The 121,896-nt window shown below is 48.7% G+C and overlaps 1 protein-coding gene across 2 annotated transcripts; it reads left to right on the top strand.

Annotated features, from left to right (window-relative positions):
* The first annotated feature begins 741 nt into the window (after positions 1 to 741).
* c11h3orf18 (chromosome 11 C3orf18 homolog) lies at positions 742 to 83,670 on the top strand. 2 transcript variants are annotated; one of them, XM_086002045.1, is made up of 6 exons: positions 742 to 1,034; positions 4,785 to 4,878; positions 54,055 to 54,430; positions 58,894 to 58,919; positions 69,621 to 69,747; positions 77,905 to 83,670. In XM_086002045.1, exons 3-6 carry the CDS (start codon positions 54,101 to 54,103, stop codon positions 77,983 to 77,985), a joined length of 564 nt encoding a protein of 187 aa, XP_085858171.1. In that variant the 5' UTR covers positions 742 to 1,034; positions 4,785 to 4,878; positions 54,055 to 54,100; the 3' UTR covers positions 77,986 to 83,670. The 2 variants fall into 2 exon arrangements, with proteins under 2 accessions (XP_085858171.1, XP_085858170.1); XM_086002044.1 differs by lacking the exon at positions 4,785 to 4,878.
* The last annotated feature ends 38,226 nt before the right edge of the window (positions 83,671 to 121,896 follow it).

The following is a 121,896-nucleotide window of genomic DNA, read 5'->3' as shown; positions in this document are numbered from 1 at the left end:
GGTTTCGACCTGAAACGTTGACTCTATTTCTCTCTCCACGGATGTTGCCTGGCCTGCTGAGATTTTCCAGCATTTTCTGTTGTTATTTCGGATTTTGACGGTGATGCCCCCTCCTGTCAAATAGCCTGCTATTCCCTTTCTAGTCTGGCTTGTAGAATACCCATATGAGCAAGGTGCCAGATGGTGCCTGGCACCTTTTCATAGCTGTGTGCCAGCGTGAGTCACTGCCATCGAGAGAGCAGGAACGAAAATGAGCAGAATTTTTTTAAAAATAAATCCACAGATTCTAATGTTTTATTAGCAGCAGGCTGGGGGATGGATGGAGGTCATTTGAAAAAAGGCAGATGACATTGTAATACAGTCGAACGTACCACACTACAGTCTCCCCCCCCACCCCCGGCACGGCATCCCCTAGCCAATAGAGTCCCAAAGTCTGCTGGCAGATGGAGATTGCTGCAGCATCTATCTCCTCTGCTCTGCCACTAAGCAACCTAATCTGCTGCCAGACTGGCCCGTCCTGACTGGCGGCAGAACCACCCAATCAACCAGTGGAGAGCGGGGAGCTTGCAGGGAGCAATTGGCCTCAGCCAGCCAATCAGCGGGTGCTGGGTGGGAGGGGGCTGCCAACCGGAGTTCGGCTGTGCTGAATGGTGTCTGGAGAAGGAGGCATTGCAAATAAAATTATTTGATGCACTGGGTGGCGGTGGGGTGGGGGGGTGGGGTGGGGGAGGGGGGCAACGACAGAGGAACAAATAATACTGGCGACCAGTTAAGTCAGCCTGCCTAGCTTTTGTCTTGTTAAATTTCCTTTATAGTTCACTGTTTTAGTCTCAACCACCAATTTAAAATTGTGTTATTTGAATTGTGCAGTTATTTTTTTGCTTTAAAAAAAAAAAATCAAATTGATGGTAGAAATTTAAAGGGTCACACAGCAGTCTGTCACCTGGCCTGGGTATTTCTGAAGACACAGCACTTTTTTTTGATGGATAAGCTTGAGGAAGAGGACGACTGATCCCCTGTAATCAGAGGCAACAGTGAGTAACGACAGTCACTGATTCTGTTTAAGTATGAAATTCGGCGCCTTGTTTCTCACCACAGTAGATCCGCAAGCAGGGTCCCCCGTCAGTTGTCGTGCCTTAGGCCTGTGCGTTTATAATGTTCCAGTAGCCTGCTGAACAACTGTGAGAGAAAAAGATCAAAACCATTCTAGAGTGTTATTTTTAAAATTCAAAATATATTTTCGATCCCGAATATAGTATAATTCTCCGTCAGTCAGTAATCCCCACCTGTGGTCTGATCCACTTATTTACCATCCTCAGTGACCCAGGTACAGGCCCAATTACTGCTCCTTACACAACTGTTCATCGTAAGCTCAGCCCTTATTCAGGCCTGGTAATGTTCAACTATTGTACCTGTCTCAACCTATCACACCATGAACCGAGTCTAATGCTTTTGACAGCCTGCATTTTCACTGTAATCTGTTTGCGGCATGTGTGTCTGTCCTTAAGCTCCTAATAGCAAGCTGTCGGCAGCAACGAATACATTGCTTGTCTCCCTTTGCTGTCCATCCAGCTGTGTGTTTGGTTGCCCGTGTTGCTGTGCATGTGTGTTCTGGAGGGGTTTCCCGTGATGAGGCAGGGCGCTGGATCACGAGTGTCCTGATACTGACGGTCGATGGAGTGCTGACCGCCAGCACCACCATCGGGTAGTGCCACCCGCAATACAGCCTGAAGTCCATGTACAGCCAGCCTCACCCCCACCCCTCCGCCCCCATGACCCTCCGCAGACAGACCCTGAGGGAAACGGTGGCATAGTAGTTCTGTTATTGGACTAGTAATCCCGGCTAACTCAGCATAAACTGGAGATCGAGCCTGAGCCCTTGCTGGGCTGTGTGATTGTGGATACGGTAGCATAGTGGTTATGTTACTGAACTAGTAATCCAGAGCCTGGACGTGAGTTCAAATCCCACCACGGCAGCTGTGGAATTTAAATTCAGTTAATTAAATAAATCTGGAATAAAAAGCTAGAGTCAGTAATGGTGACCATGAAACTATCGGATTGTTGTAAAAACCCATCTGGTTCACTAATGTCCTTTAGGCCGTCCTTACCCGGTCTGGCCTATATGTGACTCCAGACCCACAGCATTGTGGTTGACTCTTAACTGCCCTCTGAAATGGCCTAACAAGCTACTCAGTTATACCAAACCACTACAACACACTACACAGTTCAAGAAGGTGGCTCACCACTACCTTCTCCAGGGCAATTAGGGATGGGCAATAAATGCCGGCCTTGCATCATCCCATGAATGATTTTTTTTTAAAAGACTTGCTGCTCTACGTGTCTCTGGACGTCCATTTGTGGCCTGCCCAGGAGAGGGGTTATTGATCGAGCTGGGATTCAGTACAAAAGGAAACATGACAGTGCTATTAGGAGGCGGAATTAGACAGCAAGTGAGAGAGAAAGAGAGGCGCTTACTAAAATCTAACTCTTTAATAGAACTATTGGTCCTGTAGAATTTTTTTCTCCGGTGAGGAAGTGCCTGGCTTCCACTTGGCAACTTCCCACCATGGCCTTTTACTGGGGAGGTGTGTGTGTGTGTGTGTGTCTCTCTCTCTCTGCCTGTTACTGGGGAGGTGTCTCTCCGCCTGTTACTGGGGAGGTGTCTCGCCGCCTGTTACTGGGGAGGTGTCTCTCCGCCTGTTACTGGGGAGGTGTCTCTCCGCCTGTTACTGGGGAGGTGTCTCTCCGCCTGTTACTGGGGAGGTGTCTCTCCGCCTGTTACTGGGGAGGTGTCTCTCCGCCTGTCACTGGGGAGGTGTCTCTCCGCCTGTCACTGGGGAGGTGTCTCTCCGCCTGTCACTGGGGAGGTGTCTCTCCGCCTGTCACTGGGGAGGTGTCTCTCCGCCTGTCACTGGGGAGGTGTCTCTCCGCCTGTTACTGGGGAGGTGTCTCTCCGCCTGTTACTGGGGAGGTGTCTCTCCGCCTGTTACTGGGGAGGTGTCTCTCTCTCCGCCTGTTACTGGGGAGGTGTCTCTCTCTCTGCCTGTTACTGGGGAGGTGTCTCTCTCTGCCTGTTACTGGGGAGGTGTCTCTCTCTGCCTGTTACTGGGGAGGTGTCTCTCTCTCTGCCTGTTACTGGGGAGGTGTCTCTCTCTCTCTGCCTGTTACTGGGGAGGTGTCTCTCTCTGCCTGTTACTGGGGAGGTGTCTCTCTCCGCCTGTTACTGGGGAGGTGTCTCTCTCTCTCCGCCTGTTACTGGGGCGGTCTCTCTCTCTCCGCCTGTTACTGGGGCGGTCTCTCTCTCTCTCTGCCTGTTACTGGGGAGGTGTCTCTCTGCCTGTTACTGAGGAGGTGTCTCTCCGCCTGTTACTGGGGAGGTGTCTCTCTCTCTGCCTGTTACTGGGGAGGTGTCTCTCCGCCTGTTACTGGGGAGGTGTCTCTCTCTCTGCCTGTTACTGGGGAGGTGTCTCTCTCTCCGCCTGTTACTGGGGAGGTGTCTCTCTCTCTCCGCCTGTTACTGGGGAGGTGTCTCTCTCTCTCCGCCTGTTACTGGGGAGGTGTCTCTCTCTCTGCCTGTTACTGGGGAGGTGTCTCTCCGCCTGTTACTGGGGAGGTGCCTCTCTCCGCCTGTTACTGTTAAGGTGTCTCTCTGTCTGCCTGTTACTGGGGAGGTGTCTCTCCGCCTGTTACTGGGGAGGTGTCTCTCTGCCTGTTACTGGGGAGGTGTCTCTCTCTGCCTGTTACTGGGGAGGTGTCTCTCTCTCCGCCTGTTACTGGGGAGGTGTCTCTCTCTCTCCGCCTGTTACTGGGGAGGTGTCTCTCTCTCTCTGCCTGTTACTGGGGAGGTGTCTCTCTCTCTGCCTGTTACTGGGGAGGTGTCTCTCTCTGCCTATTACTGGGGAGGTGTCTCTCTCTCTGCCTGTTACTGGGGAGGTGCCTCTCTGCCTGTTACAGGGGAGGTGTCTCTCTCTCTGCCTGGGCTGATTTTTCAGTCTGATTTTCTGCATTCTTCCCAAAATAATCTCACTGTGCTCCTCGTTTACTTCCCATACCCATTCATTCTTCTTTAAGTTTACCCAGTATTTTTTTTGTTTGCTGTTATACGAACAATGATGGATCGAAGAATACCCCTAGTTCATCCAGGCTGTCCCACACAGCTGCAATGCCTTGTGCATCACAATACAATATATACACTCCCCACCCCAGCCGAGAGCCATGCAATCTCCTGGGACAGGCAAACGAACAGATAAAAACCCAGAACAATTAGGGAAAAGAAATCTTGAAAAGTCCTCTCCAACCCCCATAGGCGATCGAAACTAGCTAATGATTTATCATCAATGAACACTTTTGACAAAAGGTTACACACTCTAATAACTCTTCCAAAGTGCCTTGTAATCTTCCTTTTATGTTACTCGTGCTGATCTTGAGATTGATGTCTCTTGTCTTTTAGCTGAAATACTCCATCAATGTTTAGCTTGTCTATATTCATGTTATCATTTCGAACAACTCAATCACATCTCCTCAATCTTCTCAGTTTGAGAGATATAGGGCAGGATTTTCATTGGGCCGTGGAGGCGGGATTGGAGGCGTGCGGGGGGTTAAAATCCTGAAATCGGGGGGCACGATCCCATCCCGCCCCCAACCCACCTCCATGCCAGTTTCAAAGGAGGCGGGTACCCGCCCCGCACTGGGACCCGCCTCCCCGAGGTGGGAAGGGGATTAGTGCCAATTAGCTGCCAGTTAACAGGCAGATTTTAGCCTAATCCCTATTTTCATTCTTGAAGTGTGGGATTCCCGATGGCTCCAAACCATGCCAAAGTTAGCGAGGCGGGCCGTCGGGCTGAAGGGCTTGGAGGGGTCGAGATGTCTGGTGTTCAGGTGAGTGATGAGTGCATGAGTGCAGAGGTAAGTGTGTTTAAAGAAGTTTTACTTACCTTTACAGCCTTCCTTCTTTCAGGTCTCGGGAGCCCCACATCTCACCGGCACAGAAAGCAGAATGGCTGCGATCTGTCAAAAATTGCAGCATTCAGCTTTCTGTTCCGGGGAGATCTCTAAATCATCCTGAGAGGAAGGAATTAACCTGGAGTACAGATTGTCAGTGTTTGACAGCTTCAAACAGCTGTGAAACGCTGATATTTCATCTGTCAAAAGGTCTTGACAGATGAAATATCAATCTGTGACGTCACCTGTTGCCAGGTGGCCCTTAATTGGCCTGCTCAACAAGGTCAATCAAGTCAAAATCGCGTGGGTTGGCTACAACTCGATGGAGGCGGGACTACAGCCCCGAAAGTTGTAGTCCCGCCTCCTCAATGAAAATCCAGCCCTTGGTATAGTCTTTCACAACCCCTCACCCTGGTATCCGCATTACATTTTCTCCAGGTCAATTATAATCCCTCCTATAGTGCGGACAGTATTCCAAATGCAGCCTGACCGTTGTTTTGTACAGAGTCATCATGGTCCTGAAAGCAAGAAAAACCGCAGATGCTGGAACTCTGAAACAGGAACAGAAAATGCCAGAAACACTCAGCAGGTCAGTCAACATCTGTGGACAACGCAGACAAGTTAAGACTTCAGGTACGGACCCGTCATCAAAATAGACCTGATGAAGGGTCCACACGGAAAATGTCAACTCGTCTGTTCTCCCGCACAGATGCTGCCTGACCTACTGAGTGTTTCCAGCACTTCTTATTAACTCATCCTTGTTTTCAAATCCCTCCATGGGCCTCGCCCCTCCCTACCCCTGTAACCTCCTCCAGCCCCACAACCCCCTGAGACCGCCGCGCTCCTCTAAATCTGGCCTCTTATGGAGCCCCGATTTTCGTCGCTCCACCGTTGGCGGCCGTGCCTTCAGCTGCCTCGGCCCTAAGCTTTGGAATTCCCTCCCTAAACCACTCCGTCTCTCTACCTTTCTCTCCCTGCTCCTTTACTTTGCTCCTAAAACCTACGGGGGAGAAATTGGGTATAGCCCCATTTGGGGCGCTAGTTCTGGCGAAGCGCAAAGCCTAGCGCCAGTTGCGATTTAGCGCCATCTAGCGCGATATTGGGTTGCAGCGCCCCTAAAGGTGATTGCGGCGCTAAATCAGGCGCTGCACGCTACTCTTAAGGCGCTAACCCGGCGGCGCAACCCAATTTCACGGCGGCGGGGCGCAGCGAGGGTGCTTTCAATAATCACTTTCCCTGAGACACAGTGGCGCCGGCCAGCTCTTAAAGGGGCAGGTCAATTGGCATCACCAGACACACTCACTGCCTTGTAGGCCTTCAAAGCGATGGGAGCCTACCTGTGGCGCACCAGCCTAACAAGACATGGAAAGGGTGAGGCAGAGGGCGGAACGACTCACTGATGGGGCATTGGATGCTTTGGTTGGCGCAGTGGAATCAAGGCCAAGGAAGATGGTCGGAATGTGATTTATGTTTTGGACAGTCTCCCGGGTGTGAGAGGCAGTTATGTGTCAGTGTATTAGTTTTGCTTTCTGTTGCCATAGCTTTCTCATATTTGAAGGAACCACATTTTGTTTAATGAAACACTTTCTTCATTTACAATGGCCATGCCTGCTATTTACATGCATCTTGCCCTTCACAGGCTTGGGGGTATCAGACCGGTTCCATTCCTGTTCTTGGAATGGCAGCAAGCATTCCATGAGAGGGGCCTAGAAGCTACTTCTGATCAGCCTCTGACGCGCAGCCTGAGAAGAGCTGCTCGCGTAGAGGTTCAGGCCAGCAGGCATCTTCTCAGCCACCGACAGGGATGTCCTGCACCTTATCTGAGGCTGCAGATCTGGCTGAAGCAGCTGGCACAGCTCAGTCACCACCTCCTTTCTAAATCACAGCCTTCTGACACACTGCCCCTCCAGCATGTTCATGTAGGAAAACTGCTGTTGGAAAACCCTGCCAGCGTAAGGCCTGCTGTGGCGACGTCTGTTGGCCTTCCTCCGTCTGGCCATGCCCGCCCCCCTCTCCCAGCGTCTCAGTGCCCTTTCCAGATGATTCAGCAGCAGGATGTTCCCCTCCAATGCAGCCCCCATAATAAGTGCCCACAGGAAGGTTCCCCATTGTCAAGGCTCACCAACAGCAAGGTGATGGTCAGAAGGCTGAAGATCGTCTGCCTGCGCTGGCTCAGTGGTCAAATGGCGCTCAGTGTGCAGCTCAGCAACTCTTTGTAGCTCTCGAGGAAGTTGTGCTCCAAAAATGGCTGCCGCTTTTAAACCACACCAGTCCCCTTTAAATAACGCTCCTCCAGCCCGAGAGCGACTTGGTAAGGTCCAGGTAAGCTGTCACTATTAGCGCCAGGCGCTACGGAGGGGGGCGCCACTGAATTTCCGGTCCGGGGCGCCCAAAAGGCGTTGCACACTCAAATGACGTCATAATCAGCCTGCGCCCATGAGCGGGCGCTAAGATTTAGCGCCGGCGCTAAATGCATGCTCAATATGGGGCGAGGCGCTAGGCGCCTTGCACCCGCCCGGAAATTGGCTAGCGCCCCACTTCTCGGCCTCTTTAGGCGTTAATCAGTGGCGCTAACAACCGAATTTCTCCCCCTACATCTTTGACCAAACTTTTGGCCACCTGTCCTATTATCTGCTTATGGGGCTCGGTGTCGAATTTGTTTGATAATTGCTCCTGTGTAACGCCTCGGGACGCTAAAGGCGCCATATAAAAGCAAGTTGTTGTCATCCATGACCTCTCTGCTTTTGTATTCAATCCCAGTCGGTATAAATTGGTACCCTGCAGCAAAGAAAGAATAGAAGGACAAATACAAAAGCAAAATACTGCGGATGCTGGAAATCTGTAATAAAAACAGAAAATGCTGGAAATACTCAGCGGGTCAGGCAGCATCTGTGGAGAGAGAGAAACAGTTAACGTTTCAGGTCTGTGACTCTTCGTCAGAACTGGAAAAAGTTGGAGATGGAACAGGTTTTTAAGCGGGGGGAGGGGAGGAAAGAACAAAAGGGAAGGTCTGTGATAGGGTGGAAGGCAGGAGAGATTAAATGACAAAGGGATGATGGTGCAAAGCAAAAGGAGATGGTAATGGGACAAGTTAAGAAACAAAAGATGACTCTAGATGAAGTGTAAATGGCGATGGCAGAAGGAGAGACAGCTGCCATTTGAGAGAGAGAGGAAAAAAAGATGGGGGCCGAGGTTATGGTCTGAAATTGTTGAACTCGATATTGAGTCCAGAAGGCTGTAAAGTGCCTAATCGAAAGATGAGGTGCTGTTCCTCGAGCTTACGTTGAGCTTCATTGGAACAGTGTTCATTTGAGGCCATTTGATTTTCAGTTTAACCTTGGCATTTAACTCTGTATAACTCATTGGTCAGACCACATTTTGAATATTGTTTGGAATTTTGGGCTTCTTGCTCCCAGAAGGGCATAGATATATTGGAGAAAGTTCAAAGAAGAGCAAGTGGAATGAGTAAGATAAGTTATGAACAGAGACTCAAAGAACTGAACTTGCTTTCATTGGAGAAGATTGGGTAGTGGCGAATGATTCAGCTTTGTCATCACAGAATCACAAAAATAATTACGAATGAGCAAGGCCATTTGTCCTATCTTAGACCATCCATCCAGAATGACCCTAAAGCCGTTCCATTGCGGTCTCCAATTGTTTCTTAAATGATTCCATCTTAAATGGTTCTCGCCTCCACTTCTGTATCTGGGATATATTCCAAGTGTTGGTCTCCTTAACGTGAAGAAGAACTTCCTGATATCAGTCCTATATAATAGTTTAAACCTGTGTTCCCTTGTCCTATTTTTGTGATGTAATTTAAAGTAATTGTCTGCATTTATCTTTTCCGTACCGTTTACTATCTTATGTCACTCTAGCATGTCAGCTATGGCTCAGTGGGCAGCACCCTCGCCTCGGAGTCAGAAAGTTGTGGGTCCAAGTCCCACACCAGAGACTTGAGCACAAAATCTAGGCTGACACTCCAGTGCAGTGCTGAGGGAGTGCTGCACTGTCGGAGGTGTCGTCTTTCGGATGAGACGTTAAACCGAGGCCCCGTCTGCTCTCTCAGGTGGATGTAAAAGATCCCGTGGCACTATTTCGAAGAAGAGCAGGGGAGTTATCCCTGGTGTCCTGGCCAATATTTATCCCTCAACCAACATAATTAAAAACAGATTGTCTGGTCATTATCACGTTGCTGTTTGTGGGAGCTTGCTGTGTGCAAATTGGCTGCCGCATTTCCTACATTACAACATTGACTACACTCCAAATAGTACTTCATTGGCTATAAAGTGCTTTGGGACGTCTGGTGGTCATGAAAGGCTCTATATAAATGCAAGTCTATAAAATTCTAACAGGACTAGACAGACTAGATGCAGGAAGGATGTTCCCGATGGCGGGGGAGTCCAGAACCAGGGGTCACAGTCTAAGGATAAGGGATAAGCCATTTAGGACAGAGATGAGGAGGAATTTCTTCACCCAGAGAGTGGTGAACCTGTGGAATTCTCTGCCACACAGGGCAATTGAGGCCAATTCATTAAATATATTCAAGAAGGAGTTGGATATATTTCTTGAGGCTAAAGGGATCAAGCGATATGGGGAGAAAGCAGGGACAGGGTATTGAATTTGGATGATCAGCCTTGATTTCATTAAATGGCGGAACTTTTAATGGCCTACTCCTGCTCCTATCTTCTATGTTTCTTTCTTTCTATAAGATCACCTCTCAGGCGCCTCCTCCTTTCAATGGTGAAAAGCTCAGGTTTTTCCAGTCTTTCCTCACAGCTCAGACGTCTAACATTAGGGATTAGTCTAGTGACTCTTTTCACCAGCTCCAACACGTCAATGTCTCTTGATCCTTACTGAGCACAGCACTCAAGGTGTGGTCTGTCCAGTTTGATCATGACTTCATCTTGTGTTGTCTTGTTTTGGCTGGTTGTTCAACATTTTGTTGGTTGTTGCCCTGCATTGGTTGGACATGTTAAGCGTCAAATCTACTAAGACTTCTAAGTGCCTTTAAACTTCATCCTCCGTTATTTCAATACCATTCATGCAATATGTGCGTTGCCTATTTTTCCTTACAATGTGGAGTACTTTACACTTGTCTCCATTAAATTTCACCTGCCATTGTTCTGCCCACTTACATATCTTGTCCAGTTCATTCTACAATGCTGAAGTGCCTCCATTGATCCCACTGCCCCTCTATTTTAGTATCATCTGACCGGTTTGCATTGGGTTTCTGAGTCCAAGTCATTGAAGTAAATTAGAAACAGTAGTTGTCCGAACACCTATCCCTGGGGCGCCCCAATCAATACTACCCCGCCCCCCCTCCCTCCCCCCCCACCCTGGTGTAGCACCTCGAACAAGTACCTGAAGATTTTTTTTTACTATTCAGCCAATTTCTTATCCATACCCAAGATTTACGCTTAATACCCACACCTTTGATCTTAAGTGCTAGCCATTGATGTGGAACATTTATCACATGTTTTCTGGAAGGCTAGGTAGAACACATTATAAGGCTTACCACCGTCCACTTGGGACATCGCTTCCTCAAAGAAGTCGAGGATGTTGGTCAAGCAAGCTTTTCCCCCTTCTGGATCCATGTTGACTGTCGCTTACAAGGTCATTATTGTACAGATAATCTCCACGTTTACTCCTGATCATTCATTCCATTATTTTACACAGGGTTGAAGTAAGATTGATATGCTGAGTGGCGTGGAATATGTAGGTGCAAACAGTTTATTTAACAGACTGCGTGATAGTACTAGAGGATGAATCCAAATACAAACCTATGCAGAGCCTAGAAATTCTAAAACATGTTTCCCCACATTGGGTTGGACTGGTCGACCCTCAGCAAAGGCAATTAAAGCTGAGTTGAGCATCGCGGGCAGACGTAAAAGATCCCACAACACTATTTGAAGAAGAGCTAGGGAATTCTCCCTGGTGTCCTGGCCAACATTTATCCCTCAACCAACTTCACTGAAACAGATTATCTGGCCATTTATCTCATTGCTGTTTGTGGGACCTTGCTGTGCGCAAATTGGATGCCATGTTATCTACATTACAACAGTGACTACACTTCAAAAGTACTTCATTGGCTGTAAAGCGCTTTTGGAATGCCCTGAGGTTGTGAAAGGCGCTATATAAATGCAAGTCTTTCTTTTATGGGAGGCAAATAAATTGGATTTCTTTTCTCAATATTCATTTGGAGAAAGTTCTTGAGACATCATGTCAAATCGGCAAGGAGTCACTGCCTTGTGGAGAGAAGAAAGGAGAAAAAGACACAGGTCGTGAAAGGCACTATATAAATGCAAGTCTTTCTTCTTTAATATCAGAGATTGCTTACAAATCCTAAAATTCCTAACATTGTATTATAGTTATTATTGCTAATGCACTTCAATCTAAATTACAACTCTTTGCTGTGTACCAAGAACTATATGACAGACTTGAGTCTGCCTTTCTCTATCAGAGTTGAGGTACTAAATGCATTTATATGGGTGTTAGTAAACCTCTATTTAATGCTTGTGTAGTGCATGTAATAACTTGTTTTTTCAGTTAAGGAAGCCCTTCCCCTTAATTCTCAGTTGAATTGCTCGTTATTTACTTGGGCAGCAACACTTAGGGCTGGATTTTGCCAGCTGAGACGAGTTGGGGGCAGGACTGCTGCCTTCCGGGTTCTAGTCCTGCCCCCAGCGGCGTCTGATGAACCCATGCTATTTTCCCTTGATTGACCTTGTTAAGCCCGTCCTGCGGGCTTACCGGCCAATGAAAGGAAAGCCGGTGACAGATGACGTCAGCGTGTGACGCTTCATCTGTCGAAAAATTTTTGACAGATGAATTGTCAGCGTTTTGAGAAGCTGTCAAACACTGACAATCTCTGTTCTAAGGTGAGCCCTTGCACAAAGGCTCACCAAAACCTCTCCTCAGCAGAAATCAGATGGCTGCTGCATCTGAGAATGCAGAAGCCATTCTGTCATCTCTGCCGTTGAGATGAGGCACCACCGGCTCCTCAACGGTTGAAGCCTGCAGAAAGAAGCAAAGGTAAGGAAACTTTTTCCAACACTTTACACTTACCTCTCATACTTACCTGTCCACACTTGCACCCATCACTCACCTCTACATCGATCATTTCGACCCCTCTCACCCCCGCAGACCCACTGCTCGCCTCGCTGACCCTGGTGAGGTTCGCAGCCGTCGGGAAGCCCGCAATTGCAGGTGTAAAATGGGGATAAGCCTCAAAACCGCCTGTTAACAGGCAGTTAATTGGCTCTAATCCCCTTCCTGCCTCGAGGAGACGGGTCCCTGTGCAACTCGGGGACCCGCTTCCCCGGGAAGATGGCATGGAGGCGGGTTGGGAGCGGGGTTGGCACCCGCTCCCAGTTTCTGCCAGTTTAAGCAGAGAACATAAAAACTGACTGTAAAAGCTTTTATAGATATGTGAAGAGAAAAAGATTGGTGAAGTCAAGCGTAGGTCCCTTGCAGTCAGAATCAGGGGAATTTATAATGGGGAACAAAGAAATGGCAGACCAACTAAATTCATACTTTGGTTCTGTCTTCACAAAGGAGGACACAAATAACCTCCCAGAGATGTCGGGGAACATAGGGTCTGATGAAAGGGTGGAACTGAAAGAAATCAGTATTTGTAGGGAAATGGTGTTAGGAAAATTGATGGGACTGAAGGCCGATAAATCCCCAGGGCCTGATAATCTACATCCCAGGGTACTTAAGGAAGTGGCCCTAGAAATAGTAGATGCATTGCTGGTCATCTTCCAGAACTCGATAGACTCTGGAACGGTACCCATGGATTGGCGGGTAGCTAATGTTACCCCACTATTCAAAAAAGGTGGTAGAGAAAAGGCGGGGAATTATAGACCGGTAAGCTTGACATCGGTAGTGGGGAAAATGCTAGAGTCCATTATAAAAGATGTAATAGCAGAGCACTTGGAAAGCAGTGACTGGATCGGACAAAGTCAACATGGATTTACAAAAGGTAAATCATGCTTGACTAATCTACTGGAATTTTTTGAGGATGTAACTGGTAAAATAGATAAGGGAGAACCAGTGGATGTGGTGTATTTGGACTTTCAGAAGGCTTTCGATAAGGTCCCGCATAAGAGATTAGCGTGCAAAATTAAGGCACATGGGATTGGGGGCAAGGTATTGACTTGGATAGAGAACTGGTTGGCGGACAGAAAGCAAAGAGTTGGAATAAACGTGTCGTTTTCCGAGTGGCAGGCAGTGACTAGTGGGGTACCGCAAGGATCGGTCCTAGGACCCCAGCTGTTCACAATATATATTAATGATCTGGACGAGGGAATTGGATGTAATATCTCCAAATTTGCAGACGACACAAAGCTGGGTGGGAGGGTATGCTGTGAGGAGGATGTCGTGAAACTCCAGCACGATTTGGACAGGTTGGGTGATTGGGCAGAAACATGGCAAATGCACTATAATGTGGATAAATGTGAGGTTATCCACTTTGGTGGCAAAAACAGGAAGGCAGATTATTATTTGAATGGCAATAGATTGGGAGAAGGGGAAGTGCAAAGAGACCTGGGTGTTCTTGTACACCAGTCGCTGAAGGTAAGCATGCAGGTGCAGCAGGCGGTTAAGAAGGCAAATGGTATGTTGGCCTTCGTAGCAAGAGGGTTCGAGTACAAGAACAAGGGTGTCTTGCTGCAGTTGTACAGGGCCTTGGTGAGACCACACCTTGAGTATTGTGTGCAGTTTTGGTCGCCTTACCTGAGGAAGGACGTTCTTGCCATGGAAGGAGTGCAGCGAAGATTCACCAGGCTGATACCTGGGATGGCAGGAATGACGTATGAGGAGAGATTGTGTTGATTGGGCTTATACTCACTGGAGTTTAGAAGATTGAGAGGGGATCTCATCGAAACCTATAAAATTCTGTCAGGCCTGGACAGACTAGATGCAGGAAGGATGTTTCTGATGGCCGGGGAGTCCAGAACCAGGGGTCATAGTCTAAGGATAAGGGGTAAGACATTTAGGACTGAAATGAGGAGGAATTTCTTCACCCAGAGAGTGGTGAACCTGTGGAATTCTCTGCCACAGAGGGCGGTGGAGGCCAGTTCCTGAATAAAGAGTTGAATATATTTCTTAAGGCTAAAGGATCAAGGGATATGGGGAGAAGGCAGGGACAGGGTACTGAATTTGGATGATCAGCCATGATCTCATTGAATGGCGGAGCAGGCTCGAAGGGCCGAATGGCCTACTCCTGCTCCTATCTTCTATGTTTCTATGTTTCCCGGCAGCCCCGCCTCTTCAGAGCTGGGAAAATTCCCCCCTTAGGGTCTGTGATTAAGTCATGATGCTAGATTTAATTTGAGTGCTAAAATGAGCACATACTATTATGCCAAGCATGATCCCAGGCACAACCAGTACACAAATGTGATGGATTTTTTTTTTTTTGTTCATTCACGGGATGTGGGCGTCGCTGGCAAATGCATCCCGAATTGCCCTTGAGAAGGTGGTGGTAAGCCACCTTCACGAACCGCTGCAGTCCATCGGAGCAGTTTTTTGTTTGATACGAGAGAGTGGCTTGCTAGTGGCCATTTCAGAGGGCAGATTAAGAGTCAACCACGTTGCTTTGGGTTTGGAGTCACATATAGACCAGACCGGGTAAGGACGGCAGATTTCCTTCCCTAAAGGACATTAAGAAAGCCTTGCATTTAGTGAAGCAGTTGGGTTTTTACAACAATCTGGTAGTTTCATGGTCACCATTACTGATGCTAGCATTTTAGTTCAGATTTATTTAATTAACTGAATTTAAATTCCCCAGCTGCCGTGGTGGGATTTGAACTCACGTCTCCGGATCATTAGTCCAGGCCTCTGGATTACTAGTCCAGTAACATAACCACTATGCTACCGTATCCGCAATCACACAGCCCAGCAAGGGCTCAGGCTCGATCCCCAGTTTATGCTGAGTTAGCCGCTCTCAGGCTGCCATACCTCACTTGGCCTCAGTGCCCCTCCAGGAGGAAGAAATGAGCCAAAGTTCCTGTTGCTGATCGCTGCCCAGTGACTTCTGCTGGAAAATAAACGTGCAGCCGTTGAGTAAAACTTAGACCTGCAAGAATACCTGAAACAGAAGTGACCCACCCCCCACCCCCTCCCAAAACAGTTAACGTAAAGGAGGTATTTGGCAACATGAAGTCGACTCTGTGTAGCAGTAAAATTAAATGCCTAATAAGATGTAGTATGATTAAGTGTTCGTGTGGTCAACAGCATTCAGACCTGAAAATTGGGCCTTGAAAGCTGAAGTAAGAACATCTTGCATTTCTGTTGTGCTTCACGCATGAAGAGAAATGTCTCAAAGTGCCTTATGGAGCATGTGGACAAAGAGACACCAAGTAGATTCAATGGTAAATTTCAAAAGGGAATTGGATATCTACTTGAAAAGGAAAAATGTGCAGGTCTGTGGGGGAGAGTGGGGAAGTAGGACTAATTGGACAGCTCTTTCAAAGAGCCGGCACAGACACGATGGGCGAAGTAGCCTTCTCCTGTGCTGCTATGATAACCTTGGAGGAAAGGGACAAAGAGGAAATGGGGAAGATTGGGTCTCTTACAAAGAGAAAAAGTCTTGGAGCTGTCTTGAGTTATGGCGAGACCAGCGTATGTTAAAAATTAGTTGGACAAATAGATTGACCAATGAATGGGTCCTTGAACTAGCACAAGGGAAGTGAGAAGTGATGAGAAAAATGATGCATTGTGAGCATATTATTCTGGATTCACATGAAAATGGCTAGGTTTTTACCCTCTGGAAAAGTTGAAGCTAATCAATCAAGAGGCAGGCAAGGATGAAGTTGGCTGTTGGATGATGTTGTTACTGATGTGAAATGGGCAGGTGTGACAACAGGAATGAAAGAAATTACAGCACAGAAGGAGGCCATTTGGCTCAGGGAACCTATGTTAGGGCTAGATCATCAACTGGAGTTATCTGCTTTAGACCCACTGCTCTTTTTCCATATCCTTTTAAATCCTTACTTTTCAACCACTTATCCGGTTCTCTTAAATGATGCAATAGTTCTTGATTGAATAGGAGTTGTTACAATGCAGTTGTAGAGACTGGAAAGTATGAAGTGACCTGGAGGCTGGTCTTCAGAATGGAGGAGGCAGAGAGGGAGAGCGAGAGAGAATTTGTAAACCACAGGTTGATGTCACTCATCACTGATATCTTCAGACACAAAGCTGGTTTACGCTACTCTGACCCAATGAAAAAGAAATTTGCACCATGACAAAATTTGTATTGGTTGTAATTCAATTTATTTATTCCTTTTCCCCTTCCAAAAGTCTCTGCACATTGTACAATCTCACTAGCTCAGAACACAGTTAACACATTTGCTATATCAAAATACTAGCAAAAGTCAATAAATCCCAAGGACTGGATGACCTACATCCTAGGGTTTTGAAAGAGGTGGCCATTGGGATAGTGGACACATTTGTTGTCATCTTCCAAAATTCTATAGATTCTGGAACGGTTCCTGCAGATTGGAGGATAGCAAATGTAACCCCGCTATTTAAGAAAGGAGGGAGAGAGAAAACGGGGAACTACAGACCTTTTAGCCTCACATCAGTAGTTGGGAAAATGCTGGAATCTATTATAAAGGATGCAATAACTGGGCACTTAGAAACTAATAGTAAGATTGGGCAGAGTCAACATGGATTTTGAAAGGGAAATCCTGTTTAACAAACCTATTGGAGTTCTTTGAGGATGTAACTAGTGGAGTAGACAAAGGGGAACCAGTAGATGTGGTGTATTTGGATTTTCAGAAGGCCTTTGATAAGGTCCCACACAAGAGGTTGGTGAACAAAATTGGGTTACATGGAATTATAGAGTCATAGAATTATACAGAACAGAAAGAGGCCCTTCGGCCCATCATGTCTGCGCTAGCCATCAAGCCCTATCTATTCTAATCCCATTTTCCAGCACTTGGTCCGTAGCATTGTATGCTATGGCATTTTAAGTGCTCATCTAAATGCTTCTTGAATGTTGTGAGGGTTCCTGCCTCTAGCACTCTTTCAGGCAGTGAGTTCCAGATTCCAACCACCCTCTGGGTGAAAAAGTTTTTCCTCAAATCCCCTCTAAACCTCCTGCCCCTTACCTTGAAACTATGCCCCCTGGTTATTGACCCCTCTACTAAGGGTTGGGGGTAATATATACAAGCATGGATTGAAAATTGGTTAACAGACAGAAAACAAAGAATAGGGATAAACGGGTCTTTTTCAGGATGGCAGCTGTGACTAGTGGGATACCGCAAGGCTCGGGTCAGTTGTGAAGAGGATGTGAAGAGGCTTCAAGGGGATCTCGACAGGCTCAGTGAGTGGGCGAGAACATGGCAGAAGGAATATAATGTGGATAAATGTGAAGTTATCCACTTTGGTAGAAAAAACAGAAAGGCAGAGTATTTCCTAAATGGTGAAAGATTGGGGAATGCAGATGCTCAAAGGGACCTGGGTGTCCTTGTACATGAATCACTGAAAGTGAACGTGCAGGTGCAGCAAGCGATTAGGAAGGCAAATGGTATGCTGGCCTTCATTACAAGAGGATTTGAGTACAGGAGTAAAAAAGTCTTTACTCCAATTATATAGGGCCTTGGTGAGACCACACCTGGAGTACTGTGTACAATTTTGGTCTCCTTACCTAAGGAAGGATATACTTGCCATAGAGGGAGTGCAGCGAAGGTTTATGAGATTGATTCCTGGGATGGCGGGACTGTCGTATGAGAAGAGATTGAGTAAACTAGGCCTATATTCTCTTGAATTCAGAAGAATGAGAGGGGATCTCATTGAAGCATACAAAATTATTACAGGGCTTGATAGGGTGGATGCTGGGAGAATGTTTCCCTTGGCTGGGGAGTCTAGAACCAGGGGCCACAGCCTCAAGATAAAGGGTAGGCCATTCAGGACTGAGATGAGAAGAAATTTCTTCACACAGAGGGTGGCGAATCTTTGGAATTCTCTACCCCAGAAGCCTGTGGAGGCTCAGTCATTGGGTATATTCAAAACAGAAGTCGATAGATTTCTGACTAGTAAGGGCATCAAGGGATATGGCGATAGGGCCGGTGAATGGAATTGAGGCAGAAAATCAGCCATGATCTCATTGAATGGTGGAGCAGGCTCGAATGGCCTACTCCTGCTCCTATTTCTTATGTTCTTAAAAGCAGGATGGAGGTGGGAAAGGCTTGGACCATGAGCGGACAGAGGTGAGCAGAGGGTATGATTATAGCTGGCAGACCATGGCAGGATAGAGGTGACCAAAGGATAGGGTCATGATGAGATAGAGGGGGAGCGTCCAGGACCATGGTAGGAATGAGGTGGGTATTGGTCGGACAATGATAGGTTAGAGGCGTGCAGAGGATGGGGTCATGATGAGGTAAACATAGAAACATAGAAGATAGGAGCAGGAGTAGGCCCTTCGAGCCTGCTCCGCCATTCAATGAGATCATGGCTGATCATCCAAATTCAGTACCCTGTCCCTGCCTTCTCCCCATACCCCTTGATCCCTTTAGCCTTAAGAAATATATCCAACTCTTTCTTGAATATATTTAATGAACTGGCCTCCACCGCCCTCTGTGGCAGGGAATTCCACAGGTTCACCACTCTCTGGGTGAAGAAATTCCTCCTCATTTCAGTCCTAAATGGCTTACCCCTTATCCTTAGACTATGACCCCTGGTTCTGGACTCCCCGGCCATCAGAAACATCCTTCCTGCATCTAGTCTGTCCAGACCTGACAGAATTTTATAGCTTTCGATGAGATCCCCTCTCAATCTTCTAAACTCCAGTGAGTATAAGCCCAATTGACACAATCTCTCCTCATATGTCATTCCTGCCATCCCAGGTATCAGCCTGGTGAATCTTCGCTGCACTCCTTCCATGGCAAGAACGTCCTTCCTCAGGTCAGAGGACCAAAACTGCACACAATACTCAAGGTGTGGTCTCACCAAGGCCCTGTACAACTGTAGCAAGACATCCTTGTTCCTGTACTCGAACCCTCTTGCTACGAAGGCCAACATACCATTTGCCTTCTTAACCGCCTGCTGCACCTGCATGCTTACCTACAGCGACTGGTGCACAAGAACACCCAGGTCTCTTTGCACTTCCCCTTCTCCCAATCTATTGCCATTCAAATAATAATCTGCCTTCCTGTTTTTGCCACCAAAGTGGATAACCTCATATTTATCCACATTATAGTGCATTTGCCATGTTTCTGCCCAATCACCCAACCTGTCCAAATCGTACTGGAGTTTCACGACATCCTCCTCACAGCTTACGCTCCCACCCAGCTTTGTGTCGTCTACAAATTTGGAGATATTACATCCAATTCCCTCGTCCAGATCATTAATATATATTGTGAACAGCTGGGGTCCTAGGACCGATCCTTGCGGTACCCCACTAGTCACTGCCTGCCACTTGGAAAATGACCCGTTTATTCCAACTCTTTGCTTTCTGTCCGTCAACCAGTTCTCTATCCAAGTCAATACCTTGCCCCCAATCCCGTGTGCCTTAATTTTGCACGCAAATCTCTTATGTGGGACCTTATCGAAAGCCTTCTGAAAGTCCAAATACACCACATCCACTGGTTCTCCCTTATCTATTTTACCAGTTACATCCTCAAAAAATTCCAGTAGATTAGTCAAGCATGATTTACCTTTTGTAAATCCATGTTGACTTTGTCCGATCCTGTCACTGCTTTCCAAGTGCTCTGCTATTACATCTTTTATAATAGACTCTAGCATTTTCCCCACTACCGATGTCAAGCTTACCGGTGTATAATTCCCCGCTTTTTCTCTGCCACCTTTTTTGAATAGTGGGGTAACATTAGCTACCCTCCAATCCATGGGTACTGTTCCAGAGTCTATCGAGTTCTGGAAGATGACCAGCAATGCATCTACTATTTCTAGGGCTACTTCCTTAAGTACCCTGGGATGTAGATTATCAGGCCCTGGGGATTTATCGGCCTTCAGTCCCATCAATTTTCCTAACACCATTTCCCTACAAATACTGATTTCTTTCAGTTCCACCCTTTCATCAGACCCTATGTTCCCCGGCATCTCTGGGAGGTTATTTGTGTCCTCCTTTGTGAAGACAGAACCAAAGTATGAATTTAGTTGGTCTGCCATTTCTTTGTTTCCCATTATAAATTCCCCTGATTCTGACTGCAAGGGACCTACGCTTGACTTCACCAATCTTTTTCTCTTCACATATCTATAAAAGCTTTTACAGTCAGTTTTTATGTTCCCTGCAAGCTTACTCTCATATTCTATTTTCCCTTTCTTAATTAATCCCTTTGTCCTCCTTTGTTGAATCCTAAACTGCTCCCAATCCTCAGGATTATTGCTTTTTCTGGCCAATTTATATGTCCTCTCCTTGGATCTTATGCTATCCCTAATTTCCCTTGTTAGCCATGGTTGAGTCACCTTTTTTGTTTTATTTTTATGCCAAACTGGGATGAACAAATTCTGTAGCTCATCCATTCGGTCTTTGAATGTTTGCCAGTGCCTATCCACCGTCAACCCTTTGAGTGCCATTCCCCAATCAATCCTACCGAACTCGCTCCTCAGACCATCGTAGTTTCCTTTATTTAAATTGAGGACCCTAGTCTCTGAGTCAACTACTTCATTCTCCATCTTAATGAAGAATTCGATCATATTATGATCGCTCCGACCCAAGGGGCCTCGTACAACAAGATTGCTAATTAATCCTTTCTCGTTACATAATACCCAGTCAAAGATGGCCTGATCTCTGGTTGGTTCCTCGACATATTGGTCCAGGAAACCACCCTGTAAACACTCCAGGAATTCCTCCTCCACAGTATTGTTACTAATTTGGTTAGCCCAATCTATATGTAGATTAAAGTCACCCATGATGACTGCTGTGCCCTTATTGCACGCTTCTTTAATTTCCCTTTTAATGCCATCCCCAACCTCTGCCTTACTGTTTGGAGGTCTATATACCACTCCCACTAATGTTTTTTTCCCCTTAGTATTTCTCAATTCTACCCATACAGATTCCACATCATCAGAGCTAATATCCTTCATTACAATTGTATTAATCCCTTCTTTAACCAGCAATGCTACCCCACCTCCCTTTCCTTTTTGCCTATCTTTCATGACTATCGAATACCCCTGGATGTTGAGTTCCCAGTCTTGGCCATCCTTGAGCCACGTTTCCATAATCCCAACCAAATCATATTCGTTTACCTCTATTTGCGCAGCCAATTCGTCCACCTTATTACAAATGCTCCTCGCATTAAGACACAAAGCCTTCAGGCTTGTTTTTTTAACGCTCTTAGACCTATTAGAATTATTATTTACTATGGCCACGTTTGATTTAAACCGTTGATTTCTCTGACTGCCACTTTTGTTTTTCTCCTTCCTATCTTTTGCTTTTATCCCTGTTTCCCTTTCCTCTGTCTCCCTGCTCAGGTAGAAGGAGTATAGGATCATGGTAGGACTGAGATGGGCAGATGGTAAGACCAAGGCTTGAGCTCTGAGGAGATTTTTTTGCTGCTTAGAAACATTCATTGACCACTTTAAAAAAATGTTATTAATTGATGAATTCACATCATGAAAAACAGACTAAGTGGGGAAAAATGGACTTCTGTTTTTAAAATCCGACTTCCGGAGTCCAGTTTCCAATTTTTGAAGTGTGTGGAAGCCAGAAGAGTGAATTATGGGTACAGTACAGGTATCTTTCCCTTTGCATTCATTTTAGTGGGGAAAGTAAAGAGTATGAAGCAGAGAAAACCGCTTAACTCACCTGTTTCTGTTGCTTACCTTTGTGAACAAACATATCTGTGTGAGGTGGATGACGTCCCGACTCAAAGGATGGGCTAGATGGCAATTGCCTCACCATCAGCAGCTCAGCTAATGCTGTGAGATGTTCACACGAGAAATCTCCGATGGGGAGATGCTTCACATCTTCACTCAGTTCCTTTTTAATTCATGGGATGCGGGTGTCACTGGCAAGGCCAGCATTTATTGCCTATTCCCAATTGCCCTCGAGAAGGTGGCAGTCAGCCACCTTCTTGAACCAGTGCAGTCTACGAGGTGTTTTCTTTGTGTAGTTGCTTGTTCGGCCTTTTTCAGAGGGCAGTTAAGAGTCAACCACACTTCTGTGGGTCTGGAGTCACATTATCGGCCAGACCGGGTAAACATAGAAACATAGAAACTAGGAGCAGGAGTAGGCCATTCGGCCCTTCGAGCCTGCTCCGCCATTCAATGTGATCATGAAGGACGGCAGATTTCCTTCCCTAATAGGACATTAGTGAATCAGATGGGGTTTTTACAGCAATCCAGTAGTTTCTGAGTTACCATTACTGATACTAGATTTTTATTCCAGATTTATTTAATTAACCGAATATTAAATTCCATAGCTGCCGTTGTGGGATTTGTGTTCATGTTAGTCTAGGTCTCTGGGTTACTAGTCCAGTAACATAACCACTCTGCTACCGTTCCTGTATGGAATGGTTAATCCTCCGCTGATGGGGAACTCCCTGTGTCAGGAGCTCCCTCGCAATGACACTTGGTGGCATCAGCGGACAATCGCTTAAAGTGTTTGTACAAGGTTGCTCTGCTGTTTTGGCAGAGGTGTTAAACCAGTTCAAAGTAAATGCAGTAAAAATTGGGAAAGATGTAAAACGGGCTGCCGATTCGCTATCGCCCGTTTTACACTATCGTGCAAAGTCAAAATTACCCCCCTCCCACCCCCCCCCCCCCCCGTGAGTCGACAGCTGTGTTAAAATAACCACTTGAACCTGTTGAAAGTCCATTTATTAATATTGTTAATGATTTTTCAGCGGCCATCTTTTAACGGAGAACTCTTGTTCAGTGTCAGCTTGGCTCGATTGGCAGCACTCTTGCTTACGAGGCAGGAGGTTGTGGGGTAAATCTCACTTCAGGATTTAAGCACAGAATCTGGACTGACATTACGGTGCAGTATTGTAGGAGCGTCCACTGCGACAGCAGAGGTTCCATTCTCCGGCTGAGATGCTAAAATGAGAACCCAGCTGCCTTTTCTGGTGACTCAAATGGGTGTTAAAAATGTCATAGTACTATCTACAGAGAAACGCGCAGTTCACTCAGAGTGTAAGATTTTTTCACACAACCAACGCCAATGAAAACAGATTGGTCATTGCTATTTGTGGAATCTTGCTGTGCGCTAAATGCTCGCTCCATTGGGGCATGGATTTAAAGTAGTTGGTGGAAGGATTAGAGGGGAGTTGAGGAGAGCTTTTTTCACCCAGAGGGCGGCGGGGATCTGGAACTCACTGCCTGAAAGGGTGGTAGAGGCAGAAACCCTCATCGCATTTAGAAAGTACTTGGATGTGCACTTGAAGTGCTGTAACCTACAGGGCTACGGACCAAGAGCTGGAAAGTGGGATTAGGCTGGAGAGCTCTTTTTCGGCTGGCACAGACACGATGAGCCGAATGGCCTCCTTCTGTGCCGTAAATTTCTATGATTCATTCACCTACATAACAACAGCACATCCAATTAATTCATTGAAAGATGTTATATGGCACTATATAAATGCTCGTACAGGAAACTTTCTGGTATCCGGCACTGACGGGACCGAGCTGGTGCCGTACCATCAAAACTGCCGTAGAAACCAGCGCTAATGTTAAAACATACGGAGCTTTTGAGCTCCATGTGAATCAACAAACCCTGTTGCTTAGCAACAGCTTCAAAACAGTCGGCCGCAGCTTAAAAGCGTCTCTGTAGCTAAGCAACAGCTTCAGCTAGACCTTGCAGAGCTTGACTGGGAAAAAAAAAAGCAACGAGAAGTAAAAAAAACTTATAGGAAACGGCTCCTGAATTTTGCCGGTAGATAGAGCTTTCCGGACATTTAACCTCCGGTTAAACGAAAGTTTCCTGTACTTTAGTCCTCGCAAGTGCACACCCACGTCACCACTGGAGGGCACTGTTGGGAAGGTTTTACAGCACAGAACGAATGAGATTCTCAACCCAATTTGAGCCTCCGCATTTAATCTTGAAATGTACCGGATTGACTCGACAACTACAAATGCCCCAGATAACCAGTGAAGCTCCAAACATCTGTGGTTCCGGGGATCTGTTGGGCAATTAAGTAAATTGTTATCTCTGCTGCTGCCCTGTTTGCACTTTTCCCTGAGTCACGCAGCACTTTTGTGGCTCGGATCCATGATTTTTGACAGCATTATTTTCGCGTAGATTTTCATTTCCCCAGTTGCATATAAAAGAAAAGAAAGGCTTTCATTTAAATAGCGCCTTTCAAGAAATTCTGAAGCGCTTTACAGCCAACGAAGTACTTTTTGGAGTGTAGTCACTGTTGTAATGTGGGAAACGCAGCAGCCAATTTGCGCTCAGCAAGCTCCCACAAACAGCAAGGTGATAATGACCAGATCATCTGTTTTTGTTATGTTGATTGAGGGATAAATATTGACCAGGACACCGGGGAGAACTCCCCCCTGCTCTTCTTCGAAATGGTGCCCATGGGAACTTTTACATCCACCTTCGAGAGCAGACGGTGCATAGGTTTAACGTCTCTTCTGAAAGACGGCACCGCCGACAGTGCAGCACTCCCTCAGCGCAGCACTGGAGTGTCAGCCTGGAGTTTTGTGCTCAAGTCCCTGGGGTGGAGACTTGAACCCGCAACCCTCTGACTCCAAGGCAATGGGTGCTGCCCACTGAGCCAGGGCTGACACTTCTATGCTGGAGCTAAGAGTCTCCAGCAGACTTCTCAAGCTGCAATCTGCTGAAATGGTGCGATTCAGTTCCCCGCTCGGGGAGAGGGGGCAAGGCTGTGGGTTTCGGTAGAATTGCCAAATTGTCTGACTTTACAAGCTTGGGAGCCTCGTCGGCCTTTAATACTGTGACCACCGTTCCCTTTAAGCTGCGCAGCTGTCTGGAGGTCCCACGCAGCCGGTGAGCCGGCTTTCTAATGCAAAAAATCCCGCATGCGCGGAAGTTTGAAGGGGCCGCGCAGCCCGTTAAAGGGGTCGCGCACCCAAAAGCAAAATTAGGGGGATCATTGACTGTGACCTCCCAATTAAAAGGGCAGAGTTGAAAGGTACGGTTTCCAAAAATGTTAAACCCCGAGAGTTTGTTTTTTCCCCACAGCTAACTGAGAAGCTATATGGGTTATGCTGGCACTTTAAGCCCAGTCAACTATTTTGCAGTTGCCTTTTCTATAAACTGCACTGATTTATAAATTGCACCTCTTATATTTATAGAACATAACCGTTAAAGCACAGCTCATACTTCAGCTGTTATGGTATCGCGCAGCTAAATTAAAATCTGGTGATAACCGAAAACAGTAAACAGAAATGTTCACGGTAATTTGGTTTTAAAGAGACCTTTTCAAAATGTAGCATAAATATAACACCGCCCCCATCCAAATACTTTTTCTATTTCCATTGTTTCTATTTATACTTTCTGATGGGGTTCCCCCACACACACACTTTGTTGTGTTATTATGCTTTAAGTTTCCAATATTGTAACATTATCTGCTTTTTGTCATATTGTCAGCGCCAAGCACAGCAGTGAAAAGAAAGAACTTGCATTTATATAACATCTTTCACGACCTCAGGACGTCCGAAAGCGCTTTACGGCCAATGTAGTCACTGTTGTAATGTAGGAAACGCTGCAGCCAATTTGTGTCCAGCAAGCTCCCACAAACAGCAATGTGATAATGACCAGATAATCTGTTTTTAATGATGTTGGTTTTAGGATTAATATTGACCAGGACACCAGGAGGCACTCCCCTGCTCTTCTTCAAAATAGTAAGGCTAAAGGGGTATGGGGAGAAAGCAGGGACAGGGTACTGAATTTGGATGATCAGCCATGATCTCATTAAATGGCGGAACAGCCTCGAGGGGCCGAATGGCCTACTCCTCCTATCTTCTATGTTTCTATAGTGGCCTCGGGATCTTTTACGCCCTCCCGAGAGCACAAACAGGACCTCGGTTTAACGTCTCAGCCGAAAGACGGCACCTCCGACAGTGCAGCGCTCCCTCAGTACCACACAGGACTGTCAGCCTGTCAGATTCTGTGCTCAAGTCTCTGGATTGGAACTTGAACCCACAACCTTCTGACTCAGAGGGGAGAGTGTTACCACTGAGCCTCGGCTGAACATAAGAATCAGGAGCAGGAGTAGGCCATATGGCCCTTCGAGCCTACTCCCCCGTTCAATAAGATCATGGCTGATCTTTGACCTCAATTCCATTTTCCCGCCCGATCCCCAGATCCCTTGATTCCTCTGGAGTCTAAAAATGTATCAGCTGAAACCGTGCTGTAGATGTAGGATACACTCACTGAAATAATCCTCCAACGTGGCATCACTTGATATAGTCAGTCCGAGTAGGACTGCCAATTTATGGTGCCAGTTGGTGTGATTTGTAAATACAAAGTAAGTGAGCTTTGGAGTTCCGATGGCATGGTAGACCTCTTCATGGGTCTTGCGCTGTCTGATTAATCCCCTGCCATTCTGGGTCAGTAAGTGCGTGGAGCCGGTTCTGTGTATCTACACAGGGGTTTGTGCCCAAATTCTAGGCTGACACTCCAGTGCAGTCCTGAGGGAGTGCAGCACTGTCGGAGGTGCCGTGTTTCGGATGAGACGTTAAACCGAGGCCCCGTCTGCCCTTTCATGTGGACGTAATAGATCCCATAGCACTGAAGAGCAGGGGCATTCTCCACGGTGTCCTGCCCAATATTTATCCCTCAACCAACATTTGGTGGGATTCAGGGTGCCATTGAGCTCAGCACCCCCAGCTAAGGAGCGAAATCAGCCAACATCCCTCTTCTGGCAAAAGAACCAGAGGGGAGATGAGGAGAATGTATTTTTACGCAGCGAGTTGTTATAATCTGGAATGCGCTGCCTGAAAGGGCGGTGGAAGCGGATTCAATGGTAACTTTCAAAAGGGAATTGGATATATACTTCAAAAGGAAAAAAGGGGCTATGGGGAAAGAGCAGGGGGAGCGGGACTAATTGGGTAGCTCTTTCAAAGAGCCGGCACAGGCACAATGGGCAGAATGGCCTCCTTCTGTGCTGTATCACTCTGATTTCTGATTACTAACCAGTGACATTTGCATAGCGCGGAACGGAGACGACAGCACCCACCCCCCCCCACCCACATTGTCAAATAGCCTGTCAACACTCACTATCTAGGATCACAGATGAGGAATTGGCTCTCTTGGGTTTGTTTGCGATGAACCCCATGGTAAAATAGATGGTCAACATTCAAGCCTAGATTTTCCAATTGCGTTAACCAAGTCATTCTAAACGGGTTATCTCCACCTTCAAAATGATTGATGGTGATCGGAAAATCTAAGCTTCACTGCCGAGGATCACGCATGAAGATTGGCCAATTTGGGTGTGGCTGTGATGCTCCCATGAGTCGACTAGACCATTGAGACTCACTTGCTGTGATCTCACATGAGGAATGGCCACGTTGCTCTCATCGTAACCCCATGGGCTGAAGAAAACTGGAGGGAAGAAATCATTTTCGCACAGGATAAAAAAAAAAATAGTGCAAGCCAAAGACCGTCCTTTCCCTGTGCTGTCTGACATTAATTTTTCTGTTAGGAGCAAGCTGTTTCATTTATAAACAAGCTTTTTTCTCAGCTGCTAGACATCCCAGTGACCTTGTCTCCTTTTTGTTCCACAGCCTCCGCCTGCCTCATTAATGACCCTCACTAACACACTCGTAGCTGATGCCTCCTCTCCCACATGTTCTTCTGCTAACGATTTTACCAGCAAAGGGGAAAGGGGGGGGGGGGAGGTTGAAATTTGGGCTGTGCGCAAAAAAAAAAGCATAGAAGAGGCCCAAGGAAACAGAGGGGGTTTTAACCTCCGCTCTGTGCTGAATTCAGGGATCTCAGCCAGAGTGGAATCACTTTCTGACTCTTCATTCCCGGTGGGGCGCTCACTCACCAGAACCGCGTATCGGAAATTTGGGTGCGTACTGCGGACAATTTACAGCCCCCCTGGCCCCCTCCCCACGAAGATATCTTGCAATTGGCCTCATCCCACCTTTGGGCTAGGATCTGGAAAACGAGCTAAGGGACCCCTTCCGGATCTCTGTACCTTGGCCCATGCTGGGAAATGCACTTGGGGACAGTGAGGACAGGAGTGGCTGTAATTTCCCCTCCTTCATGGGCAACACTCTGCCCAGGTGAAGAATGGCCATGTGGATGAGGAACTAGAGGATGACTGACGTCTGTGGATTCATACCCCCAGTGACAGGCAATGCCTGCGAGGGTGTTTGAGGAGGGTGGGACGAAGGGAATTCTTCACTCTTTTGAGATCCCTGGCAAATCCCTATTCTGACAATTGTGTTCAATGATCTTTTTGGAAGCGTGCAGAAGCAGCCAGGGATGGCTTGCTGGCCGATGTTTTCTCTGGAACCACGCTGCATGTTGGTAAGCACTGTTGGCTCAGCAGTCTCCTCCACTAGCAAGACCAAGAGTGGGGAAATGGCCACATGGGGAGCCACTCCGGGAGCGATGGCAAACCTCATCTCTAGGCCTCTGCTTTGAAAGAAAGACTTGCATTTCTATAGCGCCTTTCACGACCTCAAGACATTCCAAAGCGCTTTACAGCCAGCAAAGTATTTTTGAAGTGTAGTCACTGTTGTAATGTAGGAAACGCAGCAGCCAATTTGTGCACAGCAAGCTCCCACAAACAGCTATGTGATAATGACCCAGATCATCTGGTTTTTTAGTGATGTAGGTTGATGAATAAGTATTGGCCCAGGAGACCGGGGAGAACTCCCCTGCTTTTTGAAATAGTGCCATGGGATCTTTTACCTCTACCTGAGAGAGCAGACTGGGGCCTTGGTTTATCGTCTCATCTGACAGACGGCACCTCCGACAGGTGTAGCACTCCCTCAGTACTGCACTGGGGTGTCAACCTGTGCGCAAGTCTCTGGAGTGGGACTCTGAACCCATGACCTTCTGACTCAGAGGCAAGAGTGCTACCCACTGAGCCACGGCCGACACCAAGCACCACCGGGCCACGATTCCCATTTACATTTTGTTTTTGTTTTATAAACTAGCAAGGAAGTGGGGAAAATAATTGAGAAACAAAGATGGATGACGTGTGTGTGGTGGGGGTTTCAGGTTTTTAATAATTCATATTCAAGGCAGACACTCCTAGAGGCGGCTGACTGGCTTCTTTGTTTTGAGCTGACCCATAACATCTGGAATCCTGGGTCACCGTCACCACTGAGGTAGCAGTGCTGGGGAACAAGCCCTGAGCCCTGGCCGAGTGAGCAGTGATAACATCAACTGCACAGAAACAGCTCGCTCTTCACTATTGCTAAGAGTCGTACACTTAGGCCGATGTAAGAATCATAGCATGGTTACAGCACAGAAGGAGGCCGTTCGGCCCGTCGAGCCCGTGCCGGCTCTCTGCAAGAGCGCTCCGGCAAGTCCCACTCCCCCCGCCGTTTCCCCATAGCCCTGCAGATGTTTTTCCTTTGGGTACTTCTCCAATTCCCTCTTGAAAGCCACGACTCCACCACCCTTTCAGGCAGTGCATTCCAGATCCTAACCACTCGCGATGTAAGGTGCAGGGAATCAAAATACTCATGGGGTTACCGACGAGGGCAGCATGAAAGACTTTAGAGGTGGAGAGATTACAACTAAAACATCCAGCTGAATACCAGACTCCATGGTGTGCACGATCAATACCGACCCACCCTTACCGCACATCATTCTATTTGACACTTATAATTTTTTCCCTCCCAGTTTTCCTTCCTTATCCGCAAAGGTCACAAGATAATTACAGATGAGGTGGACCATGTGGCCCAAGTTACTTCATCCTGCCAAAAGCACCCCACCATCCCCTCATTGCAGCATCCCTTTTTTTTCCTGAAGTGCATCCAGGGTTTTTGCTTGTAGCATTCTACCGAGCGTAGGTCGCTCTCGGTGTGAAGTGGAACTTGCTGATTTCAGTTCTGTAGGGGCTGGCTTATGCTGAGCTATGGTTCCACCAGCACCCTTCGCCCTCTGGTATCTTAGGCCACTGGCTTCTCTTCCTGGGCCAGACACACTTGTCTTGAAGGCTATAAACGATCTAGACTTGAATATAGGGGGTATGATTAAGAAGTTTGCAGATGATACTAAAATCGGCTGTGTGGTTGATGCTGAAGAAGGAAGCTGTAGACTGCAGGAAGATATCAATAAATTGGTCAGGTGGGCAGAACAGTGGCAAATGGAATTCAATCCGGAGAAGTGTGAGGTAATGCATTTGGGGAGGGCTAACAAGGAAAGGGAACACTCATTAAATGGTAGGACACTGAGTAGTGTAGAGGAACAAAGGGACCTTGGAGTGCATGTCCACAGATCCCTGAAGGTAGCAGGCCAGGTAGATAAGGTGGTTAAGAAGGCATACGGAATGCTTGCCTTTATTAGCCGTGGCATAGAATACAAGAGCAGGGGGGGTTATGCTTCAACTGTATAAAACACGAGTTAAGCCTCAGCTAGAGTACTGCGTGCAGTTCTGGTCACCACATTACAGGAAAGATGTGATTGCACTAGAGAGGGTACAGAGGAGATTTACAAGGATGTTGCCGGGAGTAGAGAATCTTAGCTATGAGGAAAGACTGGATAGGCTGGGTCTGTTTTCCTTGGAACAGAGGAGGCTGAGGGGAGACTTTATTGAGGTGTATAAAATTATGAGGGTCATAGATAAAGTGGATAGAAAGGACCTATTTCCCTTAGCAGAGGGGGCACAGATTTAAAGTAATTGGTGGAAGGTTTAGAGGGGATTTGAGGGGAAATTTCTTCACCCAGAGGGTGGTGGGGGTCTGGAACTCACTGCCTGAAAGGGTGGTAGAGGCAGGAACCCTAACCACATTTAAAAAGTACTTGGATGTGCACTTGGGATGCTGTAGCCTGCAGGGCTACGGAGCAAGAGCTAGGAAGTGGGATTAGGCTGGATAGCTCTTTGTTGGCCAGCGCGGACACGATGGGCCGAAATGGCCTCCTTCCGTGCTGTAACTTTCTATGATTCTATAAACCCATGAAGGGACATCACAGCCAAGGGCCTGTCCCATCCTCACCCATTGTCCACAGGGATATATTTTCCAACATGAGCCACTGCGCAGTGATCAAGAACAGGCACCCTGGCAAGAAGTTTCTCCTCCCAGGCCAGATGTGCTGAAGCCAGTTTTACAGCCCCGACAACAGAGCTGCTGACAGCAGCTCACTCAACACAGACAGGTATTGAGTTTGGGCCCTTCCTGATCTGCCTGGTTCAGCATCGCGTCGTCAGGGGAGAGCATTGGCAGCTTAGCGAAATTTGCAGACATCCACCTTTTGTCTTTCTTTGCAAATTCACTGACGTACATTGCTACAGGAGTGATGGCAAATCTATTCAGGAAAGAAAAAACAAACTTGCATTTATATTATGCCTTATGCAACCTCAGGGCATCTCGGAGTGCTTCACAGCCAACAAAGTACTTTTGAAGTGTAGACGTCCCCAGTGGAGGGAAACACAGCAGCCAATTTGCACTCACAGCTAGGTCCTGCACACAGCAATGAGATAAATGATCGTATAATCTGGTTTTTTAATTGATGTTGTTTGAGGAGTCAATATTGGCCAGGACACCAGGAGAACTTCGCTGCTCTTCTTGGGATAGTGCCATGGGATCCTTTACATCCACCTGAGAGGGCAGACCGGGCCTCGGTTTAACACACATCTGAAAGACGGCACCTCCGACAGTGCAGCACTCCCTCAGTGTCAACCTAGATCGTGTGTTGCAAGTCTCTGGAGTGGGACTTGAACCCACAAGCTTCTGACTCAGTGGCGAGAGTGCCGTCACTGAGCTGACTTAACACTGCTCCTTGGTCAAAGTGCATAGCCTAGAAGTGACTGTTGGCAATATTAGTGTTCAAACCTATAATTGCACAACTTTATACGTGAACGTGTTAATGGAGTATGTTGTAATATTGCCACGTTAACCAACCCCTTACCATCCCCAGTTATTACACATCAAACCAGCAATGATGCACATCATTAGGGCTGTGATAATATCAATGGGAGGTTTTATCCTGCTGTAACATTCAGTGAAACAGGAAACAATGCGGTATCATTCCAGTTCAAGTCACAAGATGCAGCAGGGTAAACGTTATGATTTATTGCCTTCCCCAGCACAGAGTTTTGTGTGTCAGGGTGTGTATTAGTGGGTCGTGCGAATGCACCTGATTCGCAACCTGCGCAACTTTCCGTCCGTTAAAGTTGTGTGGGAAAGGATCCATATTCAAACAAGCGTGCTAAGCTTGAATAAAGGAGACTATGAAGGTATGAGAGCGGAATTGAGTAGAGTGGATTGGGAAAATAGATTAAAGGGTAAGACGATACATGATCAGTGGTGTACATTTAAGGAGTTATTTTACAACTTCCAAAAAAAATATATTCCACTGAGAAGAAAAGGGTGTAAAAGAAAAGACAGCCATCCGTGGCTAAGTAAAGAAATTAAGGATAGTATTCAACTAAAAACAAGGGCATATAAGGTAGCCAAATCTAGTGGGAGGATAGAGGATTGGGGAAACTTTAAAAGACAGCAAAAAATAACAAAAGGATTGATTAAGAAAGGGAAGATAGATTATGAAAGTAAATTAGCAAAAAATATAAAAAACGATAGTAAGAGTTTTTATAGTTATATAAAAAGAAAAAGGGTGGCTAAAGTAAATGTTGGTCCCTTAGAGGATGAGACCGGGAAATTAATGGTGGGAAATATGGAGATGGCAAAAACACAATGAATATTTTGTATCAGTCTTTACAGTAGAAGACACTAAGAATATCCCAACACTGGACAAACAGGGGGCTATAGGGGGGGAGGAGCTAAACACGATCAAAATCACAAAGGAAGTGGTACTCGGTAAAATAATGGGACTCAAGGTGGATAAATCACCTGGACCTGATGGCTTACATCCTAGGGTCTTGAGGGAAGTGGCGGTAGGGATTGTGGATGCATTGGTAATAATTTTCCAAAACTCCCTGGACTCAGCAAAGGTCCCGGCAGACTGGAAAACTGCTAATGTAACACCCTTATTTAAAAAGGGCAGTAGACAGAAGGCTGGAAACTATAGACCGGTTAGCCTAACATCTGTGGTAGGTAAAATTTTGGAGTCCATTATTAAGGAGACAGTAACAGGACATTTGGATAATCATTTAATAGGACAAAGTCAGCATGGTTTTATGAAGGGGAAGTCATGTTTGACAAATTTGCTGGAGTTCTTTGAGGAAGTAACATATAGGGTGGATAAAGGGGAACCAGTGGACGTAGTGTATTTAGACTTCCAAAAGGCATTTGACAAGGTGCCACACAAAAGATTATTGCTTAAGATAAAAAATCACGGGATTGGGGGTAATATTCTGGCATGGATAGAGGATTGGCTATCTAACAAGGCAGAGAGTTGGGATAAATGGTTCATTCTCAGAATGGCAATCAGTAACTAGTGGTGTTCCGCAGGGGTCGGTGCTGGGTCCCCAACTCTTTACAATCTATATTAACGATTTGGAGGAGGGGACCGAGTGTAACATATCAAAGTTTGCAGATGATACTAAGATGGGAGGGAAAGTAGTGAGTGAGGAGGACATAAAAAACCTGCAAGGGGACATAGACAGGCTAAGTAAGTGGGCAGAGATTTGGCAGATGGAATACAATACTGGAAAGTGTGAGGTTATGCACTTTGGCAGGAAAAATCGTAGAGCAAGCTATTATCTTAATGGCAAGAAACTGGAAAGTACTGAAGTACAAAGGGATCTGGGGGTCCTGGTGCACGAAACTCAAAAGGTTAGTATGCAGGTGCAGCAAGTGATTAAGAAGGCCAATGGAATGTTGGCTTTCATTGCTAGGGGGATAGAATATAAAAATAGGGAGGTATTGCTTCAGTTGTACAAGGTATTGGTGAGACCGCACCTGGAATACTGCATACAGTTTTGGTGTCCATACTTAAGAAAAAACATACTTGCTCTCGAGGCAGTACAAAGAAGGTTCACTCGGTTAATCCCGGGGATGAGGGGATGGACATATGAGGAGAGGTTGAGTAGATTGGGACTCTACTCATTGGAGTTCAGAAGAATGAGAGGCGATCTTATTGAAACATATAAGATTGTGAAGGGGTTGGATTGGGTGGATGCGGGGAGGATGTTCCCGATGATGGGTGAAACTAGAACTAGGGGGCATAGTCTTAGAATAAGGCGCTGCTCTTTCAAAACTGAGATGAGGAGGAACTACTTCACTCAGAGGGTGGTAGGTCCATGGAATATGCTGCCCCAAAAAGCTGTAGAAGCTACATCATTACATAAATTTAAAACAGAAATAGACAGTTTCCTAGAAGTAAAGGGAATTAAGGGTTACGGGGAGCGGGCAGGAATTTGGACATGAGTCTAGGTTCGGATCGGACATGGCCCTGTGGGTAGCGGAGCGGGCCCAGGGACCGTGTAGCCTGATCCTGCTACTATTTTGTGTGTCTAATTCTGTTAGATTCAGGAGATTGTTCTGTGATAGTAGATTGGCGGTTAGGATCAGATCAGCCATGATCTTATTAAATGGCGGAGCAGGCTTGAGGGGCCGATTGGCCTACTCCTGCTCCTATTTCTTATGTTCTTATGTAACCACTGCCCCCGAATCCCCGAAATGCGTGCCCGCCACACGAAGCTCTGCGCCGGAGCGCTGAATCGTAAAATTGACTCCCAACAGCACATCAGTTCAAGTCGTGTGGCCTGATTCCGTGGGCCTGCTCACACAGGCCGCTCACTATTGGTCCAAGTAACTGTCTCCGTATTGAATCAGACTCTTTGAGCTCCTCCTGTGCCTCAGGTGTGTAAATGCGCTGCTTGCGTGGGGAACTGAACCGTTCAAACCGGTGAGTCTCAGGCCTGATCACCAGACTGTACAGAGTGAGCTGTTCTCAGCCTGAGTGGCTCTGGGTTAGCAAGGGGTGGTGCAGAGAGGGAAATCAGCCAGTGTTCCTACTCCTGATCACTCTCCAGTGATTCCTTTTAGAAAGTGTGTGTGTGTGTTGATTCTAGGAAAGGACTGAGGCCAGGCTTGGCAGTGATGCCCTCCGTAGTCAAATAGCACTTCGATGCTCCCTATTTAGGCTTATGTAAAGACTGCTACTGGAGGGCTACCAGTGCTTACGGGGCCGCAGGAGACAGGGGTGGGCCGTGAGGATGGACGTGTTGGGCGACCAATGGTTGGGAGCAGGCTGGAGGGGCGGTTGGAGGCAGGAGATGTCACGAGATCTCCAGGAATACATCCAACCAGAGTTGGCAACCCTAAACGGGACAGGTCTAAGAAGCACCAGCAATCTCCGCTCCCCGCCACCACAGTGCAGTTTGTAAAGGATCTTATGAGAGGCAGAAACCCGGCGGATCAACAACAGCAGATTGCATTTATATAGCACCTTTAACGTAGTAAAACATCCCAAGGCCTTTCACAGGAGCATTATCAGACAACATTTGACACCGAGCCACATGAGATATTAGGACAGGTGACCAAAAGCTTGGTCAAAGAGGTAGGTTTTAAGGAGCATCTTAAAGGAAGAGAGTGAGGTAGAGAGGTAAAGAGGCTTGAGGAGGAAATTCCAGCGCTTAGGGCCCAGGCACAGCCGCCAATGGTGGAACGATGAAAATCGGGGATGTGCAAGAAGCCAGAATTGGAGGAGCGCAGAGATCTCGGAGGGTTGTGGGGCTGGAGGAGGTTACACAAAGATAGGGAGGGGGGGCGAGGCCATGGAGGGATTTGAAAACAAGGATGCGAATTTTAAAATATAGGCGTTGCTGGACCGGGAGCTAATGTCGGTCAGCGAACACAGGGGTGATGGGTGAATGGGACTTGCTGCGAGTTAGGACACGGGCAGCAGAGTTTTGAATGAGTTCATGTTTATGGAGGGTCCAAGACGGGAGGATGGCCAGGAGGGCGTTGGAATAGTCGACTCTAGAGGTAACAAAGGGGCCTGGGTTGTGCTCCAAGTTGCTCCCCCTCCCCTGCTGCCCCAGCTAGGATTGCCCTGCAGTTCCACCATGTGAGGAATTTCTAGGTTAACATCTCAGGAGATGAGGGGAGCTAATGGGATAATGAAAAAGCTTGCTTAAAAATAATTGGGTAATTTTGGGAACTTAATTTTGCTTTGTATATTTTACAGAATTGTGATGTTTTGCTGTATATGTGTGGGGTTCTGGGGGGGTTGGGGCCCGGGTGTGGTTGGTGAATAAGCGGTAACCCAGAGCTATGAGTTGCTAGTCTGTATTTATTGTTTTCCATGTGCGACTTGACTGAACCAGTACTAGTGTTTTAAAGGCTACTTAAGGTACGCAGCCCTCAAAAGGTTAATAACCTATGTTGGATGTAACTACAGCTCTGAAGCAAAGAACATCCTTTCACTTTTAACAAGATACAAAAATGTACACTGCAGCTGAGGTCTGCTTTTCCTTTTCACACGATTGTAAATCATTGCTTGTAAACAGTACCTTCAAAAGCAGCCCCGAAGAAGAAATATTAAGGGAAGTTGGGAGTTTGTGTGTGGCTCTCACAGGCTTCATCCCTTCAGAGGCCGACCTGCTTGTTTTCCATTGTAGCGCGAATGGCCCACGTTGCCCGAGTAGGTCATAGGTCGAATCGGCCTTGGCTGTGCCGTGAACTTTGCCTTGACCCTGCCGTCCTGTCATGTTGCTTTTCTTGCTCCCTCTATCACCTTTTTTTTTTCCTGTTCTGAGCGGGAGTTGAGGGACGAGGTCACCTTCTGTGGCTGGGTTAAAACCTTGTCCGCTGCAGGATATGAGTTCTGAGCTCTTGTTGACAGCGTGCGCTCTGGGGCCCACGTCTGGTGTAGCGGCAACACTTGGCTGCGAGGCTCGTGTCCGTTCTAACTGACACAAAGGCCAGATTCATGGTGCTAGTTTGTCAAAGACCAGCTGAGGTGGGGCAGAGAGAAAGTGAGTGATAGAAGGAACACAGCAGGAGAGGGAAGGGGGCGCTTCCTCATTGTTTTTGGATCATCACACTAATCTAAAATTTATTGCAAGTTTTGTTACATTTCATATAAGCGTTTCATACATTCCACGAGCTGTCCATCTCTGGAGATTATAATTGGGCATTTTATAATCATAGTTTACTTTTGTCACAAAGGTTGCACAATTTTCCTCTACATTTTTTCCCCTGCTCCATGTATACTCCTTATAAGTAAAGGTAACCCTGTCACCCATGAGTCAGAGGGTCGTGTGTTCAAGCCCCACTCCAGAGACTTGAGCACATAATCTAGGCTGACGCTTCAGTGCAGTACTGAGGAAGTGCTGCACTGCCGGAGGTGCCACCTTTTGGGTGAGATGTTAAACTGAGGCCCCGTCTGCCTGTTCAGGTGGACGTAAAAGATACCAAGACATTATTCAGAGAAGAAACATAGAAGATAGGAGCAGGAGTAGGCCATTCGGCCCCTCGAGCCTGCTCCGCCATTCAATGAGATCATGGCTAATCATCCAAATTCAGTACCCTGTCCCTGCTTTCTCCCCATACCCCTTGATCCCTTTAGCCTTAAGAAATATATCCAACTCCTTCTTGAATATATTTAATGAATTGGCTTCTACTGCCTTCTGTGGTAGAGAATTCCACAGGTTCACCACTCTCTGGGTGAAGAAATTCCTCCTCATTTCTGTCCTAAATGGCCTCCCCCTTATCCTTAGACTGTGACCCCTGGCTCTGGACTCCCCGACCATCGGGAACATCCTTCCTGCACCTAGTCTGCCAGTCCTGTCAGAATTTTATAAGTTTCAATGAGATCCCCTCTCATTCTTCTAAACTCCAGCGAGTACAAGCCCAATCGCCCCAATCTCTCCTCATATGTCATTCCTGCCATCCCAGGTATCAGCCTGGTGAATCTTTGCTGAACTCCTTCCATGGCAAGAACATCCTTCCTCAGATAAGGTGACCAAAACTGCACACAATACTCAAGATGTGGTCTCACCAAGGCCCTGTACAACTGCAGCAAGACAAGGATCCTTGTTCCTGTACTCAAAGCCTCTTGCTACGAAGGCCAACATACCATTTGCCTTCTTAACCGCCTGCTGTACCTGCATGCTTACCTTCAGTGACTGGTGCACAAGGACACCCAGGTCTCGTTGCACTTCTCCTTCTCCCAATCTATTGCCATTCAGATAATAATCTGCCTTCCTGTTTTTGCCACCAAAGTGGATAACCTCACATTTATCCACGTTATATTGCATCTGCCATGCTTTTGCCCAATCACCCAACCTGTCCAAATCATCCTGGAGCTTCTCGGCATCCTCCTCACAGCACACATGCCCACCCAGCTTTGTGTCGTCTGCAAATTTGGAGATATTACATCTAGTTCCCTTGTCTAGATCATTAATATATATTGTGAATAGCTGGGGTCCAAGGACCGATCCCTGCGGTACCCCACTAGTCACTGCCTGCCACTCGGAAAAAGACCCATTTATTCCAACTCTTTGCTTTCTGTCTGCCAACCAGTTCTCTATCCAAGTCAATACCTTGCCCCCAATCCCATGTGCCTTAACTTTACACCCTAATCTCTTATGCGGGACCTTATCGAGAGCCTTCTGAAAGTCCAAATACACCACATCCACTGGTTCTCCCTGATCTATTTTACCAATTACATCCTCAAAAAGAGCAGGGGAGTTCTCTCAGTGTCCTGGCCAACACCAAAAAACACCACCAAAAACAGATTAAATGGCCATTTATCTCATTACATAAATTGGCTGCAGTGTTTGCCTCCAATGAGTGACTACACCAAGAAGGTAATTAATATGCTCCAAAGCAGTTTGGGATGCCCTGAAGACGTTAAAGGCACTATATAAATGCAATTTCTTTCTTCTTTATTGAATGTTTAAAAATAAATATTGGTTCTTTTTGTCCCTTTTAATTCCTTCGGACTCTTTTTTTCCCCTTCCTTCTCTCCACAAAGCATTGACTCCTTGCCTATTTGACATGGATGTCTCAAGAACTTTCTCCAAATGAATATTGAGAAAACCAAATCCATTTTATTTGCCTCCCATCAAAAACCCCATGCCTTTGCCCATCAGCTGTGGCTCAGTGGGTAACAAGCTCACCTCTGAGTCAGAAGGATGTGGGTTCAAGTCCCGCTCCAGATTGCATTAGTGATTAGGGAGTCCAGAACCAGGGGTCACAGTCTAAGGATAAGGGGTAAGCCATTTAGGACTGAGATGAGGAGGAATTTCTTCACCCAGAGAGTGGTGAACCTGTGGAATTCTCTACCACAGAAGGCAGTGGAGGCCAATTCATTAAATATATTCAAGAAGGAGTTAGATATATTTCTTAAGGCTAAAGGGATCAAGGGATATGGGGAGAAGGCAGGGACAGGGTACTGAGTGTGGATGATCAGCCATGATCTCATTGAATGGCAGAGCAGGCTCGAGGGGCCAAATGGCCTACTCCTGCTCCTATCTTCTATGTTTCTATGTCTATGTTTCTATGATTGCAGACCTCTGATCCCTACTGGAAGGCGTGCACCTGTGGGTGTTAACTGACGTCTACCCCCGCTGTCAAATAGTCTTGGTCTCGGCTCACACCTGTGGAAGTGTAGGCAAATCCTTCATGAGAGTAAAAATTGGATGAGCGGGGTCGGGGGAGAATGCTTTTTTTTCCGCGGTTTATCTGTTTTCATGGTGGTCCAGTGTGTAGTTTCTCTTCCACTTCCTGGCCGTCCCGTGGGGCATGTGCCTGTTTTGTGTTGGGGCCCGGTGTGCTTCTGATTCCCTGGAGGTCCAGTGGAGGCTCTCTGCACTCTCTTTAAGTTATAGCCCCATAAACCTGAAGCAGAAGGTGCACATTATTTCCTTGTAGTTCTGTGCAGTTGAACCAGGGCCATTACCCGCACACCCTCCTTCATCGCCGATGTCCTTCTCAACCTTTCGTGGTGCCAACCATTTTTTTTCCAAGAACAAAGTCACGGTGCTTTGTACATGGTACAGATCTTGGTGAGGAAGGTCGCACAAACACTGGCAGCACCTATTTCCCCCGAACCAATTGGAATAATAAATCCACCTGGGCTTGGGGCCTGAACCGTATTGAGAACAATAAGGTGATAGTGTGCCATGGTGGGAGGGTGAAACCAGAGTGTCGATCTGTCACTGTTTAATAAAAATGATCTTAAACTCTACCAGGGATCGTGTATCAGTTCTGACAAAAGGAGAAAGTGCCTCTTTAAAAGGGAGTAATTAGTGAATTGTCAAGTGTCTGAAATCCTGTTTTCCTCATTCTCCCGTACAGGGCAGGGTCTGATTTTCCCAGAACCTTTGAAGAAAAACAGAATGGTTCCCTGAACAAGCGGCTAATTGAGGGTTTAAATGAAATGAGTATGGTCTTGTGGTTATATTACACAGGCAGGGAATGGCTTTTAATTTGTTTTACAGTTGTGTGTATTTATCTGTGTCTATAAAAACAGGGAGTGGTTTACAAGTTTTTTAATTTACGTATCTTCAAAAACACAGGAAAGGGCAGTGACACGAGTACAGTATTTCAGCTCAGCCGCTGCTTTCTGGTGGTACAAAGTGGCTGTGTATTTTTTTCTGCTGTGATGGGTTTTTCCTGTGTTGTGAGCAGGAACTGGTACATCAGCTAGGGTTGCCAACCCTCCAGGCTTGGGCCTGGAGTCTCCAGGATACTGCGGCGAGCAGACCCGGGAGAAAAATCATAGGCGCATTAAAAAAAAATTGTGTTTTTTTTTCCATTTTCTTTGAACACTTCTGTTTATTAGTTCTAAAAATATTAGAGATTGGGGGGAAATAAAGGTTGTTTGACTGACAATCAAACTGACTGAGAATCATCCAATTGGATAATGGAAGAGCCTTTCCGCTTTCCAAGTGTTGCGGGCAGGCGGTGAGCCGTGAGGATGGACATGCTGGGCGACCACTGGCGGGAGCGGAGGTCAGGGGGAGCAGCGGGTACAGGTGAGGGAACCTCCAGGAATATATTCCACCAGAGTTGGCAACCCTAACGTCAGCCTCAGCCTCGATCATATGCTCGAGTCCTGGACCGAAGCTTCAACCCATGACCTACTAGCTTTCTACGTTCGCAGCAGTGACGGTACGGTGCAGCGCCAAAAGCACTTTGGAGCAGAAACGCATGGTGCTCTAGGGTGGAAAAGGGACCGGAGATTTTATCCCCCGTCGTGCAAGGACTAGAGTTTAACAAAATGCTAACTTCACCCCTGTGTAGGTGTCACAGAGAGTGGTGAGAATGCAGAAAGCGCTACCACAAGGAGCAGTTGCGGTGAATAGCATAGACAACAACAACTTGTATTTATATAGCGCCTTTAACGCAGTAAAACATCCCAAGGCGCTGCACAGGAGTATTTTAAGACAAAAAATTTGACACCGAGCCACATAAGGAGAAATTAGGGCAGGTGACCAAAAGCTTGGTCAAAGAGGTAGGTTTTAAGGAGCGTCTTAAAGGAGGAAAGAGAGGTAGCGAGGCGGAGAGATTTAGGCAGGGAATTCCAGAGCTTAGGGCCGAGGCAACAGAAGGCACGGCCACCAAAGGTTGAACGATTATAATCAGGGATGTTCAAGAGGGCAGAATTAGAGGAGCGCAGATATCTCGGGATTGTGGGGCTGAAGGAGATTACAGAGATAGGGAGGGGTGAGGCCATGGAGGGATTTGAAAACAAGGATGAGAATTTTGAAATAGAGGCGCTGCTTAATCACGAGCCAATGTAGGTCAGCGAGCACAGGGGTGATGGGCGAACGAGACTTGGTACGAGTTAGGACACGGGCAGCCGAGTTTTGGATGATCTCAAGTTTACGTAGGGTGGAATCACAGAAATCACAGAAACCCCACAGTGCAGATAGAGGCCATTTCGGCCCATCGAGCCTGCACCAACACATATCCCACCCGATCACCGTAACCCCTACACCAACACATATCCCACCCTATCCCCGTAACCCCATGTATTTAATCCCCCTAACACTAAGGGTCAATTTATCATAGCCAATCAACCTAACCCGCACATCTTTGGACTGTGGGAGGAAACCGGGGCACCCGGAGGAAACCCACGCAAACACGGGGAGAATGTGCAAACTCCACACAGTCGCCCGAGGCCGGATTCGAACCCGGGTCCCTGGCGCTGTGAGGCAACAGTGCTAACCACTATGCCACCGTGCTGCCAGCTAGGATTGCGTTGGAATAGCTGGCGCCAGCTAGGATTGCGTTGGAATAGTCAAGTCTAGAGGTAACAAAGACATATTTTAAAGGAAGATAGATAAACACAGGTTAGGAATAGAAGGATATGTTCAGAGGGTTATATGAAGCGGGGTGGGAGGAGGCTCGTGTGGGGCATAGACACCAGCATGGGCCTGTTGGGCCGAATGGCCTGTTTCTGTGCTGTAAATTCTATGTAATAAGGGAGCCCGATTTTATCACCCCACTGAAACAATATAAACTACCTGCCGTGCTCCATGTAGATATGGTATACAGAATGGCTGGAGGACGCCGGTCAATGGAACACATTAGCAGCCACTCAAATCCGATATCCTGCTCTTCCTTTTAAAGTCAAGCCCATAAAAGTGCAATTGTAAAGTCCCAGAGGCTTCACCTCTTGAAGTAATCCTTCGTCTCTGATGTAAATAACTTGACAATGTCTGTGAAGAGGGTCACTGATTGTTTCCAAGGATCAGCCCATTTCCTCATGGCAAACTGGCGGGGCCCTGGGGCTGGAATCCCTCAGGAAAGTCCAAACAGCTCCCGTTGAGGAAGGCAGATTGCCGATGAGCTCAGTTACATCGGCCAGCGGAACAAGAGTACAGGACAATGAGCTTCAAGTACCTCGACCGCTATACAGCAACTGGGGCAAGATGTCCACTGGGATAAAACTGGGAGGGGGAGGGAAGAGACGGGCCCAAATAATGTCCAAGCTCCTGTCTATATGGGCTGCATAGCTGCGTACCATGGCATTTCAGGGGCTACATTTAAAGATTTGTTTCCATTAATGTGCATATATCTCATGATGCTAATGCTAACAAACCTTGGTGTTCGTATTTAGGATTTACCCACCAATAAGGAAAAGCATTAAAAGCACAAATTGCATTTATATAGTGCCTCCAACGTCGAAAAAAGGACCCAAGTTGCTACATAGAGGAGAAAAGGAACAGGCAATGAGCTTTGCTGGTGGGTTAGGAGAGATTCCGAAGGCTTGGTTGAAGAAATGTGCTTTGAGAAGGCTTTTAAAATTGAGGAGAGAGGTTTGAGAGGGAGTTTCAGAGAGTACAGCCAAGACAGCTGAAAGCTCTGCCACCAAAGATGGAGTGGAGTGGAGGGAGGGTGGGACACACAGGAGACCACAATCAGAAGACTTGAAAACAGAAATGAGCTGGCCAAGACACCAGAGAGAACTTCGAAATGTGCCACAGGATCTTCTATGTCCACCTGAGCGGGCAGATAGGGCCTGGATTTCCTGGCTGGGTGTCAAGTTTTGTTTGATAATCGCTCCTGTGAAGCGCCCTGGGACGTTTTACTACGTTAAAGGTGCTATAGAAACATAGAAGATAGGAGCAGGAGTAGGCCATTTGGCCCCTCGAGCCTGTTCCGCCATTCAATGAGATCATGGCTGATCATCCAAACTCAGTACCCTGTCCCTGCCTTCTCCCTATACCCCTTGATCCCTTTAGCCTTAAGAAATATATCCAACTCCTTCTTGAATATATTTAATGAATTGGCCTCAACTGCCTTCTGTGGTAGAGAATTCCACAGGTTCACCACTCTCTGGGTGAAGAAATTCCTCCTCATCTCTGTCCTAAATGGCTTACCCCTTATCCTTAGACTGTGACCCCTGGTTCTGGACTCCCCCGACCATTGGGAACATCCTTCCTGCATCTAGTCTGTCTAGTCCTGTCAGAATGTTATAAGTTTCAATGAGATTTAAGTTAAAGGTGCTATCTGAATGCAAGTTGTTGTTGTTGTTGAACACACACCTCTCAATTGAGACACATTTTATCCAATTTTCTGAGGCTCTCCAACAGGGAGGGAGAATCATTGCGTGTGGCGTCTTCCACGCTGAGCTCTCCGCTCTTCCGCCGCTGATTAGGTTAAAACAAAAGGAAAAATCCACCCTCTATGCTCATTTCAGCTCATTCACATCCAACAGGAGCCTGGACAGTTGCCATTCTTCGCATTCGTGCCATTTTGTTGGGAAGGGGTGTGGGGGGGTGGGTGGGTGAAGGAGGGAAGGCACGTTTTGCAGCAGCTGCAGCTGCCTGTGTGAGCGGCAGGTCACCCCCTGGCCATTGAATGGCAGCTGAGAACATAAACAGAGGCGAGTGTTTCGACAAACTACACACGAGAATCCCGACCACTAAGCAGAGGCTCTGAGCTGAAATGCTTCAAGCTTATGTCATTTTGGCAAGCACTTTAGCAGTGTGTGAAAATATTTTTGGGAGGGCACTGCTTTAAAGGGAAACTCCAGTCATTCTTTAGCAAAAATATATGATCCGATTGATTGTCACTCATGCCTCCAGCCTTACCCCTTCTGTGCCAATGGCTGGGCACCCACTGAACGGCAATACATCTCGCATTATAATGGAAAGAAAGACTTGCATTTGTATAGTGTCCTATCAGGGTCTCTCAGAAATGTCCCAAAGTGTTTCACCAACAACTAATTATTGCAGCCATTGGTGTTATGTTGGCAAACATGGCAGTCATTGTGCACACAGCAAGATCCCACAAACCGCACTGAGATGAATGACCAGTTGATCTGTTGATGGTCCTATTGGTTGGGGGAGGAAGGTTGGCCAGGACACTGGGAGAACTCTCTGCTCCGGTTCAGATTTTGCGATGGGATCTTTAGCTTCCACCTCAACCACCAGAACAGGCAACTGATGGGAACTCGGTTTAACACCTCCAAACGGATTGGCACCACCCACAATGCAGCACTCCCTCACTACTGGATCTGGACTAGAAGTGGAAGTCTTGGAGTGGGGTAGAATTGCTGATGACATGAATAAGCTGGACTATATCGTTGCCTCTGGTTTTCTCTTCTGACCTGCCCCCTCCTGAAGGCATCGACCCATGTCAGGGCATGATTCAACGGATCCTCTCCGCCTCACTATGTCTCTCTCCTCCTTTAGGACACTCTTTAAAACCTACCTCTTAGACCAAACCCTGTCCTAATATCTCCTTATGTGGCTTGGTGTCAAATTTTGTTCGATAAATCTCCTGTGAAGCGTCTTGGGATGTTTTGCTACATTAAAGTGGCTATATAAATGCAAGTTGTTTTTGCTTGAGGAGGGGGAAGAGTAGTACGCTTTTGCCATTTTGGTCACTGGTACTTGCCAGAAGTCTTCCCAGTACCATGCTGGGCACCGGTATAAACTGGGATTGACATGTTTATGAGACCCTGTTTAATCCAGGCACAGGCCTCCATTACCATTTTACAATAACTTGACCTTTTTGTGACCTATAATATCGCAGGAACTTGCCGAATCAAAGGCCCCTCCCTGATTTTTGGCAGGTGATCAGCGGCGTGAGTTGGAAACTCAGCCCGCTACTCCACAAACGAGGCCCGGGGCTATTTTAACTCTCGGGCCCCATTTAAATCCCACCGGCCGACTTCCCACCTGAGTTCCAGGGGGCCGCCACCCGCAGCAGGGAAGTGGTGGGATCGGATGCCGGGCCGGGCCAGCCCCACGGTTGGAGCGTTCCCGTGAGGGTTGGGGGCCCAGTTTACAAAAAAGGGAAGGCCGAAGCTTTCTTTGTTGGGGGCCCAGAAAAGTGCGCTTCCTGCTCCTTCGGGCCCCACAAGGGAAGTTAACAAAAAAAATGTACATTTTGGGTCTCTCCTGGGCCCGCCCCTCTTCACCGCTGGGTTGCCTCGACGGGGGAAACTCGTGGCCGCTTCTCACACAGGCCGCCGAGTTAAAATTGCAGTCGGGTGAAAATCAGAACCTGTCGACTCCCAGCGGCTCGCTGCCAGCTAAGTAACCTTGGGCGACATTAACCACCCACCCACCCACCATCGGGTGAGTAAGGGTTAAAATCGCCCCTGTGCCTTCCTCTGAAGAACGCAACGCTCATCTCATTCCTCAGCGGTTTATTGTCTGTTTGTTTGCACAGATGCTATTTTGGTGCCAAAGATCACCAAAGAGCCAAGAAATTGCAAAATGCTTCATTAAAAATAGCACGTGGTTGGCTTTGAGGCAAATTGGTTGCTTGAAGCGTGACTCAAACCTTATCCTCAAATAGACTGTTTGAAAGCACATGTAAGATCTGGTCTCCGTATTATAAAAAGGCTGTAGAAGCACTGCAGAAAGTGCAAAAAAAAAGATTTACAAGGATGATACCAGAACTGAGAGGGTACAGCTATCAGGAAAGACTGAACAGGCTGGGGCTCTTTTCTCTGGAAAAGAGAAGGCTGAGGGGGGTGAACTAATAGAGCTCTTTTAAAATTATAGAGGGGTTTGACAGGCTAGACAAATATCTTTCCACTTGTGGGTGAGTCCAAAACTAGGGCCCATAAATATAAGATAGTCACGAATAAATCCAATAGGGAATTCAGGAGAAACCTCTTCACCCAGAGAGTGGTGAGAATGTGGAACTCACTACCACAGGGAGTGGTTGAGGCAAATAGTGTAGATGCATTTAAGGGGAAACTAGATATAACATATGAGGGAGAAAGGAATAGAAGGATATGTTGATACGGTGAGATGAAGTAAGGAGGGAGGAGGCTCGTGTGGAACATAAACATCAGCTGTTGGGCCGAATGGCCTGTTCCTGTGCTGTAAAATTCTCTGTAACATTGACTTCCTTTTCCTCCCCATGCAGTGACATTCCATTCCATGCCCTCCCTGATGTGCTGTCTGGGTAATCACTGCAGACTGACGGACATGCGCTATGCAACTTTCCCACAATGTAGGGGGCAGATTTAAAAAAAAAATCATTCCCAGGATGTGGGTGTCGCTGGCAAAGCCAGCATTTATTGGCCCTCCCTAGTGGCTTGCCAGGCCATTTCAGAGGGCAGTCAAGAGTCAACCACATTGCTGTGGGTCTGGAGTCACATATAGGCCAGACCGGGTGAGGACGGCAGATTTCCTTCCCTAAAGGACATTAGTGAACCAGTTAGGTTTTTACAACAATCTGGTAGTTACACGGTCACCATCACTGATGCTAGCTTTTCATTCCAGATTTATTTAACTGAATTTAAATTCCCCAGCTGCCTATGGTTGTCAGGAATGACCCAGATTCTGCCTCGCCTCGCCACCAGAGGGCACCATGAACTCTTAATTGTGTCCTTCTTTATTCCTAATTGTACTCACCTGTGCATGGTTATATGCCTACTATTTAAGTGGTGCTTAGTTTATGTTCATTGCTCAGTCTTGAGTTTCACTGCCTTGTGATGCTGTTTGCTGGCCTGTATTGGTGCTGTTGTTATTTTGTTTCTTTCAAGTAAAGTCTATCTTTGTTTTTGCAACCTAACCTCTGCCTCAGTTTGCCTTCTTGCAGTTGGGTTCACCTCGTTCCGTTCCTCACAATGGTGGGATTTGAACTCTTGACCTTCTGCATTATTAGTCCAGGCTTAGCTGGATTAGCTAGTCCAGTAGCATTACCACGATGCTACCGTTCCCGTATCTGTACACGGTGAATTCTGGATGGTAACTATGAGCAGGCTCCAAGGGTAGAGCAGGCATTGCCCCACATGGAGGAATTCCTACCCCGCTCCCGGCCCCCCTCTTGTGCAATACCCAACAGCTGGCTTCTACAACGGCATGGGAGTGGGGTAGAATGAATATTGACTCATAAATAATGCAGTTTTGTCAGAAAAGCAAAAGGCCAAGTACAGTAGATCCACTTTATAAGCTCCCTAATATACCATCTCCTTTGATTGAACACATAAAAGTTCGCAGCTCCCACTCTAATGGAGCGTTTGAGTAACTTACCTCCTTCATGTGCTTTTTATATCTCTGCTCAATAAGTGTCTGTCCTCTGCCATACGTCTTTGGTTGACAACTCCCACCTGGAACTTTCTTACCAGCCGCACGATGGGACTTTCAACCCAGAGGGTAACAAGTTCAAATCCCGGCCTCATGTAAACTGCCCGGTTGTTTGCCGTGGACAGGTCTGCCTCACTCTCGACTGGCCTTGCTGGCTGGATTTGCTCAAAGGGAGGAAAACTGTCGAGACAATAACCCATCTTCGGGGGGGTGGGGGAAAGACTCCCTGCAACTCCTGTCAGGCAATCGTGGAGACACATCGATGCCTTGTTCTCCTGTTTGAAGGAGGACGTGGTGGTGGTGGGACCTCAAAAACAGAATGAAATATATTGAAACACACCGCTCTAAGCAACAAAAAGAGGCGACTGTGTGGTTTTAAAGAAACGTAGATGCTTTAGAAAGGATTTTCTTTCAAACTTTCTTCACTGTCTCTTCTGAAGAAAGACTTGCATTTAAGGTTTGTCTTCGGGATGCCCCAAAGTGCTTCAAAGCCAATCAATTGTTATTAGTTAGGCATACGTGGCAGCCAATGTGTGCATAGCAGGGACCAGCAAAGGGACAAGTGACCAGTTAATCTGTTTTGGTGATGCCGGTTAAGGGAGGAATGTTGGCCAAGACACCAGAGAACTCCCTACGCTTCTTCGAAGAGTGCCATGGACCTTTCACATCCACCAGAACAGACAGGGAGGGCCTCGTTTTAACGACTCAATCGGAAGACGGCACCTCCCTCCGTGCTGCACTGAAGTAACAATCTAGATGATGTGCTTCTGTCCATGGCGTGGCGACTGAATCCACGGTCCTGCCCTTCACCAAATGTCTACACACGCAAACACCATCTGTTCTTTAGGTCGCGAGTTTTTTTGTTGGACCTCGGCCTTCAGGCGTCTGTAGAGCTGCTTTCTTGCTCTCGAGTTGTGTTGCTGTTTCCAGATCAGGAATGCCTTGCGCTTGCGGCTTATGCTCTGCCCCACCTGTGACAGAGACTGTAGGTCCCGCATTGGACTCATCAGTCACCTGAGAACTCGTTTTTAACGTGGAAGCAAGTCATCCTCAGTTCCGAGGGACTGCCTAAGAAGAAGACACACGCAAACACGCCCATCCACGTGCATACGCACACGCGCGTAGACACACACACACTTTCCAGCACGGGTCAGTGGGTAATGATAAGAACAAGGATCCTGGCTGATTTTTCCACAGGGATTTTGAGATCCCAATCTAAGTGTGAGAAGAACATTCCCTGCAAAGCAGGGGGTGAACCTGGTGGTTCTCCTGCTTCATATGCCTCAGTACCACACTTTCATTCACTGAAACACAGAGGCAGCTTCACGAAAGAATGATCTCTTTTCCCTTACAAATTTCTTCCTTCCCCTGTTGAAGATGCTGCCTCAACACTGGGTTAAAATGGTTCCAGAGGTGATGTTTGCCCCTCCAGTACTTTGTCTGAAGCACTGCCTTGACCGCTTGGGAGGAGCCCTCCAGTACACGCCGGAGCAGCCGTCCCAATTTGTGGTGGCCTGCTGCATCCTCCACAACTGGGCCATCATGAGGGCGCAGCCTTTGACACCACGGGTCCCGCGACCACCCCAGGAGGAGGAGGAAGGGAGGAGGCAGGCAGCAGATCCCAGTGCCGGGCGGGCTGTCCGTGAGCGCCTCGTCAAAATCCGGTTCCCCTGAATGAAACCCCAGATCCTCGTTGCTCACCACTTCCCCACCTTACCATCCCTCTGTCACAGAACATCACAGCGTCCACTTACGTGTGAGTCCAGCGAGTGAGTGTTGCCGGACTATTTGACCACAGGAAGGCATCACAGCCGAGTCCAGTTCTGTCCTTACCCAATACCCACACAAATGCACTTTCAAGCAGGCATCACTGGATAGCAATTAATGATGGATACCCCTTTGCTCATATCCGCCTCACTAGCCCAGGAGGCCTAAGGACAGTTATAGTTGTTACTGCCACCCCGATTTTCATCGCTCCACCATTGGTGGCCGTGCCTTCAGCTGCCCAGGTCCTAAGCTCTGGAATTCCCTCCCTAAACCTTGCCGCCTCTGTACCTTTCTCACTTCCTTTAAGATGCTCCTTAAAACTTACCTCTTTGACCAAGCGTTTGTTCACCTGTCCGAATATCTCTTAATGTAGCTCAGTATCAAATTTTGTCTGATAATCCTCCTATTAAGTGTTGTGTAGGATGTTCTTGCCATGGAGGGGGTGCAGCGGCGATTCACCAGGCTGATACCAGGAATGGCGGGAATGACCTATGAGGAGAGACTATGTAGTTTAGGGATGTACACACTGGAGTTTAGAAGATTGAGAGGGGACCTCATAGAAGTGTATAAAATTCTGACAGGTCTAGACAGACTGGATGCAGAAGGAATGTTTCCCTTGGCGGGTGAAAACAGAACTAGAGGACATAATTTAAGGATAAGGGCTAAACCATTTAGGACAGAGATGAGGGGGAATTTCTTCACTCAGAGAGTGGTGAACCTGTGGAACTCATTGCCACAGAGGGCAGTGTACGCCAGCTCATTAAATATATTTAAGAGGGAATTAGATATATTTCTACGGGCAAAAGGGGTTAAGGGTTACGGAGAGAAGGCGGGGACGGGATACTGAATTAAAGGATCAGCCATGATCTCATTAAATGGCGGAGCAGGCACGAAGGGCCGAATGGCCTACTCCTGCTCCTATCTTCTATGTATCTATGTATCTATGTATGTACCTTTAAGAGAATAACTGGTCTCAGACTGCAGTACCGGCAGTGACCACCCCTGTATAAAAGGCGCTAGCGAGCCTCTGTAGTTTCAGGTTCCCGATTGACTCCTTTCAGTAAAGACTTGTTTTGTTCAACTCCTGCTGTCCGTGTCTCAATCATACACGGACATAATATTAAGCACCTTTGGACGTTGTGCTGCATTAAAGGCGCTATATAAATGCAAGTTGTTGTTGTTGTGGAGGCCATTCAGCCCCTCGAGCCTATTCCAACATTCAGTCTGATGATGGCTGATCTGTATCTTAACTCCATTTACCCGCCTTGGTTGCATTTTCTCTTAATACCCTTACCTAACCCGTAGGCTCTTTAGTCTGACCATATTTCTGATGTGGCAGAAGTGTTGCCACGGTTGCCCAAAAGGGTTGAACCACAAGGAGTTAATGAACTTTCTTTTGCTCAGTGACAGCTCCTCACCACTGGGGCTGCTTAGTTTCCCCTTTACAAACTGCGAGCGGGAGAGGGAATTAAAAAAAAACCCACAGTGACAAAAGTGAAACAGTCTGGGGCTGTTGAAGGAGCGCAGTTGTTAAACACACGGCAGCTGGAGTTAGGTAATTGCAAGCAGTGAGCCGGCCAGGATTTTCTCACAAGTTTAGGGTTTCATTGCCGGGGTTTCGCTGCTGTCACAGCAGAGCTTTGGGTGACATGGCTATCCCTCCCCCTGAAGGGGCACTGGGGCCGGGTGAAGCTGGAATTGCTTTTCAGCGCCTCTACGCTAACCTGGTCCCTTTTACTGTCCCTCTCCAGAGGATTGGAATTAACGTAGTGTTAATTTGAGGAAAAGGATGAGATTTGTTCAACTTCCTGGTACTGGGAAGCCCACAGTAGAGAGACAGGATGATGAGTGCGCACAGAAGAAATAATAATTAAGGATATCATAGAATCATACAGCACAAAAGGAGGCCATTCGGCCCATCGTGCCGGTGTCGGCTCTTTGAAAGCTCTCCAATTAGTCCCACTCGCCCCTTGCTCTTACCCCAGAGCCCTGCAAATATGTAGCGAGAGGCGAAAAAAAAATGACGCCTATTCCTTTATGTTCGATCAGCCCCACCTGCTCGCCTTCTCACCATCTCCCTCAATCTCTTTTTCTCCAGACACCCATCCAATTGTCGCTTCAGCCCGTTTACAACGTCCATTTTGAATTCCACAACTCTTTGGGTGCAAAAAATTCCCACCTGACTTCCCTTCATAAGTTGAAGCGAGTGGATGATCCTTTGGGATTTGCATGGGAGCTGCGAACCATTTTATTCACAGCTGTCGTGCATATTTGAGATGCAAAAACAAGTGAATATCTATCCCGCTATCAATAGCACAGCTTGTCCGAATCTCAAATATCCACTTCTGCACGATCGTGGGTGTCCCAATTACCCAACTTAAGAGAGAGTACGTGTACAGGGGCCGCTGCCATAAATCTGGTCATCTGTAAAGACGTCTTACTGCAATTATATAGGGCCCTGGTGAGACCACACCTGGAGTACTGTGTACAGTTTTGGCCTCCTTATCTCAGGAAGGATAGAAACATAGAAGATAGGAGCAGGAGTAGGCCATTTGGCCCCTCGAGCCTGTTCTGCCATTTAATGAGATCATGGCTGATCATCCAAATTCAGTACCCTGTCCCTGCTTTCTCCCCATATCCCTTGATCCCTTTAGCCTTAATAGATATTCTTGCCATAGAGGGAGGTGCAACGAAGGCTCACTAGGCTGATTCTTGGGATGAGGGGATTGTCCTATGAGGAGAGATTGAGCAGACTAGAGTTTAGAAGAATGAGAGGTGATCTCATTGAAACGCCGAAAATTTTTAAGGGGCTTGACAGGGTAGATGCTGAGAGGTTGTTTCCCCTGGCTGGAGAGTCCAGGACTAGGGGGCATAGTCTCAGGATAAGGGGTCAGCCATTTAGGACTGAGATGAGGAGGAATTTCTTTACTCAGAGGATTGTGAATCTTTGGAATTCTCTACCTCAGAGAGCTGTGGATGCTCAGTCGTTGAGTATATTCAAGACAGAGTTTCCGCCTTAGCAGAACCGTGATTCATTTTGGTCGATATCCCGGCGTCGGGCTACTTTGTGCAGTTTAGGCAGACTCCCCGGCCACTGCCGGGAGCGGACAAAGGATGGCATCAGGCTTTGGGCACCTGCTCCGGGGTAGTGTGGCATCCGGGTCTGAGTATGGGAAAGTCATTCAAAAATAGCACCACAGACTCTGCTCTTTCAATTTTAAAAACGGTCTCCTCCTCCTACACTCCTAGCAGCACCATTATGCCAGGAATGTGGCAGTGTTCTTAGTGCCCAGAGTTGCTGCAGCATAAATGGCAGGAAGCACGTTACGCCGAGTCTCCAGCACAGAAACAGGCCATTTGGCCCAACTGGTCTATGCCGACGTTTATGCTCCACACAAACTCTCATTTGCATGTGATTGTAATATTCCCGCCCACCCTACAATATGCTTGCCGCCACTTCAAAAGAAAAATAAAGAATAGCATTTATATAGCGCCTTTCACAATCTCAGGATGTCCCAAAGTGCTATACATCCAATTAAGGATCCCATGATACTATTTCGAAGAAGAGCAGGGGAGTTCTCCCCGGTGCCCTGGGCCAATATTTATCCCTCAATCAACATCACTAAAACAGATTATCTGGCCATTATCACATTGCTGTTTGTGGGAGCTTGCTGTGCGCAAATTGGCTGCCGCGTTACTCACATTACAACAGTGACTACACTTCAAAAAGTACTTCATTGGCTGTAAAGTGCTTTGAGACGTCTGGTGGTCGTGAAAAGCGCTATATATCTTTCTATTCATTGCATTACATTTATGTTTCCTGCATGTACTACCCTCCTAACTATCAACAGAAAGGGCTACCACCACCCGTTCAGCATTCGGATAGTGTGTGACTGCCAGCACAAATATTATGCAGGTTTTGATGTCTGTTTTCCCCGGGAGTAATCACAAAAACACACGTGAAGGGAATTAAGCTGTTCTGAGGAAGACAGAACACAAGGTTAGCCCCGTGGAGACCTGCTCCAAATGTGGCTGACAACAGCTCACTAATGTTTCCATCCTTTGGGCCACTGGAGGCCAGACCTTCTCCCAGTGGCGTTTTTTTTTGGGGAGGTGAGAGCTATTTTTCCTGACTAGTGCTCACCTCACCCATCTGTGCCTCAGCGAGCGGAAGGGAGGGATTGTTACCGCGAGCCAAGCCATGTTAAAAGAACCAAGTCATGAAAAGGCGATTCTGCCTTGTTGGACAGTAAGTCTGAGGCCAGGCAGGAGGGATTCGCGTTTCCAGTCACGTAACCCATGCACTTGCACATCAAGTGTCCGCTTTTGGCGGGTTAAGTTGTCAGCTCTCTCCAATCGTGTCTTTCAGGTAATGCTGGGAGTGGGTGTGATGTTCGGCTGGAGGCCTCGCCCGTATGATACCGCCGGAATTGTGGCTCAGTGTCTGTCGGGCTGAGCTGCACAAAGAGGCAAAGGGCCAGAGCACCTTCCGGAAGATGTCGCAGCCAACATTCGACGCCAACTACAACGCATCCAACATGGCGGCCTCCTTCCTCAGTGCGACGCCCGAAACAGAGCACAGCAATGTAACAGACAGGATGGCATTTCAGACTGTAACCATGGTGACAAATGGTACCAATGCCACTGCCACTCCACCGCCCGACATAGAAACTGGGAGGTCGAGTATGGGGTTGGTGCTCGTACCAGTTGGAATTGTCACTATTATAGCATTAGCCGTGGCTATGGTAAGTCAGTTTGTTTATCTTGCCCCGTTTTAACCATGGATAAATACTTGAAGGGTAAAAATTTGCAGGGCTATGGGGCAAGGCCAGGGGATTGAATAACTCTTTCAACGAGCCAGCACAGGCATGATGGGCCGAATGGCCTCCTTCTGTGCTGTATCATTCTATGTATTCTTGTTTCCCTTTTTGTTTTGTTTCCCCCTCTTCCATGTGTCACGTGCCATTGCCCAGTTGCATGGCTCTGTTGACGATTCTCACGAGCCAGTCAAGGGCAAGTATATGAAACCAAGTCAAGGTGAGTCTGTTCCGTGGGGTTCGTTGCCCTTCCCTGCGAGGAGGTGCACAGCTTCTGCTCGGTTTTCCCAAGAGCTCAGCCTACGGTTGCCAGCTCACCGTGTGACGGCAAACCTCAAATCCTACCAAGCCGTCGTATGGTGTACTGTACCCAGAGTTACCAACACTGGCCATTCTCAAAGGGAATCCTGAGGCAGTGGGAATCTCAAACTAGCATGAAAGCAGAGTTGAAGGGAGGGACTTCCTCATCTCTGCTTCGGCCTTACCTTGAGTCTTCGGCTCGGATGATGCTTCGGGAATTCCCGAGAATGGTGAGCATTCCTCCATAATGGATCTTAGGTACATTTTTTGGACTTTACATAACATGAGAAAGCATGGAATAAGAAAGGACTTTTTTTTAGCCTGTCAAGCAAGCCCTTCTGCAGACCATGTACAATTTTTTATTATTCATTCCTGGGATGTGGGCGTCGCTGGCAAAGCCAGAATTTATTGCCCATCCCTAATTGCCCTTGAGGAGTCATAGGCCTAGAAATTGGGTTGGGGCGCCAAGGTGGCGCAAAAGTCGCCTGAGCGCAGGATTTAGCGCAGCGTTCGAGGCTTTAGCGATCGTCAGATATTCAGTTTCATTGCCCCTCGAGGGACACGGGGCGAGGCTCGAGGTGCTCCGCGTCCCTCTTAGGGCGCTGAAACGGAATATCGCAGCGCAACGTGCCGCAGCGCCACACGCGGCACAGCACGCTGCGGTACTGCAGGCCTTCCTCCCACTGTTAAGGGGGAGGGGCCTGCAACAGCGCGATCCCCGCTCGCAAGTGCCGGCAAACGAGCCCGGCACCAAGAAGAAGTGCCGGGCTCTCGGGAAACAGCTGGCAATGCCGCGGGGGGGGGGTTAGGAAGCCGGGGACGGAGGTGCTGGCAGGCGGCCGCCGAAAAAGGCGGCCGCCCCGCACCTCCACCTTAACTTGCACCGCTGCTGGCACAGTAAGGCCCCGTGAACCGGGCGGGGGTAGCGAACGGCGCAACTGCGGCGTTCGCTACCAAATATCGCGAACGGGGCGCGAATGGGGCGCTGCGCACACCGATGATGTCATCGGTGGCGGCGCAGCGCAAATGGCTAACGCCGCCATTAGCGCCCCTGCTGAATATCGCGGGAGGCGCAGCCAGTGGTGCTACAGCCACTGACTGCCTCTTTAGGCGCTAACAGGCGGCGCTACTCACCCAATTTTTCCCCCATAGCGTTATACAGCACAGAAAGAGGCCCTTCGGCCCATCGCATCCGCGCCGGCCATCAAGCCCTGTCTAATCTAATCCCATTTTCCAGCATTTGGTCCGTAGCCTTGTATGCTATGGCATTTCAAGTGCTCATCCAAATGCTTCTTGAATGTTGTGAGGGTTCCTGTCTCTACCACCCTTTCAGGCAGTGAGTTCCAGATTCCAACCACCCTCTGGGTGAAAAAGTTCTTCCTCAAATCCCCTCTAAACCTCCTGCCCCTCACCTTGAATCTATGCCCCCTTGTTATTGACCCCTCTACCAAGGGAAGAAGTTCCTTTCTATCTATCCTATCTATGCCCCTCATAACTTTGTACACCTCAATCAGGTCCCCCCTCAGCCTTCTCTGCTCCAAGGAAAACAACCCCAGCCTGTCCAGTCTTTCTTCATAGCTGAAGCGCTCCAGCCCAGGTAACATCCTGGTGACTCTCCTCTGCACCCTCTCCAAAGCAATCACATCCTTCCTATAGTGGTGGTGAGCCGCCTTCTTGAACCACTGCAGTCCGTGCGGTGAAGGTACTCCCACAATGCTGTTAGGGAGGGAGATCCAGGATTTTGACACAACAACGATGAAGGAACGGTGATATACTTCCAAGTCAGGATGGTGTGTGACTTGGAGGCGGTGGTGTTCCCATGCACCTGCTGCCCTTGTTATACTCCACCCTACCCGTTCAGCCATTCTGCCTATCAAACCCACTCCTTTCACAGCCCACATACAATCCTAATCTCCGGAAGCCAGGTTCTACACAAATATTTCCTATCCACGCACCTTATCTATTCCTGCATCTCCTCTATTCAACCCTGGCTGGCTGCTCTGCCCCGGGAACATTCCCTACCCACCTGACCATAGGTTATCCCCATCCTTCAACACCATTCCTAACCAGATATTGTGCCATTCCTTGCCTACATGCTACCTTACTCCGCCTGAGAAGGGGGAAAATTGGCCGTTTGTAATCACCATTGGGTAGGGTTGCCAACTCTGGTCCGATGTATTGCTGGAGGTTTCGTCGTGTGACCTCCAGCTCCAGCTGCCCCGCCCAGTCAAACAGCCTTTTTTCCTCATCTCCAATATTGTTGCAGATAATAAACGAAGTGTTCAAAGGAAATGAACAAAACACACCATTTTTTTTTAATGCCCTGATGATTGTTCTCCTGGGTGTTGCTCGCAGCAGTTTCCTGGAGATTCATCCTAAATTCCAGGAGACTCCAGGACAATCCTGGAGAGTTGGCAACCCTGCGATCAGATGACTCCTGATGGAACGTGCACACCCGTGGACAGCGGTTTCAGAGAGGACCGCGAGACGCCCCTCATTGCCGGTCAGATACCCCGCAGACATTTACTGAGTAGATTCAGACATGAAGAACAAAGACTTGGCTGAGGCACTGGAAGAAGGACAACATTCATTGAAACATATAAGATTCTGAGGGGGATTGACAGGGTAAATGCTGAGAGGTTGTTTCCCCTGGCTGGAGTGTCTAGAACTAGGGGGCATAGTATCAGGGTCGGCCATTTAAGACTGAGATGAGGAGGAATTTCTTCACTCAGAGGGTTGTGAATCTTTGGAGTTCTCTGCCCCAAAGGGCTGTGGATGCTGAGTCTTTGAGTATATTCAAGGCTAAGATCGATAGATTTTTGGACTCTGGGGAATGAAGGGATATGGGGATCAGGCAGGAAAGTGGAGTTGAGGTCAAAGATCAGCCATGGTCCTATTGAATGGCGGAGCAGCTCGAAGAGCCGTATGGCCGACTCCTGCTCCTAATTCTTATGTTCTTATTCCTGGAATTGTTTCCCCCCCCCACCCAGCAAGGGGTCAGCACTTTCAGTGCTAGGGGAAAATGAAACTTATAAAAATAACATAAAGGTGACAGCGCTGGATTAGCAGCTGGCATATAGGCCATAACACTGTTTCTATTTACAGAAAACACTGAAAATAGCTGGCAGGCCTGCCAGCGTCTGAAGTAAAGAAAAGGCGGGTTTTTAATGTGTTGGGTGTCAACCCTTCATCAGCACACTGGGCAGAGACTGGACAGCCGGCAAAACCCGGTGCGATTCCGGTGGCACGCACTGACGGCGCGCCAGAGAGGAGTGGCCCGAGGACGGCCTGAATTGGTCACCGGGCCTCATCATCACCATGATCCCAGCCCGCTGCGGGCGCCAAATGGGCGCCATGACGCAGCTCATCTGTTCGGGGCCTAACCCATTTCGGCCTACCCTGATGGCCCACAGGTTAAGTCCGGGGAAGGAGAGGCAATCGGGCTGGAGGCGAGCACGGGGTGGCAGCGGCTGCCAACTGTTTGGCGGAGACAAGGAGGAGCAGTCCTGCTTCTTCCGACTCCACAAAATAAAAACCCAAATCTCTCAAAGCTCTGGGACCTTTTCTCGAGCGGCCTCCAGCAGTCCCTTTAAGAGCCACTGGCTAGGCCGCTCAAGACAGAAAATACAAGTGAGAGTTTCTACAAGCTCCCGACTAGTCTAACTGAAGTTGGGAACCCTGGTCAGAAATGGGCAAAGGGGACTCAATTCAATCTTAAAATGAAGTTTGCATTTATTTCAGGCAGCCGCCAGAGCCGCCTAAAACAAGGCCCCCGGCCAACTTAGCTGGTTATCGTTATGCCCGTAAAATGGGCGCACAATGTTGAATTGATGCCCCAGAGTTTTAGTGACAGCTCCCCACCTGAACCGTGAACCTGTCTTTTATCTTTAGAGGATCTGATGTACCTGCCAAGCTTTTCCAGCATTTTCTGCTCTTAGTTCAGCTTTCCAGCGTTTAGCCCTGGCTTCCGATACACCCTCTGTTTCTGCGGTCGCAGTTTCCTTATTGCTGCTCTGTGTTGAATTTGCCCCCCTTTTATTTTTTCGACGTTGCTATATTTACACTAATGAGTAATCTTTCCTTACATTCAGGTTCTGTACATCAGGAAGAGGAAGAGGTGAGTGTGCCTGTTTTTTTTTTATTACAGTTTAGGTATTGCGCCTTCCTTTGTGCAGCGAGCAGTTTGAGAGCGGGGGTGGGAGTTAAGGTTCCACAGCTGGCCAGCAATCTTAACTCTCTGCTCTTCACCTACTTGCAAGAGAGTAGCATGAAGTTAACCCTTGGACTACTGGCTGGTGCAGTGAACTTTGGGGGTAAACCTAACTCCCCAGGGCGTGTGTGTGGCGGGGGGGGGTTAAAAATAAAATATTAGGCAACCCAGCCCCAACCCGCCCACTTCCACTTTTAATGGAGATGGACCGGGGGAGGGGGGGGCGGGGGTAGCAACCAACCCACTCTCCGGAGGCGTGACCACCGGCCAAATATTTCATGGTCTACAGAGCAGCAGTGATACCCGTCCTGCTGTATGCCTCAGAGACATGGACCATATACAGCAGGCACCTCAAAGCACTGGAGAGGTACCACCAACGCTGCCTCCGCACCATCGTCAGTGTTCTCGCTCAGGCCAACATCCCCAGCATCGAAGCTTTGACCATGCTCGATCTGCTCCGATGGACGGGTCACATTGTCCGCATGCCCGATACGAGGCTCCCAAAACAAATGCTCTACTCGGAGTTCCGACACGGCAAGAGAGCCCCAGATGGGCAGAGGAAACGCTTCAAGGACACCCTCAAAGCCTCCTTGAAAAAGTGTAACATCCCCACCGACATCTGGGAATCCCTGGCCCAAGACCGCACAAAGTGGAGGAGAAGCATCCGAGAAGGCGCCGAACACCTCGAGTCTCTTCGCCGGGAGCAAGCGGAAGCCAAGCGCAGGCAGCGCAAGGAGCGCACATCAACCCAAGCACCCCACCCACCCGCCCCTTCAACCACCGTCTGCCCCACCTGTGACAGAGACTGTAGGTCCCGCATTGGACTCATCAGTCACCTGAGAACTCATTTTTAGTGTGGAAGCAAGTCATCCTCGATTCCGAAGGAATGCCTAAGAAGAAGAATTCAAGGAGGCTGCATGCCTCCATTTTAACGTCACTTTTATTTTTTGACACCAGCAGGCCGGGTTTACCAGGCCTCGGGGAAAGCCAGCAGCTGGGGGGGTGGGGGCCAGCGTGAATGTCCGGATGGACAAGGTAGGCGCTTTTACAGCACTGCTTGTGGGTCAGGAGGAGCAGGAGTGTCTCCACCCCGGCCCAACAGGCCAACCTGTAAACCACCGCCCACCTCGATCTTGACCGGCCCCTTACCCCGTCGCCAGTGCCAAATCCCCGGCTGCGGCCTGGAGCCATGGGCCTGCCCGCCCGACAGCCAGTCAGTCTTCAATCTGCGACCGGGAAACAAGAGAATTATATTTAAAAAAAAGAACAGGTCTTGCCGTTAAATTTGGCAGGACCATCGGCAAACCCGTACTTCCGGTTTCCCGGCCCGCTAAACCTACCCCCCCCACCCCCCCGCCTTCCCGCTATTATCGAGGCCTTTGCCTCTGGGCCTCATGTACTACAACACTGGGGGCCATTTTAACCTAACTGGCCCAGTGGGAAACTGATGTGGTCAGGTCAGCTGCCCGTTTTACAGTCGACCCGATTTTAATGAGTGGCCGATTTGATCACCTTAATTTCTCAGCCGGGCCAGTTAGATTAAAATGGCCCTCACTGAGATGAAATGTGCCAGTGATGCTCAAAGTATCAGTAGTCCTTTTATTACACCGATATCTACCCTGCGCCCCACCCTACCTTGGCAACCTTCTCTAACTGTGTCGCCACCTCCAGACATGACATCTCCATTGCTGTGCTCCCAATATCCACAAACTCCGAATCGTCCGAAACTCCATCCCCCCGTAACCTGTCCTACACACTAAGCCCTGCTTACCCATTTCCCCTATTGCTGTTGCCCCCCCGCCCCCATTAGATTGAATTTAAAATCCTTGTCCTTGCCTGCAAATCTCTCCATGGTCATGCCCCCCACCCCTACCTTTGTTATCTCCGCAACCATCTTCGGCCTTATGTTCCTCCTATACGATTGATCCTCTGGCTCATTTCTCCTGCTCACCCTGGCTTCATCCAGATTATTCCCCATTCCCCACTCCCTCTACTCCACCACCAACACCAGATTACTCCTCATTCCCCACTCCCTCCACCAACACTGGATTACTCCCCATTCCCCACTCCTCCACCGACACTGGATTACTCCCCATTCCCCACTCCCCCCACTCCTCCACCGACACTGGATTACTCCCCATTCCCCACTCCCCCCACTCCTCCACCGACACTGGATTACTCCCCATTCCCCACTCCCCCCACCGACACTGGATTACTCCCCATTCCCCACTCCCCCCACTCCACCACCGACACTGGATTACTCCCCATTCCCCACTCCCCCCACTCCACCACCGACACTGGATTACTCCCCATTCTCCACTCCCCCCACTCCTCCACCGACACTGGATTACTCCCCATTCCCCACTCCCCCCACTCCTCCACCGACACTGGATTACTCCCCATTCCCCACTCCTCCACCGACACTGGATTACTCCCCATTCCCCACTCCCCCCACTCCACCACCGACACTGGATTACTCCCCATTCCCCACTCCCCCCACTCCACCACCGACACTGGATTACTCCCCATTCCCCACTCCCCCCACTCCACCACCGTCACTGGATTACTCCCCATTCCCCACTCCCCCCACTCCACCACCGACACTGGATTACTCCCCATTCCCCACTCCCCCCACTCCACCACCGACACTGGATTACTCCCCATTCCCCACTCCTCCACCGACACTGGATTACTCCCCATTCCCCACTCCTCCACCGACACTGGATTACTCCCCATTCCCCACTCCCCCCACTCCACCACCGACACTGGATTACTCCCCATTCCCCACTCCCCCCACTCCACCACCGTCACTGGATTACTCCTCATTCCCCACTCCCCCCACTCCTGAACTGACACTGGATTACTCCCCATTCCCCACTCCCCCCACTCCACCACCGACACTGGATTACTCCCCATTCCCCCCACTCCACCACCGTCACTGGATTACTCCTCATTCTCCACTCCCCCCACTCCTGAACTGACACTGGATTACTCCCCATTCCCCACTCCCCCCACTCCACCACCGACACTGGATTACTCCCCATTCCCCACTCCCCCCACTCCACCACCGACACTGGATTACTCCCCATTCCCCACTCCACCACCGACACTGGATTACTCCCCATTCCCCACTCCCCCCACTCCACCACCGACACTGGATTACTCCCCATTCCCCACTCCCCCCACTCCACCACCGACACTGGATTACTCCCCATTCCCCACTCCCCCCACTCCTCCACCGACACTGGATTACTCCCCATTCCCCACTCCCTCCACTCCTCCAGATTAGTCATCAATCACCTCTTCCTCTGCTCCATTGGAGGCTGCTTTGTCAGCCAGATAGTAACACTTTGACTGTGGGAGGAGGGAAGGGGTGAAGGATGGGGGAATATCACAGCCCTATCCTGCCCTCAACCAATGTCCGTACACATCCACTGAACAGCAGGGTTTACCAATAGCAATCAAGATCGGAAACCGTGGCTTTTGCCTTCGCTGATTCAGCGATGCTGACTCCAGGTGGAGTACCTCATCACTGGCCGGGCTGAGATCCGATAACCCAACACAAACCGGTCTTTACACCTGGGTCAGCACGGTTCAGGAGAGCACAGCATTATTTAATCATTTATTTCCTTATTGTGTAGCATTACTGATCTAAAAACTTTCTCTCAAACTGTGAATCAGTGATAAAGTAGTGTTGTTTGGGATGGAAATTAATCTTTCAGCTTCACCCCTGATCTTTAGGATGTCAGTAAGCCAAGTATACCATATAAAGCCCAGATGAGATACATTTGATAATATAGAGTATTCAAGCTACTATTGCCCAATATCACCAACATCGCATTAAAGATGGACAGTTCTGCACCATGGATTTGTAGATGTACTGCTGCGGGGATGAAACAACTTTCCTCTTCTTAGAGCAGAGAAGGTTGAGAGGAGATTTGATAGAGGTGTTCAAAATCATGAGGGTTCTAGACAGAGCAGATAGAAAGAAACTGTTCCCATTGGCGGAAGGGTCGAGAACCAGAGGACACAGATTTAAGGTGATTGGCACAAGAACCAAAGGCGACGTGAGGAAAATCTTTTTTACGCAGCGAGTGGTTATGATCTGGAATGCACGGCCTGAAAGGGTGGTGGAGGCAGATTCAATCGTGGCTTTCAAAAGGGAGTTGGATAAGTACCTGAAAGAAAAAAACTTGCAGGGCTACAGGGAAAGGGCGGGGGAGTGGGACTAGCTGAAGTGCTCTTGCAGAGAGCCGGCACGGGCTCGACGGGCCGAATGGCCTCCTTCTGTGCTGTGACCATTCTATGATTCTATGAATCTCCGTCACAAACTCAATTGATCCTCCCGCGCAAAATCTAGTGAGGGAGAGAGACAAATAAGAATGATGATTCCAGGTATCTGGAACACAAGTTGTGAGGAGATATTATGGAGATTGGGCTTGATTTCTTTCGAGACAAAGGGATGTGAAGGTGGTCCCACTTGCCCATCACCTCAGTCCACACTGACCTACATTGGTCCCCAGTCCTCCAACGCCATAAATTTAAAATTCCAATTTCGGGCGTCACACTTTAGGAAGGATGCCAAAGCCTAATAGAGGGTGCAGAGCAGATTTACCAGAAGGGTCGGTAACCAGAGGGCACAGATTTAAGGCAATTGACAAAAGAGCCAGAGGAGAAACAAGGAGAAATCTTTTTATGCAGCGAGTTATTATGGAATGCACTGCCCAAAAGAGAATCGGATAAATACTTGAAAATTTGCAAGGCTAGAGCAAAGGAGTGGGACTAATTGGAAGCTCTTTCAAAGTGCCGGCACAGGCACGATGGGCCGAATGGCCTCCTTCTGTGCTGTAAGACTCTATGGGGTGAAATTGGGTGCCTTTGCGCCTCCCATTAGTGTCCCCGGGGGTGCTAACGAGGCACAAGTGGCTTTGCGACAGGGCGTGGCACTGATATTGACACCCGCCATATTCGGTGGCAGTTTTGCAATGGCGCTACGGTGTTGCGCCTCGATCTCCTTCGCCCGGGGATTGTGACATCATCGGCATGCGCATCGCCCAGGTAGCGCCCCAGACCCGAAATTGAATTCTGCCCCCTGCAGCAGCGCCGTCAGCTGCAGGAGGCGTGCATCGGGCGGCCGGCCACTTCGGGGGCGATGATTAAAGGTGAGGTGGCCGAGGTAAGTAAAAAAAAAACTTACCTTTCTTGTTGCAGTTTTTTTCACGGGTTCCTGCCCGCGACCGATCAGACCGACGTTCTGCTTGAGCGGCAGGCTGATCGCGGCTGCCTTGGTGGTCCAGGTAGGTACTTTTTCTATTGCAGAGCCTGCAGCGATGGCCCTTCCCTGTAAGGGAGGGAAGGAGCCTTTGAACACGGCCCAGTGTGCAGCGCTGCTGAAGTCTCCGCCCCGCCTGCTGCCGATCGCGCTCCAAGAAGGAAGCAGAGTGCTTGATTTAGCTCCCCACTTCCTTCTTGGAGCACAAATGGTGAATTTTTCACAATTTTGAAATCGTCAGCGCCTGGCACTAACTTTTGAAACTTTTAAAAATGAGCACCCCAAATGATTCCATTATCTTTAATTCCCTCTATGGACTCACCCCTCCCTATCTCTGTAACCTTTTCCAGTGCTACAACCTCCTGCCGCCCCCAACCCTCAGCCATACTCTTTGTTCCTCTCACTCTGGCCTCTCATGCATCCGCCTTCCCTTCTTCTTCTTAGGCAGTCCCTCGGAACCGAGGATGATTTGCTTCCGCATTAAAAATGAGTTCTCAGGTGACTGATGAGTCCAATGCGGGACCTACAGTCTCTGTCACAGGTGGGGCAGACGGTGGTTGAAGGGGCGGGTGGGTGGGGTGCTTGGGTTGACTGCGCTCCTTGCGCTGCCTGCGCTTGGCTTCCGCTTGCTCCCGGCGAAGAGACTCGAGGTGTTCGGCGCCTTCCCGGATGCTTCTCCTCCGCTTTGTGCGGTCTTGGGCCAGGGATTCCCAGATGTCGGTGGGGATGTTACACTTTTTCAAGGAGGCCTTGAGGGTGTCCTTGAAGCGTTTCCTCTGCCCACCTGGGGCTCTCTTGCCGAGCCGGAGCTCCGAGTAGAGCGCACGTTTTGGGAGTCTTGTATCGGGCATGTGGACAATGTGACCTGTCCATCGGAGCTGATCGAGCGTGGTCAAAGCTTCGATGCTGGGGATGTTGGCCTGAGCGAGAACACTGATGTTGGTGCGCCTATCCTGCCAATGGATTTGCAGGATCTTGCGGAGGCAGCGTTGGTGGTACCTCTCCAGTGCTTTGAGGTGCCTGCTGTACATGGTCCATGTCTCTGAGGCATACAGCAGGGTGGGTATCACTGCTGCCCTGTAGACCATGAGCTTAGTGCCGGGTTTGAGGTCCTGGTCTTCAAACACTCTCTTCCTCAGGTGACCGAAGGCTGCACTGGCACACTGAAGGCAGTGTTGGACTTCGTCATCGACGTCTGCTCTAACATTGGCAGCCATGTCTCTAGTCACTTAGGTCCTGCCCTCAGGATTTCCCTCCCTAAACCCTGCCACCTCCCTCTCCTGCTTTAAGACCTCACCAGTTTCTCCAAGCTTTTAGTCGCCTCTCCTAATATCTCCTTCTTTGGCTCGGGGTCCATTTTTTCCCCTTTATGCCTCTGTGAAACGTCTTGGGGAGTTTTTCCCGGGGCCGGATTAACGCATAACTGTACAGGGCCTGCCCGTGACGAGACAGATTTGGGTCGCCCCCCAGCCCCGGTAAAGCGCAGAAAAGCTGCACACAATTCTTATTCCGGTTCTGACTTTTTCTCTCACAAAGATGTTGCATAAATGCAAGTTGTTGTTGTCGCCTAATAAGAACTTTCCAGGTTAGGAAGCCAATTGATGAGGTGGATCCGGGAGAATTTTTCAGTGAGGGTTCAAACACCAGGCAACGCAAGTTAAAATGGAGAAAGAACATACATAAGAGATAGGAGCAGGAGTCGGCCATTCGGCCCCTCGAGCCCGCTCCGCCATTCAATAAGATCATGGCTAATCTTCTACCTCAACTCCACTTTCCCGCCCGATCCCCATATCCCTTGATTCCCTTAATATCCAAAAATCTATCGATCTCTGTCTTGAATATACTTGGGCGGAGAGGTCTGCACCCCCTTTTTCCTGGCGCTTGGCGCCCAAGGAATTGGGTGTACGCCATGGAGGGCCAAAGCCTAGCTGAGAATTGAGCCCAACGCGGGCAGCTGGGTTCATCTGGCAGCTGATACTGGGATTAAACTCCAGCCTTTTGGTTTGGGGGAGTCCCAGGGATCTAAGAGGAAAGCTCATGCTCCCATCAGTATTGCGTTTCCACCCACCATTCCCTCCATCTGTTGCTGTACGAGAGAAAAAAAAATGCCTTTGTAGGGCAGTTTGATATGAATGGTGGCTCTTTATTAAAACCAGATCTCTCTTTGAGATATTTAGTTCCCTGATGCTGCGGTTAGGATGGATTTAGCATTGGCCCAGCTATGACTTTTAACGTTTTGTTGTGGTCTCATTCACAATTGTACCGGCAGGATGTCCTAAGGGTCTCAAGGCAGGCTCACCTCCAACTGAAATAGCGCAGCTGGGTTTTTGTTTCTGTCCGGGCCGTGACAGCCAGAGGCTGGAGTGAATGACACATCCTTGCCCCTGGAGTCTTGTGGTTTGCAGAGTTTGCTTTGCCGAGGTCACATTTGCTTCCACAGGACATCAACCGCAGAAACCACTGTCACTTGTGGCTGGCCCCCATGTTTTTTTTTTTCCTCCTTCCTCCCCGTGAATCCATTCATTAAACTGCGGACACGTGTTGGCCAAGATAAGAGAGGGAAAGGGCGGAGCCATCTTCACTTCCTCCGGCTCGAGCCTAGCCGCCCCCTCCCCATTCATGAACATACATCATTCTAGATGAAAGGAGAGGCTCCAAACCTTCCTGCTACTAAAAACTAGGACTGCTTTTGGATTCAAAACGACGAGCGTGGAATAGTTTAAACATCGCTCAGCACCAGTTTCTTAACACTTTAATCCCCGATATTAACTCCTGGTGGGAGTCGTGCGGTTGCGGGGGAGGTGAGGAAGGGAGGTGAAGTGGAGGGCCGAGGCGGATGGGATACTGAGCGGCCCTCTGTGACGTGAGACCCGGGATATTTTAACTCCCCCCGCCCCCCCACCCACCCTGCAGGCCTTGGGTTAAAATTGCAGTCGGGCCCTGATGATGTCGCTGGAAAGGAAAATTGGGCGGGTTTGTATAACGGGTGGCCAATCTGCTCTCGCCGGTTTTGCACGCCGCACCCCCTCCCCCCACCCCCTGCCGGTTTCAGCTGGCCCCTCCCCCCGCCGCCGGTTTCAGCTGGCCCCTCCCCCCCGCCGGTTTCAGCTGGCCCCTCCCCCACCCACTCCCGCTGAAGTTGAAAATTCCGCCCATTAACTCATTTAAAATAAACGCCCGCCATGGCACCCCACCCCCCGAATGGACAGAACAATAGAAGAGAAAGAGAAAGGACGCAGAAAAGAAGAGAGATAGAAAAGCAGAGGAGAAGGGGAAAAGGGAGAGCATCAGGAGAAGGGAGAAAGAGAAGCAGAAGAGGATGGAAACAGAGATAGAAGCAGCAATATGAAAATGTCAAGGCAGGTAAGGGAGAGATCCCAACCTCTGACTCACCACGTCAGACACCATCTTATGTAGTCCTGTGTTCGGACCCAGTAGCCATTCTACTCAGGTCGTTATCAAACTGTGGATCATTCCATCACCCTGAGCAATGCCATGGGAGACACAACACAGAGCAGGGATCGGGCCTGGGACTTTCATAGTTTTTATGGCTGAGTATAGCAGTCTCAGTTGAAGCTGAGTTTGAAGGTTGTGGGTTCAAACCTTGCCCCAGGACTCAAGCGCACAATCTAAGACAACCTGTTGCTTAAAAGCAACAGGTTAGCACTTTTGTTAAAATGGCAAGCAGTGTGAACGCTCTCGCACAATATTTTTTGCTACTAATGTGGCCCAAATAGCTCTTCCTTGCATTCCCCGTTTGTTGCCCATTGCTGAAGAGGGGGCTATCACGGAATTTACAATCTGTAGGGTTGACTGTGCTCAGAGAAGCTGCATTCTAATTGAGTAATGGGCCAGCAGGAAGTCCTGGCTATAAGCGAGATTGACTATTTCTCCTGGAACATGCTGAAGGGATTTATAAAGATTAGAAGGTCAGTCGCAGGAAGGTGTTGCCATTTAGTGCAAAAAAATCCCTGACTCTAATTTTAAATATGCCTTGGATCAGCTTCAAGGGACATGGTTATTTCTGTGGCCACCTCCTTGACCTCTATCTCTTGCAAGGTCAAGGGTTCAAGTCTCAGGACTTCCTCTGATTCCTGTCTACCAGCTACACTTGAGTTCAGTGTGAACAGTTCTTAATCAGACCACTGGATGGAGTACTGCGCAGAAGAAAGCAAAAAATAAAGTAGAACTTGCATTTATATAGCGCCTTATTAGATCTTTACGATGTTCCGAAGTGCTTCACATCCACTGCACGAGGTACAGTCACTGCTGTTATGTAGGCAAGCATATAGGTTACGAGAAAGAATGAAAGAGAATGAGAGACAAAGAAAGAAAGAAGGTGAAAGAGAGAAAGAAAAAGAGAGGAAGATGGAAGGAAAGAAAGAAAATGTAAGAAAGAAAAAAGGAAAGAGAAATAAACAATGAAAAAGAGAGAAAGATAGAAGGAAAGAGAGAAAAAAGAAAGAACAAAACTGGCACTGATATAGCACTTTTTATGACTTCTGGATGCCCCAAACTGTTCTACAGCCAATGAGGTACTTTTGAAGCACAGTCCCGTCTGTAATGTAGGGAAACAATGATCAATGCCTCCATCTTGAGAGCTGCCTCCTTCATGGATGAGTGTCACTCAGCAAGTACTGAGGTTGATGGGGTCTGGAGCAGCCTAACGTTGCAGGCGGGGGCATGTGTCGTACAGTAAACAACTTGTAAAAAGAAACCTGAAATTTGGAAGTACAAAGTCAATGTTATTCTCCTCCCACTATCTCTTCCCCCGTGCCCTGAAGGTGCCGCCTCCGGGCTGATTGCACAGTTGCCAGCTGCCCTCCCGTCCCTCGCCCTAGTGCCCACTCTTCACCTGCAAGCTTAGGCAGGGAGTGTCAGCAGACTAGTCAACCCTGAAAGGTGTTGTAACTGTGCCTGGCCCTGGCCTCACGCCAGGCCCGCGCATGTGTACGTTGCAGCAGAGGCCTTTAGACAATGGTCAGGAACTGGAAGAGTGCCTGATTTCTGTTCCCTGTAGTCCAGGAGAATTGATGGCAGTTGTAGCGCCTCTGTGACCTGCACAGGTTTGATCAGATAACACAGCGTAGATCAAGCAGTCAAGCTGGTCTGTAGAGCTTAGCTCTGCACAGAGTATTGCGCTAATTAACTGAACTCCGAGGGACCTGAGGTCGACACTTTCACAAAAATCCAGGCAGCTTTTGAAAGGGCGACCATTAGTAGGTTAGCACGGTACGTGTAATTCTTCAGATCTCCTTGTGGCACTGGAGGAACTATCAGCTGCTGAAAAATTGTCTTAAATAGCGCATTTCTGTTGTATTTTGCCCGCTCTTTAGGCTGGAAAAGCTGCGCCACCAGCTGATGCCAATGTACAACTTCGACCCTGGCGAGGAGCAGGATGAGCTAGAACAGGAGCTACTCGATCACGGCCGCGACACGGCTTCGCAGGGATCTCAGAGCAAGGTAAGGTGGCACGTAAAGGAAGCATCCATCTCAGGCACCCTCTTTATGCCATGTGCCCGTCACTGACTTGAGAGGGTACCTACTCTGTCAATAGCTCTTTATTTTCCTCGAATTTCTCCAGTCTTCTCCTGAAGGTGCTGCCTCTTGCTGCAGCATGATCACCAGCCACCCATCGGGTGCCCTGGGTTAGTGGCCATTCCTCCCGCAAGTGTGTGGATTAGCAGTGAGGGTTGGCAGTGGGTTGGCAGTGAGTGTTGTCAGTGGATTGGCAGTGTGGATTGGCAGTGAGGGTTGTCAGTGGATTGGCAGTGTGGCTTGGCAGTGAGAGTTGTCAGTGTGGCTTGGCAGTGAGGGTTGTCAGTGAGGATTGGCAGTGGGGGTTGTCAGTGTGGATTGGCAGTGAGGGTTGTCAGTGGATTGGCAGTGTGGATTGGCAGTGAGGGTTGGCAGTGAGGATTGGCAGTGAGGATTGGCAGTGGGGGTTGTCAGTGTGGATTGGCAGTGAGGGTTGTCAGTGGGTTGGCAGTGTGGATTGGCAGTGAGTGTTGTCAGTGGGTTGGCAGTGAGGGTTGGCAGTGGATTGGCAGTGTGGATTGGCAGTGAGGGTTGGCAGTGGATTGGCAGTGTGGATTGGCAGTGAGTGTTGTCAGTGGATTGGCAGTGTGGATTGGCAGTGGGGGTTGTCAGTGTGGATTGGCAGTGAGGGTTGGCAGGGTGAGGGTTGGCAGTGTGGATTGGCAGTGGGGGTTGTCAATGTGGATTGGCAGTGAGGGTTGGCAGGGTGAGGGTTGGCAGTGTGGATTGGCAGTGAGGGTTGGCAGTGGATTGGCAATGTGGATTGGCAGTGGGGGTTGGCAGTGTGGATTGGCAGTGGGGGTTGGCAGTGGGGGTTGGCAGTGTGGATTGGCAGTGGGGGTTGTCAGTGGATTGGCAGTGTGGATTGGCAGTGTGGGTTGGCAGTGTGGATTGGCAATGTGGATTGACAGTGAGGGTTGGCAGTGGGTTGGCAGGCTATTCAGTTAGTGAGGGGTGTTACAGTCAAACCCCATTCTGCCACAATCCAACTGCCTGAAACACCCCTTTATTTGAGCAAGCTGCAATGCTGTAGATCTTGACTTTGTGCGATCGTGTAAAACGGGTAATAACGAATCGGCAGCCCGTTTTATATCTCTCCCGATATTTATTGAAGTCAATGGAAATAAAACTCGGGAGAGATGTAAAGCGGGAAGTGTGAGGTCATCCACTTTGGACCGAGGAAAGATAGATCAGGGTATTTTCTAAATAGTGAGAAGCTAGGAACTATGGAGGAGCAGTGAGATAGAGGGGTCCAAGTGTCAGCTCTGGCTCATTGGGTAACACGCTCACCTCTGAGTCAGAAGGTTGTGGGTTCAAGTACCACTCCAGAAACTTGAGCACATAAATCTAGGCTGACACTACAGTGCAGTACTGAGGGAGTGCTGCACTGTCAGAGGTGCCGTCTTTTGGATGTGACGTTAAACCGAGGCACGTCTGCCCTCTGAAGAGGACTGTGATATCTTGAGACACAGCATATATATACAACAGCACAGCACGGCTTCCAGTAAGAACTGTACTGCATGTGGCTTTATTATTATATACATCAGTAGTCCACCAGGTGGCTCTATTACATTTCTTCCTCCTTATTGAAGAAGTTAATCATAGCAAATAATCATTGTACATGACTTGGATGGTATACACAACTCTTGGTATACATTTCTCAAATGGAACCCATTTTATGTTTCTAAATTCTACTATAGAATTCTGTAACACAAACAAAAGATATGAACTTATTTTCCATATTTACAGATTAAACTTAACCACTGGTTTTCTGTTTTGAAGAGGATACCTTTTTTCTTGAACAGAACTTTCAGATCTTGTTGTAGGACTTTGACTCATTCTAGGCTGAGCCTGCGGAGAATTTTTCTCCAAGGGCTGACCGTGATCTACATTTGGACTCTGCACTTTCAGACTGTCTGTCTGCCTGACTCAGGCTCAGGTTTAAATTCTGACTCTGTCTTGGGTCTGGGCTAACATAAGAACATTGTAGGATTTGCTACTGGTACTCTACTTGTAACTAGACTATCTGACTCATCAGAATAAATAAACAGCTTTCAACTCCTTCCACATCTGGAGGTAAGATATGATCAATGTGAACAAACCTAACCTTTCCATGATCAAACATCTTGACCAAATATGTGCAAGGGCCACATATCTTCACTACTCTTCCTGGTAACCACTTTAACCATTTATGGTGATAGTTCTTCACTCTAACCTTCTGGTTCAACTTCACACTTCTCTCTCCAACTCTCTCTTCTCTCTTAGGCAGTGCCTCGGAACCGAGGATGACTTGCTTCCACATTAAAAATGAGTTCTCAAGTGACTGATGAGTCCAATGCGGGAACTACAGTCTCTGTCACAGGTGGGGCAGACGGTGGTTGAAGGGGTGGGTGGGTGGGGTGCTTGGGTTGACGTGCGCTCCTTGCGCTGCCTGCACTTGCTCCTGGCGAAGAGACTCGAGGTGTTCGGCACCTTCCCGGATGCTTCTCCTCCACTTTGTGCGGTCTTGGGATACCCAGGTGTCGGTGGGGATGTTGCACTTTTTCAAGGAGGCTTTGAGGGTGTCCTTGAAGCGTTTCCTCTGCCCACTTGGGGCTCTCTTGCCGCGTCGGAGCTCCGAGTAGCGTGCTTGTTTTGGGAGTCTCGTATCGGGTATGCGGACGATGTTACCCGTCCATCGGAGCTGATTGAGCGTGGTCGAAGCTTCGATGCTGGGGATGTTGGCCTGAGTGAGAACACTGACGTTGGTGCGCCTATCCTGCCAATGGATTTGCAGGATCTTGCGGAGGCAGCGTTGGTGGTACCTCTCCAGTGCTTTGAGGTGCCTGCTGTACATGGTCCATGTCTCTGAGGCATACAGGAGGGCGGGTATCACTGCTGCTCTGTAGACCATGACCTTGGTGCAGGGTTTGAGGTCCTGGTCTTCAAACACGCTCTTCCTCAGGTGACCGAAGGCTGCACTGGCACACTGAAGGCGGTGTTGGACTTCATCGTTGACAGTAGGCTCCCGAGGTATAGAAAGTGGTCCATGTTGTCCAAGGCCTTGTCGTGGATTTTGATAACCGGGGGGCAGTACTGTGTGGCGGGGGCAGGTTGGTAGAGGACCTTTGTCTTACGGATGTTTAGTGTAAGGCCCATGCTCTCGTACACCTTGGTGAAGGTGTTGACGATGGTTTGGAGTTCGACCTCCGAGTGTGCGCAGACGCAAGCGTCGTCTGCATACTGTAATTTGACGACAGAGGATGGGACGACCTTGGATCTGGACTGGAGGTGACGGAGGTTGAACAGTTTCCCGTTAGTTCTGTAAATTAGCTCCACTCCAGCGGGGAGCTTATTGAGGGTGAGATGGAGCATTGCAGCAAGGAAGATCGAGAAGAGCGTTGGTGCGATGACACAGCCTTGCTTGACCCCGGTCCGTACGTGAATTGGGTCTGTGCTGGAACCGCTGGTCAGGATCACGGCTTGCATGTCATCGTGAAGCAGGCGGAGGATAGTGACAAACTTTTGTGGGCAGCCGAATTTGAGGAGGGCTCTCCATAATCCCTCACGGTTGACAGTGAACTCTACCATTATCATGACTCTCTTTCTGCCTTGATTGTTTCTCTTCTACGGACTGTGCCAAGTTTGGCTTTAACAACGAGAACCTGGTTCGTGGCTGTTGTTTGAGAAACAACTCTGCTGGTTTTCTACCGGTAGTGGTATGAGGAGTATTTCGATAGGTAATGAGAAAATTTGCCAGTTTGTGGTCCAACGACAACTGACATTTCTTTGGATTTGGATCCAACATTTGCTTGATGAGGGCACATTTGACAATTTGTACTGTGCGCTCTGCTGCACCATTTGAAGCAGGGTGGTACGGTGGAACTTTGGTATGTTTCACACCATTTCTGCTCATGAACTGTGTGAACTCTTCTGAACAAAATTGCGGCCCATTATCAGACACAATTTCTTCTGGGAGGCCGTATGAAGAAAACAATCTTCGCAAATTGTCTGGTGTTTTGCTTGTTATTATCCGCAACGGAAACACCTCTACCCACTTCGAGTGACTATCTATCACTATGAACAATTACTGTCCTTCTAGCTCAGCAAAATCTACATGTAACCTTTGCCACACTCTGGGAGGCCATTTCCATGGTTGTAATGATACTGATGGTGGTTTCTTGCTCACCAATTGACATATTGTACACTGACTGACTATGCACTCTATCTCTTTATCTAAACCTGGCCACCATAAGTAACTGTGTGCAAAGCTTTTGGTCAAGCACATTCCCAATTTAGACCTGAACCTATTTGGGATAACCACTCTTGCTCCTAACACGATACAATCTTTATCCACTGACAATTCATTCCTACGAACAAAGTATGCTTTCTCTGATACCTGGTTTGGCCATCCATTTGCTATGTAATCATACACCTTTGACATAATTGGGTCACGATTGGTTGCCCTACCAATCTCTTCAGCTGTGACTGGCAGCTCATCAACGTATGAGAAATAGAACACTTCTTCCTTATTGGGTGTAACTTGTGATGGGGATGGCAACCGGGACAGAGCATCAGCATTACAGTGATCAGCTGATCATCTGTACTCAATGTCATACGTATACGCTGACAAAACCAAAGCTCATCTCTGCATTCGGGCTGCAGCTAAGGTTGGAACTGGGGACTTTGAATGGAGGATTGCTGTCAGGGGCTTATGGTCAGTAACTATGGTAAAGCTTCTTGACCCCAAAAATCAATGACAAAGTTTCCCTTTCGATCTGTGCATAATTCCGCTCACTGGCACTGAGTGTGCATGAAGCAAAAGCAATTTGTCTCTCCTCCTCACTATCTAGTGCATGAGAGATCACTGCCCCAAATCCATATGGAGAGGTGTCACACACTAGCTTGATGTCCTTCGATACATCATAGTGAACTGGCTTTTACACTCTTTGAATGCTGTGTCACATTCTTTTGACCACTTCCAAGGGACCTGCTTTCTCAACAGCTCATTCAGTGGATGTAACAATATAGCCAAGTTTGGGAGGAACGTTCCGTAATAATTCAAGAGACCCAAAAATGATCGAAGTTCAGAGACATTCTTGGGATTGGGTGCATTTCTGATTGCATCCAGCTTTCCCTTGGTTGGCTGTGAACCATCTTTGTCTACTCTGCGCCCTAAGTACTCCACTGAGTTTTGAAACAACTCACACTTGTGAGCTATCACTCGTACTCCGTGCTTCTCTAGCCGTTTGAGCACTTCATTCAACACTTCACCATGGATTTGCCTGTTTGGTGCTGAAATGAGTATGTCATCCAAATATCACACTACCCCTTCAATCCCTTGCAAAATTTGGTTCATCACCCCCTGGAATATTTCAGGGGCAGAAGACACTCCAAATGGTAGCCCATTGAACTGATATAGGCCTCAGTGAGTATTTATAGTCAAGTATGACTTGGACTCTTCATCTAACTCAGGTTGTAGGTAGGCATTTGTTAGATCTAACTTCGAAAAGATCTGGCCACCTGTCAGCGTTGTGAACAAATCTTCCACATTTGGCAACGTATTGGGTAGATTACACTCTAGAACCTGGTTTACGATTACCTTTTAATCTGACACAACCTTACCTTACCATCTGACTTATGTACAACAACAATGGGTGTAGCCCAATTACTCAGATCTACCTTAAAGATAATGTTCTCAGGTTCTAGTCTTATGAGTTCTTGCTCAACTTTCTCCTTGAGTGCGTATGGTACGGGACATGGCTTGCAGTAAACTGGTCTTGCGTCCTTCTGCATTCTGACACTCGCCTTGAAGTCTTGGATCAGACTGCCCATTCCGTTGAACACTTTTCGGATACTGCTTGATGACATCATCTTTTGATGCAAATTTCTCTTCCACATGAAAAATCTCATTTCAATCCAGCTTCAATGATCCCAGCCAATTTCTACCTATCAAGGCAGGCTTGTCTCCTGCCACTACTATGAGAGGCAAGCTCTGACACTGATCCTTGTATTTCACTGGTATGGTGACACTTCCCACTACAGGGATTCGCTTTCCTGAGTAGCCTCGCAGCTCTACCTTCGATTTCTCTAGTCGATAATCACGCAACTTGTCGCGATATCGTGATTCCGGTACTACGCTCACGGATGCACCAGTTTTGATTTCCATGGGTATCCTGGTTCCTGCAACATCTACTTGGATGACGATACCTCGCGAATCGCTGTTAGATACCTTTGTTCTCCTGATGACGTGAATCTCCAGAAACTCCTCGTCTTGCTGCTCCTCTTCAACGGTGTGTAGTGTCTGGTGATTTCTACTTCTAGCATTGCCAGTCAGTTTACTCTTCTGTCGGCACGCCTTCACAAGATGCCCAGTTTTCTTGCAGTAGAAACACTCTGCCTTCACATACGGTAACAGTGGATTGTCCCAGGCACCGACAGCACGATTTCAATGCACTGTTACCTTGGCCAGTTGCTGAGGCCTTGGGGCCCAACTGACTTTTACTTTTAGCCTGCAGCCGATTCACCTCGGTTGTCTGACGACTGGAAATGGCGCAGAACTCTCGGAAGTATCGGTCGGCCATATCCATCGACATAGCTGTCTGACAAGCTAAGTCAAAAGTCAAGTTAGGGGTCGTCAACAATTTACTTCTGATACGTTCATTTTTCAACCCACAAACAAAGCGGTCACGCAAAGCTTGGTCCTGAAAGTTTCCGAAACGACAGTGAATGGATAGCTTTTGTAAAGCTACAATGTACTCACTGATACCCTCGTCATTTAATTGATCACGTGTTCCAAAACGATAACTTTCAACAATTTCCAGGGGCTCAGGACTGTAGTGATGTTCCAACTTGGTTCGGATCTCCTTCAGTGGCGTGTCCTTCGGCTTGGCGGGAACAAGCACATTTTTCAAGGTTTCATCCCCCTCGGGGCCTGCTTCAGTCAAAGAAATAAAACCGCCCGGTTACGGTTTACATCATCAGGGACTTCAACAATTCTATTCGCGGTGAAAAAGATTTCTAGCCGCTCCACATATGCTCCGAAAGTCTCTCGGTCACGATGGAACTCACCCAAGCGCCCGATTATTCCCATAGGCGCGGCCATCTGGTCTTTGGCAACGTCAACAGTTCAGCCACGTGTGCTCGAAATGTACCTCAGATTTTTACGTTTTTCTGCAAAAACGGAGATCCTCTAACAGTCCCTCCGTCGGTTGGCAGGAGAAGCCTGCAACAAAAATTTCAGCTAGGGAATCCGCAATCGCATCCACATTGCCAATTCTGTGATATCTTGAGACACAGCATATATGTACAAAAGCATAACATGGCTTCCGGTAAGAACTGTACTGTACATGGCTTTATTATTATATATACATCAGTAGGCCACCAGGTGGCTCTATTACAAGGCCGTCAAAGCACTATTTCGAAGAAGAGGTGGGGAGTTATCCCTGGTGTCCTGGCCAATATTTATCAATCAACATCACACTTATCTGGTTGTTATCACATTGCTGTTTGTGGGTGCTTGCTGTACTCAAATTGGCTGCCGATTTTCCTACAATACAGCAGTGACTACACTTCAAAAAGTACCTCATTAGCTGCGGGACATCCGGTGGTCTTGAAAGGCGCTATATAATTGCAAGTCCTTCTTCAACAGGAATGGCGGATCAGGCTCGAGGGGCTGAATGGCCCACTCCTGTTCCTATATTCCTAAAGTTAAAATCTACCCCAATGAGTCTATTATTGGGTAATTAAGGTCCCATCTCTACATAAAGGCAGGCTGAGGGACATTGAACATCCCGACTGTTGGTTTGCTGAGGTGGGCAAACCGCCACGGATTTGCATTTGCTGTGAATTTGCGAGTAAAAGTTCGTGAAACGAGAACGCAACAAATTTACATTTAAAACGGCCACTTCGCCCGCTTCCTCGCTATTGGAAATGGCGGAGCTCGAGGAGGAGTGTGAAACTTCCCAGATGTCTTAAGGGTTAAAAAGAAAATCTATGGAGTATGCCAGAGTGACTCTCACATCAGAAAATCTAGTGGAGGGAGGGGAGGGGCGAATTCTGAGTAGTTGCTAAGTGACTCATTTCCATGTTCCTTTCTCCTAGATTCTGTTGCCAAGTGAAGGATCGTTGCAGAGGCCCAGCAGACTTGTGTTCACTGATGTGGCCAATGCCATTAATGCCTGAACGTTACTGAACTCTGCTTCAGTTCCAAACAGAGAGGGACAATATACGCATGGTCATGTGATGTACTTCCAGTCATATATACGTTCCTATATATGGCCTGTGTCCCCCAGACCTGAAAGCCATTGGTCAGTCTTGGTCACCTTGGGTAACTTGCATACATACATTTCAAGAGCAAGGTTTGTTCTGGGCAGGCAGTACGAGGGCAAAGGGCAAATGTTGGAATGGTTCGGGATTTACAGTGAGGGTGAATGGGACAGTGGGCCGCACTTACCAGTCGATTACAGAATTCATTGATCTTCATGGATCCCATTCATTTCCTCCTGAGATACTGGGTCGAATTTTGAGGGCTTCCGCCTGGTGGAAAGAGGGTGTTAGGCAGCCCCCGCCACCCCCCCCGCCCCACCCCACGAAAATCGCAGGGGAAGACTTACCGGTCCCATTCCCGCCGTCACACTGGATGCGGCAATTCTCCCCTCCCGTGCCTCCACCCTTGGGTGGTGCCGGTCTGGTGGAGCGCCCCCTGAGTCAGGCAGTAGGCCCATTTCAAACACAAATCGGGGGTCCTACGATGTACATACAACCCCCGTTGCCATGGTAGCAGAGGACTAGACTGAACCTAAGCCGTGAGCGACCCGACCAGTTTCACTATTTAGAGGCGAAGAGGTAAGTTTCATGTTCTTTTTTGTGGGCACCTCCGGGTTCCACAGAAATACTGTTGGCCACTGCCTCCCCCCTCCTCCCTGGCCTCCCTCCCCTCGCACCCCACTCCTCCCTGGCCTCCCTCCCCTCGCACCCCACTCCTCCCTGGCCTCCCTCCCCTCGCACCCCACTCCTCCCTGGCCTCCCTCCCCTCGCACCCCCCTCCTCCCTGGCCTCCCTCCCCTCGCACCCCCCTCCTCCCTGGCCTCCCTCCCCTCGCACCCCACTCCTCCCTGGCCTCCCTCCCCTCGCACCCCACTCCTCCCTGGCCTCCCTCCCCTCGCACCCCACTCCTCCCTGGCCTCCCTCCCCTCGCACCCCACTCCTCCCTGGCCTCCCTCCCCTCGCACCCCACTCCTCCCTGGCCTCCCTCCCCTCGCACCCCCCTCCTCCCTGGCCTCCCTCCCCTCGCACCCCCCTCCTCCCTGGCCTCCCTCCCCTCGCTCCCCCCTCCTCCCTGGCCTCCCTCCCCTCGCACCCCACTCCTCCCTGGCCTCCCTCCCCTCGCACCCCACTCCTCCCTGGCCTCCCTCCCCTCGCACCCCACTCCTCCCTGGCCTCCCTCCCCTCGCACCCCACTCCTCCCTGGCCTCCCTCCCCTCGCACCCCACTCCTCCCTGGCCTCCCTCCCCTCGCACCCCCCTCCTCCCTGGCCTCCCTCCCCTCGCACCCCACTCCTCCCTGGCCTCCCTCCCCTCGCACCCCACTCCTCCCTGGCCTCCCTCCCCTCACACCCCACTCCTCCCTGGCCTCCCTCCCCTCGCACCCCCCTCCTCCCTGGCCTCCCTCCCCTCGCACCCCACTCCTCCCTGGCCTCCCTCCCCTCGCACCCCACTCCTCCCTGGCCTCCCTCCCCTCGCACCCCACTCCTCCCTGGCCTCCCTCCCCTCGCACCCCCCTCCTCCCTGGCCTCCCTCCCCTCGCACCCCACTCCTCCCTGGCCTCCCTCCCCTCGCACCCCACTCCTCCCTGGCCTCCCTCCCCTCGCACCCCACTCCCTGGCCGCGCCCTCCTCCCATGCCCCCACCTCCCTCGCCACCCCTCCACCCTCGCCCCCCCCCTTGGCCCACTCTCTTGCCCTCTCCACCCTCGCGCCTCCTTCCTTGCCTCCCCCTCCCTCGCCCCCCTCACCCTCTCCTCCGTCACCCCACTCTCTTGCCCGCTCCTCCCTCTCCCCTCCCTCCCTTGCACCCCTCCACCCCTGCGTCGCCTCCCTTGGCCCACTCTCTTGTCCTCTCCACCCTCGCGCCTCCTCCCTCGCCCCCTCCTCCCTCGCCCCATCCCTCGCCCCCTCACCCCTCCTACCTCGCCCCCCTCACCCTATCCCTCACCCCCTCCTCCTTCGCCCCACTCTCTTGCCCGCTCTTCCCTCACCCCTATTCCCTTGCCTCCCCCTCCCCCAGTCCCTCCTACCTCACCCCTCACCTCCATCGCTTCCCTCCTCCCTCACCCCCCTCCACTCTTGCCCCCCTCCTCCCGCACCCCCTCCCTCACCCTACCCCTCGCTCTCCACCCTCACCCCTCCTCCCTTACCTCCCCCTCCCTCACCCCTTCCTCCCTCACCCCCTCCTCCTTTGCCCCCTCCCGCCCCATCCCTCGCCCCCCTCACCGCTCCTACCTCACCCCCCTTGCCCCATCACTCGCTCACCCCTCCTCCCTCGCCCCACTCTCTCGCTCCTACTCCCTCACCCCTACTCTCTCACCCCCTCCTCTCTCATCCCTCCTCCTCGCTCGCTCCCTTACCCCCTCCTCCATCGCCTCCCCTCCCTCGCCCCCTCCTCTCTCGACCCACTCCTCCTCCCTTGCTCCCTCACCCCTCCCTCCATTGCCTCCTCCTCCCCAACCCCCTCCTCTCTCGACCCACTCCTCCCTCGCACCCCCTCCCTCCTCCCTCAGCCCCCTCCCCACCCCTAACTTTCTCCCCCAACCCCCACCCCCAGGACCTACCTGCAGTTGCCGCCGGCATCTCATCAGACCCACAGTCCTACAGTCCAAATCCGACAAGATGCCCAATGAGACCTGTTTGGTGGAGGGGGGGAGGGGGGGTGTGGAGGCGGGGGGGGGCCCTCATTGCCTCCGGAAATGACGGTCAACCTTAAAGTCAAAACTGCGTCTTTTGACGCGAAGTTAACTCCGCTTGACATTTATCCGCCATTTTGAATTTAATGGCCAATTCTACCACTGCACGTTACCAGTGAGGGGCCTTGCCCGCCAGTCACACATGTATCAGGAAATTGTGGGTGTGATGTGGTAGCAGTCTTGCCTGTGCGTCAGAAGGTCAAAGGTTCAAGTCCCACTCCAGAAACCTGAGCACATCATCCAGGCTGACACTCCAGTGCGGTGCTGAGGGAGTGCTGCACTGTCGGAGGTGCCGTCTTCTGGATGAGACGTTAAACCGAGGCCCCGTCTGTTCTCTCAGGTGGACCTAAAAGATCCCTTGGCACTATTATCGAAGAAGAGCAGGAGAGTTATCCCCGGTGTTGTGGACCAATATTTATCCCTCAACCAACATCGCAAAAACAGATTATCTGGTCGTTATCATATTGCTGTTTGTGGGTGCTTGCTGTGTGTAAATTAGCTGCCACGTTTCCTACATTACAACAGTGAACACACTTCAAAAGTTCTTCATTGGCAGTAAAGCGCTTTGGGACGTCCTGAGGTCGTGAAAGGCGCGATATAAATGCAAGTCTTTCTTTGCTTTTTAAAACCGTATCCTTTGCTGTAGATTGAGTTGCTGGACTAGATTTTAGGGTGTCTTTCCAACGTGATGGAAACTCTGATGAAATGAGTGCAAAGCAGTGAGAAGCCATGTTAGAACACCGACCAAGGACCACATCAAATGACTCGTCCATTCCTGACCATTTACACCACTGCGTAGCCTGTGTTGTTAATGTCTCATTGCAGGTGAAGCTACTTTAGTGCAACCAATTCACAAATTACCCATGTTGTACTCTTTTCACTGTGCATTTTGTACATGAAATGCTGAATGAAGATCATGGCCCAGAAATTTGTTGTCGCCGTGCCCGTTTTACTTGCCACTGATCGCCAACTGCCCATCCTTCCCGGCCAACGCTCACTCCCAAACAGGTCATCCCCAACTCCGCACCCCACCCCCCCCAACTTCCCTGAGGGCCACTGTTGTCATCGCAGCGGCCCAATCTTCAATTGCGATTGGCCCGCCGCTCACCGGCTCCATGGAAACAAGGCAGGAGCACCCAATATCGGGGGAGCCTCGGGCCTCACCATTCAGGTGTAGGGATCGTTCCCCTGCCTGAAAAATGGCTGTGCCTGAATTTCTACCCCCACCCGATCACCACCTCCACACCCCACCTATTGAGAGTAGCTCAACATTAGCATTAAGTGGGGTGGCGGGTCAATAGTATCAATTACTTGGGTTAGTGGGATCATCCAGTGATTATGATCGGAATAGGCCCGATCTTGCTCAGTGACTCCTAGTATAATGGAATTAAAGTACCATGAGGAAGACCTTATGAGGCTGACGTTGGCTTTTTGATCAATATTTATTTTCTTCCCCTCATTCCCCTCTCTAGTTACCCTTCCGTCAATGGGGAGAAAATGAGGGTGGGTTGGGGGATTATTTTATTGTTTACACTATTTTATTCGAAACAAGTAAATGAACAGAATGAATGACTTCCAATTGCATGGTCTTTACAAGGAAGGGGATGTGCAGTGGCTGTTAGCTGTTAGCCTATGTGCTCTGTAGGGGTGGACAATGATCATGAACCAACCCCTCCCCATTAAAGATGAGGGGGGGATATAACTGAAAGAGCTAGGTCGAAGGGCAAGGATTGCCAGCCTCGTACCCAGCCTCACCCCTCACTGTGAGAGAGCTTCGTTAGTTGTTGCTTCATTAGTGCCTCTTAGCTCCACACAAGTTATAATCGAAGATTTATGCTGAGGCTGTGCAAATACAGCATGTCTATCAACTACTCATCTTAATCATGCGACATGGTGGTGGGGAGTCATTTGAACGTGTTGCGTGCTGCATCAGTGAACCCAGTCAGATTCTACAACATAGGATTTTGCAAAAATACAACTTCTGGGGCTTTATGGCTTTTGGAAAAATAGAGGCCCCAATAATCCTCTCCATAGCACCTATGGAATGCTCAGTTCGCAGGCCTTACGGAGAGGAAAAGGTGTTGGTTTCCGCCCCCTTTATGTTGCCTCGGGATTTACAGGGCTTCCCATAACAGGCAGACCTGAGCTTGCACCTACAACAGGTGCAGGACAAAGGTAGCCATGGAGATGAGGCAAGGGGGAGCATGGAGGGGGGGAAAGTTCCTGTCCCTCCAACCTCGCTTTCCTCCACCTTTGCTGGAAGGGTAGCCAGACACAGGGGTGCCTGAAGAAGCTGTCAGCAGGCCTCATATCAGAAGTTCTGAGGCGGACAGGCCTAAAAAGCCAAAGGAGGCTCGAGAAGGTGAGGCCTTTTGCAGCCTCTCCACAGATCTTCAGGCCTGGAGGCCTCCTGGTTGCTAACAGCAACCAAAAGGCCCCAAGGCTATCAGTCAGTTCTACAATTGCAGGCTTCTCAGGCCTACAAGTGTACCTATGTTCAAGGCCCCTCTTTCCAGACACAAGGCCCCGCAGAGCAGGCCTGTGCTGGTGGGGGGGCGACTGGGCCATGCAAATTTCCTGGCCTACCAAATTCAGGCATGACGAAGCCTGGACAGGTACAGGACGCAGTGTATGCTGTGTCTGTCCAGTGCCCAGGAAAAGGTGGGAGGGAGAGGATTACAGAGGCCCTCGTTTCTGTTCTCTGTTGATTTTGGAAAAATACAGCTTCTGGGCCTACAGGTGATGCAGACACAAAGTGGAACACAATTCAGTTTTATGTATCTCAGCTTTGTCTCTGTGAGTACATTTTATTTATTTACCTACGGTACATTTAAGTCACAGTATTTCCCAGTATTAAAAACTGTGAAATAAATCCAATGGCAAGTCATGTGGCATTGTCTTGTTTCAGCGTGAGTCGTGTGCTATTTTTTCACTTAGGGTTTCATGCGATATCAAGACGCATTTTTGGCTGCAAAGTTGCAGCTTGGTTCAACAGAGGCTAATCCCTGCTAATTTCAAGACAGTTCTTCAGTACATAAGCCTCCAATAGAGCCATCTTATTCAGAATGTATAAGGACATAAGAAATAAGAGCAGGAGTAGGCCATACGGCCCCTCGAGCCTGCTCTGCCATTCAATAAGATCATGGCTGATCTTTGACCTCAACTCCACTTTCCCGCCCAATCTCCATATTCCTTGATTCCCCTGAAGTCCAAAAATCTATCGATCTCAGCCTTGAATATACTCAAAGACTCAGCATGCACAGCCCTCTGGGGCAGAGAATTCCAAAGATTCACAACCCTCTGAGTGAAGAAATCCCTCCTCATCTCAGTCCTAAATGGCTGACCCCTTACCCTGAGACTATGCCCCCTAGTTCTAGACACTCCAGCCAGGGGAAACAACCCCTCAGCATTTACCCTGTCAATGCCCTTCAGAATCTTGTATGTTTCAATGAGATCACCTCTCATTCTTCTAAACTCCAGAGAGTATCGGCCCAGTCTACACAATCTCTCCTCATAGGACAGCCCTCTCATCCCAGGAATCAATCTAGTGAACCTTCGCTGCACCGCCTCCAAGACAAGTATATCCTTCCTTAGATAAGGAGACCAAAACTGTGCATAGTACTCCAGGTGTGGTCTCACCAAGGCCCTGTACAATTGTAGCAAGGCTTCCTTACTCTTATACTCCAACCCCCTTGCAATAAAGGCCAACATGCCATTTGCCTTCCTTATTGCTTGCTGTACCTGCATGCTAGCTTTCAGTGTTTCTTGCACGAGGACACCCAAATCTCTCCGAACACCAACATTTGAAAGTTTCTCACCATTAAAAAATATTCTGTTTTTCTATTCTTCCTACCAAAGTGAATAACCTCACATTTCCCTACATTATACTCCATCTGCCACCTTACTGCCCACTCACTCAGTCTATCGATGTCCCTTTGCAGACTCTGTGTTCTCCTCACAGCTTACTGTCCCACCTAGCTTTGTATGCGGTACAATAACAGACGTCTTATAGCCCATTTATAATACATTCTACCGTCAGAGGCCCCTCCTGCATTCCAAATCTGCGCAGCTCTCTGGAGGTCCCCCGCACAGGCCGCTTACCGGCTTTTGAATGGGAGATTTTGTGCATCAGGATTCTCTGAAAGCAGTAGTGTTAGCACTGTGAGCTCTGGAGCCTGCCTGTGACAATGACTGGATCAAATTACACATTGCATAGACCTTGATTACTCTCCAGCAGGTTGGATCAAATTACACATTCCAGACAAACTGTTGGGTGTGTCTTGTCCTCCAAGGGGACCAATCAGAAATCTGGTGTTGCAAAGAGACACAACCATTATAAATGCGGTGGTCTACTTGGCCCCAGAGCTGGGTCGCCAACCCTCCAGGATTGCCCTGGAGTCTCCAGGAATTGAAGATTAATTTCCAGGATACCACTGTGAGCAAAAACCCAGGAGAAAAATCAGAGGGGGCATTAAAAAATTATTTTTTCCATTTTCTTTGAACGTTTTCGCTTGTTAGTTATGCCAAGCTTGGAGATGAGGGGAAAAAAAAGGTTGTTTGACTGAGCGTCAAGAATCATCCAATCGGGTGAGGAAGAGTGTTCGCTTCTCAATTGGCACAGGAAGGCGGTGCACCGCGAGGATGGACGTGTCGGGCGACCAATGGCGGGAGTGTGGGAGGCGGCGCGGTTTGAGGTAGGAGGTCATGTGATGAAATCTCCAGCAATATGTCCAGCCAGAGTTGGCAACTGTACCCGAGGCAGGGAATACCACATTGCAAGGAAAATCGTTTGTGGTGGTGAAGATAAATATCTTGCCATCAGGGCCACTATTTGATTTATGAACCCTCAGCTCAGCTGTCAAGGCCTGTCTGTGTCCAGAATGATATAAACTGTCTCAGAGTTCAGGTGGTGACTGTAAAGTCAACCTCAATGTTAGCTTGGCTCAGTCAGTAGCACTCTCACCTATGATTCAGAAGCTTGTAGGTTCAATCTCCACTCCTTCACAAGAATTCAGCCCATAATCCAGGAATGTACCTCCGTGCAGTACTGAGGGAGTGATGTACTGTTGGAGGTGCCGTCTTTTTGATGAAACGCGGGAAGAAATGCTCTGGCTATGATTGGCTAGGTGAGTGGAACCAAACGAACTAGACAATGAATGAGAGGTGCTGGAGGAGGATGGTGCCGTTGTCAAAGGCTGCAGGGAGGTCGAGGAGGGATAATGCACCTGGATCATAATCACAGAGAATGTTGTTTGTGACTTTGATAGGTTAATGCCTCTGTTAATATACCAGGCAAAGGAACTTCATACAAACACTTGAACCGCTTGGATGCTATTATCCGCACAGCGTGATTTCAAGGCCCCGTGAATAAAATTCTGGGCGCGAACCCGTATACAACAACTTAGAATCATTAAATTGGCCTCCTTTGTGCCTTCTGTCAGCCCCTCCAGGGGGTGCAATAACGGCACGCTAACGGCTTACCGAGCGGGTGCGGCGAAATTACCAACACCCGCCAACTTGCATGGCGGGGTAGCGCTGGCGATAAAACTTACCGCCTCGATCTCCTGCGCCCCCGTTATCGCCCCGGATCTTAAATTCGCTCCCGCTCCCTGCAGCATCGCCGGGCATCAACAACGGCAGCTGCAGGAGGCGTTGTCACCGCGGCCGGCCGCCTGGGGGAGCGGTAATCAAAGGCAGCAGTGGTCAGGTAGGCCAAACTGTTATTATCACCCCAGTGTGCCGTTTTTTGGAATTTTTTGTCCATCCCGCGATTGATCAGCCCTGCCCTCTCTCAGAATGCTTGGGGCTGCTCCTCGCCGATGCCGTCGCCGACCATTCCCAGCCTTACCTTGGAAATGATCTCAGCACCGGCCTTTCCCTTTCAGGGAAGGAAGGAGCCTGCTGAAACCGGCAGCGCCGCACGGGACATCGTGCAGCGCTCTGCCGCTACCATCCTTCTTGCTCAGCTTAGTGCTCCACGGGAAGTGGTAGCGTTTGATTTAACGCTTCACTTCCCTCCCAGAGCGCGGAACCGGAAGTTCGCGTCAGATTCAATTGTGTAGCGCCCGGCCAATGCTTTTTGCGCTCCCGTAAAAGTTATCGCCCCAAGTGGGGCGTTACGCAATTTCTAGCCCATAGAATGATACAGCACAGGAGGAGGTCATTTGGGCCATCTTGCCTGTGCCGGCTCGTTGAAAGAGCGATCCAATTAGTCCCACTCTCCCCTCTGCTCTTTCCTCATAGCCCTGAAAATGTTTCCTCTTCAAGTATTTATCCAATTCCCTTTTGAAAGTTACTGTTGAATCTGCTTCCACCGCCCTTTCAGGCAGCGCGTTCCAGATCATAACACCTCGCTGCGTAAAAATGTTTTTCCTCATGTCGCCTTAAATTTGTTGTCCTCTGGTTACCGACCCTTCTGCCACGGGAAACAGTTTCTCCTTATTTACTCCTTATTTACTCTAGCACGGTGGCATAGTGGTTAGCACTGTTGCCTCACAGCGCCAGGGACCCGGGTTCAAATCCGGCCTCGGGCGACTGTCTGTGTGGAGTTTGCACATTCTCCCCGTGTTTGCGTGGGTTTTCTCTGGGTGCTCCGGTTTCCTCCCACAGTCCAAAGATGTGCGGGTTAGGTTGATTGGCCATGATAAAAAAATTGGCCCCTAGTGTTAGGGGGGATTAAATACGTGGGGTTATGGGGATAGAGCTTGGGTGGAATGGCTGTCGGTGTAGGGACCGGGTGCTAGGGTTGGATGATCAGCCATGATCTCGTTGAATGGCGGAGCAGGCTCGAAGGGCCGAATGGCCTACTCCTGCTCCTATCTTCTATGTTTCTATGTTAAAACCCTTCATGATTTTGAACACCTCCATTAAATCTCCCCTTAGCCTTCTCTGCTCTGAAGCGAAGTACCCGAGTTTCTCTAGTCTATCCGCGTAGCTGAAGTTATTCATCCCTGCTACCGTTCTGGCAAGTCTCCTCCGCACCCTCTCTAAGGCCTTTGACATCCTTCCTAAAAGTGCGGTGCCCAGAAATCGCCACAATACTCCAGCTGGGGCCTAACCAGTCTTTTATAAAGGGCCTTTTAAAACTCAGTGGCCTGGCTTCACAGCTGCGGATGACCGTTTTTCACGTCTCTCACCAAAAAATGTATAAAATGAAACAGGTTCAGGCAAGTTGCTTAAGTTACACGTTTAATGGGAAAAAAAATCAAACATTAATCTCACATTGACACAACTACTTCTTCCATTGTTAAGAGGTAAAAATCTCCAACGTTTTTTAAAAGGTGAAGACCCTTAAGTTGAAGAAAAGAACAACAGAGGATGCTCTACAATATAAAGAAATATAGTTTTATTAAAGACTATATAAAGATAAAAATCAGAAAAAAGGCTTAAAAAAAAACTTCACTTCGAAGTCATACACTGCAGAGGAACAGACATACAAAATTATCTCCCAATATATATATCTCAATTCTAATGTTGTTCCGTCTAATTCAGTGCATTTCGTAATTATTTCATTGTTTTCTTTCGACACTTTGTGGTTGCTGAGGTAATTCGAGGACTGGTAACATAAAAAAAAGACAAAAGCGTCACCTCAGAGGTAGTAAACAGATACTGCACATGACGCAGGTGTGGGATGTGAAGGAGGCCCATTTTCAAACGAGGAGCGTGGAAGGCAAAGCTCAACCAGACTGCAGGAATTTCAAGTTTGGGCCTGTTCTGAAGAGGTGGACTGAAAGTTGTTTTAATGGAAAAAAAAACATTAACTACGCTTTGAAGGGGTGCGTTTCATTTGTTAAACCTTTGTTCCTCTCTCTCGTCAGGTTTTCTTCACCAGCAAGTCATTACCATGGCAACGCAGTTTGGTATTGGGGAATCTGTACCTTGCTTTGAACTAAACTGCTTTGTCAAATAAAACGTATGTTCCGCCACCCCATTCACATACACTTTCCATTCGCTTCCCTCTCTAATCTTTCCTCTCCATAGTCGCCAATTTAGGGGCCGCCCACAATCTAAGATGGTTGACTCTGCCTTGCTTGACACCGCCTTGTGCTTGCTGCTGGAACTTGCTTGCCTGCACTTTGCACTGCGGCTACAAGAGTTCATTCAAATCTCCCGTCACCCCAGGGGAGCCGCCTCATCCGTCACCTCTGCCCTGCGGAGCATGAAAACCTTCTGGTCGGTCATCCCTCCCTCGCCGCAGTGCGCCTTCGTCCAGCTCCCTTGACGTTTCGCACTGGTCAGTGCCTATGCTTCCTGTTCCTGCAGCGTGACAGGTTGGGTTGCCCGACGGGTTGGGGCAGTCAGCTCACCCTCACACCTCTGACAGCAACAGCTGGGAGAAGGTGTTGGAAAGTGGCATGGCCGACCCTCTCCTCTGACTCACTACCGCTCAGCGCTTCCGATGGCGGGGCTTTGGGCAAAAAAAAAATGGGGATTAACAAATGCAAGGGCATGAATTGGTGTCTGCCATGAAACAGCATGCTGCTACACTGTGATAAACCACCCTACTGATCCCAGCTATTAATTTTAAGTGAATTTTGTGGAATCATACAGCACAGAGGGAAGCCATTTGGCCCATCGTGTCTGTGCCGGCTCTTTAAAGAGCTATTCTCCCCGACCTCCTACCCCCGCCCCGCCACTGCTCTTTCCCCATAGCCCTGCAAATTTTTCATTTTCAAGTATTTATCCAATTCCCTTTTGAAAGTTACCGCTGATTCTGATTGCCAAAAGTTCCCAGTGGCTCTGATTAATTGTATAAAGACGGGCAATTTTGTTTTGGCCAGCTGGATACATGTGGCAACCCATCATCGTGTTTAAGACTCCCTCACTGAGCAGGCTGCTGGGGTGATCTGCAGGGTGCCTTAGCCCTGCTCCTGTAAGTTGTTGCATGAGTCCGTGTCTACGCTCTGCCCCCACGCAGCGTGTGGAGTGAGCAGTGCGGCCTATGCTCAGGCCGCGGGAGTTAAAAAAAAAAATCTCCCACGCATTTCAGCGGCAGCCATCGGCGGATTTGAATTCCCCCGACTCCACGCATCCCGGGTGAAACAAGCCGGTGAGAAAGCCCTGCTCTTTGCCCGACACGGCCCACTCCATTCAAGTCAATGAGGAGTAATATTGGGCGGGGTATAAAAAAACCAGCGTCCCACCCGATCCCGTGGATCTCCCGCCCGACGTGTTCGGTTAAAATTGCCCCTACCCTCCCCACTCACCTAAATCAAGACAGCAGCAACGTTCCATCTACGCCACGCAGCTCTCTACTGGGCCCGCACAGCCCGGGACCGGCTTTTTCAATGTTAAATTTCGCACGTGCGCAAAACTGTGAATAGGTCACGCAGCCCCTTAAAGGGGCCGCACACCCAATAAAAAAAATCAGGGGGAACACTGGACAGCAGGTCAAAGCAATCAAACCAAATGTATTGTATATGATTGGAAGAAGCTTTCTCCTTAATCCTGCATTCTGCAGTTTCCCGAAATTATATCACTTTTCTAGGCTGATGCTGGATTTGACTTCTCAATTGCCATTGACACAAACACGGAATCTATGGACATGTTCTCCCCCCACCCCAATCCTTGGAGCTGGTGGTGGTAGGGCTGGGGCAAATTTTAAGGGCCTAAGCCTAAGGCTTCTCCCACCCACCCCACCTCCCTACCACCCTCCCCACCCCCGCCCCCTTACAAGACCCCGACACCCAACCCAGAAGAAGAGTCACAGTGGGGGGACTAACTTGAACCCAGTTAAGTCCATGGGGGTGTAGAAAAAAATGAGGAAAGAACCCCACACATGCCATTCTTTCCAAGGTAAGGGGAGCAGCCATGATGGAAGGGAGGGTGAGGGGCAAAATCATCCATTGCTCATAGCCTGCGATGACTTTATAATCAATTCCCGGCTGAAAACCAGACAGAGAGGAAAATGTGTGCAAAACTGCACATCTTTTAAAGCGTCAAACGCACCCTTGCTTTCAATCGGCGGAAACAGAACATACATAATAGCCCACACGTCAGCTGAGCATTGCCCTTTTAAATAAAATCACAGAGCTAGCACACAACCTGCTGTTATAATAATAGACGTTAGGTAACCCACTGGTGGTGGTGGTGCTTCCATCCTCTGCACCATCCATGGGCTGAAATCAGTTAGCGTTTCTCGTTAAACTAGCTAACCGTCTGCGGTTGGCACTGAACCGTGCACCTGCACCGTGCTCAAACATAGCTCCAGGAAGTTAAGGCTGAAGAACGACGAACTGTTGCTTCCACGTTCTCACACAATCAGACAGAAGGAAAAAAAAAAGTGGAGATGACTGAAAGTGAGACAAAAAACCTTCAGCTCCTTGTCAGTGCTGGCCAGGGCACAGAGGGAAAGCCCTCTCTGAAAGAGGAAATCGTCCATCCATCCTCTCGGCGGAGGAGGGCTAATTAGTCTCGTATCTTTTCATTCTACCCAAAGAAAAAGGCGACTTAAGCCCTAATCATTGCTTTGGGATTGGCAGTCAGTTCCCATCAGTCTGTTACCTTTATAACTGTACAGAACTAGGCAGTGCAGTGGTTCGCACCAGTCTGCTTGGGGCCCAGCCAGGGCTCCATGTATCCTGGTAAGGTAGAGAAATGATCAATAAATGCCCAGCTGGTCCTTTTATGGGAAAAGCCAGTGATGGGCACAAGACCCTATTGGGTTCATGCCAACCTTTGGACCCATTTCCCTCCCCCCCCGCCTTAAAACATGGTAAGAGGTTTCATTGTGTGCTAGCTTGTCATCTTGATACACAAACGAGAATAATTATCCCTCTGCTGTATCTAAGCTAGGCCATGAACACTTCAGCAAATTAGAGAGCGGGGGGTGAGGTGATTGGAAACCTTTTTTTGCCATCAATTTCTAGTGGCAGGTCACTGTACACTACCATGTGCTTCTGCGTCAAGCTCTGCTTTTCAAAGCAAAGAATCAATAATACAATTGGCATCTGGACTTATTTCCATTCATTCAGAATCTGAGCGACGTGCACACCAATTACCTTTCATTTTAATCCAGGCCAAACCAAACTGGGTCAACTCACCAAATTTAGTTTTTTTTGTTCAGCAAAACCCAACAAATCATGGCAAACTGGTTGGGCATGTGGAGTAGAGCGGGGTGGCGAATTAACAGCGACAATAACTTGTATTTATATAGCGCCTTTAACATAGTAAAACGTCCCAAGGCGCTTCACAGGAGTATTAAGACAGCAAAAAATTTGACACCGAGCCACATAAGGAGAAATTAGGGCAGGTGACCAAAAGCTTGGTCAAAGAGGCAGGTTTTCAGGAGCGTCTTAAAGGAGGAAAGAGAGGTAGCGAGGCGGACAGGTTTAGGCAGGGAATTCCAGAGCTTAGGGCCGAGGCAACAGAAGGCACGGCCACCAAAGGTTGAGCGATTATAATCAGGGATGCTCAAGAGGACAGAATTAGAGGAGCGCAGATATCTCGGGGGGGGGGGGGCTGAAGGAGATTACAGAGATAGGTAACGGTTACACCACACACAGGAAGTGATGACATGTGCCTCAAATAATTTGCTGATTAGCTTTCCCAACCAACTTGAGCTGATGGGACATAACTGAACCGGGGGCCGAGAGGAAATGGCCAAATATAAACACCCCCAATTCATGGTTCCTTACTTTTCTGATGGGAATTATTAAGGTCAGGGATACCAATACTGAGAGGCTTTTAGGATCCAGTGTCAGCCCAAAGATTCTTCTACAGCATACTTCAACCACAATCTTAAAAGAGTACTCCATACTACACCAGCCTGGCATTTCCAATTCCCACACTTGGAATCCCTGTAGCCTCAATAAACTCAGTGGCAAATTCCAGACTGTGCTGTCAAATTGCACCAATTAGGAAACTGCACCAAACTCATCCCATTGGGTGGGGGGGGGGGGCGAAGGGAGGGGGGAACGGTAGAAGAAACCATTCCAATTTAAGAGACAGAAAAGTAAAAACAGAAAACGCTGGAAATACTCCGCAGCATCTATGGAGAGAGAAACAGAGTTAACGTTTCAGGTCGATGACCCATCGTCAGAACTGCGCACCAATTACCTTTCATTTTTAATTTAGCACCAGGAGAAACCCAAACTGATGACTGTCGTTCCATCAGCCTGGTCCGGGTTAGAACCCAGCATTTTGCTGGTGAAAGGATCATTTCTAATCAAATATGCCACCAGTAATCTCAATCAAAACAGAAGAGAGGCGAAACATTTCCAAGAGTGAGGTTCACTAGATTGATTCCTGGGATGAGAGGGTTGTCCTATGAGGAGAGATTGAGTAGAATGGGCCGATACTCTCTGGAGTTTAGAAGAATGAGAGGTGATCTCATTGAAACATACAAGATTCTGAGGGGGATTGACAGGGTAGATGCTGAGAGATTGTTTCCCTTGGCTGGAGAGTCTAGAACTAGGGGGCATAGTCTCAGGATAAGGGGTAGGCCATTTAAGACTGAGATGAGGAAGAATTTCTTCACTCAGAGGGTTGTGACCCTTTGGAATTCTCTACCCCAGAGGGCTGTGGATGCTGAATCGTTGAGTATATTCAAAGCCGAGATTGATTTTTGGACTCTCGGGGAATCAATGGATATGGAGATCGGGCGGGAAAGTGGAGTTGAGGCCGAAGATCAGCCATGATTTTATTGAATGGCGGAGCAGGCTCGAGGGGCCAAGTGGCCGACTCCTGCTCCTAATTCTTATGTTCTTATATGAGTGAGCATGGCTTGTTTTTTGTTTCGAAAGCATGGCCTAGCAAAGATAAACAGCAGAGTTGGTAATTAAAACACTCCTCACTGGGCAACAGCATGCACACCGACAAAAAAAAATAACCCAGGTTGGTTGTGTTGTTCTGTTTTCTCATATCAGTAACACAAATACAGAAATCTGATGAGGTGGAGGCAGTAGTACAGACGTATTTTCCAGTAAGTAGCTGTGCCTTCAATGTGCTTCCTTAGACGTTGCCACTTTTGGTTTCTGGTCAAGGTAAAAAACAACAGTAGCTGCAAAAAAAATGCAATGTTATATCAAAGACAAGCAAGTATCCATTCCATCAAGCTTTGGTTTGACTCAAGTTTTTGTTGCATAAACAGCGCCAGGCAAATAAGAGTTTCCAACAATAAAAAAACCCACAATTTATCTGTTAAAGACAGGAGGAGTCACGAACCACAGCTGTAATCTTTAAGCTGGTGCTTTGCCTCCCATTCGGTGGTGAGTTATATTTGTTCGCAAGGAGTATTGTGTCCATTTTCTCCAAAAAGGAATGCTGTTGATGAGTTGGCCCGGAGCACGAGACTGATTGATAACAGCGAAGGACTGCTGAGTCCAATAAATCGTCTTATGCACAAGGACATCACTCAACAACATTCTTCAAGCGCAAGAGGGGAGCTTAGGGGGGGCGGTGGGTAATATTTCTTTTCTTCCAAATCTAGCATACGGTGTTCCCATTAAGAACCATTCAGCGAAGTGCTGTGAGGCACTTTTTCTGTGAAAGAAACGGGGAAAGGGCAGGGGAGGGGGGAGCGGGACTAATTGGGTGGCTCTTTCAAAGAGCTGGCAGGGGCATGAGGGGCCGAATGGCCTCTTTCTGTGCTGCACGATTCTATGGCACCATAGCAACATGAGGAATCATGGCTGCCCTTCATGCCGATTCATGTGAAGCATCGTTGACGGAAGGGTTAGGTTATATTTTAAAAAGGAAAAGAAAAGCCCGGCCGGTTAGCCTGACGTTCGGCCTGCCCCAGTGGGCACCTAGCGGAGTTGACAGTTTGGCCCCTTGCTTTGCAAAGTCCTGGTGTTCACGGCACTGAGCACGTGCAGAAGATTTCCCCATCAATTCAACTGCCATCTACAGCTTGGAATTGCGGCATTCCCGTCATTTCCATCTCAGTGAGGGGAATATTTCTTCTTCCCCTTCCCCTTCCCAAGGGCATTGGTCCCCCAAATCCAGTGTCGCCTGATTGACATGTCTTTCTATCTTCTACCTACATAGTGAGATACAATTGGTCTCAGCTTCCTTGCATGGGAACGGGGGAAATCAACCTGGAGTTCCCGGAATACTGCTTGTTCCGTGATCTCAGCTTTCTAGTGAAGTTAGAAATTTTGTGCTTTCAGCTCAAGCAAAACATAAAACAATGTCTTTCTCCTTTCTCCTGAAGCTGGTGACTCTGTAGGGATAACAGTTCCATGGACACTAGGTAACCTCTGGTACCTCCCTATGGAGCCAAGGCAGGTGGATGGAGTTAAGATGCAGAATAGCCACGGTCTCATTGAATGGCAGAACATATCTCATTGAAACATACAAGATTCTGAGGGGGACTGACAGGGTAGATGCTGAGAGGTTGTTTCCCCCTGGCTGGTGAGTCTAGAACTAGGGGGAATAGTCTCAGGATAAGGGGTCGGCCATTAGATGAGGAGGAATTTCTTCACTCAGAGGGTTGTGAATCTCTGGAATTCTCTGCCCCAAAGAGCTGTGGATGCTGAGTCTTTGAGTGTATTCAAGGCTGAGATCGATAGATTTTTGGACTCTAGAGCAATCAAGGGATATGGGGATCGGGTGGGAAAGTGGAGTTGCAGTTGAAGATCAGCCATGATCTTATTGAATGGCGGAGCAGGCTCGAGGGGCAATATGGCCTAATCCTGCTCCTAATTCCTATGATGTTCTTATGTAACAGGTTCGAGGGGTTGAATGGTCTACTCCTGTTCCTATGTTCCCCGACCAACCATTATTCATGTCTGAGTATTGGTTGTGTGTCAAAAACAGCCTGCAACATCCACTATCAAGACTCATGCAGGAGCCTTTACTGAACTTCTCATCTTGCCCATGGTCACGTTGGTTTTGTTCGGCTACCTGACAGCCGAGCCCCTCCCTACCCTCGCCCAGCGTCCACGCGTGCCCGCGCCCCGCAGGGATTACTGGACGGCCATCAGTCGTGGGAGCCCTGCCCGATTTATCCCAGGGATGCGGAGGCCAAATCTTTCACTCCTAACACCCAACCCCCACCCCGCAACCCTGGCCAATATCAGCTAACTCCACACAGACCGGGCATCGAAGCTAGGAACCTTCCCGGTCTGTATGGAGCAGTCACTCGCTGGATAAACTCACCGGGTCCTCGGAAGAAAGCAGTGAATCAAATCTGCAACTGGTCACTGACAACCTGCTGTGATGGGTCCTTCCTCTCCTCCCACAAATAAAACCGAGCAACCCGTAGGAATGGGACCAGTTTCATTTTCCCAATTTTGGAGACTTTTCCAATGGCTCTAGGATAACTTCACCACACTGAAAAACCTTAGTGGTCATTAAGGCAGAGGAGGGATGAAGGGGACCTCCCCGATTTACGCTCATCATCAGAGACATCCAGATCTGGTTACAGCATGCTTTTTTTTTGAGGGAGAGGCAGGGCAGAGGTTTCTCCCCTACACTGCCCCAGGAACGCACTAGAGCAGCATTTCCCTTTCACCTTTCTCACCCTCACATTCACAAAGTCCACCAGTGTGGGTGACTGTTACCCAGAGTACTGAGCTCCAGCTTCAGCAGTCGGAGGGAAAGAACCAGTTATTGCATCCTTTATAATAGATTTCAGCATTTTCCCAACTACTGATGTGAGGCTAACAGGTCTGTAGTTCCCCGATTTCTCTCTCCCTCCTTTCTTAAATAGCGGGAGATTTAATTGAGGTGTATAAAATTACACGGGGCCTAGATAAAGTGGATAGAAAGGACCTATTTTCCTTAGCAGAGGGGTCAATAACCAGGGGGCATAGATTTAAAGTAATTGGTAGAAGGATTAGAGGGGAGTTGAGGAGAACTTTTTTCACCCAGAGGGTGGTGGGGGTCTGGAACTCACTGCCTGAAAGGGTGGTAGAGGCAGAAACCCTCATCACATTAAAAAAGTACTTGGATATGCACTTGAAGTGCCGTAACCTACAGGGTTACGGACCAAGAGCTGGAAAGTGGGATTAGGCTGGATAGCTCTTTGTCGGCCGGCACGGACACGATGGGCCGAATGGCCTCCTTCTGTGCCATAAATTTCTATGAACCATGCGTGTCTTCTTACGCACGAATTACGTTGTCTTCTCCCTGTCTCCCAGTTTTCAACCCTGCCTCTCCTGCAGGTGCTGGCTCCTTCAGGCCTCTGGTACCTCACGACAAATGTCAATGGGCTATTCAGCAATGGCAGAGGCATCAAAACTGAGCACGATTCTGACCCCGCTCACTATCCAGTCTCTGGATGATAATCGGGAGTTGGAATCCTGGCTGACTGTTGCTTTCCTTTGCCTGGGATGCAGAGACCAAATGCAGCATCCCCACTTGTCTGATCAGCTGAGGCCCCCTAACCAGGGATATTACCAGGGACCTCTCTGGTCTGTCTGGCTGAGTCCCACATGGGGCATCTACCTATTCGGCCACTAGTGGAGTGATGGTTAATGGACAGTAGAGGGATATGGGCTTGGCAGCAAGATGGGAGGGAGGTGTCAATGGTCAGAATAGGCACTGTATGTGGACCTAAAGAATGGGGTGGCCTAAATGGAATACAGCGACCCTTTCTCATTCCTACACCCCTTTGGGCAAAGCTGCCACCTTGCATTGTCTTGGAGAATTTGTTTTGCGACGAGGACTTTGCAAACACTCAACTGGAGCCAAACTGCCAGAAATATTTTCACACTGGGACTCTCGACAGCAATCAGAGCGGCTCCGTTGACACTCATCAAATTCTAAATGCACTTTCCCTCACATCCCCCCCGCCGCACCCTCCGCCCTCCCCCCACCCCCACCCCGAGTTCCCTCAAGAAGTGAAAAGCCACTTCTGTAACACCCAGTTCCTTAAAAACGCAGCCACATTCTAATTGCGCGAACAAATATAACTATTTAGGAAACGTGGCGGGGGGGAGGAAGAAGCCTCCACCAGTTTAAAGCCAAGCTGTGGTTTCACAATTATCTCCCCTTTCAAGCATAAAATGAGCAAAACCACTGGCAACAGTTTTGTGATATGTTTGCAGTGCTCTGCCTTATATGAACCATACAGAATAATTGACTGCAATAGATAGTCTTCACAACTTAAAAGCACAGTCACAATTGTCCAGTATATGTGAAAAATATTCAGAGAAAGAAAAAAAAACAGGATTACAAGCCATAAATAAAAGTATAAAGACCCTCAGGCACATCTCCCACCCACCCACCCACCCAACCCTGCCCCTCATCACACCCCCCATCCGTTATAGCTGAAGACTCCTAACCTTACGATGAACTTTCTATTTAAAATGGTGGGAAACAACTCCTTAATTCAGTCATCCCTACAGAAAGTTAAATTCAAGCTTGTTTAGTCCTTGATTTCAGCCAGTTCTATACGAGGATTTTCATGCTGTTACGCTGATGAGGGGAAAAATAACAATTAAAAAAAAATCTTGCCTTAAAGAGGGGCTGTCAGATTGCACGTGGGAATGTGTGTCAAGTATATCACTGTCTCCCTTCATCTTTATCTCAGTACTAGGGCCTGGGTTTCTTCTAAAGACCTTGGGAAGGAGTAGGCCCTCACCACGAGTCAGATTTTATGAGCAAAGGTAAATGAGCCTGATTTCGAAGATATTTAGGTGTAGCGAGCTTTGTTTGTTTACAGAAGGAGACACAGCCAACCGGCTGACGTTTCAAGCCACCTTCATTCTGGGTAAGCCTGGAATTTTGGGCCTCATTCTTGCCTCCAAGTGACAGGAGGCTTGGTATTTAAGTACAATGGGGCTCGGTTTTTTGTTTTTCCTTTTTAGAGGGAAAGCTTACAACCAATTGGCCGTGAAGTGAAATATATCGTTCATATTGAAGGAATCTCAGTCAAGGGGAAGTGATGGGCTGATTGAATGTGTAACACCCATTCCCTCCAATGAAACTAATTCTCCCCCCAGTCCAAGTGTCCAAGCATGTTCAAATGATCCCACGTTGTATCCCTCAGAGTCATGGTCTGGAGATATTCAGTTGGGAAATCAACTGAAGGCTGTTGGGTCTATTTGGGATTATTTAAAAGGATGTTACAACGGTCTTTAATGGCCAATAGTGAATGGTATAGTGGGTCAACCAGTTGTTGATTAGACACTCAACGTTCCTTTACATAGGAACAGGAGTAGGCCATTCAGCCCCTTGTGCTGGTAAAGCACATGAGAGAATTAATAGCCTGTGCTACACAGTGATAAACAGTGGGCACTTTCCCATGATTCGTCAAGTGTCAAGGTCCAGCATTCAACTTGGGTTGCCACTGGACAGGAACAGGAGGTCAATCCGGAGGGGGAAAGTGCTCCACCGGAAGGGGGAAAGGGAAACCAGGGAGCAAGTCAGTCTGGCTCGTGGCTGGGCCCAGGGTGCCATGGTCGGAAACCCGGTGGGCTGGTAATCTACAGACGGTGAATCCACCAAGTGAACACACTGCTGGCTGGCGGGGCCTGCACTGCAGGTTTGAAGATCTTTGCTTAGTGCCAAAGACTCCTGCTAGGGCATTTATACCGCTGGAGGTCAAAAGGTCAGAGAACAAATTAGTCCGAGTACATAACCAGTGTAAACAGCTCCTTGTCAAAGAGAGAGCCTGACAGGGTGGTTGCGAGGCCATCCAGAGGGGTAGCACCAGAGTCTTTTTGAAATAAGAGGCATCATTGCACCTGGTGTCAAAACGCAGAACAAAAGTTCCAATTGTTATGGAAGACCAGGGAATGTCCAAAAAAAAATCCCTCAAATTTTCTCAAAATGTCATCTCATTCCAAAATCTGCATTTGCTCAATTGCTTAGTTTGCTAACCCGCTACTGGTCTTAATCAGGTAGTGGACAGTCTGCACAGTGTGGCTCAAGTAGGGCATTTCTTTTAGGAGGGGTTGGGGTGGGGGGGTGGGGCGGGGAGCAGGGGGGAGGGGGGAAAAGGGTAGCCCATCTCTACAGCATAAATGGTGGAATGAAAACAATACAATTTGGCAGGTCAACCTCCCAAACAAGGTCAATAGAAGATTGCGACTGAGGAAACAATGAGCCCTAATGGTACCAATGAATTTTCAGAGCATTGCGTATATATATATAAAATAGTGGAATGGGACCCACACTCATTTCCACTTTCCACAGTACAGTCTAGGGACCTCTTAAGGTGTCCGGGTATAGGAGTGGTACCAGGTGTGAATTGCCACCTTCCACCTTTGTATTCTTGAGGTAGGTACATGTGAGTGAGGATCAATAACAACCATGCAATGTACTTATTTCCTGATTCTTTTCTTCAAATAATGGATGAGGTTGAAGGTGTATTTTATTTCTCGCTCGGTCACCTTGAGCGTGATTCAGACGTGTTTTTGTTTAGCTCCTGCCGTGAAGCAATCCCTGGGCTCCGACTAAAAAGATTTCACACTCCACTGACATTTCGAGCTGGGCCGACATCCCTAGAGTGTTGGTCTTATGTGGTTTTAGTTGAAAGGGAAAGGGAGAGATTGTGTTACAGTGTAGTAGGGAGAGGAGTGGCTGATTTTTTTTTGGCATTGATTGGCGAGGGATGGGTGGAAGGTGACTTGTCTGGAGCATGGGGAACCCCATTAACATTAGAACACAAGTGAGCAAAACTTAAATTAAATCCATCTGTGTGCTTCATGTGACGGTGCTCTATTTCAAGATTTTCTTTGGTCAATGGTTTTGCTCATGAATTGCATTGAAAGGAGTGCCTTTTATCCTGGCTTTGGTTGGTAAATGCACTGCCAGTTGTGGCCCTGAGCCACATAGACCATGGTGGGGGGGGGGGGGTCCCAAGCTCCATCCCTGCTTTGTGTTGAGTTAGCTGATCTAGGCTGGAATGATGACACGTTGGACCTCAGTCCCCCCGAGTTCGCTGAACCCAGTGAGGGTTCCTGCTCCTGACTGCTGCCCAATGATCTCTGCTGGTAAGGGTATGGTGTCGGAGGATGAGGGCAGGACTGGGATTGGATGTGCAATGGCCACTGCAGTCAAACAGTCCGGCAATACTCGCCACCGAGGCTTCGGCGTGAAGAATGATCCCGTGACAAGGTACTGGATGCTGCTAACTGAAAGCGGGAAGTGGGCAGAACGCCAAGATCCGTGTTTAGCAAGACATGAGGTGGGGTAGGGTGAGGGGGCAGAGAAAGGAGCATTTTCCACTGTCTGTATCTAGTCCTGTCATCAGGTACCCCCAAGGAATATATAGCATAGTTTAGATGCAGATATAACTCCCCCTACACTGCCACATAATTCACCTCAACCTAGGATTGCCAACTCCGGCCGGATGTATTCCTGGAGGTATTACATGACCTCCCTTGTTACAGCTCATATCACTCAGGACACTGAATTTTCCTGTAGCATTCTCTGCCACCCACCGTACGAATGATGCCCGTTGGCTTCATGTTCCGCTAATCACTTTACTTGGCTTGGTATGTGCAGGAAGGAAGTTTTTCTGGGTGGGGGTGGGGGGGGAGCTGGAGAAGGTAAAGAGAGAGGGGTTGGCATCTTGCCTGGGTACTCGGCAAGTCTGCTTCTTTGTAGCTATGGAAACCAATGCTAAATCTGGCAATGAAATGTGCCGCACTCTGGTACTACGAGAAGCACAGGTTATTGCTGCGACTGTCTGATCTCTTTGCATTAGAATGACTACATTTCCCTATATGTATGTTTCTTTCACATGGCATGGAGATGGGAGCAGACAGTTGCTGATCTAATGAGGTAGCCAAGTGGCTTTGACAGTTAGTAGTCCGTTCCCAATATGTTGGTAGCTCAGGGTTGCGCGAGCAGTCCAAATCTCACCATTTGTCCCCCCTCCCAATTCTGGAACACATGACGAGTAACGGATTGAGACTGACAGTACCTGACTCTTGCCAGTCTCAGGGTGCCCAAAGCAGACCTAGATTCCATTTGCCTGGCTTCATGTGCCCAACCCCCTTTTACTTCCTGTCGCAGCACTTGCCTCTCCCCTCCTCCCCATTGCCCATCTCTTCACCTGAACCCATCTTCGTTTATGAGTTTTGCTTCCTCTGGTTAAAGTTCAAGTAACGGTTTATGGTGAGCGAGGTTTGAAGTACGAGAGTTAATACCACTTCTGCCAGTGGCAAAATGAGGCTAATGGATACCTGGGGATGGAGACAAGGCAGCAACTCAGATGACACCATAAATTGAGTCAACCAAGCTAGCACAGTTTATAACTATCATCTGAACCCTGAGATTCGATCACTGCCTTGAGAAACCAATCCTAATATAATCTTAAACTTGTGTGTGCCGGGAGGGTAAAGATGAGAGGTGAGGTTACGGGACTGTTTTGGCAGTGCAGACCTGACACAGGGACAGGTTTTTGTCAAGTAAGGGTATTAAAGGTTTATGGAACCAAGGCGGGTAAATGGAGTTGAGGTACAGATCAGCCGTGATCTAATTGAGTGGCGGAACGGAACAGGCCCGAGGGGGCTTGAAGGGCCTCCTGCTGCTGCTACGTTCCAGACAATGGTTGATGTTAAAACAATGAGTTTCGATCCCTGGCATTTGTATCAACCACTGTCTGAGGAGCCAAACAGTCGACACACATTACATTATTGCCCGCCACACTAGAGATTGCCGCAGTTCAGCGAGCTGCGATTTGTGGTTACTTCCCTTGGAGGGGCAGGAGGTATAACAGCCAGTATCAAACATTGGGTAAGAGACTGCAGTCCGACAGGTCCTGAACCATTGTTTTGTGAGAGGAAAAAAAAATAAACATAAAGCAACTATGTGGACTGAGAGGGACCCTGAAGTCCATGATAATTGATAGATATAAGTTGATATACAGTACAGTTTGTGTGTCTTGCTTTCTTGTTCCTTAGATTCCTGGGATGGGGGGGGTTGTCCTATGAGGAGAGATTGAGTAGACTAGGCCTATATTCTCTAGAGTTTAGAAGAATGAGAGGTGATTTCATTGAAACATACACAATTCTTATAGGGCTTGACAGGGTCGATGCAGGGAGGATGTGTCCCCTGGCTGGTGAGTCCAGAATCAGGGGTCACTGTCTCAAGATAAGGGGTCGGCCATTTAGGACTGAGGAGGAGGAGAAATTTCTTCACTCGGATGGTGGTGAATCTTTGGAATTCTCTACCCCAGAGGGCTGTGGAGGCTCAGTCGTTGAGTATATTCAAGACAGAGATCGATAGATTTTTGGCTATTAAGTGAATGAAGGGCTATGGAGATCGGTTGGGAAAGTGGTGTTGAGGTAGAAGATCAGCCATGATCTTATTGAATGGCGGAGCAAGCTCGAAGGGCCGAATGGCCTACTCCTGCTCCCAATTCTTATGTTCTTGTGTTTTATCTCAGATGCTGCACTTTTGGAATACACACTCTGAGGTAGTTGTGGATTGTGGCCAAATGCAGTTCAACTATCAAAAAAAAAGTGCACGAGTGATGTATGTAAAACCTGACCAAGAAAAAAAACACAGTTATCAAGAGTTTGATGTTCCTGAATTGGTTGAGTTACCTGAAAAAAGATGCTCGCTGACAAATCTCTAAATACTGCTTGCAATCCAATCCTACCAGGGTGGGGGCTCGGTTTCCCGATCAGCTGCTGCCGGCGAGAGGCGGGTGGACAATCAAAGGGGGGGGGGTCCGTGGACCCACTATTGCTCCGCCACCCCTTTCCGAGAGGCACCACCTCGTCGGGAGCACCTAGTCGGGGAATCAGCCCCAATTCTTTCCACTTCCCTAGTGTCCAGCGCACATTCATTTGTAAAGGCGCTGGCTCCTTCTGCAACGTCTTAATTTCAGCTTGCTGCAGTCTGTCAGCTGAGTGATGGCTAGAAAGGTGCAGGAGGTGCGTAAAGAGGTCCTCCTCCCCCCTTTTCCCCATCAGGACTCCGTTTTGAGGATCATTCTCCTCATGGAGAATTTGAATGAACCGGGAGTGCATTCTGAATCTTTGTCGATTTTTTTTTTGTTTTTGTTTGTTGTTGCCGTTACTCTTTCAGTGGTGCATCCTGATGACATCATCGAGAGGGGCTGGCGTAAAGCATTCCGACCTAACCACTACTTTATCTCGTTGTCTCTCCTAGTCTTTTAAGCCTCGGTATTGCCATGCCCCGTGGGCCTTAACCCTTCATTTAGGTCTTTCAATAAAAGAAAACCCTTATTAAACACGGGGCTGCCTCAGCTTTGTCTGTCTTAATTTGGTTTCCTTATACTCTCAAGCTTCAGTGACGCCACGACCTCCCCCTGATGATGTCCTCAGCATTCAGCCCTGGTATAAGAAAAAATGAAAGGAATAGCAAAGTTGATCGCAATTCTTTCAATGGCTTGTTTTTTTTCCACCCCCTCTGCAAACGGGCTCCTGATGGCGATTGATCCCTCTCTTAAACAGTGAATGGAAATCACTTTTTTGATACCCCCCCCCACCCCCACCCTGTATTGTAATAAAAGCAAATCAGTGGTTTGCTTGCCATTTACAAACGGAGGTTCTGCTGCGGTTGCAATGACCTCTTAAACCACTTCGACACTGCGTAATGTAACAGCGGGTCTTAGATTGTTTAATACCCCGATCCCTCTGCTGAATGTTAGTCCTTTATGTCTGAAGGCCTCAGTGGTAAACTGCAGTAAGCTGTGGTATCGAAATCTCTGAAAGTCCACACTAAGTTGACCATTTATATACACAATGTATTGAAACATCTACCGACTACTCCTCAGTTCAACCCACATCTTTGGTTTCCCATATGTTTCTAGTACTTATCTAGGATTGCTGAACCTGTGATAGTATACAGTAGCTAATTTGTGTGGCTATAATATATATTAAAAAAAAATGAGGCCTAATCACTAGCTACTTCTTAGCAAGGTACCCTACACTCAAGCACAGACACGCTCGCACATAAAATGACAAACCTTATTTTAAAACACGTTAAGCTTAAACAGTCTGCTGTATGGTAGGAATTAGCAGTGGGCACAAGGGTACTGGAGTCCCCAGTGAGTAAAATATTCCCAATACAGGCCTAGCCACACCTAGATTTTGGATCCCCAGTCCTTGCCTATTGCCTCAATTGAGTGGTTGATGGCAATCTGTTGGTTGCCATTGAGAGCCAAAATATGGCAATTCGGCAATGCCATCTCACACTAGTGACGGGTGACGGTTACAAAACATTATCATGCTAGTACAGCTCCCATTACTATAGCAACTGGTACTTGTTGTCATGGCAACAAAATGGCCGCCCCCCCCCAAACACAGAGCAAGACATTGCTCCCTCTCTTCGCTGTAAAGTGGGGAGGGGGCGATTTTTTTTTCTTCTTCAAAAGGGTTGCCTTACTTTTAAGCCTCAAGTAAATCAAACAGCAAATATCAAGCTGTTTATTTTTTGGCCATGTGAATCCCGATGATGCGTCACCCGTAACTAATCGAGAAGGCTCACGGGGTGGGGGGGAGGGGGTGTTTCTTTTCTAAACCGAGGCGCAACACCAACGGAATTTACGGTCAAGAGACGGGTTGGCCATAATTTGGATTGAGCGCACGTTTCGAACGGCAGCAAGCGCGAGACTGCAAAAACACATCGCCACGCGCGACTGATGAAAACAAAAATGAAAATATATACCAGAAGGTCCTTTCCCCAAAGCACAAACACGAGGGGAAGGGGCAAGTTAGTCTCTTTTTAAAAATGTTATTCAAAAGCGTTGAAATGCATAAACAATGCACTTAGCGAGTTACAGCCCAACATCTCTCAGCTAGTTTGACAGGTGTCATTTACACGTGAGATATCAGCAACTTTGTTACTTATATTATGTAAAAGTTTTGAAGAGGTGCTCTCTCTGGGTTAACATCACAACTTAACCATTGCATCTTTTTCTGTACTAACAGATATTCGCCCATCTATATTCTTCTCTACTTAGAACAAATATGTTACACAGTTTTTTTTACATGCTTCCACTCTCCCCCACCCCCTCCCGCCCCCTGCAGTTACGTAACGGGTTAAGGTGGCACCGTTACCCAGGGCAGGTATGGCTTGGGTGAAAAGTGGGCAACTTTTTTTTGGGGGCAAGAGACTAGGCACGTTGCCATCGTGCTGCCACGTGCGATTCTCATTTGGGCGTAGTCAGGATTCCCGGAGAGCATGTATGCTCGGTATTCGAGATGGAGCGAGCACCTTGGGTGAGTCGGGTGCCCGCTGTGCCGCAGAGATCACAAGGGACCAGGTATGTCCCAGGTTTGATCCCTGGTCTGTTGCTGATTTCAGCCAGGGTGGCGTGATGGGGGGGGCCATGGCAGACATCCTCAGGGCTATCCCCTTGAGTTGTGAGGTTGGCTCTGAATGTTGCTTTTATCTGTTGGCAGTAGGATTCCTTGCCATCGTTCGTGCTCAGGGTCAGACCAATTCTCTTGCTGAACACCAATGGCCAGAATTGTGACTTGTTTTTTTTAATATATATAGTTATGTTTTAAAAGGAAAGATGTTGCTTACGTTGATGCCCGACTGAGAGAACTTGGTAAAAAAAAAGAATATTGGGAAAATAGTTAAGGCACATACGGCAGATTGATTTTCAGTTGAGGAAAGCCCGATTTGTTTGACGGGAGACAAGGCCTCTTGATGACTTCAGGTCCCGTTAAATAATTCCCCAACTTGGACTTTGGCAACTTAAGGCCCCGATTGTAAGGAGGAGTCAAGGAGGGAGTGGGGGAGGTCCGATAACAGGAGAGGAACCGGAAAGGCCAAGAAGGTGGAGGCCCTGCTGATCTTAACACCAGAGCCTCATTTAAATAAATCACTGCCAGCTCTTGCCCGACAGCCAGACAGATTGACAGCCTGGCCCTCCAGGAGCACTCCGGCCATTCGGCCTCCCCAGCTGGGCAACAGACAGCCGTAGGACTCCCCCTTTTGCATGTAAAGTAGGCCCCTGCCTGCTTTTAGCGGCAGCCTTGTCCAAGACCTCAATCACCACTGTAGATAATACAGCGGCCGAGAATGGGGCAGGTTGCTTGCTCCCGATATTTTAATCCCCCCTCCTGCTCACGACCTTCTCCCGGCCGTCTGTGTGTAGGGGGGAGGGGGGTTTAAAATTGATGTTTGGTCATAGAATGGATGATGTTTTCAAAGACTTTTTTTTTAGGTGGGGGGGGGGGGGGGGAAAGCAGGAAGTCGAGGGAGAGATCGAAGCTAAATCTTAACATTAAGAACCAGAAGGGTTCTGCTTATAAACGCGCTGAGATATAAATCGCATTTATGAAGTTAGTGGTGACTGGGGGATCTGCAAGGGGCTGCCAGGAGGGTCCAGCATTAAACGTGGCCTCACTCACTGCAGCACATCAGAGTTTGAACGTGCTGTGCACAATGGGGAGATTAGCCTCAGGGAATGAGTTGCCCCGGTGACTCCCCTTCTCAGCTGGGCTTGGCGGATTGTGAGGGCGGGCTGTGACAGATTGAAAATGGGAGAAAGTAAGGGTCGGGGGGGGCGGGGGTGGGGCAGGAGGAGAATAAAACCTGACTTCCCACCCTCGCCACACGGCGAGAGCGGCCTTCAGCCTGCCTGGATTTTTGGTGAAATATCGAATGCATTTTTATTTTGCCGCAGTTTGCCACAGACGTAACAAACCGGTGGCAAAGGAACCGCGGAGCCCGGCTTTAACCCATTGCCTGGATTGGTGCTCCTTACAGTCAGCGGTTAGATGAGGTGTTCACCTCCGACCAGATTGGGTGGTGGGGGGCGTGAGGGAGGATGGGGAAATTGGAAAGTTCAGCTGGAGTCAAAGGCCCCCTCTGAAGATTCAAATTGAGGCCCATTTGCAGGATTTCATCCAGGCTTGAATCTACACCCATCAGATTTGTCCCAGATTATTCAAGTGGTCTTTTGGAGCGCAACATAGCCTTCCTCCCCCTCCTCCCCATCTCCTCCATCTTTAAGACCTTCTTAGTCAGTTAAAAACGGAAGAGCTGGAGTCTGACTCAGCTAAGTTCTTCTGAACTGGATCTTGGAAAACATAATTCAAATTCTTATCATTGTAAGGCACACTAAACTCCCAAAACATCAAAGAAACAGAGACATCCCAATGACACCTGTCAACACAGCTTACTAAGGTTGTCCAGTAACCATTTTAAATATATAATTTCTTAAAGAAAAAAAAACCCTGTGCCCACGTTACAGAAGTTGTAAACTGATGCTTATTAATTTTCTTAAGTATATGAACCCACTTAGTTCCTTTTCCACAGTGACCATGTTGGCATGTGGGAAAGGCTTTATGCCGGTTTCTGAGGTTGCTGTCCAACATGGCAGTGGCACAGTTGTGGCAGAAGGAGATTTATAATTAACAAAAATTAAAAAATAAAAACAAAAAAATATTTTAAAAAAACAATTTTTTTTTTCAGTTGTTGCAATCTTCATGGCTTGCCAGACAGTGGCTGCCCAGCCAATGAGGTAGAATTTTACTGTGAGGTGCTCAGTTGCCTCCTGAAGTCGATGGCTCCTCCGGCCCTCCTGCAGGCTCCTCCTGCTGGTTAGAGACACAAAAAAGAAACATGTTACCATCGCCCGTCTCCGCCCCTTGCCTCAGCTCAGCTGCCGCTCAAACCTTCATCCGTGACTTTGTCACCTCTAGTCTCGACTATTCCAACGCTCTCCTGGTCGGCCCCTCTCCGGAAACTTGAGCTCATCCTAAACGCGGCTGCCCCCCCGTGTCCTAACTCGCACCAAGTCCCGTTCGCCCATCGCCCCATGTGCTCGCTGACCTACATGGACTCCCGGTCCGGCAACTCAATCCTCATTCATGTTTTCAAATCACCCTCCATGGCCTTGCCCCTCCCTATCTGTGTAACCTCCTCCGGCCCTACAACCCTCCGAGATCTCCGCGCTCCTCCCAATTCTGGCCTTTTGCTCAGCCCCGATTTTCATCACTCCACCATTGGCGGCTGTGCCTTCAGCTGCCCAAGCTCTGGAATTCCCTCCATAAACCTCCCAACCTCTCTACCTCTCTCTCTCCTCTTTAAAACACTCCTTAAAATCTAGGGGGTAAAAATGGAGTCACGCCCCCTTTGGGGTGCTAACTTCGCCGGGGCGCTACTTTTAGCGCCCTGAAAAAATGAGTGCCCCCGTGGCTGATTTTCCCAGGTAGCGCCCCAAGAGGGAGGAGGGGCGCTACTGGAAGTGCCCTGCGTCCCTCTTGGGGCGTTGCGAGTCAATATTGCGGCGCTATGTGCCGTAGTGCCACACGCTGCGGCACGAGCGCCACGGTACTGCAGGCCTTCCTCCCCTTCTTAAAGGGGAGGGGCCTTGTGCAGCGCGACCCGGGGCCCAGCTGGGCCACCGCGGATCAGAGTGCCGGCAAAAGAGCCCGGCACTCAAGAGAAGTGCCGGGCTCAGGGAGCACAGCCGGCACTCCGCGGGGGGGGGGCTTCACGGCGGCCGGGGACGGCAACGGGGGCAGGTGCTGGCAGCCAGCTACAAAAATGTCTGCCCGGCAGCTCGCCTTAAAGTAGCGCTGCCCCGGCCGCAGGTAGGCCCCCCTGACCCCATCGGACATAGCGTCCGATGGTAAGTCAGGGGGCGCTCCCGAAGATTGCAGCCGGGGTGCAAGAGGGGCGCTGCGCACAGCGATGACATCATTGCCGCTGGCGCAGCGCCGCAGGGTGCTAACGGTTACCGCCACCGCTAACCTCCCGCTGAATTTTGCGGGAGGCACTGGCAGTGCCGCGCCCGGGCACTAGTTGCTTTGCGCCCCGTTACCACCCTCTTAGGGCGCTAACGGGAGGCGCAAAGCCTCCGAATTTTTCCCCCATGATCTTTGACCTCTGAAATTCCCTGCCTACACCTGTCCGCCTCGCTACCCCTCTTTCCTCCTTTAAGGCGCTCCTTAAAACCTACGTCTTTGACCAAGCTTTTGGTCACCTGTTCTAATATCTCCTTATGTTGGTTCGATGTCAAATTTTGTCTGATTACGCTCCTGTGAGGCGCCCTGGCATGTTTTCCTACGTTAAAGGCACTATATAAATGCAAGTTGCTGTTGTTGTTTGACTTGCTCCATGTCCTAAACAGATTAGTCAGACTTTCGGGCAGTAGGCAGGCATAAGGAGACAGACAGCAAAATTATACATGGCTTGTATTGACATGGCGCATTATCACATCTCGCAGAAACGTCTCAAGGTGCTACACTTACAGTGCGATTGTTGTTAGGCAAGCAAATGCAGCAGCCATTTTGTGTGCAGAAAAATCGCAGAAACAGCAATAAGAAGAATGACCAGTTTCTGTTTCCGCAGTATTATTTGAAAAGACATCTTGGGCCAAGACACTGACAGAATTCCCTGTTCTTCGAATACCTCTGGTCCCTTTCCATCCATCGGAGCTAATGCAACAAGCAGTCGGAGCCCTTGTTTAATGGCACTTCTGACAATGCAGCACTGCAGTGGAGCGACAGCGCACCACTCAAGTCTTGCATTGGGGCTTCGAACTCATAACCTTCTGGTATAACAACAACATCAACAACTTGTATTTATATAGCGCCTTTAAACGTAGTAAAACGTCCCAAGGAGCTTCACAGGAGTGTTAAAAGACAAAAAATTTGACACCGAGCCACATAAGGAGACATTAGGGCAGGTGACCAAAAGCTTGGTCAAAGAGGTAGGTTTTAAGGAGTGCCTTAAAAGAGGAAAGAGAGGTAGCGAGGCAGAGAGGTGAATATAGTGTGAAAGCGTTACCAACTGAGGTTAACTGGGGGTCATCGCTCAACATCAAGATCTCAAACAAGTGGAGATACTTCAAACATGAATATGCTGTTAAAAAAAAACGAGTTCCAACTGATGGTCTGGTAAGGGGCTTCCCAACTCCCAAGTGACTTTGGTTCTGGGTAAGTCAGCCCATTAAAGAGTCTCCTGAGTGACACACCCTGTCCCATCAAGAAGCCTCCTGAGGGTCACGCCCTTTGGCCAACTTATGGAGTTTCTGACAAAACAATCAAATTTCTCGACTACCAAAATATCTGGTGCGGTGGCGGAAAGTCTCGCTTTTGAGAAGGGGCGAGATATCCAGTTCTTTTTTTGTTCATTTAAATAGTGAGTTAGTTTGTTTCTATCTTTGTAAGCTTCCCCTTTTGTCCATTTACCATGTTCTCGGTCACTGGTGCAAGACCAGTGCTCCTGGGGAGGGAGGGGTGGGGGCGGGGTTCTCCCCTGTGTGCTTCCTCAATTTATACTGGACTTTAGGTACCAGGCCTAAAACCCAAGGGGATGTCGCTCCAGCACCACAGCTGGTGAGATATAATACAGAACATGCAACAAAGTACAGGGGAAGAACAATTCGCCCATGGCGCCTGTCACTTCTCGACATGGTGTGGCCTGTACAAACCATCAACTCACCACCCCCCTCCCCCCAAGTCACACAATCTCCTGGAAGAGGCAAAAAACACTGAGATTTAAAAAAAAACCCGAGGCCAATTTAGGAACAAACTCTAGAGAATTCCTCTAACAATCTCCGAAGAGAGTCAACCGTGCTCCAGGAGACTGCAGTGACTGATAACAAGAGTGACTTCAGGTCCCACCTCCCCTCTATAACCTAAGAAATAGGAGCAGGAGTCGGCCATTCGGCCCCTCGAGCCTGCTCCGCCATTCAACAAGATCTTGGCTGATCTTCTACCTCAACTCCACCTTCCCACCTGATCCCCATATCCCTTGGTTCCCCTAGTTCCCAAAAAACTATCGATGTCTTGAATATATTCACCGACTGAGCGTCCACAGCTCTCTGGGGTAGAGAATTCCAAAGATTCACAACCCTCTGAGTGAAGACATTTCTCCTCATCTCAGTCCTAAATGGACGACCCCTTGCTCTAAGACTGTGACCCCTAGTTCTAGATTCCCTAGCCAAGGGAAACATTTTCCCAGCATTAACCCTGTCAAGCCCCTTAAGAATTTTATGTTTCAATTATATCACCTCTCATTTTTCTAAACTCTAGGGAATATAGGCTTAGTCTACTCAATCTCTCCTCATAGGGCAATCCCCTCATCCCAGGAACCAGTCTGGTGAACCTTCGCTGCACTCCCTCTAAGGCAAGAATGTCTTTCCTTAGGTAAGGAGACCAGAACTGTACATAGTACTCCAGGTGTGGCCTCACCAATGTCCTGTATAATTGTAGTAAGACTTCTTTACTCTTATACTCTAATCCCTTTGTAACAAAAGCTAACATAACATTTGCTTTCCTAATTGCTTGCTGTACCTGCATGTTAACTTTCTGTGATTCATGTACAAGGACACCCAGGTCCCTCTGAGTGCAAACATTTCCCAGTCTTTCACCATTCAAAAAATATTCTGCTTTTTTGTCTTTCTTACCAAAGTGGATAACTTCACACTTCCCCACATTGTATTCCATTTGCCATGTTCTCGCCCACTCAGTCAACCTGTCTATATCTCCCTGCAGCCTCTTTGCATCCTCCCCACAGCTTACTTTCCCACCTAACTTTGTATCATCAGCAAACTTGGATACGTTACACTCAGTCCCTTCACTTAAGTCATTAATATAGATCGTAAATAGCTGAGGCCCAAGAATTGATCCTTGTGGTACCCCACTAGTTACAGCCTGCCAACCTGAAAAAGTCCCATTTATTCCTATTCTCTGTTTTCTGTCCATTAACCAATCCTCAATCCATGCTAATATATTACCCCCAATCCCATGAGTCCTAATTTTGTGTAATAACTTCTTGTGTGGCACCTTATCAAATGCTGTTTGAAAACCTAAATACACTACATCCACTGGTTCCCCCTTATCCATCCTCCTAGTTACATCTTCAAAAATCTCTAACAGATTTGTCAAACACAATTTCCCTTTCATAAAACCATGTTGACTCTGCTTAATCATATTACGATTTTCTAAGTGCCCTGTTACCACGTCCCTAATAATAGATTCTAGCATTTTGCCTACTATTGATGTCAGGCTAACTGGTCTATAGTTCCCCGTTTTTTCTCTTCCTCCTTTTTTAAATAGCGGGGTTTTGTTTGCTACCTTCCAATCCTTGGGGACTGTTCTAGAATCTAGGGAATTCTGGAAGATTAATACCAGTGCATCCACTATCTCTGCAGCTTCCTCTTTTAAAACCCTAGGATGCAGGTTGTCAGGTCCAGGGGATTTGTCGCCACTTAGTCCCATTATTTTCTCCAGTATTATGTCTTTACTTATACTGATTTCTTTAAGTTCCTCATTCTCTCTGGACCCTTGGTTCCCCATTATTTCCGGAATGTTTTTTGTGTCTTCTAACGTGAAGACAGATACAAAGTATTTGTTTAATGTCTCTGCCATTTCCTTATTGCCCATTATGATTTCTCCTGTCTCTGCCTTTAATGGGCCCATGTTTACTTTCACTAATCTCTTCCTATTTACATACCTAGAGAAACATTTACAATCTGTTTTTATGTCTCTTGCTAATTTACTCTCATATTCTTTTTTCTCTTTCCTTATCAATTTCTTGATCCTCCTTTGCTGAATTCTAAAATCCTCCCAATCCTCAGGCTTACTTCTTTTTTGGCAACATTATAAGCCTCTTACTTTGATCTAATACTATCTTTAACTTCTCTTGTTAGCCACAGTTGGACCACATTTCCTGTGAGGAATTTGCGCCTTAAAGGAATGTATATTTGTTGTAAATTATGTATTAATTCTTTAAATGTTAGCCATTACTTTTCTACCGTCATACCTTTTAATGTAGTTTCCCAATCTACCTTAGCCAACTTGCCCCTCATACCTACGTAGTTTGCTTTGTTTAGACTTAAGATCCTAGTTTTGGACTTAACTAAATCACTTTCAAACTCAATATAAAATGTTATCATATTATGGTCATTCTTTCCTAAAGGCCCCTTTACTACAAAGTTTTTAATTAACCTTTTCTCATTGCACAATACTAGATCTAAAATAGCCTGTTCCCTAGTTGGTTCCTCAATATAATGATCTAGAAAACTATCCTGTATACATTCCATGAACTCGTCCTCCACACTATTACTGCAAATTTGGTTTACCCTGTCTATATGTAGATTAAAGTCCCCCATGATTACTGTATTACCCTTGTTACATGCGCCTCTAATTCCCTGATTTATACTCTGCCCTACATTACAACTACTGTTTGGGGGCCTATAAACAACTCCCACCAATGTTTTCTGTCCCTTGCTGTATCTTAGCTCCACCCAAACTGATTCTACTTCTTGATTTTCAGAGCTAAGATCCTTTCTCGCTACTGTCTTTATCCCATCCTTTATTATCAGGGCTACCCCGCCTCCTTTTCCATTTTGCCTATCTCTTCTAAAAGTTAAGTATCCTGGAATATTTAGTTCCCAACCTTGGTCACTTTGCAACCAGATGTCCGTAATGGCTATCAGATCAAACCCATTAATTTCTATCTCCACTATGAATTCATCTATTTTGTTGCGAATGCTTCGCGCATTCAAATCTAGTGCCTTTAGCTCTGATTTATTTCTGTTTTTCCCTGATGTCACCTTAGTCACTGATGCCTTGTTACCTTTGTTACTCTCTCTATCCCTTCCTGACCCACTCTGCTTATCTTTACCCAAAACTCTGCTCTGCTCCAGAGCCTTGACATTTCTCTCACTGCTTTTAAATTTACTCTTTCCTGAATCCTCCTCCCCACCACCCTTCATTAGTTTAAAGCCCTGTCTACTGAGATGACTCCCACTTGCAGGAACCCCCTTTTGGAGGCCCGTACTGAAGCGATACTCATCACATCTTCTGGCAATCTGTTCCAGAGGTCGATGACTCTTTGCGAAAAGAAACCCTGCCTGGTATCTGGCCTAACTATTTTTTTGCATTTTGTACTGATGTGCCCTGGTCCTCCCGCGCTTATTCAACACAAATAACCTATCCAAAAGAAAGACTTGCATTGATACAGCACCTTTCATGACCACCAGACGTCCCAAAGTGCTTTACAGCCAATGAAGTACTTTTTGAAGTGCAGTCACTATTGTAATGTAGGAAACATGGCAGCCAATTTGCACACAGCAAGGTCCCACAAACAACAATATTATAATGACCAGATAATCTGTTTTTAGTGATTTTAATTGAAGAATAAATGTTGGCTAGGTCACCTCCCCTGCTCTTCCTCAGAATAGTGGCATGGGATCTTTTATGTCCACCTGAGAGGGCAGATGGGGTCTCAGTTTAACATCTCATCTGAAAGACGGCACCGCCAACAGTGCAGCACTCCCTCAGTACCGCACTGGAGTGTCAGCCTAGATTTTTGTACTCGAGTCCCTGGAGTGGGGCTTGAACCCACAATCTTCTGGACTCAGAGGGTGAGGGTGCTGTCCACTGAGCCACAGCTGGCACTTTGAATCAATTTAAAGACCTCAAATCATAGCCCCTTAAAGCCTTTATTCCTCCAGTGAAAAAGGTCCAGTTACCTGGGCCTGTCCTAATAACTAAGAGCCGTGCAACTTAACATCATTCTTGCGGCCCTCCTCTGGACCTCTGCAAGGGGCTATGATTTGAGGGCTTTAAATTTATGCGGTCAGACCAAGGTCTTGTACAAGGTAAACATTGCGGGTTAGAGTTTCCTCCGGTTTTGTCAAGCTAATCCGGCTGAAGCCGTCAAACCAGCGCAAAAGGTCACGGAACTTTATAAGCGCAAGTCACATCGAGCTTCTGCCATCTTTAACGCTGGTTTTAAAAAAATTGCGCCGGAAGTCCGCCCCGCCCACAGATCGAAATAACCAGCGAGGCAAGTTTCCGATGATTGCGCCTGTTTGCGGCCGTACGAGGGGGGCTCTTCAAATTGAGCTCGTTTTCTTAGGCGCACAGGCACCACGAGGCACGATTTCCAAGATTTAAGTATTAAAAAATATTTAATCGACTACAAAACTGAGTAGTGTGCACCAAAGAAACCAGTAAATGGTTTAGTATAGTTTTTTTTAAGTCATTTTCAGTGATTTAAAATCAGGTTACTCACAGGAGGAGGACTAGACACTCTTACTAATAAAGTTTGGGGGGAAAATTGGGTTGCTTTGCGCCTCCCGTTAGCGCCCGGGCTAAATTCAGTCATCGCCATCATCACCGTGCGCAGCACCCCGGCCGCAAACTTCGGTCGCGCCCCCTGACCTACCACCGGACGATATGTCCGACAGGGTCAGGGTGGCATTTTTTGCGGCCATGGCGGTGCTAATTAAAGGGGAGGTGCCAGGCGGCCATTTTTTTGGGGTCGCCTGCCAGCACCTGCCCCCCTCCCGCTTCCTCATGCTGGGGTGCCGGCTGCGATCGGTCAGCCCGGCGCTCCTCTTGAGTGCCGGGCTGTTTTCCCGGCACCATGCTCACCGGTGGTGCAGCAGGGCCCCGGTGCGCGCTGTGCTAGCCCCCTGCCCTTTAATCAGCAGAGGGAGGCCTGTAGTACGCTGTTGCACGTAGCGCCGTGATATTGAATGGTAGCGCCCCAAGAGGGAGGGGGAACGCTTCCAGGAGCGGCCTGCCTCCTGCTTGGGGCGCTACCACTCAATTTACGGCGTGGGGGCGCTAACTTTTTCGGTGCGCTAAAAGTAGCACCCCAGCGAAGTTAGCGCCCCAAAGGGGGCACGAGCCAATTTTCCCCCTCGTTTGTATTTTGCTGATAAATCCATTTCCAGCTGTATTAAAAAGCTGCACCAGGTTACCACTCTTAAATACATCAAGCATAAAAAAAAAATGATTACCTTCTATAACGCTGCTGGATGGTGCTGGTTCATGGAAGCTTTTGGCCGCGAAATTCGATAGGTTAGCGCCTCCCGTTAGCACCTGGTGGGGGCGCTAACAGGGGCGCTAAGGGGTTAGCGCCCGGCTGCGGCGAATCCAACGCCGCACGTGACCTTCAGTGGAGGATTAGCGCTGGCGTTAACTGTTAGTTCCTCGGCCTCCAGCGCCTCTCACACGGTGACGTCAATGCGTGTGCAACGTCCCCATTAACACACCACGATGCAAAATTGCCTTTCGCCCCTTGCTTTAGTGCCTCGTGCCGACAACGCCAGTAAGAGGAGGCGTTGTGCGCTGCAGGAGCGGCAATTAAAGGGAATGCTTCCGTGTCGCTTGAACATCGCGAAAAAGGCACTTTCAGTGATCGCACCGTTCGTTACTTGCTCCAGTCTGCTGCCTGCGCAAATTTTTTTTACACCTTTTCCTCAAACATCTCCAAATGCTGCACTTGCTGAAAGTGATGGGGGGGCTGCAATGGCAGTGACCCAGGTCACGTTGGAAAACACCACTGATGACTGAGGTTGTACAGCGTGATTGGCCCCTCCCTTGAAGAGATGGAAGCAGCCTATGTGATTAGAGAGTGCTGTGCGGACTGCGCATGACCTTCTGTAGCGCTCTGCCGGTAGCGCCCCGCTCTCGGAGGTTAGCGCCCTAAGTTAGGAGTGCAGCGCTTGATTTAACGCTCCACTTCCCTCTTGGAGCGCTAACAATGAATTTCGCCGGAGTCGACAATGATTAACGCCAGGTGCTAATTCTTCAACTTATAAAAAGTTTTAGTGCCCCCAAACGGGGCTATACCGAATTTCTCCCCCTTTTACGTTTGTGGATTATGCAAATGGGTTTGGCCGGAATCTTGAACCATAACTACACTTCGGGAAAATCAGCACCACTTCAAGCGCAGTTGGCGCCCAGTTTGCCGATTGCGCCCAAAGCGGAAACTCCACCCCGACATTTTGAGTTAGCTGCCCTAGCGATACACGCTAACATCCTATTCGCTTTGCCTACAGCCTTGTTGACATTGGCCATGGACCTCCAGGGTAACTCTGCCTGGGATTACCGTGACCCAGATCGATCGTGCTGTATTTCTCCACATTGGAGGACATCTGCCCTGACAGTGCCCGCTCCCCTGCCCAGCGTATCAGGAAGTGCCTGCGGCCTATTTATTGCATCTAAATTCCTAACTCTCGCACGCACCTTAGTGTCATCAGCAAACTTTGGGTGCCTTCACCCAAATCTTTGATAAAGGCGGTGACATGAATCAGTCATTCATGAAGAAAGACTTATGAAATAATACTGAGCGGCCTGCGGGTGGCGCTGTTCAGGGAGAGTATAAATACTCGGGCACGGGCCCAGCTTGCGCAGGACATTCTTAACAGGAACTAGTGAAGGACACAACTAGACCTCCATGTTGTAAAACAGTTGATTAAAGCTTTGTTTAATGCTTAGACCAAGTGTCTAGTAATTTTCTTACGTCAGGCGGTGAGGAGCAACATCCCTAAAACTAATACCTGAGGGGACTCCGCTAGTGACTGGGCCCCACACGGAGCTCCTACACCATTCACAACAAGCCTCGGCCTAACACAATTGCAAACAGTTCACTATCCAGCTTAAAATTGGACCTCCAAATCGCACAGGGCGAAACTTCACTTTAAACGTCGGTGCTGGTGAGCACTTACAGCAGGCGTGCGTTTACGGGCTGGGCCTCCATTTCTGCTGCCAGTATAGGTGACCTGGCGTGTACACCCTGCTTTCAATGGCCCGAGAGGCCATTTCTCCATGAGCGAGCCCCGGCGCTGAGTAAAGGCAGGTTGGCATGGGAGAGCAGGTGGTAGTGCCACACTCCAGCCCCGGCCCAACCACTGCCAGGTAAGCATGTTCAAGGCAGACAAGCACCCATGTCAAATTACAAAATAACAACAGAAAAGGCTGGAAAAACTCAGCGGGCCAGGCAACATCCGTGGAGAGAGAAACGGAGTCAACGTTTCAGGTCGAAACCCTTCGTCAGAACTGAGAAAAAAAAAGCAGGAAATAAAACAGATGAAAAAGCAAGTTTGGGGCTGGGAAATAGGGGAGGGGATGAAAGAACAAAAGGGAAGGTCTGGGAGAAGTAAAGAGACATTAAGAGATATTCAAGGCGAGACGAGATGGTAATAGGACAGATTAAGAAACAAAGGACGGCTCTAGATGAAGTGTGAAATGCGCTGGCAGAGTGAGAGACAGCTGCCATGTGGGAGAGAGAGGAAAAGGGAAAAGTCACAAACCAAAATGTGGATAAAAAATATAAAAATATGATAGGGGCTGAGGTTATGATCTGAAATTGTTGAACTTGATATTGAGTAAAATTGAGTAACGTAAAATTACTGATTTGCAAAATGGGACTCAATAGAGGATTGAGGTGTTTTTTTTTTAATTATTCATTCTCGGGGAGTGGGCGTCGTTAGTAAGGCCAACGGCCACTTCAGAGAGCAATTAAGAGTCAACTGGACTGGAGTCACACACAGGTTTCCTTCCCTAAAGGACACGAGTCAACCAGTTGGGATCTTGCAACAGCTTCAGTGGTCACTTTTACTGACAGTAGGTTTTAAAATTGAAAACTGAATTCAAATTCTCAAACTCCCATGGTGGAGATTTGAACTCCCGTTCTGCTGGATTACGAGACCAGTAACATAACCACGACGCTACCGTACCCTTTTCACATGCCCTTGCAAACAACCGTTCCTAATTTTGGTGGGGCTATGTCCCTGAGGTTGAAAGTCATAATTTAAGGGCTTCCTCCCCCGCACCCAAAAAAGAATAATCTTAAGTTGCAGATTCCTAGTTCTGGAGCAGTGCACCCATTTTAGAACCGCAGACACAATCTAGGCAGTCCTGAGGGAGCACTGCGTTGTCGGAGGTGCCGTCCGTTTGGATGAGACGATAAAAACGCGGCCTTCTTGGGCCTCGAAACATCCCACGGCATGGCTCTAATTGGAGAAGAGCAGGGAGTTCTCCTGGTGCCCCGGATCGCGATTCTTCCTCAACCGGCACCACCCAAAGTGGATTAAGTACTCGCTCTTCTCACGGCAATTTGCTGAATCTTGCCTTGCAATGGCCACGCACAGCAGCAGTCACGTAGCCCTTTGCCGTGTTTCAGAGGGATGCGATAAGTCGATGCATGGCTGCAAGTTTTTCTTTCAGGGCTGAAAGTCAACTCTTCTCTTATCTCTTTGGGGGAGGCTGAGATTTTATTTTGCAAACGCTGGTATCTTTCCACTGCCAATGCGCTCTTTGGAACAGATACGCCTTATCAGAGAGGCCAGCAGTTGTAATAAACCACTGTCATTCAGAGAGTAACAGATGGTTGGACGGGGGAGTTATACCCTTCAACACCCTCCTACACGCTCTTTATGAAAATGTATGGGCTCCCAATCCTGTTCCAATTTCAGTTTGAGCTTCAGCAACAGAATCTGCATCTGCAAATATTCTTGTCAGATGCTTCCCCCCGACTGTATCGCCAACATCGGGCAAACGCTAGCGTTCCCACACCGCCCCCGACTGTGTCGCCAACATCAGGCAAACGCTAGCGTTCCCACACCGCCCCCGAATGTGTCGCCAAAATCAGGCAAACACTAGCGTTCCCACACTGCCCCCGACTGTGTCGCCAACATTGGGCATACGCTAGCGTTCCCACACCGCCCCCGACTGTGTCGCCAACATTGGGCAAACGCTAGCGTTCCCACACCGCCCCCGAATGTGTCGCCAACATTGGGCAAACGCTAGCGTTCCCACACCGCCCCCGACTGTGTCGCCAACATTGGGCAAACGCTAGCGTTCCCACACCGCCCCCGACTGTGTCGCCAACATCGGGCAAACACTAGCGTTCCCACACCGCCCCCGAATGTGTCGCCAACATCGGGCAAACGCTAGCGTTCCCACACCGCCCCCGACTGTGTCGCCAACATCGGGCAAACACTAGCGTTCCCACACCGCCCCCGAATGTGTCGCCAACATCGGGCAAACACTAGTTTCCCCGCACTGCCCCCGACTGTGTCACCAACATCGGGCAAACACTAGCGTTCCCACACCGCCCCCGACTGTGTCGCCAACATCGGGCAAACACTAGCGTTCCCACACCGCCCCCGAATGTGTCGCCAACATCGGGCAAACGCTAGCGTTCCCGCACTGCCCCCGACTGTGTCACCAACATCGGGCAAACGCTAGCGTTCCCACACCGCCCCCGACTGTGTCGCCAACATCGGGCAAACGCTAGCGTTCCCACACCGCCCCCGAATGTGTCACCAACATCGGGCAAACGCTAGCGTTCCCGCACCGCCCCCGACTGTGTCACCAACATCGGGCAAACGCTAGCGTTCCCACACCGCCCCCGAATGTGTCACCAACATCGGGCAAACACTAGCGTTCCCACACCGCCCCCGAATGTGTCACCAACATCGGGCAAACGCTAGCGTTCCCACACTGCCCCCGACTGTGTCACCAACATCGGGCAAACGCTAGCGTTCCCACACCGCCCCCGAATGTGTCACCAACATCGGGCAAACACTAGCGTTCCCACACCGCCCCCGACTGTGTCGCCAACATCGGGCAAACGCTAGCGTTCCCACACCGCCCCCGAATGTGTCGCCAACATCGGGCAAACGCTAGCGTTCCCACACCGCCCCCGAATGTGTCGCCAACATCGGGCAAACGCTAGCGTTCCCACACCGTCCCTGAATGTGTCGCCAACATCGGGCAAACGCTAGCGTTCCCACACTGCCCCTGAATGTGTCGCCAACATCAGGCAAACGCTAGCGTTCCCACACTGCCCCCGACTGTGTCGCCAACATTGGGCAAACGCTAGCGTTCCCACACCGCCCCCGAATGTGTCGCCAACATCGGGCAAACGCTAGCGTTCCCCGCACTGCCCCCGACTGTGTCGCCAACATTGGGCAAACGCTAGCGTTCCCACACCGCCCCCGAATGTGTCGCCAACATCGGGCAAACGCTAGCGTTCCCCGCACACCGTCCCCCCGACTGTGTCACCAACATCGGGCAAACGCTAGTTTCCCCGCACCGCCCCCGACTGTGTCGTCAACATCGGGCAAACGCTAGTTTCCCCGCACTGCCCCCGACTGTGCTGCCAACATTGGGCAAACGCTAGTTTCCCCACACCGCCCCCGACTGTGTCACCAACATCGGGCAAACGCTAGTTTCCCTGCACTGCCCCCGACTGTGTCGTCAACATCGGGCAAACGCTAGTTTCCCCGCACCGTCCCCGACTGTGTCGTCAACATCGGGCAAACGCTAGCGTTCCCACACTGCCCCCGACTGTGTCACCAACATCAGGCAAACGCTAGCGTTCCCCGCACACCGTCCCCCCGACTGTGTCACCAACGTCGGGCAAACGCTAGCGTTCCCACACCGTCCCCGACTGTGTCACCAACATCAGGCAAACGCTAGCGTTCCCACACCGTCCCCCCGACTGTGTCACCAACATCAGGCAAACGCTAGCGTTCCCACA

Source organism: Somniosus microcephalus, chromosome 11 (assembly GCF_052327205.1).
Source record: "Somniosus microcephalus isolate GS21.2 chromosome 11, FLI_Smic_1.0, whole genome shotgun sequence".
NCBI classification, from domain to species: Eukaryota; Metazoa; Chordata; class Chondrichthyes; order Squaliformes; family Somniosidae; genus Somniosus; species Somniosus microcephalus.
The sequence above is the reverse complement of the archived record's forward strand: the minus strand, read 5'-3'. Positions and strand labels throughout refer to the sequence as shown.

Excerpts from the sequence above, each read along its gene's own strand:
- c11h3orf18 (XM_086002044.1), top strand. The coding sequence starts at position 54,101 with ATGATACCGCCGGAATTGTGGCTCAGTGTCTGTCGGGCTGAGCTGCAC. Across the intron at positions 54,431-58,893 it reads TAGCATTAGCCGTGGCTATG|GTTCTGTACATCAGGAAGAG; the intron begins GTAAGTCAGTTT and ends CCTTACATTCAG. Across the intron at positions 58,920-69,620 it reads TACATCAGGAAGAGGAAGAG|GCTGGAAAAGCTGCGCCACC; the intron begins GTGAGTGTGCCT and ends CCCGCTCTTTAG.